Here is a 144,179-nt window from a genome sequence, read left to right on the forward strand (position 1 = left end):
TCTGGATTAAGCAGTGGGGTGGAGTGAGTGTGTGGAGGAACCAGTAACTGATGTTAAGAAAACAAGAGGGCATAAGGCTTTTTGAGACATGTGAATCTGAGATAAACATCAACTATCCAAGTGGAAGTATCAGTGAAGAACACAGGAGATAAGGCATGTTGATTAATATGCTTCTTGGAATCCTTGCCGTATACATGTAATATCCATTGCTAATGTAGATCTTGAAGGAGAAGTTAAGCCAACATAAAGGAGATGTATGCGTTATTACTCTATTCTAGTAGCGCACTGTCTTTAGATATGCTTCATGGATAATAAGTGAGGAGTGTGATTTGAATTAAAAAAAATTCCTCTTCCCACTTGCCTTTCTGTAAGAAAATAAATATCAAATGTACTTTTACAGTAGCTTTGTGAGGGGCTACAGAACTGGTCAAGCAATTCCTTAGAATATTTTGGTGTGGTTAAGATCCCCTTTTCAATTTTCTTTTTTTTTTCTTTTTTCTTTTTTTTGTTTTGTTTGTTTTTTTTGGTTTTGTGGTTTTTCGAGACAGGGTTTCTCTGTGTAGCTTTGGTGCCTGTCCTGGATCTCACTCTGTAGACCAGGCTGGCCTCGAACTTACAAAGATCCGCCTGGCTCTGCCTCCCGAGTGCTGGGATTAAAGGTGTGTGCCACCACCGCCTGGCCCCTTTTTGATTTTCTTATGCCATACATAAGAAAAAGTCTGTCTCTCTCTCTTGAGACAGTCTTACAGTGTAGCCCCCAGCTGATCTTAAACTCATGCCACAGCTTCTTAAGTTCTGTGACCCTAGGATATATGCTGCCATGCTCAGTTATATAGCATTTTTGATTGAAAAATAAAGACTAACTTGAAAAATCCACCTACTATTAGGTGCAACAAAATTAAAAAAACGAGTAAATAAATCCAGTGTGTCACCCAAGGAGGATGATACAGCAGCACTGCTGATTTTAAGTTGGCTTTTTTCACTTACTTTGACGGCCCTTGGAACACTGTGTGTTTTGAGCAAGGGGTGATTGGGATAAGTACACAACCTACCACGTGATTGCTTCAAAGGGAAGAGCGTTTATTTAGTTTGCAAAGCTTCCTTTTCATCCGTTGACTCGCTCATGATGATATATTTACCATCTATCTGCCATGCACCGGGTGATTTTCTAGTCAATTATTCACAGTGAAAAGAAGACGACAATGCTAGTTTTTGAGATTTCATTTTTGGTCCAAAACATTGTCATCTCTCGGCCTTATTCCCCAACCCCTTTACAACCCCAGCTCAAAAAGGACAAAACTAAATAACTCAGTTAACATTGAAACAAACACTAACAGTCAAAACATGGAATAGGGCTGGGTGTATCCCCCAGGGGTAGAGCATTTGCTTAGCATGTGGGGTAGGTAGAGTAGGTTCAATCCCCAGCAACCCCAAAAAACCCTACATTTTTCAAATGATGAAAATGAAAGAATTTTTAAAAAGTTAATCAATATATATTTTGCCTGGGAGTCTTCTCTATGGCTGAAATCACAACCTACACGACTTATTTAAACTGCCAGGCAGAAAGTCTGGGAGCAAAAATCTTTTGGTTTTCACCAATGATACTATTTCCTTTTAAGAGGTGTTCTTCAGCGCTCAAATGACATGTAACATATTAGCCAGTGAGCCTCACTATTGCGCTACAGTCATGGGCCGCATTTTGCCTTGGTTTTGTTTAGCTAGACGCTGCCTGTACACTGTACTGGGCCCTCTACTACCAGAGCGCTTCTTCAGCCTGGGCAACATGTTATTACAATCAGTCCTACTTGTTCCCAGTACTTTCAACATCTGTACTGGCAGCTGGCTCATCTCCCACTTCGTCAGGAAGTGCATTCAAGGGTATCCGGCTAGAAAGTTCTCACAGCAAGCATTTCTTCATAGTGGAAATGAAGAAGAAAGGGTTCAGTTGAAGGTATTCGTGTCTGGGGTGAAGTAAGGTAGAATGAAGTCAGGGAGGGTCTTCCATCATCAAAGTGTCCCCATCATGGGTGAGACGTGTAAACAATATCCCTTCTTTTCCCCTCGTAGACTAATAGACTGGCATTCCTTTTATCCTGGTTGGAATCAGAAAAAGGGTGAGTAGAATTATGCTACTGGCACAGCCCTTGCTTGTTTTCTAAATTCCCAAAGGTAATTGCTCTCCTACCATGGCTTTCCTCCAAGCTCTACAGTCGGATCACTCCGGTTCACTTTGGTGTGGGGCTTCTTGCGTTTTGCCACTGAATAGCCACGTCTCTCTTTCTAGAAGTTAACAGGAAACCCCCAGCATGCCCATGGGGTTTTGCTTTTTCTTCCTGAGAAAACAGCCTCCTACTGTCTTCCGCTTGTCCTTGTGTTCTGGATTCTGAATAAATGTGCAACAGTATGAGGGCATATCATAAATATCGCAAACAAGCCCAGTTAATGAGAAAGCACTTGTGTGAAAATAACTGTGACCCGGAGAACTAACATCTCACATTTTCCCCCTGCGGGGAGAGCTCTGGAAAATGTTCATTCATTTGTATGTGTGCATGTTCATGTGTGTACGGGTGCATTCAGAAGCCAAAGGGCAATCTTGGGTGTCGTTCCTTAGGTGCTGTCTACTTTGCTTTGTGAAACAGTGTCTCTCCCAGGCCGATAACTTACCAAGTAGGTGAGGTTGACTGGCCACTGAGCCCTGGGACCTGCTCTCTCTGCCTTCCCAGCTCTGGGACTGCAGTGGAATATCATCATGTCTGGCTTTTTTTTAAAATATAGGGTGTAAAGATTCAGACTCAGGTCCTTGTATTTGCATGGCAAGCTCTCTACAACTGAGCCATCACCCCAGCCCATTCAGTTTTGTTGCCGCTGTAGTTGAACAGTATGCTGTGTGTCTAGGAAGGACTGTTACAGCCAGAAAGGCTTCTGGCATTCCCTAGTGTTTGGCAGTTATGGAGATGGATGTGTTTTTTATAGAAAGATTAATTGGAGTCTTAAATGTTTAAGGGAGCTAACAATTGTTGAGTGCTTGTTTTGTAGCAGGAAATATGTTAGGAGTTTCTGCATCTAGTATGTCACAGAGTCTTAATTTTCCACTTGTTAGTTAGACATTGATTTTATTAGTATGGTATGAAACATTGCCTGTATAATTTATACATGAAACAAAGTGTATTTAGTGATCTGAAAAGAAGCATTGTTGCCGGGCTGTGGCGGTGCACGCCTTTAATCTCAGCACTCCAGAGGCAGAGGCAGGTGGATCTCTGTGAATTCAAGGCCAGCCTGGTCTACAGAGTGAATTCCAGGACAGCCAGGAAACCTTTGTCTCAAAAAATAAATCCACCCCCCCAAACCCCCCCCCAAAAAAAAACTTAACAAAAACAAATTGTGAATAACAGGATTTATTTACAAAGCAAACAAACAAGTATAAATGATAAAGTTGGAGAGGTCAGAAGACCCACAAGGCAATTTCCTGAGCTTGGGACTAAGTCATCATTAGACCTATTTGTCCATATTTCCAGACTTCTTACTTATCCAGGGTCCTTATGGTAAATTATTAGCAGATGATCCTTGTAATTATACATTTCCCCACATCTCCCAAATTGTGGACATGCTTGCTTTGACCAATAAATAGAATCAGAATTGTTGACTGTTACCTTCAGGTAGAAGGTTTTTGGGCTAGTACATGTTGGTGACCAGCACCATTTTAGAGGATGGCTCTGCCAGCCTGAGTTCTGAGTGAGGATAATGAAGTGAAATTCATCGACCACCCAATATACCAGGAATAAAGAAAAGAAACCTTTCTTGTTCTAAGTCCACCAAGCTTTGGTGATGTCTTTCAAACATAGCAGCTCCTAGATTCCTCTGGCAAACGTAAGTACTATCCACCTAGAAGATGGAAACCAAAAGCCTTCTCTAAATGCATCTCCTTTCTGGTCTGAAAAATTCAGTCTGTGTTTTGGACTGCTCACGCCTTTTGTTTGTATACGGTTCTGCCACTTTCTGCCTATAAAAAAATGTGATGACTTCTCCTGAGTTTCAAGTTCTTCATCTGGAAAAGGGGGTAAGGCAGCGCTCACCTTACAGAGCCGGTGTAAGGCGAACTAAAACAATGGACAGAGGCACTGAGCATGGATGGCCCACTTACAAAGGGTTCTGTAAAGGCTGTTAGCTTCCTTCTATTGTGTAGTCCAAGTGCTGATTTATAGGACTTTTGTGTTTGGAAGTGGGGGAAGGGGAGAAAAACTCAGACAGGAAGAGGGATGAGCTTAGAGAGGATATAGAATACAGTCAGGGATAAAAAGAAAGCTCTAGGGACCAAAAGTTAGAGGGGAGCCCGCTTTGTTTAGTCCACAGACAGGAAAAAGGGCATCCTTTAAAACAGCCCAGGTTATAGGCTGGAAGGAGAAGACAGATAATAGGGAAGAAACTGCTTCTCTAGAGACCCAAAGGGCAAGAACTGTTACAACTGCCTTTGTCCCTGTCCTACTGTGCTTCTAAGATAATAGCTTAACTTGGGGCCAGAAAGCAGAAATGCAAAGGTCTAAATGGAGAGGGACCCACAGAGTTTCTAAGCCAGCCGATGTCAGGGGAGACCAGCAGACAAATGGAGCCTGAAAGTGGCAGGTAGCCTCGCTAGGAAGGCATTTTCCCATACTTTCAACAAGCCTATTCTTTTCTAGAATTCATGGCTGTTGGCTCTGAAGCATGTTGGCTCTGAGCTGAGTTTACCAGCAGATGGTATTCCAGGTCAGCTCTGGAAACTGAGACCTGAACATTCCCTGTCAGGTGGTAATGAGCCTAGTCCAGAGCTGATGCCTACTTGGCCAGTGGGGGAACCCAGTGGGTGTCAAGGTGGAGGGAAGGGAAGTAGAGGTATCCTATGCTGGAGAATCAAGTGGGCAAGAGGACCAGTCACTCCTCCACCCTGACCCCTACCACAGCCCTCAAGGAGATGAGGCTAGGGATCTGGCTAAGTGGGTTGCTTTGATATAAAGGCATTCTGTTGTTTGCTACAACCTTTCCATAATTTGGAACTAGAGAGTCACCAATAATCCAAAGATAATACACATAGAATTTGGGAGAGACAATGGTTGATAATGCTTTAGAATCATCTCAATTCTTGCCTTCTAATTCTTCTGTATCCCTGTTGAATCAATCCTGATTCAATCTCGAGGGACTCTGATATTTCTGATTTGGATCACCAGATCCCAAGAATTCCTTCTCTTGCCTTTTTCCTCTGGGATGGGCTTTACAAATGTTTTCTCATAGGAAAGTCGCAGATGCTGTGACCCCAGATTCCATTCTTGACTCAGTAGTTGCATCTTTACGAAGTTTCCTTAATTATTTTAGCTCTGGTTTCCTCTACTATAAGTGGGGGTACCATGCTCCACCTCCTTTGGGAGTTTGACCCATGTGTTTGAAGTGCCAAGACTATACCTGGCCTATGTTGCCTTCTCATAAAGGGTTCCTTCTCCTATAGAAAGCTGAATGGTAGAATTTCATTGTTGCCAGAGTCATCCTGAGGGGGCTTGCTCCAGAAGAAAGCAAGGAAGCTTAGTGTGAGATTATCAAAGAATTAGCTTGAAATCAATGAATTTTCTTCTAATTTGCCAAACTGGCATGTTCAATGTACTGCCCTGTCCATTGTTCATTATTTCTTTCATCTTCCAGCTTCTGGTTGCTTTCCTTGCCACTAAGCCATCCACTGGTCCTACATAGGGATGGCTAGAGGAACTGGTGAGACCTGGCTCACTATGCATATGTTCTATGCCTGTAACACTTTATTGAAGTCAAATAAAAGGATACAATGTTAGCCCAGGCAAGGGATGATATCAGACAGCATGCACTTCCCAAGTGTAAGCTCTCAGGATTTGCAGGTACTGACAGGGGACATTGAGGTGCCTCTCTGATCCTCTATCACGTCAAACCAGAGCCCAGAGAGGTCACCACAAGGTGGTAACAGCATCTACATCTGAGTCAACCCTAGGCTATAAAATGATCAGCAGGCACTGTACATGCATTGATGATTCATTTTCTAGCCACGAGGGTTGGGAGAGACTGAGTGCCTCCCATTTGTCCACAGCCTTAACAGCCTCCAGTATTGGTCTTCAAGGCTCTTCTCCAGCAGAGGGTCAAGTCAATGCTCTTCATGGGCTCCTGTGTCTCCTGGTTCCTTTGAAAAGCTCATATTGTCAGTATTGCAGGGCACCATATTTCTCAGGTTTTCTTGCCACCTGGTTTTCAGGTAGCTTGGATTAATTGAAAGCACCCGTTGAAAAGTGGACTGCAGAATGACTCAGAATAGTTCTCTTCATTAGGCTTCAAAATGAGGCTCCCAGCAGTGGCTGCTTCTGTTGGTTTATTTGAGCAATTTCTGCTCTTGTTGATTGGCTCCTTCTCAGTGTTCTGAGCCCTCACAGAGTACAGTTCTTTAAACTGTGGTAATGAACTGACATGGAGTTGTGTAACCGAATGGGCAGGCAGGTCTCAAAACATTTGGAGACAGTAAAAAAAAAAAAAAAAAAAAAAAAAAAAAAAAAAAAAAAAAAAAGCTTTCTGAATATGGGACAGACAAGATGTAATTAAAAATCAAACATGTAATAAATCTGAAGTGCTTCTGGAAGCATTTGCATCATGCAAGTTGCATCATGCAGCATCACTGCAATCTTGTTGCAGGACACACAACAGGTGCGCTTCTCATGGCATGTATTGCCATGTCTAATGCTCAGGACCTCTCCCTGAAACACCTCAGCTCAGGTGTAGACTCTTGTATGTTATGAATTACAGCATTTTCACTGTACATATAAAGCTTTCTGCTGCTCTTATGATTTAACTACAGAAATCGGAGACTTTTTAGTATTTTCCTACTGTCCTTCCTCAGCATATAAGTACCAAATTAGCAAGTATATGGATTTTTATCATTTTAGAATATTTTATTTTAACAATTGATTTTTGAATTAATGACTTGGGAGTTTCAAAAGCTGATAGATTTTTGTCATGAGATTAGAACAGAATTTCCCACAATTTCTGAAAGGGCCCTTAAGATATTTCTGCCCTTTTGTGCCGTGTATTTGTGTGGAACAGTGTCGTTCTACACAATTTATTATGTGGTCTCAGTATTATGATTAAAATTGCAAAATGTAGAGCAACTTTGAACAATGTTGAAGATGTTCCATGTCCTGCGGTAGCAGATATTCAATCAGTATTTAATTCTTTACAAAAATAAACAGCACATCCATCTCATTAGTGTGCGGATTTGCTTTCATCTTTGATAAAACTGTACCAAAGGGAGGTTTCTTCTCTTTTTTCTTTTTTCCCCTTTCCAGACAGGTTTTCTTTGTGTAACCCTGGCTGAATTATTAGAAAATATTTGATTTGTATAACTATTTTTTACATTTATTTATTTAAGTGTGTGTGTGTGTGTGTGTGTGTGTGTGTGTGTGTGTGTGTGTGTGTGTGAGAGAGAGAGAGAGAGAGAGAGAGAGAGAGAGAGAGAGAGAGAGAGAGAGAGAGAGAGAGAGAGAATACACATGTTGTAGAGGTCAGAGGATAACCCACAGGAGTTGATTCTCTTTCCATCCTCTGGGTTCTTGGGGTCAAATTCAGGTCATCAGGCTTGGTACTGAGTTTTTATCCACGGGACCATCTTGCCGGTCCTGCTACTGAGTGGCCCACACCGTGCCTGTGACATTTCTAAACGGATTTGCTAATGCTGTACCCCTCCGGGTGTCACCCTAATCCCAGGGAGGAATGTGCTGCTCTGGTCTCACTGGTCTCCATCTTAGCTCGCCCTTGCCTCTGTATCCAAGTCCCTACAGCAGAACGGTTTCTGTTGCAAACGACTCAGACAGTGTGTGTTCTTCTCATTAGATTCTCTGATGCTTACCCCTGCCTCTGTTGTTTTAGCTTTATGTTGGACCTAAGACTCGTCCACATACTGGGAAACCTTTAGCTCTTGGCTTTCTTCTCCTTCCACCTCTGAACTTTTGACTCCACGAAGGATACAGAGTATTTACCATGGCTCAGTGACTTGCTTTATGTAAACATCAGTCAACATTGTTTAAGACTACCCTCCTACTAGCTGGTTAAATTAACTTCTTTTACAGTAACAAAACCAAACCAAATCTTGTTTACAGTTGATCCCCCCAATTTCTCTGCTTTCTTTGGTTTAGGCTATAAAGTTTATATTATCCTTCCAGCCTGAAGTTGAATATAAGACTTTAAGAGAAATAAACACAAATACAGAAACAAGTCAGTGACGCAGGGCACCAGGGACCACACAGATGCACTCAAGAGATGCGCAATGTAGACAACAGCTCCATCAGATTTGGAACAATGAAGCGATGGGGGGTGGGGGGCGTGTATCAGCAGTGCTCAGTGATGAGAATGAGTGTCGGTCCCGGTCCCCATCCTTGTCTCCCCCCCCCCCCCCCGTTTGTGGTGGTGACATGCATGTCAGCGTCAACTGAGCTCTGATAATTTTAACACATTTATCATCTTAGCCTGATCTCAGGTCTCCGGTTCCCAAAGGCATTTGTTTTCCGTGACATGTTTTGTTTTTAATGAGCAGTTGTTTTTCCAATGTTTCTAACTAAACGACGACTGCAGAATATTCATAAACAAATACTGCGCTCTGACCCACAAAACTGTCCACTCTGTGCTCAGGCGCACTTTACTCTGATACGCTGTTAGAATGGGCCTGCGCTATTTGAGTTCCCACGGGATATTTAGCAGACGGTAAATCAATCAATATGCTCGAACTTTCCGAATGACAGATCTTGGCCAAGTTCATCTCAGTGCTGCTCAGTGGTCTTGATAGGTGAAGGATGATAGTTGTAGGAGCTGGTGCACCAGTTGGATTTGGCGGACCTCCCTGCCCCAAGGCTTGGCTGGCATCACCACCCTTTGCCACTTAAGTGACCAGCCTTGGTACTTCTGTCTGCGGCTCTTCTGAGAACAGTGAGTCATGTGGAGAGAAGTTTGTCACCCCTGGTATCTCCCATACTCACATGCTCAAGCCTCTCCACTGGTGTCTTCTCTCCCTAGTTTCCTTTTATTTATATACTATGTTATCCCCTTAGTGTCTCCCCCTCAAAGGTCCCTTCCTGGCTTCTTGGCCTCCACTCGTGCTCTAGGTTAAACACAGAACGAAAGATTCAGAGCTAGGATCTGCATAGGAGAGGACATGTGGAGTTTGTCTTTCTCGGCCTGAGTTACCTCACTCGGTGTAATATTTTCTCAGTTCTATCAATTTACCTGCAGATTGAATGATTCCATTTTTATTTATAGCTGAGTAATATCCCATCGCATGTATGCATCACACTGCACTTATCCATTCATCTGTTGGTGGACATCAAGGTTAAATCCTTTCCCCAGCTATCGTGAGCTGAACACAGATGTACAAGCATCTCTGGGGGATGATATAGAGTCCTTCTGGGCATGTGCCCTGGAGTGTTATAGATGGGTCTTTTTCTAGGTTTTTGAGAGATCTCCAGATTGATTTCCAAAGAGGCCTCACTAGTTACTCCCCAAAACAGAGTGACAGGGTTGCGGACATCCAGGCCCCAGCCCTTACTGAGGAACCATTGGCAGTTGATAGTTTCTGGGAGAGGGGGAATCATTCTCTTTTTGTGAGGGGGTGGCCACTGATGGGATTTCCACATTACAGTGCATGGCCCCCACATCGATACACACAGGAGCAGCACTAACCGGACTTAGCGGCTTATACAAAATAAAAACGTGAGGTTGGGACCTCCTCCCTCCTTCAATAAATGACATTTGGCATTTAAAATTTAATATATATATATATATAATTGAATGAATACTGCGAATGTAATCTATGAATACCACAAATGTGATTAATATCATGAGTGTAATTAATGAATATCATGAGTATAATTTAAAAAATAAAAAAAATTAAATTAAAAAAAGAGTTGTTATTATGCAATTTGCTACAAGACTTGTCTGCTTTTTCTCTAATATTGTCAGTTTCTATATCAATAATATTAGTGTGACTACTATTCACATTACCCGTGCAATGGCTGTAAGCTTCTGAGTAAATTTTTGTGTTTTTCATTTGTTTTGATACAATTGTATATGAGTATGTCTTCTTGTTTCAACTTCCTCCACCCAACTCCTTTGTCTTACTGTCTTTCTGGATTCCTATAACCATTGTAGTTTCTGAAATGTGCTGTGTGATGAAGCAGAAAGGATGTAGCTCTTTGGTTAACAGTGGTAGGAAATGATACTGTATAGTATTAATAGCCAGGATGCTTCCTTGTTGCCAATGAATATTATGGAAAATACTGATGTACATTCTTGTAACTTGTCCTAGGAACAGAGAATGAACTACAGACAAAATTCTTTTAATAAGGACTAATAAGGACATAATTAAGGCTACTGTTCTATGGCCTGCTCATAAGAAACATTTTTGGCATTGCCTCCATTTAAAATGTGCATTTTCTCAAGATGTAATTACTGTAATGAGTAATATCTTCAATATAATATTATTTAATGTGTGTTATATATGTAACAATAACTCAACTCCACTATTGATTTTGGTCATTTGAATTTTTACTGTTCTCTCAATCAGTTCTTCGAGGAGCTTAAGAATTAATATATTAATATTTAAAGACATATTTTTCCTGTGCAAATTGTCTTTATTTCCTATATTATATCAATATTTTGAAAACCAGCAAGTTATTTCATAAATCAATAAATGTCCTATGTTAGGGGAAAAAAAAATGTGAGGTTGGGAGGGAGGCATGTTGGGGGATGAGAGGAGGAAATGGTGTGAGTACTGTCATATTTGTTTGTATGTATGGAATTCTGAAGAGTAAAGAAAAATTAAAAATAAATAAAACTGAAAATAAAGGGGTTTCAGTTGACACTTCCTTATGGAGGGAGAAGTAGTGTATTGTGGGCTCTAAAACATGCAGGATTTGGATTTTTCTCCTCCCTCCCCTCCCTTCCCTTCCCCTCCCCTCCTCTTTCCTTCCTGTGCTACCAAATTCATCACCTGTCAATATTCTTGACGCTTTGTGTACTGCGCAGCATCCAACACACCTGTGCTTCTCACCAAGAAACATAGTGTAAAGTCAAGGGTAATAGGTAGCCAGGAAAATCCTGGGTCTGATCACAAATTCTGGGAACAGTTGGATTTACAAAAACAGTGGGGTGACCGAGTCATAATACAAACCTGAAATCAGCACCTTGAAAGGCCGTGTGGCAGAAATGCTGGAGCTCATTGTTAACTGTCCTTTGTAGATGCCAGTGGGCTGGCAACCTTAAGAACTAGAGGAGAAGCATCATGAAAATATGTCTTTATTTCATCTTTAGCAGGCAGACTATTTGTGGGGGGAGGCGAGGACAGTCAGCCATTTCAGAGTTGAGTCTTCGTGGGACTTCTGTCCCCGCCCCTCCAGGCGGTCAGTCACATTTTTGAGAGCATTGATGTCTGGGGCTCTCTCAGCATCATACATTGCAACTCTTCTTTCATTCTGTTGATGTTTGGGCTCAGGCACTTCTTGAAATGTAAGGTTACATTAATTTATGCTGATGTCAGATTTGTGCTGCTCTTCCAGGGGCATCTGGGCTGGGTGCTAACTCAGAAGAAGGAAATCATTGGTGGTGCATGTGCTGAGCTAGTAATAACTCACACGTATATGCTGTTGCAATGTGGAGCACAAATGATATAGAACATGAAAATGTCCTTATCCATCCCTCCTATTCCTTATCACATGGGACCTTCCCTTTGTAGAGATAATAAAGAAGAAAGGCTCTATCCAATTCTATTAACCGTAAAATCAACTCTCTCTTTCTCAACATTTTTCTAAGTGGTATGTATTTCCGTATCTTGGATGTTATTGAAAAATTTAACTGATATTTTATAATTATACATTTATGTGTATGTATATACATTTATATACAGTTGTGCAGCAGACATGTTTTAGGAAGGGCTTTCTATCAGCATCCTGATGAAGGAGCTTTTTTGCTTCTGCATATCATTTTTTTTTCTTTTTATTAAGAGATTTTTTTATTTGTTTTACGTATCAACCAAGGATTCCCCTGTTCTCCTTCCTCCCACCCCCCAGCCTTCCCCCCCAACCCACCCCCCATTCCCACCTCCTCCAAGGCAAGGTCTCCCCTGGGGAGTCAGCAGAGCCTGGTACATTCAGTTGAGGCAGGTGCAATCTTCTCCTCCCTGCTCCAAGGCTGAGCACAGTGTCTCAGCATAGGCCCTAGGTTCCAGGTCTCATTGCCTGGGGGCTCCCCAAACAGTTCAAGCTAAACAACTGTCTCACTTATCCAGACGGTCTGATCCAGTTGGGGGCTCCTCAGTTATTGGTCCACAGTTCATGTGTTTCCCCCAGTTTAGCTAGTTATCTCTGTACTTTTTCCAATCATGGTCTTGATATCTCTTGCTCATATAATCCCTCCTCTCTCTCTCTTGTTGATTGGACTCCTGGAGCTCCACCTGGGGCTTGGCCATGGATCTCTGCATCTGCTTCCATCAGTCACTGGGTGAGAGTTCTATCATGACAGTTAGGGTGTTCAGCCATCTGATCACCAGAGTAGGTCAGCTCAGGCACCTTCTCGACCATTGCCAGTAGTGAGGACCCTAGGAAAGACACAGGGATGGCCCAGTGATGGAGAAATGGATGAGATTTACATGAGCAAACTGGGGGTAAGGGGGGGGTAGTGGAGGGCAAGGGTCGGGGGAAAGAGAGCTTAGGGGAGCAGAAGGTCCTAACTGGATCAGGAACACAGTGGGAGAACAAGGAAAGAGATACCATGATAAATGAAGACACCATGGGAATAGGAAGAAGCAGAGTGCTAGAGAGGTCCCCAGGAACCCACAAAGATGACTCCACTATAAACAACTGGCATATCAGTTTTTGAAGTGTGCTCTAAAGCTTCTGCTTGCCCTTTTAGCAATCCATCCATCCATCTATCCATCAATCAATCGTGAAGCCCCAATAAAAACTGGGCACTGAGGTCAACTGTTTCAAGTTAGAGTTCTCTGTTTATATTTTCAACTCCTCAGCACTGAAAAGGTGATGCATCCTGGGGACAGTGAAAGCTTCACCTTTGCAGTCCTCCTAAATTCACTATTCTTTTCCTTTGGGAGTTTCTGATCTTTCCCCTGTAGGAGCAGAGGCCGACAGTGCTGCTCATATTGCTTGTTCTAGTGATACAAGGTATAGGATTAATGCTCCTGTTCCTCATGGTAGTTAAAGGTGCGCCCTTTTGCTTTGTGCTATAAATCACCTGCCTGCTTCAGAACTGGCCCAGGAATTCCCACTGATTTTTTAGGCCTTACACTGTGCTCTTAAAGACCATTTCATTGCTGTAGCTTCATTGCTTCTTATGTAGGTCTGCAAATATAGTATTATGTCCTTTAATCCAGCAGGATATCAAGGTCTTTTCACCCTCTACTCTCCAACCAGCACATCTCTCCATCAGTGGTCACCAGTATTTGGGGATTTGACATGTCCTACTGTATTCCATTTCACGTGGTGGGGCTTGTCACCCCCAGCTAACTTGTGATTTCTGTGCTCTTTGGTGGTGTCTCATACTTCTGAAACAGCACCACCCTCAGTAGCGACGGGCATACAATGGGCGCTCTTTTCAACAAAGATTGGTGAATAGAGTTTTAATTGAGCCGTAATTAAAGTGTTTTGCCTGAAATGTATGTTAGTCATTACGTGTGAGTGTGGGTGAATGTCTGTGTATCCATTCTTAGCCATTTCCCTGAGGCTCTAGGAGTTGTAATCTCTTCTTGGTTTGATCTCAGGAGTATCCAACATGAGAGGGGTCATCCTGCTCATAGGAAATCTGGTTTGGATTCTACAAGAATTAACTTCATCCTTTGCTTTACATCTAGTACCCACTTATAAGTGAGTACATACCATGCTTGTCCTTCTGAGTCTGGGTTACCTCACTCAGGACAATATTTTCTAGTTCCATCCATTTGCCTGCAAATTTCATGATGTCATTGCTTTTCTCTGCTGAGTAGTACTCTATTGTGTATATGTACCACATTTTCTTTATCCATTCTTCAGTTGAGGGGCATCTAGGTTGTTTCCAGGTTTTGGTTATTATGAATATATGCTATTATGAACATAGTTGAGCACATGTCCTTGTGGTATGATTGAGGATTCCTTGGGTATATGCCCATGAGTGGCATAGCTGGGTCTTGAGGAAGATTGATTCCCAATTTTCTGAGAAACTGCCATACTAATTTCCAAAACAGCTGTACAAGTTTGCACTCCCACCAGGAGTCCAGCCCAAGAGAGAGAAGAGGGATTCTATAAGCAAAGGGCATCAAGATCACGATGGGGAAATCTACAGAGACAACCAAATCAAACTAGTGGGAATTCATGAAATTTAGATCAACAGCTGTGGAGCCTGCATGGGACTGGACAAGGCCTTCTGCATAGCCAGACTGTTGTGTAGCATGATCTGCTTAAGGGGCCCCTTGGCAGTAGAATCAGAATCCATCCCTGGTGCATGAGCAGGATTTTTGAAGCCCACTACCTATGATGAGACACCTCGAATAGCCTTGAGGCAGGGGAAGGGACTTGGACCTGCCTCTACTAAATGCATCTCCCCATTGGAGGTCTTACCTTCTTGAAAGAGGGAATGGGGGGTGCAATAGGAGGGGAAGGCTGGAGGGGCAGGAGGGTGGAAGAGGGGGATCTTTGACTGGTATGTAAAATGAATAAAAATATTTCTTAATAAAAAAATTTTTTTAAAAAAAGAATTAACTTCATTTCAGGGATAAAGGTTCTTTAAAGCCAGACCCAGCTTCCTGGAACTAAGAGCCACCTTGGTCACTGTCACCTAAATTTCAAGCTTTCCGCATTTCCCATGAGAGTAGCAACTTAGTAGAGCCAGGGCAGATCACTAGGTGAAGGCACCCGAGGATGCTAGGCTTTGCACTAGAAGCCTCTCCCCACTTCTAGCCCTTGCAGATTTGACTTTGCTAGTTTACAAGCTTGAGAGCACAAAAACCCACTCCAGTCTCTCGTTCAGATTTGTGGTATGTCTAATCTGTGATTATAAGTCTGGGCTTTGCCTCATCCGTCTATTTTATTTTAACTTTAAATAACAAATGCCCGGGTGCTATGATTATCCATTATGGCCATAGGCCTGGCTTCATATCTACTTCTAACTTTAAATCACCGTCTTTGACCCTGAAGGGGTCAGGAAACAAACCTGATGTTTTTGGTACACACTCTGTGTTGGTGGAATTAAGCCTTCATCCTGGTCCTGGTATTTCTGGCAAGCTGCCTCATGGTGTCCAGCTATCTTCTCTTTTCTTGCAATAGGATCTTTACTGTGCCCCATTCTAGCATCTGTAGTCTCGACGCACACATATTGATATCTGATATGATGACCAATCCCACAAACAATTTCACTTAATTCAATAAACATTTGCCAGATTGAGTTACGTCTCAGGTGATGTGTTAGGTGCAGGCTGGATACTACGGTGTGATAAATGCTTTAGCAGAAGCGTGTATATACTGCTATGGAAACTCAAATGGAGAGTAATAAATTCTTCCAAGGAAGGATCAGAAGAAGTCATTGGGAAGAGTCTATATTTGGGATTAGAAGTTTTCTCAGAGGTCAGGGAGGTAGGTGGAAATGGGCATTCCATCAAAGAGCAAAGCCAAGGGAGAACCAAGGAGTGAGTACTTGGTGTTTCAGGGAACAAGGACAAGGTTTTCCCCAGTGTGACTTCTAACCATCCCCATGATTCCTTGGGGAGATTCCTGGAAATTACATTTTGAAATCCCATGTCACGGTGATTTGGAATCTCAGGAGTGACATCTGGCAATCTTTAATAACAATAAGCACCAAGGTAATTTGTTATTTTGTTTTGGTTTTTTGACAGGGTCTCTCTGTGTAGCCCTGGCTGTCCTGGAACTTCCTCTGTAGACCAGGCTGGCCTCAAACTCACAAAGATTCACCTCCCTCTACTTCTGGAGTGCTGGGATTAAAGGTGTGTGCCACCACACCCTGCACCTTGGTGGTTTTTAAAGTAATTGAATCAATGCTTATCACTCTGTGTACACTATAATGACCAGGAGGATCAATACAATATCAATGCCAGATTCATCTCCAGAGGTTCTTAGTTAATGATTATGTGCCGTGGCCTAGATGTCTAGATTTAAAAAGTTCTGGTGTTTCTGATGCAGATGACTGCTACATCCAAAATGGAGGACTCCAGGTCCAGAGTATGAGCTTTAGGAAGCAAAGCAGGTACATGGAGACCTGCTATACATTATAACAGGGATGTAAGAAGCTCATGACATTTTTTTCAGTATATGTTGGGGAGTTTGCAACTTGCGAGTTGATCTTGCAGATGATAGAGAAAATGAAGTGTCTTCCAGAAAGTTAAATTTCTATTTAGTTATCCCAGCCAGTGATGTCAGGAAACCAAATCTGACTTATGTACTCTTCATATTAGAGACAGGGATACTCAAGTACCTTTCCCAGGAAGTGGGTTCTGCTGTGCCCTAGTAATTGCTCTTAACACTGTTTCTTTCTCCAGAGGTATAGTATCTATTTTGTATCCCACTTTAGAAACTTCATCTGCATCTGGGTAAACACTGAGCCAGGCAAGTTCAAGAAGGCAAGACTTCTGGCAGGTTGGTGGTAGAGATTACGCATTTGTGTGGGCGCCAAGCTTAGCATCATACAATCCAGTGAGTCCAAGAGGTTCAGAAATAAAAGGAAATGTGTTTTGTGTGTGTGTGTGTGTGTGTGTGTGTGTGTGTGTGTGTGTGTGTGTGTGTGTATTACAGTATGTTTAGGGCACTGGGGAGTTTTTGGGGTGTACTATAATGTTTTGGAAAATGACAATGAAAATCGCCACCCTGGATTGGGGTTTTGGAACTGCAGTGGTCCAACAGGATCAGGAGAGTACCAGCTACATCATGGGTACAGGTAAAAGGGAATGGTGGGAAGTCCCATGTAGGGCATACCTCTAGGCCCTATGTAGTAATTCATCATATAGACCTTTTAAGTGTCCTTGATCTTATCCCCTTTCTCTTTGTCTTTTCTGTCCCCCATCCTTTTCTTCAGCCCTTTATATCCTCACTCTCTGTCCTGAGCCCTGAGATGACCAACCAGGCCCAACTAGCCTCAAAAGTTGCTTAAAAAAAAAAAAACCAACAAAACATCTCTATTCAATGGTGTGTGTGTGTGTGTGTGTGTGTGTGTGTGTGTGTGTGTGTATGTGTGTTTGTGTGTGTGTGTACCCATGTGTATGCCATGATGTACATGTGTAGGTCAGAGAACAACTCCGTGGAGTCAATACTCTCTTTCCACCTTTAATGTGCATCCTGGAAAATGAACTCTGTCCTTCATCCTTTTCCTTAGCCCTTTAGGCTTCATAGCAATGCTGTTTCACACTGAGCCATCTTGCCACTCTCCCTCCCTGCCCTTTGCCCAGAGACCTAGAGAGGAAAAATGCCCAGGAAAAAATGTCATATGGATAGTTAGTGGTAGTACTATGACAGGATCATGTATTGTACTTTCTCTCTTGTAGATGAATTGCTAAACAGTCTTATTAAATAAAAATCATGGAGCCGCCGGGCGGTGGTGGCGCACGCCTTTAATCCCAGCACTCGGGAGGCAGAGCCAGGCGGATCTCTGTGAGTTCGAGGCCAGCCTGGACTACCAAGTGAGTTCCAGGAAAGGCGCAAAGCTACACAGAGAAACCCTGTCTCGAAAAAAAAAAACCAAAAAAAAAAAAAAAAAATCATGGAGCCAGATAGAGGCGTGAAAACCTGAGAGATCAGGGAAATAGGAAAAGCCACAAGCTAACCTCACCTCACCAGCTCTGCAGCTTCCAAAGCAAGCTACTTCCTGTCTATCCACACCTATATGCCTTGCTGTTCGGTTCTCTCATTTGTTCTCTCAGCCCAGCTACATCACTACCTCTTCCTGCCCAGCTCTGTCACTTCCTGCCTGTCTGTACAGAACTTTAGATCTCTATGGTTAGTGCTGGGATTAAAGGCATGTATCACCATGCCTGGCTCTGTTCCCATTGTGGTCTTGAACTCACAGAGATCTAGACAGATCCCTGCCTCCCAAGTGACAGGATTAAAGGTGTGTGCTACCATTGCGTGACTTCTATGTTTACTGTAGTGACTGGCTTTTTCCTCCGACCCTCAGGTAAATTTATTGGGAGACACAGTGTATTGGGGGACACAATGAATCACCACACTCTCTGTGCCTGTGTATACTCTAGTATCTTTTGAAAGCCAAGTGAATCATTTGAGACATACATTGTATGTCATGCATGGTACCTATACGCGTTTTCTAAGAAAGTGCCACCAATTAACCTGGCATGCTGACTAAATTAATTGAAAAGGACATTGCCTAAAATTTTTGTGAAAATGGAAGTAGGAATTTACAAAATAGGAAGTTCTGACTCACGTATTTTAGGCTGCATGATGAGTTACTAAAGTTACGATCTGCTGTTGTGGGTAATGTAGATTTCCAGAACCATGAATGTCAGGACAAGAAGAGATGGGTGGCCTTGTGGTTGAATACGGAGAAAGTGTGCTGTGGTTGTCACTTTGGTTCATCGACCTTGCTCAGGCTTCTTTCTTTGGTCTTCAGACCCGGTCTGTTGGTGTCCTCACAGGAACCTGTGGAGGATCAGCTCACTGCTCTTCTAGCACAGCACTGCACTGGTTGTTTTTTGTTTTTTTTTTTTTCCTGTGGTGTTTTGGAGTCTGGGAGCCCAAGGCAGTGTCCAACTCCGTGCAGACAGAGCAGATACTAAAGGCAGCTGCTGAACTTACTGGTGTGATGTTTGCCCATCCCACAAAATACTCTAAGCACAGCCTTCGACAGCTTTTTTCAGTCTCCAAGCACACTATAACTCCCTACAACACATTAGATAAGAGCCAGACAATGGCTGATGCTACTTCCCACTCAGAGATTATACATGTTGGCATCTTTTTTAAAAAAAAATTCCAAAAATTTGGAACTTGGAGAGATTTTGAAGGTCAATGAGCCCAACCCACAGCCGCTTCGAGAAAGCCAGATTAATTCAAAGACGTAGGGAGTTGGGCAGCTTCTTGGTTTGTGTACTAGTAAAAGGTCAGCCAGAAAGAATAATTCAGATTAAAAGTCATTTGAGGGCCAGAATTAGTCTTTTTGGCTACATCTGTCACATTGGTCAAGAGTAGTTAAATCTATTTGCATTTTTCTTCTTTGTTTTATATTTATGTATTCAACACATGCAAGACACACAAATTTTAAGTTTCTAGCTTTAGAAACTTTTTACCTATACGTATTCATCCACAGAACTCTCTCACAAATTAAGTGAGTTGGTAGTCAACTTGATTGGATCCAAGATCAATTAAGAGAGGGATCTTCGAGGGTGTTTCTTGGAATGATTAACTAAGGTGGAAAAGCCTCCCTCAGAGTGGGAAGTATCTTCCCTGCATATAAAGAGTTCTGAGAGAAAAACGGGGCTGCTTTGACCTGCTCCTCTTGGCTTCTTGGTGATGAGAGCATCTAAGTTGCTACTGTTGCTGCTGCTGCTACCATCCTGTACTGGCACCTGAATCCAGCTTCTTCTCCCTTACAACATAGACTGAAGACCCAGGCCTCCACACCAGACTGTGAGTGCCGACACATCCACCCTTGTGGACTGAGTTTCTACCAGGTTTTAGGCTCTCTAGCCTGTACTCAGTCCCTGTTGGACTACCCAGCCCACATCCTGAAGAACAATCTAATAAATCTTCTCTGTAATATGTATTCAGGCTAGTGGTTCTATTCCTCTAGAGAACCCACAGTTCCTCTAGGGGGACCCACAGTCCATTTTAAGGCTGAGATTGGAAGCGCAGGCCTATAATTGCAGCATTTGAAAGGCTGAGACAGGAGGATTGCCGGTTCCTGGAAATCCTGGGTTACATAGCCAGACACTATCACAAAGAATCTTTAAAAATGACATAGTCTGTTCCACAGGGGGAAACTTTACCCATGAGCTAATGCTTTCTTACTGCTGCTGTCTTCTCCAGGAAATCTAATTTCTACCTCCACAGGTTTGTTGCCTACCTTCGAACTTTGCATAAATGAACTATGTAGTTTTGTTGGAGGTTTATCCATGCTGTTGTATGCACCAATTGTTTTTTTTTTCCTCACAGCTGAGTGTGAATCGCATGACTGCAAGTTAAGAGTTCATTAGTACAGGGTATTAGCTATTATTCAGAAGAAAGTCGAATGTGTTGCAACTTTAATTTAGCAGCTCCACGAGCTCCTTTCTGGATTCCTTTTCTTCAAGAGAGAAGGAATGGCTAGCATTGTTTTTCAGTTCTAGAGTCAGTGAATGGTATATGCATTGAAGATTCAACTTACAACTGGAAGACATTTACAAATTACATCTGACAAAGATTCCATACCAAGAAATGTCCAAATAATTCCTATAAGGCAGTAAGAAAAAGAGAGCAATTATAGCCTGTCAAAATGGGAAGAAGGTTTGTGTGTGTTTGCTGCTGTTGTCATGAGGAAGAAATTGCTGAGCAGAAAACCCTGGCGTCATTGTAATGACCTTGGAACACACATTTGCAAAGTCTCTGAAGTGTTTGGTTATCTTCATGCTGCAGAAAAGTGCCCCTTGTATTGTTCATAATGAGGAAGATAAGGCACTGTATTTAAGTTTGGTGACTATGTGGAAATGGTAGCACAAAAGGACTGCCCAAAATGTAAAGCTCCCTGCCAACGAAAAGCATCATTGTTATTCTAGGTCTGTATGAATGCAGTTGACATCAGCCACCATTCAACCCAGTCGCAGGTGTAGCCACAGGCAGGGTTATTTTCCTTTGTTCCTTTGCCATGGCAGTGGGAGAGTCTCCGAATGCACACAAATAACAGCTGTGATCTTCATTGAGAGTTTTGAGTGGCCAAGCAAGGTGTACACTGAACGCATAGCAACAGATAGGTTTTCACTTGGGCAGGCACAGTATTATTCCCTCCAAGTTTAAAAGGGAAAGTTTTAACAGGCCTCTTGGAAGTGACCCTTGTTTCCCCCCCACCTGTTCTCAGTTACTGTCAGAGTGCGTCATTTCTCTCCCACATGCCCAATGGGAAAACAACTTTGCCATCCAGAGCAAAGGGAGTATTTTGCTGTGTCAGGGATACAAGGGTCTGCATATGGCTCATTGTGCATTTCCCAATTAGCATTCCCCCCGCCCCCACTCAGTGCTGGAGTTCCCTGCCTTATCATTTCAGCATGAGAAGCCACTGCAAACCAAAGCTTTGCCAGAATGCTTGTGGTCTCTCTGCCTTGGCCTCTTTCAAGATTTTGCAACACTGGTCTCATCTGAGCAGCAGGGTGAGAAATTGTCCCATCATCGTAATCAACCCAGATTGGTCAACCAAAGAGAATTTGCTTGTTCCTCACATTGGCTGCCCAAATCTTCTTGGACGAGGAGATCCCCATGACTCTGCCCCAAGACTGGCGGTTAACTGTTAGGTATTCCCTGTTTAGAATCATCCATCAACTTCCTTCCCACTTGGTCTTTTCTCACCCATTTCTTTTCTAAAAGATTGAGCTGTTTGATAGTAATATAAATGCATACAAACAGCACACAGAATCTAATACAGTGTAGCCAGCTGCAGATTACACAGAGTTCTGAAGAACAAGTATAGGTTTGAATCTGAGTTTAGCACAATACCTGGGCGATTAAAACCCCAAGATTCTGGATCTATAAAACTGGGACAAAAACATCACCCTAGCTCAAGATTCTCAGTGTGCCACATGAGGTAACCCAGCACACCATCCCAGAGAGTGGACGGTCCACAGTAATTGCCTCATAAATACTATGTGGGATGCTTGTTCCACAGACTGCAGCTGGGATCGATCATGCTGTGCAGTGGCCAGCTCAAGTTCACAGCAAAAGTGTATGATAATCCTAGGACAACAACGAAGTCCCAGAGTTCCTTTCCACTGGGGGCAAAAAAGGCCACAGGGAACGATGACTTCCGCAAGCTTGGGTAGGAAACAGCACAGGCAAAATGAAACAAAGTGACATGAATTATTATGTGTCGTTGGCTTCTCCAACTAAGTGGTCTAGTTGACTGGCACGGCAAGGAGGCTTTCATCCCGGAAACGGTAATCCTGGCTTCCCCTTGCAGCCTTTTGTGAAGGGCATCCATTTTGCTTTAAGGAGTTGTGACCGTTAGATTAGAAAAGCAAAAGGAGAAGCTAGTAGTATGGGCTCTCGGGTCTCCTAAGAGGAGCATAGAGTTGATACTTCAGCTTTAATTGACAAGAGGCAGGTTTTTGTGGAGAGAAGAAAAGATCTTTGAGAATAAAGGGAAGGGTCTTTTAGGGGAGGTGTAGATCTATGACGTAAGAGCTAGCAAGTAAGAGAAGGACCAGGTTATGGCATTCCCTCTCTAGGCTACTAGGTGGAGAGCCTCTGATTGGGAGAAGGAGAGGAGTGGAGGGCTGAGTACCAGGATGAGGAAGACGGACCTAAGGGGATCACATGGAGGGGAGCTGTTGAGCACAGGGGTGGCGTTCCCTGGAGAGCAGCAGCGCCACTGAGAGAGGGATATGTTAGCTGTTCTTCATGGTCTTGTCTGTCGTGAATCTTCTATAAACCTCTGCCTGCATGCCAATCTGTACATTTTCAGCAGAAACAATACCCTGGATTTTTCTGAGCCCCATATGAGCTACCTTGTCAGATCTCTCTTTTTGATGCCCAAGGATACTAACACACACTATAAACCCAGTCTGGAAGTTCCTTGGAGATATAAAATGAAGCTCCCAGTACTTATATTTTGTGTCCCAACCAGTCCCATTACTTACGTTTTAATTTAGAAGTTCACAGAGCAAGCTCATTAAGGGTATGGTCTCTGGAGCCAGGTGACTTTTACCTGGTTCTCTGCCCTTATTAGCTAGGAAACTTGGAGGAAGTTTCAGAGGTGCTTAGAGCCTTGGGTTCCTTATCTTTCATAATTCCTGCACATGGGTTTGCATTGCCTCAATGAATTAATACACGAGGAGGACTTTGCTAGAGCAATGCCTCATACTTAGTGGAGCACAGTATCTGCCGGTTGGAGATGTTGCTGCCTGTGCTTAGCCACAAGTGTGTGTGTGCTTAGCCACAAGTGTGTGTGTGTGTGTGTGTGTGTGTGTGTGTGTGTGTGTGTGTGTGCCTGAGTGTGTACTTTAAGAGATGAGAAATTGGCAGGTTTGTTTTTTTTAAAAATTAACCAAAGAGGAGTTGTATTTCATTATCTCAATGTTTTGGGTGCTATTCATTTGATTTTTCTATTCCTTGATTATGGGAATCATGTAGTTATGTAATTATGGAGCCCTTAATAAATGATTCTTAAGATAGGCATACCTCTGCCCTCAATGTAGCTTGTAACTTCAATTAGTCTATCCAACAAACTTTTCTCCTTGACCTGACTTGGGGGCCCGTGTCAATCTCCAGAGCATATTTGCTGGTCCTGGAAAGCTGGGGTCCTGCAGCAGGCCATAAACTGCATGGTATATGGGTTTAATAATGTCAGGGGAAATTTTCAGTTAATTCCTTGGACTGTGGGTACACCCAGGATTCAAAGGCCAGACCAAAATGACATGAAGAGAAACAGAAAACTGGTAATTATCTGGTGAATTTGGGTCATGTGGAAAGCCAAACCAAATTACTTTAGCCAAGGAAAAAGTGATTTTTTTTTTTCAAATGAATTAGCTTTGGGAAGATTTTGATGGGGTCTTCCCCTCTCTTCTCTCTTCCACCAGGTATTTCCTAGAAGCCAACAGATGACTTGGTAAGGTGAAAGTTGGGGACTCTGAAGGATGTCAAATTCAGGGGGAATCTGTGATCTTGCATTACTCTCAGTATAAACATATATAGAAAACTCCCAGCTTGATTCTCAAAGCTGTGGCTATAGGACCCATTATTTCTTAGGTGTTCTTCATTTTAAATGAAAGTTGACAACTCTTTTTTTAATTTTGAAAGAAATGTTTTCACTGAGATTATTTCCTATGTATTTAAAAAAAATTTTAAATTATATTTTACTTCAAATTTCTATTTCTAGAGTAAAAACAAATGAAAGAAACAGGTTTTAATTTTTATGTTGTCGGTCACTTATTACACTTTTAATAGAGGATTTCAAAGCATTTCCTTATCCAAGAAATAGTAATGGAAATTGCTGACTCCATCTGTAACCTGCAAAATCCCATTAACTGGTGTCATGAGAATTTGTCACTTTGTCATCTAGCTGACCTTTTATAACCCGGGCACTCAGAGTGAACTGACATCCCCTTCAGTTCTTCAGATTTCATTGTGGTCTCACCAAGAACCCCTTTCCATCAACATCTCAGCCAGCCCAAGCCAATTTTTCAGCAAAGTGCATAACCCGAAATTGGCGCCAACCTTTGTGTATCATCCTTTCCATATTCAAAAACTGCCCGAGACTCATCTGATTAAGCATAAAAATAACTCTGTGAATGTCATTAGGCTGATGAACATTCCACCTCTGGCCATTTGAATTTGTATTCTGGGCATGTATCATTAAGTCACTGTTAAGTTGTTTCTCTTGTAAGGACCTGACCATGCTCTCTAGAGTCTGAAGAATATTTTCATATTGAGTTTCGAAGGCTTAAATTTGCAATTTCTATTCAACAGAGAGGAAACAGCTGGTAAGTTAGGAAAGGCCAGCACAGTTCATCTGGCTACCATATACTCTACTGAGTTCTTTGGTTAATAAAGTGTCTTCATTCCAACCAGGGGTCCCTCCCTGCCAAATCTCCTCATTAAATAGAGTTGTGATTAGAAAATAATAAATGACACTTTATTTTATATGTGCCTCTTTCCAAGCTTCCATAGCTGTCTTTTAAGTTTCCTCTTACACAACTTTTCCTTGGCTTTGGGTTTTTCTTCTCCCTGGCAGTCCTTCAACATGGGATATGCAAAGTTCTTGATCTATAGCCCACTACTGAATGGAGCACCTTTTTACCCATTCTTATGGGATCAGCTGTTATCAATGCATTTGTTCTTTCCATAGCCCTTAATTGCTTCACACCGATTAATCCTTGTCTTACGGATCACAAACAGTTGATAAAATGTTTTTCTGTTAGTTGGGAGTGTTTCTAAAGTTAAGGAAGCTCATTAGATGTCTTCTATATAGGATTCCAAATGTGTACAGATATTAACTGGAAAAGTATCACTTAGGGAAGTTGCTAAAAATAGGTATTTTATGGTCTCAATTTCCAGACATTCTGAACCATTTTGAGTGGGACCCATAAGGTTCTAATGTACAGTCAGATTTTTTTTCCAGTGATGGATCAGAGTGCTTGATTGCAGTGGATCCAGAGCAGGCAGATGTCCTCAAGAAATGCCTGGGAAGTGAGAACAAGGAATCAAAGACAACCTATTCATACATACAATTTCTTAATTTATTTGTCGAGACAAAAGAATACTGTTTATTTCATTAACTGATAATCTCTCAGTACAGATCGAATGGAGCAAAATCAAACACACAAATAAAAATAAAAAACCAGCCAGACAGTGGTGGCACATGCCTTTAATCCAAGCACTCAGGAGGCAGAGGTAGGGGGATCTCTGTGAGTTCTAGGCCAGCTTGGTCTACAGAAGTTGTTCCAGGACAGCCAAGGCTACACAGAGAAACCATGTCTCAAAACAAAACAACATCAACAACAAAAAGGTTAAAAATAAAAAAAAATACAATTATTTGATTACAAAAACCCAGCCTTTACCCTTTCAACAGGAAACAAATTGGCTTTATTGTGTATGTAATACACTTTTTTGGATTTTTTTTATACCTTGCTTTTCATTTAACACTGTGTATTAGAATTCCGACTATATGCTTTGTGGAGATTTTTTTCCTTGTTCTTTTCAAAGGCTTCTGTCTGTTCGTGATCATGAACGTTCTCAGAGTCTTCAGGTTGCCTACAGTGACGTCATTGAGACACCCTCACCGTGGTGGTATTGTCGGGGCCTTTTCAGCAGTGATCCGTTCATGGAAACCATCATTTATGAATGGATCCGGGCATTATTAAACGGCTGGGAGGAGGTAGCTTTGTCCCTTCCATTTGTCTCTTTGTCGATCTCTGTGCACCCTGGAAGATGCATCAGGAAGGCACAGTTTTGGAAGCAGAGAGCAAATCTGTTGACATCTGTCTTCACCTTGGACTTCTCAGACTCTGGAATTGAGAAATAAATTTTCATTATTTATAGATGGCTCATTGTTTTACACTAGTATAAATGGACTAAGAAAAGTCATTCCCAGGTGCTTAACTATGAGCAAAATGTCTCCAACCGTGGACTTTAATACTGTTCACAGCTTTTGATTTGGAAAAAAAATAATAAATGCTGCAATAAACATCTTCGTGCATATACATGGAAGAGCTGCTCTAAGAGTAGAAATAAATCTGATGGTTCGTAGCACATGGGTGCTTAAAATTTCAATAGTTTCTGTCCACTTGCTACTGTTCACCGTGAATACAGGCACGATTTGAGGACACCTGTTTTCCTGCACTGTTATCAATACTCGATATTCAAAAACCTTAAAAGTTTGCCGCCAGGTGGTGGTGGTGGTGGTGCACGCCTTTAATCCCAGCACTCGGGAGGCAGAGGCAGGAGGATCTCTGTGAGTTCGAGGCCATCCTGGTCTACAAAGTGAGTTCCAGGAAAGGCGCAAAGCTACACAGAGAAACCCTGCCTTGAAAAAAAAGAAGTTAGCCAATATTTTTGGAAAAGTGGCATTTCATTGTGACTCAGGTTTCTGATTTTCTGCTTAGAAATGAGAGTAGCACTCTGTTTTCCGTGTAACTGTGGATGGGTTCACTTCCACAAGCTTTCCATTCATATCTTCTCCCAATTTTTCAATGGGTTATCCATATTTTCATGTTGATTCACAGGAATTATAGGTAAGATTCTTTCCCCCATTTTCTGTAATGAAGCTATTTAACCATTCTAAGCTAGGACTACTCAGTAGGTAATTATGGTAACCCAGTAGGGTCATGTCGAGTGAGAATTGATGGAAGTAAAACATTAAACTCTTTGTGCAGTGCTTGATGTATGGAAATTGCTCAGGGTGGTTGTTTCTGCTATCAGCATTATATTGTTCAGATGATAATCTTAGACCCTTCATAAAAGCTTAATCTAATTTTTCCCAGGCCTCAGCCCAACTGTTAATTAGCTCATCCATGAATTCCATGAATCTTTGCTGATAGCTGGGTAAAAGAAGCTGCTGTAAATAGGTCTTCAGGACTATAAAGGTGTGATGGTCATAGACTGGGAGGGGAAATGGCACCCAGTCCTGTGATGAGCTTTAGTGTTTTGTGAGCCTTTGTCCTGGGGCTCTCAGCCCTATAGGCACTCTTCAGGATTTTTCTATCTCCAGGAGTGGCAGAGTGGTGGGGGATGTTTCATTTAGATAGTTTAAATTGTGATAACTCCTAACCTGATCTGCTAGTGTATCCTGGTACTATATCCACTTCAGTGTTGGAAGGAGGAGAAGGTTTTTCTCTGAAATTTCTGTTGGGATCTGGCTGAGTTTCTGACAGTAAATCTCAGAATACTGTAGGGGGATCCTAGAGGTGCCTGGAGTTTGTAACTCTTAGAATGGTAAGTGCCAAGTCTCCAGTTCTCAGTCAGTTACAGTCCCTGGTTTACTACCTTAGCCCTGCCTCCCACAGTTTCTGTTTGTGAGTCTGTACTCACCTGTCTCCACTCTTGGGGGCTACGATTTATCTTGGGTTCTTTCTTACGAATCCAAGAAGAGTTGTTGGTTTTGCAGTTTGTTCTAATATTTACTTTTAAGATGGAATGTATACTTCTATATCTTCAATGAAGAAGCTGATACGTGGACTGCCTGTTTTAAGGACAGACATGAGCTGCATGTGATGGCTGATGCCTGTCATGAGCATTTGGGAGGCTGAGGCTGGAGAAGCACTGTGAGTTCCAGGCAACCTTGACACAGTGAGTCTGAGGCTAGTCTGAGCCTTTAGTATAAAATAGTCTCTAAAAACCAAGCAGACAGACAGAGGGTATGGGACAAGACAGAACAGAGGTTGGTTAGAGCTGCCATAATAAAGCAACACAAGCTGTGTAGGTTAAGACAACAGAAATTTTCTCCTTACAGATTCAGTTCTGGAAGCCGTAGGGATAAATCAATGCACTGGCAGGGCCTTCTCTCTCTCTCTCTCTCTCTCTCTCTCTCTCTCTCTCTCTCTCTCTCTCTCTCTCTCTCTCCAGGGGAAGAACTCCTCTTTGCTTTGCCCAATCCTGGCAGTTTCTGGCACCTTGGGCTTGTAGTAACATCAGTTCAGTTTCTGTCACCCTTGGCCAATGGCTTCCTCCCTGTGTCTGTGTTCCTCTTTTCCAGTCCTTCTCTTTGCTATCAGAAAGACCTTAATCACCAAATTTAGAGCCTACCTAGGTCCAGGAAGACTATGTGCTGAGAGTCTTAACTAATCCACCAGCAAAGATGCTCATCTCCAGGTACTCACTGTCATTGGTGTTTAAGGGAGACTTGAATGTATCTTACCAAGGGATACAGTTCAACTCACCATATTAGTAAAGAACCAAATTAAAACTTGAGTACACCATGGGAACATCTATATGGTGATATATGTATGAAGATAATGGGAAATTAGATTTGAGATATATTTTTATCAGAGAAAGGTTATAGGATTTGTTAATGGATTCAATTTGGAATAAGAGAGAAAAAAGAGATAAAAAATAACTTAGACTTTTCATCTGAACCACTTGCTAGACAGTAAGATTTATCTACTTGTCTAGAGAGAAGCAATCTTCCAAGGAAGGAGAATGTGAGGCCCTTCCCTAGTTATCTTAATAATTTAACAGAACTTAAGAATGAGGCTCCTGGGACCAGATGGACTGGGCTCACAGTGTTGTGCATTGATCTCCATCTGCAAAACATATTTACTAATAGGACTAGCTCCCTAAGAATGTTGTAAGGTCAATTAGATGTGATTGTGCATGTGAGAAATAGAATAATCCGTACCAGTCAGACAGAACTCCTACAATCCTCATCTATCTCACTTTGAAAGGAAACTGTAAGGATACCAAAGGTTTCTTTGAATGTCTCACTCTTTAATTTTGGTAGTAGATGAAGAAAACTGATATGGAGGTAGTATGAGGAGGAGAGGGAGAAGGAGGCATGGAAGTTGTGAGAAACTGTCCTTAGAGATGTTAAGGCAGTGGTCTGAACAGAAAGAAGGGAGGAAACTGCCCAAGGCTTGGTAAAAGGTAAAAAACTATGAGGAAAGATAAAGACTCAGGACTTTTTAAGTCTGGAATGTTGGAAAAGAGTCTTTAATGGAAGTGGGAAAACCAAACTGTAAAGTGGCCCTGAGTAGAGAAAAGGTGCATTCAGTTTTACCTTGTGGAAGTCCTGGCTGTAGAAGGGGAGAACCCAGCAGAATGATGGCATGTTGTGATGGTTCGATATCAGGATGGCTGGTAGATACTTTAGATGACTAACTCTACTAGACATACAGTGAGGGCATGTGAGGGGGCTAGGGGTGGTGGTGGTGGTTAAAGGCACCTGTTGCCAAACCTAATGACCTGAGTTGAGTCACCTGACTTCACATGGAAGAAGGGGAGAACTGGTCCCTGAAAGCTGTCCTTTGACTTCTATATGTACACCTGGGTACATGCCCTGTGTACCCCCACAGAGATACAGACATAAACGTAAACAGAAGTTTTAAAACATGAGTAGCCCAAAAGTGTAAGCTGCATGTGATGAATTTTTTTTTAGTTGCCACTTTAAAAAAGTGAAACCCGAAACAAAACACAGATGAAACACATTTCAACAATATAATTCACCTCACTAGAAGTAACATACATCCTTCCAACACACAAGCAACATAAAATATTAATTAGCGTTGTGTAGCAATTTCCTCTGAATTGAAACAGTCCATAGTGGAGAGAGGGTTGTTAAGACTTAGAAAGTAAATGAATTGTGGAAGGCTAAGGAAGTAAACAACTTAGAACTCACAGGAAGTTCCTGAAACTTGTAAGCCACCCAGGTCGTTCCGCTGTCCCTCAAGGTTAAGCCAGCAGTAATACCTGGTGGGAAGAGGATACTCTCTGCATAGCTGAACTGCCTGTAAGTCCTTCGGGGGTGACCCAGGAGTGCAGCTTAATGAAGCTTTACCATGCTGGGCCCGGCTTTTTGGGAATGCAGCTATTTTGAGTCATTCATATTCTTGTAAGCGAGCAATCCCAATGGACTCATTGGTCCACTAAGCTGGACTCGGGTGGAGTCGTCTCTTTGGTCTGTCTTTGTTGCTTTTCTGGGGTGAACAGACATCTGTGCACACGTCCCCAGGAAAAGTCACCTTTTGATTGTTGTATCATTGTTGGTCATGACACGTCTTTGAAATCTGGTATTTTGTAGTCATACACATGCATATTTTGAGAATGCAATTTCTGCTGTAGTGGACAGTGTTATTAGAGCTGGCGATGGTGATCACATAGAAGATTGGGACAGGATTTCAAAAGAGGATGCAAGTCTGGCAAGGCCTGTATGGAGGGGAAGACCCTAGATAATAGGTCACCATTCTCTGGTCAGATTTGGGGAATCATTTATTTTGCACACGTTCAATGTCCTGGGGCTGGGAGATAGCTTAACTGGTGAGGTACTTGATATCCAAGCATGGGGACCTGAATTTGATCCCTAGAATTAACAGGAAGCCTGGCACAGAAGTCCATGCTTGTAATCCCAGCGCTAAGAGACAGAGAAGGGGAATTCTTAGGGTTTACTGTCTAGCCTAGCTTAATTGGCAAATATCAGGCTAGTGAGAGTCCCTGTGTCAAAAAGCAAGCTAATGGCACCTGAGGAACAACACCCAAGGTTGAATTCTGGCTTCTACAAGTGTGTGTGTGTACACACACACACACACACACACACACACACACACACACACACGTATACCTACATATAAACAGTGAGGCTGTGCACGCAAGTGCATATAATTTGAAGACATTCACTTCATTTGTTATACTACCTGGCCGAGAGAAGAGGTGAATTAATAGTAGTAATTCCGTTCACATTTTTAATCACAGCGTCTCCTGTTTTCTTTACTCTCAATTTTGTAAATACTTCACTGTGGAATGTTGTCCCCTAGGCATGCCATTTGGCTATTGTCTTGAAATCAGTGAAGCTGTGATTACTCAGGTGAGAGTCTCACAAGGTTAAGTCCACTGGCATTGCTCTATGGAGGGGAGGAAGAGCTCATGAAGTAGTCCAGGAGATGAGTAAGGAGGTGGCTAAGCAGGGAGTTCCAGGAAGAGCCCCTCACCTCCCTGAGGATATGGAAGTACTTATCCATTACCGAGAGGTGCTCTGGGAGCTCTCTTTGTAGGTTAGCCACCTTGAAGTTACCCATGATTCTTTAAATTACCTCTGTCACAGTTGTTGGTTCACCAAGCCAGACTTGGGTGGAATTGTTTCAGTGGTACCCTATCTGGAGGGAATTGACCTTTTCCCCACATCTATGCAGGAGAAGTTGATACAAACTTTGCTCATGTATTATTCTAATTGTCCATCTCTTCATGCCTGTAATGTAAATCTGATTTCCTTATAGCTACATTTCTAGAATAGAACATATTAGGTCTCTAAAATTGCCTATGACATAAAAGCCAAATCCTTGCCTTCTATGAGTTTATAGTATGATTAGTAGAAAAGAATGTTATAGAACAAAAACAATCTAGTGTTAGATAGTGCATAGCCAGATAATATTGCAATATGGGATCCAGGAATTCAACAGAAATAGATTCCACAGGGTTTGAAGTAGCCTAGAATAGCAGAAGTGAAATATGGACCATGTCTTTACATGGCTATCCAAGGGCTTACCTTTAAACACATGGAAAGGTTTGAAAAGGAGACAAATGGTAGGGCAAGTGATGCACAAAGGCAGGATGCATATGGATTGTTAAGATATAACAGTGAAGAGAAAATAAAATGAACTGGATAGTAATAGAATTTGAGTTGTGCTAAGCAAGACTTTTGCGACTAACTTTCACAATGGATTGAAGAGAGTAGAGGCGGTATGTGGCTATTGCAACTGCCTAGAAGGCGATAAGGGGTGGATTAAGGTGATGCTTTGGGCATAGGTAGGAGCAGAAATGATGACAGGTGTTTCAACAGTCCCCTCACTGGACTAATTTAACCTAAATGTGTATTGGAAGGTTGAATTCATTGTGAAGGACAACTTCAAGGTTCTGAACTAGTTACTGGGTGATGGTGCTACAGGCTGAAAGTTCCAGATGGATAACTGCTTTTTGAGGCAGACATTGAGAGGGGAAAATGGGTTGAAGACAAAGTGTTAGAAGATGTCTAAGTGGGAATTTCCAGTAAGCCTTGAAATGATGAAGGGTCTCAGAGAATGTAGGTTCTTTCCAAACTTGTTTTTTTTTTTCCTATACAGAATGTGTTTACTTTATATGTTTCCCTGTGGCTTAGCTGATTACATTCTTATGTGTGGTTTGATGCTTCTCTGGCTTCAAACTTGTATTTGTTTTGGGCACGGTTGAAGTAAAGTGCTAACGAGCCCAAGGTCACGTTTGATCCCCAGAAGGGCCAGTTAGTTTCATAAAGAGGAAAACAGCGTTCCATGGTTCACAGACTTCACCCCTCATCTCATCTAACTTCCCTTAAAACTAAGAAGCATTGTCCCAAGAGGGCCTGGTGAGAAAGTGTGAGTGGCCATGTACAGTCCATTAAGGCCATTGGAATAACAGGTTCAGATGGGTTCATCTGGGCTGCTTCTCTGAGGAGTACTGTCTGCTGCTCTCACTCAGCTTTTGGGAGAGCATCTTTTCAGAGACGGCATTGTAACCAGATGCACATGGCACTGTCACGTGCATCTCCACTCCCGTCTGCCTCTCCTGGTCCAGTGTGATGATCCAGGAATGCATGGGCCTTTGCCATAAGTGTCTCCTTACCCGGGCTGGAGTATTAGTAGTTTGATTTTGAGAACCCGCTTTCTAATGTACAAATAAATCCTGGAGAGCGCAAGTGTGCCCTGAAGACTGGAAGCAATCCTTTCACTGACAGATTTTCCCCCATCACATCAGGCTGCTTCAGCTTGCTAGATACTCTTTCCGAGAAATACACACGCACGTCTAAAATTCTTGTGCATTTGTCATACGAGGGTACAGCATCCAATATCCCATGCCTTTCAAAGGAATGATGACATCTATCAATCAGCCCTGAGGTACATCTCCAGAAGACTTCTGCCATACAAGCCATTAACAGTGCTTGCTGGGGTAGCATCAGAAGTCTGTTTCTGTGGATACTGCATTTTCAAAAATCGATCTTGGAGGTTCCCAAATTGCTTTCCAGCCAACCGTTACTTTACAGGGTCCCATAGGAATGACCCTGTCCCCTAAAGGGGATTTGGAAGAATATTTCATGTATCTTGAAAGACTCATAAGAAATCGTCATGGTTTGATGGGGACTTGAAAACAGATTGCCTTTTCTTTCAGGGAATTAGTGTTTGTCACACCGGGGATATTAAACCACTCAAGATTGATATCTTAGAAGATTATGCTGTGGAATAAATGCCTAAGTGTAAAGAGTAACTGCGGAATAACTCTAGTTGCATGCTGATGAATTTAATTAAACTGTTTGGAAAAATTATGTTTGGGCATAACAAGAAGCACGTGATTCACATACATTGCTTGTTTGGATTGGTCGCCCTGACAGGCACCGATATTTGGGTGATGTATGGAATACCCTGACACGGTCAAAGAAAAAGTTAGAAATCATGATCCTGAGGAGCTGTAGTTCTACTGCCCAGGTTGGGGCGAGGAAGCAGGAAGTACTGTAATAGCACAGCAAGAAAGTGCCCGACGTGGACGTCTGTGCTTGCTGGGCAGCATGGTACAAGCATCCCCACCAGCACTTTCCCCTGCTGTTGTCAAGGAGAAGAATCTGATTAGGGCAGAGAAAGTAATCACTTGGTTAGTGTTAGGAAAATTGGGGCCATGAGTCAGCGCATACACAGGAAAAGCCAGAGAAAGCCAGTGGAGAGGGGTCTATTGTGAGAAGTTTGCATACTTAATTTACCCCTTGTTAGGTCTCAAACCTAGGACAAATGGCTAACTGAGATTCCCATTAACATATCACTGCAGACCTGGTCTCCAAGTTCTCCTAGCATCCCTCAGTCCCTACCTGTTACAGGGTTATGGCTGGCTTACCCTACACCCCACTCTAAACTTCTCCATCCCAAGGGCTGGGCTGCCCTTCCTCCAGCTGCCCTTCCCTAGATAATCCAGCCATTTTAGTTACCTGGTACTTTGCCTCCTGCCCTCTTGATCTGGCTGCCTCTCCCCTTCCCGCTCTCCTCACATGACCCAGCTCAGGGTCAAGTCCACTCTGAACTCTCCCAGATGTCCCTGCCCCTGGTTATGCTCTCCTTTTTAGCTATAATAAACTTTCTCCTCCACCAGACCTAGGGGCAGCCATGGCCTTTCTCTGTCGTTTCTTTTTCTCATTCACCCCTTACCCTCTCTTTTTCAGACAAGGGTTATTACCTTAAAGCCTTGGTTGGCCTGTACTTGTTGGCTGTACTTTGAAGTCAAAGTCACAGAGATCCACTGGCCGCTGCCTCCTAAGGGTTGGGATGAAATGCGTGCGCCACCATATCCGACAATTTTCTCATTCTTAGTAACAACAGGAGAAGGAGTGAAGATGAAGATCATGGTGATGATTCCCCCTTTCCTGTTCATAGGACTCACCTGTAGATGGAGGGTGTGGAAGAGAACTGGAAAGGAGGGATAACTAACACTAAGAGTATTTGAAAATCAATATGGGAACCTATATTTTATAAACATATATGTATATATACATATATACACTCTTTTATATGAAATAATTAATTACTTGGAGTTACCCTACATAGGTGACAGTGATTCTTCTAGAAGCCATAGGTTGTCAAATAAAAAGCCCAGGGTCAGATGTGGGATACCTCCTCTCAAATTGTTGCTCAGGAGTGTCCCAACAATGCAGGTTTGTGACTGCTATTGGCCTTAGTTTCCCACTAGAACTTGATGATAGACCCCTATTGCTGAAGACACCACACGCTTTAGTCCCTGGGTGTGGAGACACCACTCTGGTCCTGACCTGGAAGCTTCTTCCCTGTTGACTGGCTTTCATAGTCCTGGAAGGGGCTGTGGTGGCTGCTGGGGGAGACAAGTCATCAGCAACTGTATCCAGCTGTGAGCCCTGTGAGCTACACATAATGACTGGCCTATCAAGACATTCCCATGGTTAAAATGAATGTTATGGGGATAACCAAGGGATTTCTGATTGGCTCTCTGGTCTGATCCACAAGACAAAAACGCATGCCTTGTATTGTAAATCTGGACAAGAACCCATGATTGTGCAACTCACAAACCCCAGGGGGTAAACCTACTATCATTATTAGGCTAAATGAATCGAATTGCCCTTACATTTCTATCTCTATATCGTAGTTCACCGTTCAGACCTTATCAATAACGTTTCTCTGTGCAGTGACTTGCCCTCAGCACCTGGCTGAAGGTGTCAGAACCACATCTAAGCCGCAGTCTGCTCGACTTCAGCTCACAGTGTTCTTTTCCTCCTGTTTCTGTTGTTATTGTGTGGAGTCCCCCCAAAGAAAGCAGGAGCTATGTTAGGTATTTAAAGCAGAATTTAATGTAGCTGATAAAGAGATGAGCAGCGAGAGGGGAAGAGGCAACCAGAGATGAACAAGCGTCAAAAAGTCACCACACCCAGGGCTAGAGAGACAGAGAAGAGCCGTGCTTTCATTTGGGAAAACAAGAGGACAGATATAGGTCCATCAGGAGGGACAGACACCTCTTGTTCTGGGAGGCAGAGATCACGGACGGAAGATATGCAATTACTCACCAAAGTTCTACTTGGAAAAAGATAGAAAGGGGGAAACTATATGACTTCCTTCCTCCCTAAAGCCTTCCTCTTTTGTTAGGGCCTCCTGTTGGCCACACTTAACCAGAGTCCAGGGACAAGAGGTGCCACGAAATATAGTTCCTTATGGAAACAGATTTAAAAAAAAATGCTGAGAAATAGTCATGAGAGGGAGGGATCAAATAGGCAGCGCATTCTAACACAATCAGAAGTACATTATTTCACTGCAGTTTTTACTACAGTTGTGGGGTCTAGAGATACCAGAGGCGTCTTCTTGGTATTCGCAGTCTAAGAGAATCAATATGTTTGGCTATGGGAGAAGGGTAGGAATGTCTATTTCCAAATGACCTTTAAAGCAGAGAGAAATGAAGAGAAATTTGATTCTGGGGTAGTTCTAATTGTGCGTATTTTAGGTTACATAAGGGAGTCTAAATGGGAGTTGTGAGCCAAATAAGGCGGGGAGGCCCAACCAAGAACAGTGGCTCTGCTTCTCTTACTGTTCTCTCCCTCAATGTCTCAAAAAAAAAAAAAAAACAAAAAAAACAAAAAAAACAAAAAAAAAACACCTAAGCCCTTCTCATGTTTTGGAGATTTGAGGTTTGGAAGGATAGTTCCACGTTTATAGACTGGAATGTGAGGTTCTCTTTACAGCACTGGAATAGAGAAGTTGCTACAACGAGAGCCTACGACTCCAGCCTCAAGTTTCCATTTGGAAGAAGAAACTTTCTTCTCTGTCCTATTCCTGGGATGCTGGGAATAGGCAGGAGGATTGAGTTCAAAAAGCGCAGCTGGTTAGGAAATGGCAGGAGGGTTTCTCAATCTTTAGCTCTTCCTTTATGCCAAGAAGAGGAACATTTCCCACATTACTTGAAATCCAAGGGCAATTTCTGGTTCTGATGCACTGCTGCAGTTGTTTCAAATCCAATTTACACCTGTTTCTGCTTTCAGTGACTGCTGTATTCTTTTCAAAGTCATCTCAGCCCATCACAGGGTGAAGGAAAGAACTTTTAGAAACCAGATGTTGTAATAACTATAACCATTATCCTTTGTTGGATTCCAAGGAGAATTAGTCTCTATCTATAAACTGGAGATGGTTTTCAGCTCAGCCTTGCACTGAAGACTCTTCACTGCTTGGGGACATATGCTCTGTAACCTATTTTCCATTAAGAGTCATAATTGATAGTCCTGGAGTCTTCAGGTTTAACTTAGAACCATAAACTTAGTAATGACTATTTTTGATATGCTAATGTCCCAAAGTGAAACTCAATGTCAACACACACAATTTCAACAGAGAATCACTGCAGAAATGCATGAACTGCAGTGGTAGGGAGAGACAGATAGAATTTACAGCAAAATATACACGAAGAAATGCCTGACACTACCTCACTGAAAAATGCAATGATGCCACCAGATGTTTGTAACCATGTGAAGAACTATAGTGGCATAGAGTGATATAGGTGCGGAACAGAGACTTCAGATAACCCACTGAGTGTCACCATTGTTGATAAGATTTTCCAAAATGGTGGATAAGACTTGGTAAGGTTACAAACAAGGGAGAGTTGACCTTCCCTTGAGTCGATGGCGATTTCATCCTTGTAGTGTTCAGCTTAAGTTAAAACCATGGAAAAATCCTTTGAACTTATAATAAGTTGAAGTTGTATTCTAGGCTCTGATGATGATTAAACAGGTTATCATTTATATGAAATGTCTGAAGTCTTGGTCCCTGCTCAATAAATGTCAATCACATTTCCCTTATTATTCAACAACTCTGAGTGTCTCCATAGGTTTTCAAAATTTCAGAACCTCTTGTGTGACTTGGCAAACGTGAGTTGAAAAGGAAGAGATGTAGGTATGTTGATGTTATGAAACTCCAGGCTATAAAGATATATTTTTTTCCAGAACCTCCAATTTAGCCATTGGCCATTGAGACCTCAACAATTTTGAAAACTGTTGAGGAAAAAGCAGATGGATTGCTTCCAAGTCTCTAGTAAGAGTCTTCATGATCAACTTACACATTTTCTTATGTATGAATTGTTTGTCCCTGGACTATTGCAGGTCTAGGACATAACCTTGCTCATTGGTGTCTCCTGAGATTGGTTTGCCCTTGGATTTCCCAAACACTATTGAAAGCGCTATCAAGAATTAACACTGTAACCTAAACAAGTGGAAGAGAGGCAGTAGTAATGTTGAGAGTTCAGCTTAAATACATTGCTGCTGTGCAGAAATGCTTATTTATCTTGGTAATGCCCTCCAATATGATTTATGACCCAAAGACATACGAAACTGCATTCTGCCTCTAAAATGGAAAATGAAATTTGAATAAGAAGTGTCAATTAGTATGCTGCTGTGTCCTTACATCTGAATCGAATATGAAATGATGAAGTTTTAAGTATGCAGACCATATTCAGACCATATTCAGGTATGCTTTGACTGTCTTTGACTTTTAGTGTATTGATGTGTTTGAGCCTCCATTCCTTGTCTTTAGAGTTTATAGTAGTGCTTGATGCTTTTTTTTGAAAAACAAGGATAAATGATACAGTATAGGTAGATCACAGCAATAACTTATTGTTGTTAGTCATTATTATTATTACAGTTAGTGGTAATTATCAATGATGCTCATTGAACAGCAAGGAATGTTATTTTTAAGAAAAGCAATGATTTGGCCTAGATTATCTTGGAGATCTTTCCAGAGGTAGAATTGCTCTTCAGCTTTTTGGGAGGAAAATGGCCTTGGGCAATATTCAACAATAAAAAGTAAGTCAGTCTCCTCATACCCCCAAACATAGATTAAAGCTATGAGGAAATATTGCTTCCCAGAACATAATGGAATTTCCTTGCAAGCTTGTGAAGGGTTTGGTAGGAAGTCATGTAGTTCCTGGAAGAATTTCAGAATTAGGATAGGGTCTTACCCAGAGGCCTGTGAGCAGTCAGAAATTCCTTGGTGGGTTTGAACTAATAATGATGAGGGGTGTCAAATTGGAAACCCTGTTCTATCATGTGCTACCAACCTCTCACTTCATTATCTACCAACCATTTCAGAAAAGGTGTAACCAGGTTAGATGGATGTGAATGGAGGGGAAAGATATCATCTTGGGCAGAGGAAGGAGAAGAGCTACATAGAAGACTATTGTCACTGGAGACAAAACACAGGGGATCTGGAAGAGGGACTGCAGGATGTTAGTGAAAATCCATGGCAAGTTTAAAGGAACAAAAACTGGCAATTAAGTTGAGCTCAACTACCAATGATATGTGGGACAATATTAAAGAAAACATCTGCCTTATTTCCATAAATCCAAGTGCAAATCACATGGCTCCTATTTACTTTAGTGTCTCTCTAAAGAGTAAAAGGTAGGATAATAAAAGGGAAAATAGAGTCAGACTCTTTCAAACAGGAGGAAAATTTCTGTACACTACAACTTGTGTTTCTACTAATACTTGTATGAATGTGATACCATGGTATGTATTCAGTAAATAGATTTCTTGAAAGAACTCAATGGTGAGAAATCATGTTCTTATAAAATCTCTTCATATGGGAGTGCATCCAGTGTTATTTGTGTGTGTTCCTTATATGATGTGGGTGGATCTCTTGGAATGCAAATGCTTTCCCAGCCACTTGCATCATGGGTTATAACTCACTGTTGGGTCACAGTGAATGGGCTTGGTCTCATCCACCTACTTCTTTGTTCATGAGTATATTATACAACTCATACATCTCTTTATTCTGGGTGTTTTCTGTGTTTGTGAGTTGCACTCACCATCATTACTAAAAATGCTATGTAACAGTAGGCATTTTAAGAAATGACACACTACAGCAAAAGAACCAATTAATCAAACATGATTAATTTTAATGTAATTACTAAAGAAAGATATAACATTTTATTATGACACTCTAGCCATACATTTTCAAAATATGCTTACTAAACAGTAAATGTAAGATAATGATTCAGTTAGTTACATTTTTAGAAGTCATTAGGACTGATATTGTTTTTCCATAAATGAATTGAATAATAATCATTTCAAATACAATCAGGATTAATTTGATAGAAGATGTTTTTGAAAAAAAGAGATACAATGAGTGACCAATTATTACTTTCAGGTTTCAGGAGGAAAATTAATTCAATGTCTGTAAGTTAATTATCACACTTGGCCTTTAAATGTGATAAAAATAAATGAAGAAAAATACATGATGTAATCCAAATTCTCATAGCTCATTAACTCTTTAACCAACAGAGATCTGATATGATATTTGGAGCTTTTATGTAAATTGAATATAAACTGCATGATGTGTGGAAATTTTTGATATTTCGAATAGACATTTTAATGACACATAAACACAGATAAGAGTTGTGAAAAGACAGCTTGAGGATCCAGAGTCCTCCTGCAGTGTGGTTAGCAGGACGTACAAGGTAAATATTCAAACAGAATGGGATTAGGCGATCAACAAAAGAAACTTTACCGTGAGCTGCTGAGCGGGGTCAGTGGGTGGTCTGGAAGGGATTTTTTGAGTTCTCTTTTTCATTTTCTTACTTTACACAAGTGCATTTCGGGCAAAAGGAAATGAATAATGCTTACTTTTAGGCCTAGGCAATTTAAACACAGGCAGGTTCTAAAGACCGTGAAAGGTCACGTTGAAGGTGATTTAACCTGGGTTTCAAGTAGGAGACAGTAATTCCTTTTTAGCTCCACTTCAATGGGAGGTGACATTTGGATTTTTTTATTCCTTCTCATTTTTTTTTGTTAATTTTTTTCTACTTAAAAACCCATATTAATGACAGATTAAAAAAAGAAAAATCATCTTCGAAATCAGTATAATCATACATTAAGAGGGAGCATGTGAAATGTGTGTTTTAAAAGACAGTCCTTTAGTTATTAGGGTTTCTCTGGCCAGCCTCTATAAAATTCTGAGGCAGACACTGGGGGGGGGGGGGAAGGACTGTGAGGAACAAAGACAGTTTCCAAAGTCCCCTGGGCTTCTGTCTTATCTAAGAAAGTTTTCCTTACAATGATAAGAAAGAGGGGATAGTACCAGATGTGACTTGGTTGTCATGTACCAGATGCACTTAAGCTTCAGACAGTCTTGTCTCTTTTCTTTTAAAGAGAAACCACACAAAGAAGGTATCTATGTATCAATTTCTAATACCTAACAGGAAAGTCTTATAGAATATCACAATAGCAGTAAGTAAATATGCACTATAGGATTAAACACTAGCCTTGAAAACAAAAGAAGCAACAAAAACTTCCCTTGGTTTCCCCCCCTCAGAGTCAGGACTTCATGATGTTTTTTGGGAGTGGGGACAGAGACTCATACCTCTACTGTATTTTAAGGTGAATAATTCCTTAATATTAACCATCCATCTTTGAAAACATGGGAAAACCAATGTGCTTTAAATGGGAATGCTTATTCATGGGAGAAGAGCTGAGTAGGGCCTACTCTAGACAGTCTTTTATGATTGAAGATAGAAAGGAACATTTAAAATAGTTTGATTCAATAAGCCAAACCATACATTTCTAGCTAGCCTATAAAGAATGGATGTGAGTTTATTATCTTCCATTCTACTCTGAAAGAGAAAAAAAGACCAAGTCATTTTGAACGTTAAGACTTTGATTCATAAAGACTATATAAGGTAAAAAATAAAACCCAACACAAAACAGAACAAAATCTTCACAGATTGTCAGCCATCTTCTTCAAAAATTTGTCATAAATTCTTAACTTTCTTTGTCGGTAGATAACCCCCATCTCACAAGAAAATACTTCCCAACCTTTCCCAAAGGGATCCATGACTGTTTCTAGGAGAGCGAGCACTCTTTGAGGCATCTGATGGAAGAGCATCCTCTAAAAACCAGAATTTAGTGCATATCCCAGAGGCTGTGGCAGAAGCTCTTTCTAGTAATAGGCAAGTCTATGTTCTTAAAATCTTTGTTTTTATTTTCTCCACGTTCTGTGCATTTGTTTTAGAGTGGAGCACACACATGTGCACACACACACATGCACGCACATGTAAGCAACACACGCACATCAAAACTGAAATAAAAACCAAAAATCAACAAGAAGCCCAACCAACCAACAAAAAGCAAGAGGTAACTTAATCCTCTTCTGCCATTTGCCTCAAGTTCTTTTTCTCCTCCCGTTTTGACTCCATGCTATTGAGCAACATTTCAGATTGGGTAAAGTATTGCTAATTTTGTTGAATTTGAGAGCCAACGAAATAATGGAGTCTTCAAACTTTACAACCTTTCCATCCTCTGTCTCTGAACCCCCAAACTCACAACTTGGTGAACAATATTCTACTTGTTAGTGATATAAAGTTGAAAGGTGGTGGCTAGATCTAATACTATCTTATTAAGCCGTCTATCTATAGGATTGTAGTTTTCATACTTTAAAAAAATATGTCTATGCTTTCTTTTTTTTTCTTTTTTCATTTTTTTTTTTAGTCAAGTACTTTCTTAAAGAAACAATAGCACCACATTGGCATAGCTGGCCAAAGAATAAATGGGAAAGCAAAACATGCTGCACCCTCTTTTCCTTACACCCTCCAAGTGCTCACACCAGCAGCAGAAATCCTGGAGCCATGGGGTATGAGATGGTTTCATCTACACAGACAATCCACATGTCGCATTGACATTCCAAGAAGGGGAAGGAGTCTCAAGGGGGCAGGGCTGCCTTTGTTAAACATAAGATTTTCATGGAAATGATTTCTTTTTATTATTCCATTTGGAGTCTCTTAGGGTGAGTAGGTGGTGTGTGTGTGTGTGTGTGTGTGTGTGTGTGTGTGTGTGTGTGTGTGTAGGGTGCATACATGTAGGATGGATATTAAAAAAGTGTTTTTTACCCTAGAGAAGTAGATTATAGTGGAGAGATGCGTTAACGTTTTCAGTAGAACTGATTCACCTTACAATGTTCAAACAACTGATATTCTTTGGCGACTAGGACCAAAATTTGACCTAGGTACTGAGTATTTTTAATTAAATCAGGAATAAGCCTATCAAATGAAAACTCCTTCCTACCTATCTTTATAATTCTTTTGTGAACTTCTTAAAGTTGCCCCATTTCTAGACACTAAACTATTTAACTCCGTAGCAAAGCTTACAAAATTTAGAGTTGTAAAATTTGAAGTGTCATTTCCTACCAATCTTGAATCATTCTGATTCATCATATAATGGTCAGTTGGCTTTCAGAGTTTATGTAGATTTATCTTACAGTGTTCATTCGTCTGAGAGTATAATGATGTGTTAGTATAATTAATTTTTATTAGCTGATTTCTGATTCAGTTGGAGAGAATTATGTATTGGATAAAGGATTGCATATTTAAGTTTTCATCAGTGAGAGAATTTTTGACTAAGTATAGAATTAAATAAACAAAACATGTGACAGACACTTGGAATCACCATATCCAACCATGGCAGGAACCCCACAAATCTGTTTAAGACTGCCTATAAGGCTTTCTTGGAATCACTAACTTTAAAAGGTACACACTGGAAACAAGAACTAATGTCAGAAGTGCCACCCTGGGTATGGGAAGGTCCAACTTTTCCCACCACACCTCTGGGAAACAGGGAGATGGTGAAACGGACCTAATACTCCATTTACATCTCTCCATGATGTATAGGGCATGTTCAGCACGCCAAATCCTTCTGAGGGTTTTACTGAACAGCACTTTCTCATTTATTTAGAGATGCTTGAGGCAACCCAGCAGAAGGAAAACTAAAAATGTCTTGTTTTTTGTTTTTGTTTTTCTTAAACATTTTGTGAGAATATTAAGGAAATCTGCATAAGAGAAAAAGGCTGTAAATAAGATTATCTGAATATTGGATACTTTTTTGTTCTAAAGAGGGAGACAATCTTGCTCCACAAATAGGGAACCTATTCTAGGTTCTTTTGGTTATCAATGCCCAGTTGAATGTATCCTGCACATCTGCAGGAAGCTGAATTCTTTCTTTTAAGCAGGCACTAGGGAGAACCTTGGGGCTGAGATGGAAACTTTTTGCCTCTCAAGTAGCAATTCTGGCCAGCACATTTCACAAAATAAACTAAGTATGTATATACACAAGCAAGGGCATAAGAGTACATCCACTAAAGTAACTTGTGGTTTTTAATAGATGTTATTATTAGGGTATTTATTTTTTATATGCTAAAGGGAATGAAAATGTGGTTTTCAAACTGAATAGATTATCATTGATAATATTAGAGTTATTCCTAGATACTAAGTGTCTACAAGGATTAATATGAGTAGATAAATGGAATACTCTTTAATTGACAAGGATCTTTCTCTTTCTCCCTTTTTCTTTCTTTTCACTTATCTTTATATTCATAAGTTCAATGCAGAAGTAAAACCAAATTATGCATCAAATGTCTCTTACTTTGCAGCATGCTGGGGAGATGGAGTCATTAGCTCTTCACTAGTTAGTTGGACAGCTTCACCAATTAGAACCTGGGTATCATACTGTCACCTCAGTGACTGACGAATAATCCTTGGAGCTACACTGTCAATGGGTTATTTACAGAATTCCTTGCATCTCAGCAATTCAAGGGCTCTGATGTCGCACCCTCCTGGAAACCCAGAGGAAAAATCTGAAGATCTATCTTTTTAATACTCATACCACCTCTCTGAGGTAGGTAGATGACATATTGCCCCCCATTTTGCAGATGAGGAAACGGAGGCACTGAGAGGTGGAGTGACTTGACCAAGGTCACACGGTGGTGAGTCCATGTGGCAGAGGTTGCAAATCCTTGTTTCTTCGGTGATAAAAAGAAACCAGGACTCCTAAAATCCCTAGCCTCTTGCTTTTCCCATGGCATAGCTTCCTCTCTGGACACACTCGCCAAGTGTGTCTTAGTGGACTTTGTATCTTAAGTTCCTCTCGGAAGACATAGCTGGGGAGGCCTTTGCGTCTCCCAGGAGGGTGGATTTTTTTTCAGTTCCCTTTCTAAGTTTTGTCATCTTAGGCTCCAGGCTTTCATCTTTGCTTTGCTTTCACCTTTTACCGTTTTGACCAGATTCTTTCATATAACAAACTACAAAATAGCACCATTGTACTAAAAAAACAACAACAACAGAGTTTTACATACTGGTTGATATAGCCTGTATTATTGATATGCTAAATTTACATAGTGCTCTATATGGAAAAAAATAAAAAGAGCAATCGCTAGTTAGGTTACATACTAACTTATCATTTGAAGGAACCACCAAGAGTTGAAGAGATGTTCTACGTTTCAAACACACACCTAAAAATGATTGGCCTCAAAGTTGCAGTTATTGTCCTTCTAATTTTTTTTCTTGTAATACGATGTGGAAAAATAAAGCTTTGTGTCTAAAATAAACGCATCCAACTTATATTTGGTACAAATGCCACAGATGAAGTCAGGTGGGTTAAACTTGGTGGGCCAATTGACTACTTACTTGCTCTTGCTTTTGAGGAGGCCAAATTCAACAAATACCAATGTTAAAGAAAGGGCTAATGGAGATAGACAAGATCATTCCACTCTGTAAAACAAGCAGCTTGAGCTATGTGGGGAAAAGTAAAAATAAGAGAGCAATTCATAAACCACGTACACAGTTGCTGAATGAACGGCTTCAGCAGCCAAAATTCAGAGAGGAATTTAGTGCAACTGGATCTGTACAACACCCATGCATTTTCGGCTCTTGAGAGGCAGGGACTAGGAGATATAATTATATATATATATATATATTTTCCTCTATAGAACGTTATTGATAAAGGATCAACAGCAATTTACCCACTCCAGGACCACTTTTGCAAGGTGCAAAGTTTTTAACAAACACTCCTAAAGACAATGTTGGAATGTTTACTTGTATATTTCATTGGGGGAAATGCCCATCTTTGAAATGTTATTGAACTTATTATTCTTCTTATTTTGGCCAGTGTTCCAATGTTTTGCAGGTTGTTCATGCAGATCAAAGGATCCTGCCGTGACACATCATTTTCTGCCTCTTGAGAGGTTCTTCCTACATCCTGTAGTTCTTGTTTCCTGCGCTCCCTCTACTTGCGTTCTTCAAATGCACTTCCTACACATAGGGAAGAAGAAAAGGTCCCATTAAGTTGTTGTGGTTTATATATCTGGTTATGTCTTTAAACAATTCATTTATCCCTTGTGTTTAGTAGTCACTATGTGATAGATAATTAACTCGATACACATATGCAACGTCAATGACCAAAACAGGGTGAGAAGTATTTCAATGCCTTTAAAGATTCATCATTTCTTTATTTTGGTAACTTTCACTCTCTCTTGTACCTCTTTATAAGATGGATAATAAGTTCCTGTTATACTTATAGCCCCTTTCCCTTTGTTCTTGTGCTATGGGAGACTAGTACTGATTTTTCCTGGGTACTGAGCCCTGCTATTTCTAATACTGGGTCTCATCTTTTTGTATCTTATGCCTCACCAACCAAGCTAAAAGAGGGTTTGGAGTCTTGAATTCTTTGAGAAACATACAGATGGACAAACCTTTAGTTAATACTTCAACCAAACTTGACTTATCTCTATGAGCTTCTATGGCATGAGTACACAAAGATGCCATCCTTCCCACCTGCCTCTACCCCAGATTCATTCACAGGATGGAGATCCTGAGAATTCTACCCTTCTGACTGGAAGCTTATTTTTCCCCCAGTGAGTAAAACAAAAATGAAGCAAGCCAGATCCAAACAACAAGAGCAACAAAACCCCAAACTCCTCAGACTCTGAGGATACCTCTGCTGTCTTGTTGCAGCTTGTTTTACATTACTGTTTTATAAAAAAGGAGATGTTGCTTTTGATTTTTGTTCATTTTCCCCTATGGAGAGAGGCAGCATTTTGGAAGCAGAAGATTGGGAAGTCAGGTAAAAATCCCAATGTCCTGAGCTGAGCTCCAATTCTACCGTCTTCTGTTGGCCAGTCACGTGAACTTGTGTGCAAGTCAGTTTCTTTGTCCATGAAATAGAGCAACAGGATCTATAAGACTGAGGCATTAGCATTCATGAATGCCCTTTTCTAGACCAGAGGCATAATAATTAACATGAGTATTAGATGTTATCACTAACTTTCTCTCTTTGTATTCATGTAGTGTGTGTGTGTGTGTGTGTGTGTGTGTGCTCACACATGCACATGTGTGCATGCAGGTATGTATGTGGGTAGAGCTATAGAGCTGCAATCTTTTTTTTGGGGGGGGGAACAGTTTTTCACTGACCATGGCTGGAGTATTGAACAGCAAGCTCAGGGTATCTGCCTGTTTCCACCTCTCAGCATTAATGCCTGGCTGCCAGTTATTTATAGGAATGCCAAGGAGTCTGAACTCAGATTCTCATGCTTTCACGGTAGGCTCTTCACTGACTGACCCATTTCCCTGCCCTTGTTATGTCATATTAACTGGAAAGTAACAATCCTAAGGCCCAAATGCCATGTTCTTTGACTTGCTAACATTATCACTTCCTCAACAAATAACGATGATGAAGGAACAAAGGAATATGAATTTTGGTTAGAACAGAAGTCCTAAGAGAGCAGAGTCATCTGCCTCATGTTTGTTAAAGCTTGGAATCTAGCTTGGGATGTTGCAGGTAATTTACCTCTAGTCAGAGGATGTCCTGTAAGAAGATGCAATAGACAGTTACAGGTACAGAATGGCACTTCCGAAGTCATAGTATCCCTTATCACTGGGGACACTTCTGTCAAGACCAAACAGACATTCTCACACTAGCAGACGGAGTTGCCAAACTTTTCTCCTGCCTAGGGTAATGCCCACTCAATCTCAACACTGTCAGGAGCTAAAGGACTTTAGAGACCTCGGAAGGGTTAGAAGATTTAATACTGGTGAACACTAACATTTCTTGGAACCAATACCTACCAACCAAGACTCTTAGGCATGTGGTGATTTTTCTGACACATGTTGATCATCACTACCGGGAACACAAGTTCTACCACTGAGTCCTTCATGAAATATGAAAGGGAACTAGCCCTTTGTGAGGCGATGGTCAATATCCTACTGACCGAAAAGAAGAAAGGTAGCACTCTCATGTAAAAATACTCTTTAAAATAATAGGCCCATGCCCGCTGTAAGAAAAAAAAGCAGGCCAGAAGAAAGTGGGATCTTGAGTGGAGCATCTTGAAATGCCATCAGTTTAAAATATTGAGACTTCCCCTTTTTATTGCGTACAACTCTTATGAAATTCACTTAAAGTACTTTTGTTGCTGGGCAAAGCATTAGACATTGATCTACCAGTGAAGGTCTGCTCCTTATTCTCAGTCGTTTTCTGGACAAACGAAAGGAGGCATCTGTGGTAGAAGAGTGGGATCATTAAAGTTCCCAAACCATCTGAAGCTACGTGTGGACCCATTTGTTCCCTCTTACTACACACTTCAAATAGTGGAAATGTCAACAGCATTAGTCTACAAAACTATTAACCAAATTAACTAACAGGTAGAGGAGTATACTAATTTGAATTTTTTTCTATTTAATATGCACACTAGCTTAGAAATAAAGAACAATGAGTCTAAAACACACACACTAAAACAACTCAAGAATGACCTGGTAACAATGAAAGAAATCCCATAATCGATCGAATTGCCAGTTCTCCAGCTGAGTTACAAACTTGTCAAAGAACACAGTCAGGTATCTTCTGAACTCTACTCTTTAAGTGTATGAGGGTTGTGCACAACTAAAAGGGGAAACTGAGTTTAGATTGACCATCTTACAGATCTTTGCCTTCTGGTTGTTTTGCTTTTCTCTGAAAGCAGAAGGTAGACAGGGTAAGGTTGAACAGAGGTGTCCCCTGGCGGTTTTCTTGTGGGTCTGCCTCAGTGGCCAGTAGGGTGATGGGCTGAAACTCACCCACCACTGCTCTAAGCAGCATGCTTCCCAAGCACACGGGCTCAGCGGACCCATTTCAAACCAGCTGTGTGTCTGGTTTGCATTTGGCTCTCTTCCCGGGCGCTCACATGTGATTTCTTTGTTGCAGACAATGATAGTGACGAACAAAGGCACTCAGAGACTCGGCTGCATCTGTTGCTTCTCTCATTGTCTTAATTTAATTACGCCGGCTACCCTTGACAACAGGCTGCAGGTGGAAGCCTGTTAGGAGCAGCGTTGGAGCTGGCACCCACCTTCAATGTACTTCGTGAAGGGTTATGAAACAGTTTCACAGGCAGCCAAGCAAAAACTTCTCACTTCAGCAGCTTGTCCAAGACAAACAAACCAGCTGAAACCGTTTCTAGTGTGCAACCAGACAGATTTTTGAAAGGAAAACAGTAGTGAGTAAATATTATTTTCTATTGACACTAGAGAAGGTAAGATTATTAAAAAAAAAAAAATGCCCATCTTCCAGCTTGCTGGGGTTGATGGAAGAAACTGACTCTTCTGAAGGAAAGGCTAATCAGCCTGTTAGGGAATGAGCTGGAAAGGGATTAATTTGTAATAGAGGCCATTTGCTTTCTTCCCTAGCTCTCAAACTTTCCCCTGGAAAGTTATCCATAGACCCTTTGAGGGCAAAGATCATCAAAGGTTAATAACAATAAACATCACACTGATCTTGTTTGACCCCTGCTGGGGCTTTACAGTTGAGTACATTCTCTCTCTGGCTCCTCGCATCCGTTTTGGCAAGGTGACCTTATTTGTAGCCATTCCATTTCCAGACTGAGGCTAGCTAAGATTTAGTGACATGCTGAAGGCTGCGGAGGAACAGGCTGTTAGAATTAAGAATAGAAATAATAGTAGCCATCACTTGAGCATCGATAATGTGCTAGGGATTAGTTGAAACACATACATGTTTTCTCATTTAATTCTCACAGTCCTCAGGATGGGCACTGGCCTCTTGACCATTTGACCTTTAAGGAATCTGAAGCTTTGGAAGGGTAAACAAACAAACAAACAAACACCCCCCCCAAAAAAAAAAGAAAAACAAACTTGCGTATTTCTTAGAGTTAAGCTAGACTTCTGCTTTGGATTTGCAGCAGTTCTTTGTGAATCTGAGGCTGACCTGTTAGCCTGCTACCTACCACACCAAGAGGTGGAACAGAACCTAGCGCCTCCGAGTCCATATCTCTTTCTAATGGCAGTAGCTCATAATGCCATCAGCTGTCCACCACCCCAGCTGGTTCATAGATGAAGGTAGAACCTCATAGGGAGAGGACTCTAAGCTAAAAGGGTGGGTGTTCTTCCAGACCACAGTGTCAGCTAGGCCACACTTGCATGGTTATTTATAGAGCTCTGGAAATGTAGTATTTTCAGTTAGCAAGGGCTAACTCCTTGGATATCATTACTTCTGATTTTCACCACGCCTGTTGGGGTGTGTGTGTGTGTGGATTTTTGCCTAAGGGGCAGAATATAAAAGAAAGATGATAGGCTCTTTAAACTTGAGGAAGGAAGTGTTGATATTCTCAAAAGACCGTGTTTCCATCTTCCACTCACTGCAAACAAGTTAAGTATTGTATGGCATAGCCTAGGAAAGGCCTGGCCTCCTATAAAGAAGCGCTGGGGAAATAATGCCCAACATAGAATGTTAGCAGCTTCTTTAGAGCACAAAGTACTAACTCAGCATTGACCTTCTCCACAGAAGGGCAAATAGAAAAAAAAAGAACAGTGGACGATTGAGAGGTGACCCAGACATCAACCCTTCACTTGTTGAAGAGGATGTGCTGTAGTTCTTTTTTTTCTAGTTGGCCTGGGGACAAATGACATTGTGGAGGATGATTTAGATGTCTTGGTATCAGCTTTGACATCTTTTTACTTCAAGGAATCCCAAGTTCCAATTCTAAGACAGTCTCAGATCAGCCTTTCTTCTCTGGTAGCCAAGCTGAGTGAGTATCACAAGATTTACTCTGTACATTAGGATGTGATTTTAAAACGAAAGAACAGAGGACACAATTCGAGAGGCCTGGGCTCCTGTTGTGTGTGGCAGACTTTTTAAGACAGAGGCACATGTGTGGACATATGTGGCACTGTGTCAGTTTGTCTAGCCTCTGGCTGATTTTTGGAAACTACGTTCTTCTGCCTTTAATATGATGGGAATGGCTGTTTCTTCCTCTCCCTCCCCATGCCTTTTTCCTTTAAACAGTGGATTGTTCCAGGCTGACCCCTCACCTAAGCTGTGTCTGAGTGTAGTGGAGATACACACTTTTGGAACCCAGACATTTTTAGTGGCCACTTTGTCGTAAAGACTCCCTGATGGCTGTTATACTATCCTTAACGCCTGATATCAGCCTCAGACATTTCTGCCTGAGCTCCTTTCTCTTCTTCACTTGGGATCAGGTGGCATTGCTGTTTGATGGTTTGTACAAGCTACCAAACTCTATTCTCTTTTCTTTCACATAGGTATATCTCCTAATAACATCTTGCTCATTTGTCTCCCCGAGGCCATGGGTTTACATGCCTAGTTTTGGTCCCAGCTTCCTCACCTCACAAGACTTATGGGACTATGGACAGTCACTGACTTGTTCTTGCCTCAGTTTCCTCTTCTATAATGTGAAAGAATGGAGTAAAAGCACTGACTTCATTAAGTTGGTTGATTGACTGTGTAGTATAGGGAGATGGCTACTATTGTATGCAAGAAGGCTCACTGTCCAAGACACTTGGTTTAGATCCATTTTCTGAGCTTGACTCTTAGCAACATCATTCTAGACTGGCTTGTGTGAGATCTCATTTGCACCTACTTTTGTTAGAACACTGACATGTTTTAGAGCAAATTCTGCACATGTTTGTTTCTCCCACTTAAAGGGAAGCTTTATTCTTTATGTCTGTATTCTCCCTAAATGCAAACAGGGTGTCTAAGAAACAAAAGCCAATAGCAAATTTGCCTTCCTGTTTACAGTGATTTAAATTTTCTGCAGAAGTGATGGGGTAGAGTTTAGGTCAACAGCAAGCATTGCACAGTCACTTGTTGTGTTCACAAAGCAAAATGTAACAGAGCTCTCTCTGGTCTCAAAACTTACACTGATGATTGTGGCCTAATTGATGTTAATTAAGAAACGGAAGAAATAGTGAGCTGTCTGGCTAACATGTTGGGGTTCATCTTGGGTGTACGTCCTGACTTGGCCAGATGTGAGAGCAAGACCTTGACAAGGCATTTTGCCTTTTTTCAGTTAATTTTCTTATCTCTACAGTGGGGAAAATGATAGCATTTACCAGGGATGCTTATGATGATTAAGTGAAATGATTCACCCAAGCCCTTGCCATAGGCTAAGTGTTGAATAAATGCTATCTATTATTATTATCATCCAATTTTAATAGTTACTACTACTGAAACCCTTTCTGTGCTAGAATGCTACCTCTTTTCTTCTGATTATAGGCAAAGTTAGCTACCTTCTAGATTTGCAGAGTACCCTTGAATGCTGGGGAAGCATGTCCACAGCTCTTTTTCCTTTTCTCTTTTAATGAATGATGTGTCACTAGGAATGCTCAGAAGTCAAGGAACTTGAATTCATCCTACCATTATTTCAAGATTAGTCTGATTTAAGAACTTTCTCCCTCTTCAAATAACCACCTGATTTGATTTCCAGCCTATCTTCCTGTGATGTAAGAAACTGCTGGTTAGTAGTTTAAAAGGATGGAGGGAAATAGAAGAAGAAAATACTGAAGGACTGTTTTCCTTAAGCAGCAGAAAGCACTTATTTATTTATATTGTCTTCAACAGTCTCGAAGGGTGTTGCAGAATCCTGCAGGTTCAAGGTCTTTTTGACTAATTTTATGGACAACTGGTTTGGCTACTTTCATTTGTGATTAATGATGATGATGGTGATGATGATGAAGATGATAATGGCGGTGGTGATAAATGAGCCTAATCATACCATTGTTCCCTGAGGGAGTTGATTTTGGAATTGCTGAAAGGTTCAGATGTGACGTTTCAAAAGTGCAATACCAGATTCTGGTGATTTTACTGACGTTTGCACCTCTCACCTGAAAATTCGTTCTGATGTTATTTTTCCTCTTACTTTCACAATGCCATTGTTCCAACTGGCTTATGACTTATACTAACGCTGAGCTAGTGTGTGTACTAATTTGTATCATGATGTCCTTGAGAGACCTGAGGCCCCAAAAAGTCTTCTGGTGTCAGTTCAATGTACCAGTGATGAGTTCACAGGGTTAGTAAGAAAGGGTGTTGCCTTCTTCCACTCAATTCTTTGAGTGTGTGACAAATCTGGGCAGAACATTCAAACTCTGTGTTCCGAATTTTCCTTTTCACTGAATTGAGAGAAATTTTGGAAGCTTGGTAGACTCTCCCAAACTTTTAGGATGAACAAAATAACAGTATGACAGGTTGAAGTGATTTGCATCTGTTTGAGGTTGATGGGAGCCTTCGGCGTATAAAAGTAAACAAGGAGAATGCCAGCCAGTGCTTTTCCAAGGCCGAACAAGCTACAAGAACGGTCCATGCAAACAGTTTTAAAATTGTAAAATCATTTTGTGGTGCCAAAGCACCTCCACCTCTAGCCCTGTATTCTTTTGAAGAATACGAATATTATTCACAGAGACAAACCGAGCATTTAATAGTGACCCGGAAAACTAATACTGACGAAAGAACAATAATGATGCCATGCATTTGTTGCTACGTTTACACTTTCATTTCTTCTGGTCTTGCAATGTTCCATAAACTTTTAAACATGCCTTGCCCTGACATCAGCATCACACATTTCCAAGTGCACTATTGTCAAATGATTAGGAATCTTTCCCAACCCTCAACCTGCCACACTCTTGCTCTTAATTATTTGAAATTTTCATCCTGCCATAATTGTTATCTACAGCTGTGAAAATAGCCCATCATATTTTCACAGATGGCAGGGCTGGTTGGTTTTTGATTACTTAACCTCTTAGTGTTGGCCAGACAGAAAGCCCCATGTGAACATTTCTAGACTTTATACAGAATTTTGTAAAACTTTTGGCATATGAATCTTTGCTTAGAAGTCAGGGCCATTCAGCCAGTTTAAGTTTGATTTAAAATTTCTTAGTTTTTCCCTTGGAACTTTGGAGCCATTTTAACAAGGGTAAGAATATTTGCTATCATGCTTGGACTGTTATAGAATAAGAATGGATAGTCCAGAGTGAGGAGAGGGTATTGGAGACTTATGGGGAGGTTGGGGCTGGAGAGATAGCTTACAGGGTAAAGGCAATTGCTGCCAAGTCTAATAACCTGACTTTGATCTCCAGGACTGTCGTGGTGGAAAGAGAGAACTGACTCTGTCAAGTTATTCTCCAACCACCATATACATTCCGTGGCATACACCTCTCCTCAGAATAAATAGACATAGTTTTAAATCTTCTTAAAGGAAAGGGGAAGGAGATAGCAGAGGCCTGGGGCAGTTGTGGCCAATATCCTAATCTCTGAGAGGAGCAGGAAAAGGGGAGGTGACTTCAGTCTTGCATATTTGGTGGCTCCTGAAGAACCTTCTCTAACCAACACCAGGTGTCGTTTCTTACTTAGGTCAAAGGAACCAATAACTGGCCTTTCAGCCCTGAGGTAGCATTTCAGGAAAGAAATTCTATGGTGGGTATTCTAAAACCTTTAAAAAAAGGACTGTGCTTCATGCAAAGCTGTCAATCTTCCCATTGCTTTCAAAAGCATTAATTTCAGGCTATCAACTTCATTTTGGCTAAAAAGTCAACTTTGTGTTATCAATTATATATTTAAAAAAAAAAGTCTGATTCCCTTCTAGCAGGCAAATAAAAAGACTAGCTTTTGTCTTCCCTCATAAATTCCAGTAGACCTGAGCACTTGCAGGCTCTGTTGCCTTAGGAAGCCATGTTTCCCACTGTCAGTTGGAGGGAGGTGGTCAGGAGATTCTCAAAGAGGGGTTACTCTTGGGGAGCTATTGCTTTGTCTGCTTTGCAAATGCTTACATCTTACCAGCGCAGATTTGAGGCTGTATGAAGTTGGGTTGTTTGTAAGAGACATTTGAAAGGCCTGATGCTGGGGAAAGGTGCTAGACCATCAGTCCGAGAAACAGAAGTGGCCTGGAAGCCCTGCGAGCCCGGAAATAGCCCACATTGCTATTTATTTTGGCAGTTTTACTTGAAACTATTAAGATCTAGCATCCATGCTACAGTTAATTCTTCCCCAGGCACCATGGAATGAAAACACATATTATATTTGATTTTAACTGGTTGAGGAAAAAAATGATGGTTTTCTGAAAAGTCCATTGTATGACCCTGAAATAAATATTAACAGTTCTTCAGATGTGGCAGAGCTGGACTAACCATTTCATTTCTAATTCTTCACAGAATCAAGTATTCTTCAAGCTGGGAGGAATCTTAGACCACTGAGTTCTCTTCTGTCATATGTTGGAGAATATGTACTCATTGGAACTGTTGTCAAACTTTGGCTTGACATGTTTGGCAACATGTGATACTTCTACTCCAGGGAACTTTTCTATTGCTCTAATTTCCAGAAGTACAGTGATACTAGCTAGTATTTCAACAGTGCTTATTATGTGCAAGCACCATTTTGAGTACACACACACACACACACACACACACACACACACACACACTTATATGTGTACACATGTACAAATATAGATATATCTATATCTATTTATCTATCTATCTATCTATCTATCTATCTATCTATCTATCTATCTATATCTATATTTATCTATACCTGTACCTATCTATCTATATCTATACTATCTATCTATATCTATCTATCTATCTATCTATCTATCTATCTATCTATCTATCTATCTATCTATCTATCTATCTATCTACTTTCAGTAAGTTCTCACAACAGCTGTATGGGGTAAATTCAGTTGTTACCATATCGTGAGATAAGGAAACTGAGACATAGATGAGCTAGATGGTTTGCCCATGAGTACACACATAGCTAGTAAAAGAGATTTGACTTGCATTAAGGCATTCTAATGGTGTTCTGTGTCCTTAGTGTTGATACTATCCTGCTTCTCCGACTTGTAAGCTTTATGCTTCATTTAGACATTTACAGTCATAGATCCTCAATTAACTTGTCTCAGAATTATGATTCCTTGTGTATTTTAATTAGTTTTAAACACAATTATCAATTTGCCCTAACACAAACACTTGAAGCTGAAATATGGGGATTGTAAATAAGGATTACTACTCTGTTTACTTCAAGAAAACACTGGGATGGATGACAGTCACCATGAAGTATTTAGCTAATCACAAACTGTCACATTGAGTTTTTGAGCAATTTCAATTCAAGCTAAAGAAGGACATTTCAAATATGTGAGATGTCAATAAACCTCCTTTGCCTTTCCTGATTTATTCTGTGATTGCCTCACTGTCCTTGGTAGGAAAGGAGGAATCAATCTCAACAGTTCTTCTCACTTTTTGTGGTCTATTTTTCTGCTATAGTGTGTCTCCTATATCACTCATTTATCCATCCAAACATTCATCTGTCCATCCATCCATCCATCCATCCATCCATCCATCCATCCATCCATCTATACATTCTTCCACCTATTCAGTATTGTATGTTGTGCATATTCCTCTAATTCTTTGAGTATTACTTACTACTAAAATGAGATGAAAGGACAATGCTTGATTATGTTTTCCTAATTCCTATTACATGACAATGGCATGTAGGCATGTTAAGGCTTTTAAATGGATAAAACCCATTTCAAGAAAAATGTATTCCAATACACAGTCTGTGGCTATGAGAACTTATTTTAACTAGAAAGTTCTATTGGTTTCAGTTTGACTAGAATGAAGTTTATAATTAGATACAACCACCCAAACCTTTCCATAGGACATAAATACGGAATTATTTTGCTGAACTGTGGTCTCTTGAAAAGCTATCTGTGTCTGAAGGCTGCAAAATTGATGTGGCATCAGTGTTAGCTTTTGTCTGAGGCTGGCGCTAAAGTGTGCTTGCTGTCTTGACAGAATGTAGTATCTCCTAATAATCTAGGATCGGTTTGCAGTGATACCAGAACTAGGTTAGCTTTCATGGGGGTTTTGACACACATTTCTAACTGAACCTTTTAATCCTATTTTGAGCTCTGGGCATCTCTATAATATTGAAGAAATCCAAGATTTTCAGTGAGCCATGGTGAAAAGGTGATTCTGGAGTAGAAGAAAAATATCAGGATCATAAAGGACCAGGTAAGAAAGGATGCTTTTTAACACCAGGACTTCTTGAAGTAGGTTTCATAGAGGAAATGTTTCACTGTGGCTTTCAGTCATTTTACCAGCCCAAAGGTCATCGTGAGCTTGCCTGAGTATTACTGTCTTCTACACCCTGTTTGAGCTGTAATTCACAATTTGAATAACTTGAGATTTTTGCTTTCTGCTCCATGGAGATCTTGCTGTACTGATTAAATCAAGGGAAGTAAGTGCAAAGGTCACTGAGACCCACTTTCTGCAAGTTGAATGACACCCTCTTCACATTCAGAAAATTCAGCGTGCTTGCTTGTATTCACAACCTTTCTTCTGGCAGAAAAATATCAAATTAGAGGAGACTTCCAATGTCCAGTTCTACTCCCCCCTTCTTTTGTACTTCATTCACTTTGATGAAGTGTTGTTGTCTGCCCAGAAGAAGCTTAGAAACCAAGTACATTTCTACCTATGTCCAGATCTCCTGGTCTTTAAAACAAAGAGAATCACATGACTTCCAAGGCCTTTATCAGTGCTAACAGCATGATCCTAGAGGATTTTCTAATGAAGAAAAAGCTTATAGGACTTGAGATTTCAACATCTAGCTGTGTGTGTGTGTGTGTGTGTGTGTGTGTGTGTGTGTGTGTGTGTGTGTGCATGTGTGTAGAAAGAGTGAGGTAGGGAGGAAGAAAATGGATAGATGGATAGTTAAAAATGTTTTGTTCTCCCTAGGAGATACAGTCAAATGATACAGTTTGATATTGGATATGTTCATTATGGGCTAACTGCTATCCTCTACCCCCAAATTCATGTTTAATGTCCCAATTCCAAGTACCTCAAAAATAGAGTACACTTAGATATATAGTCTTGATTGAGGTCATCAAATTCAAATGAGGTCATTAGGGTGAGCCCCAATCCAGCCTCACTGATATCCCAACAAAAACAAAATTTTGGACACTGAGATATGTAAGGAGGGAAGATTGTGGAGACACAGGAGGAAGGTCTCCAAGGAACGGACACCTTGAATGTGGACTTCTAGAACTGTGAGAGACAAAGCATCTGTGGGGTAAGCCACTGCAGTCTGTGGTACTTTGCTATGGCAGCCATAGCAAACTAACATAATTTTTATGTCTGATACCAAAGTACAAAATAAAAGTTCAGAGACCTTTTAGAGGTTACCTCACAGGCTTTTATGTAAATACTGGATGCTCTTTGGCCTAAACCCTGGGCTTGACTAAGAAGCAGAGCTACCAATGAAATTCAGGGGAGAAATCTGGGAACTTCCATGACACAATACATGTTGCTGCGAATTTAGGGTTAATCTTTAACTCTGAACATATATTTACACGGGCAATTCTTTTATAATAGATTTGTACAAAATTTGGAATGCATGCCGACGATGCGATCTTTATTTGCATACTTTCTATTCTGATTTATTTTTTTGAAGAAGGGGAAGGGTGTATCTTGTTGGCATGGTTCTTAATTCATTTGTTCTTGATGGTCCCTTGTCACTTGGTGCTTTCTGAGGTGTTATGTTCTCCTTTTCCATTCTTTCCATGTATAATCGCCACATTCCATAGTAGGTTATTCTTACTTCCACCACAGACGTTATCTATCTCAGCTGGGCCTACTTTTCTTCATTTCCTCTCAACTCCTCTCTCATCCTTGCCTTACCCCTTCCCTGTCGGCCTCTGTGCTCACAGTTCCTAGCTCCACGCTCCCTTCTCTGCTCTTCCTTCTCTCCCCTGATTTGCTGGGTCGCTTCTGTTCCCTCCTTTCCTCCAGGGTGTGTCTTTGGCTCACCTTTCCTTCTCCTTTGGGGCTTCATTTTCTTGTTTGTAGATAGGGCCTGGGACTGCAAACATCACAAAAACAATTGCATTGAGAATAGATGGTTCCTGTGCTGAAGACAGTCTTTGAATCTGCCCAGAATGCCTGGGCTCCATAGGAAAAAGGAGCCAGCTTTGGCGCTGGAAAGGGGTCTATAACCCAGGCACCAGAGCTGACATTCCAGAGCTTTGGACCTTGTCTCTCATACCCAAGTCCTCTTCAACTAGAAAGAATGAACATTCCTCTGCCCTTCATTCACACACTGGAATTCCTTCTGACTCTTGTGCCTACTGTGTTCTGTATATACCAACCAAGTCCTGAACAATCCCCTTCCATCCCTTGAGGTGACTCACTGGGGTGATGTCTCCCGTAAGACATCATGGTCCTCCTTCAGCCTCAGCTGTGGTTTAGGACCAGGAAACAGCAAAGGTGTCATTGTGAAATTTTGGGTCTCTTATCTTATGCTTTCCACACATGCTAGTTTTGTTTCAATGATAGATTCTACACATTCACCGTTTTTTCTTCAGGAAAACTCCTCAGAACACCTAAGAGAGGGATGTTCCTTCCTTCCTTTCTCCTTTGCTTCTTTTATCTTCTCTTTATTTCTATGTAAGGACTATGATTTTACTTAGGCTCTGAAATGTTCATTCACTCATTCATTCATTAACAAGTGTATCAAGTGGCCAACATACATCTATGTTTTATCTGTTTCTGGTCACACAGATGGTGTTCTTGAGGTTGCTTTACAAAAAACGTTTGGACAAAGGATGCCTTGTGTTTTGATCATTAGAAATATCTAAGCATTCCTACAGCCAAACAGAGTATGCCAATTTTTAGTGTTTTTCCTTTAATTTATAATTGCCACTGTGGATTTCAAATAGGTTCTAGTACGGAGTCTTTCTGTATTTGGACCATTGTGGAACTCCAGGACATACAAATTTTGTAACCAGACACAATTATGGCAAATGTTAATCCTGTCTAACAGTTACTTGGTGTAGGCATTCCACTCGTACATGGAATACATCTTAGAGTGTATATTTACTGAATTCTGACAACTTGCTGCAGTACATACTATCATCACAATTTCATTGATAACTGGGACTTGATATGCCATTTGCCAAAGAGGCCTCACTGGGCAACTTGAGTCTTGACAGGGTTAGTCCTCGCTTTCCACCATCATCCAAGTGTCAGATTTGTCCAGGGCCATGGAAAAGATAATTTTCAGTAGAGAGTGATTCCAAGGATGGAGCTGTAAGCCATCCCATTGGTGGGACTGGAGCCTTTTGACCTGCCATCTAGGAGACACAGGACAGAATATCCATTCCCCTCCCTGCCCATGTATAAAAGAGCACTCAAGAATGACTAAATTCCATTCACCCATGCTTACCTTCTGAGTCTTGGGCACGTCAGTGTGGCGCTGGGCACGGATAGAGCGGGCTGTTTTCGTAGCCTTGAGGGGGGCACAGTACATCTCCAGCCTTCTCAGATCACAGCTCCGGAAGCAGCACTCGTCCACAATGCCTGTCTGAGGTGCCCTCCGAATGCTGGAGCCATAGCCTGTGGGCTTGTCTGCACGAATCAGAGCAGCTTGGAGTTAGACAGCTCTGCCTGTGTTCACAGACGTCCATCTAACCCCTGATGCCTCTCTTCTCCCTACATCAAGTCTCTATACTTCTCCAACATGTCACCCTTTTCTTGAAGTACCTCCAATAACATCTGAGCTAGTATGTTCCTTTAGATTCCAGTATGTCCCCTGGGGTTATAACACACTCATGTGCAAGAATTCATTCACCACATACTTTTATTTGTATTGTTCTGCCCGTGTTTTAAACAACCCATGTTCAAGGATCCTGTTTATGTCCATTCCTATCACTCTTCTTTCTATTGTCTTAGTTGAGAGAACTTTAAGAGTGTTAGTCAAAACAAGATTTACAGATCAGGTTTCTTAAAATTTTGTAAACATACTGTTTTGTTGTTAAATTGACAAGGTAATTGTATATATCGCAAGTACAGTATGATGCTTTGGAACACCTGTATACTATGCCATGATCAACTGAAGGTATTTAGACTGTCCATTATCTCAAACATTTGGGCAAGAATACCATTTAATACATGATCCCGGAAAAACTGAGTCTTCTTAATGACTTTAATAAATGCATACAGTTTTTGTACCTAGGGTGGCTCAGTTGTTCTTTTCTTGACCATTTCTATTGTAAAATCAAATTGCAAAGAGGCAAAGTTTGAAGTCTAGAAATATATCCCTGTTTTATTCTGGGGAAAACTGAGACTTAGAGTTTGAAGGACTTGCCTAAGGTCATTCATGCAGTAATTGGTGGAGTCAAGATTTAAACTCTTGATCTACTTGCTCTTAAGCCCACAAGCTTCATGGAGCCCAGAAGATACTGGTAAGTAATTCCAGAAAAGTCACTTGAGCTCTGTAGGTCTCAATCTATTGTACAATGGGTAATAACATCTTTCTTGTCAGAACTGAGGATAAGATGAAACAATGTATTGAATAAAATAATGTACTGCACCTGGTACAGAAGAGATCTCAACTACTTATTAGTTTGTGTGCTTGGAGTATCTTTGCCAGTGTCTTAAAGGGGCTTGCACAATCACCCCAGAAAGCATGGAACAACCATTTCTGTTTCCTTACAATATAACTGTTGGACTGGGATGGAAGGAACTAAATGCCAGGGAGAACAATGATATCAAACCTCCCATGATATTTGCAAATCAATTAGACCTCTTTACGTGGCTAGGTTTTGGTTTGATTTGATCATGTTTTTGACCACACTTTTACTGGCTTTCAGAATTAAAAGTAAAGGTAAAACTAGCTTACATAGAACTTACCATGCACCCAAATGACTGATTTTTGTCACCATACAACGTTTGTGAAATCAAGTGTTGTCTTTATAGTAGTGTATCAAGCATATATAACATGAAGCTGTGTTGTCTTAGATAGGAGTATGCAATTTTCATCTGTTCTCATCTCCCTTACATCCTTTGGGAGGTAGACTACTTAGGATCTCTCCTTTGATATCTAGGCTTCATGAAAGAAATTTGTGAATCATTGACCTATAAGAATCCAATTAACAACCTGATATATGCTTAATCTTAATTCCTGACCTGAGAAGGCATGGCATTAACGTCTTATAGTCACATAAATAATGACACAATAATAATGGGGTTCTGAAAGTCAAAGTTTTCAACAGTATTTTCAACTTCCTCACTGGGGGAGAGTGAGGTCCGTGGCAATAACTCACTATCACACTAGTTTGGCTGCCTCGCTGCTGAGAAGGCCAACTGTTTATGGCATCCTCTAAGAACCCAAATGTTTTCCTGATGCTTGGCACAGGAACCTTGTTGCTGCTTCCTCATAAGGAAGGTTTACTCTCAGGGCAGCTGGCAGTAGTAACTTCATGAGGGTTCATTTGCGCTCTCTCTGGGAAGGGTCTGCTCTCTCTCACAGCAGACCCTATGGGCTGCTTGTGGTTGTGGGCTTGGGGAGGGACCAGGCAGCTGACCCCAATGGAGCCTCAGCAATGCTTTTACTTGTTATTGGAAGGAAGACTAACAGGGAAGTGAACTCAGGGCTTTTACTTGCCAGCCAGGCCCTGGCAAGTTGAAATTCAGCTGGTCCCCTGGGCAATGTAAACAATGTTTTCTGTTTTCTTGTTTTTTTGTAATCTTTTCCTGGGACTATAAATTAGAAGAAAGACACAAATGGATGTACATGGCTCTTATAACTCACAAAGGACTTCTACATAGTTTTGTAACTGGCTAGCCAGTTAAGACTAGGGCATACATTTGGATTCTCTTTGCAGGTAGGGAAAGGAGAGAGGAAACTGTCTCTTTGCTATACCTATCACAATAGTAACCTTCAGGATGATTGTCCTTTGTTTATATTCACACTTTCTTAAAGGGTATGCATAAAGAGTTACTTGTTGATTACGGAATAGTTATTTGATATTTAGGAGTGGAGTTGTAGAAGTCCTTCTAGAAACTTCCAAACCCAGCTAGATCAAATGCAATTGCTTTCACAACTCAAGCTTATGGATTGAAAATGGAGAGGGATAGATTGTGGATAGATCTAGGGCCTATTTAAGATTTCTATTCCAAGCACTTCTCAATCTTAATTCTGTGATCCAAGAAGAGGATGCCAGTCATTACCTTGGGATATCAGAAAGCATTTTCATACATTACATGACCCTTCTTGGTGACTCTCAAGAGCCATGAGACTACCACAGGTCTATTTCATCTTCTGAAATAATAACCATCACCACAGCAAAGAATAGCACACCACCATAGCAACTAGCTTGTTGTATGTCTCAGAAGAGCTTAGAGTTTGATGTAGTTTGTTCTAAAGGTAGCTGTGCTTTCCAGTCCACAGACTGATGGATTTTGAAGCAGAGTGCTTGAGGACTTTTATGTAATGTTCCATTAAGAAGCTTGATTTTTATCTTATATCTGTATCTTCTTTTTGTATGCTATTGGAGTAGTGGTATACATGTATGGATTTTCCCATGAAATCAGTGAGTTCAAGCTACCAATTTTAGAGGGATGTTTTTCTTTGTCAATTCATAATGACTACAATGGACCCTTTGTACTGTATTCAGAATTTATGACTATAACAAATGTTTACCTGCTGCTTTTTAAAGCTTAATTATCCTTTGAAGTGTCCTATAGGCTTGATTTCAACAATCATCATCTCTCAGCAATCAAGGGACCACAGTTGTGGGTCAATGTTTTGCCTTCAACTATCTTGTGTAAGTCTTTTTGGGAATAAAAGTATTTACTGTTATGATCTAGAACAGAAGCCTAGTGCAATACAATTTGTCATATAGGCAATCAAGCAAATCTCCCCAGCACCTATTGATATAAGTATGTATCTTAATCACAGCTAAATTACAGCAAATTTCAATCATTTGATTATTTTTTTAATGAGATAGAACTGGTTGTTACATCATTGCCTTTAAAAACTACTTATTACATATGCTTATTCTGATTGGCAGAATCAGAATTATCAGGGAAACAGAAAACAAAATTGGCTTAACATAGAAGATTTTAAACAATTTGAAGAAAAATGTTAAAGAAAACAGACGTTCTTGAAATGTAATGAACTCCTCGCTGTAGGAAGCAGCTAAGGAAAGGCTGTACAAATACCTGTCACTGACCTTAGGAGCAGAATCCTATATTGGAAAGTGGATGACTACTGTGGTCCTTTCTATTCCAGAGAGTTTATAGAAAATCTTGGCTAGTCAGCATAGTTGGGAAACACATTGCCTTCAAGGAAGAGTTTCAAGCATTTTCAAACTTAGAAGGTGAACATTTATCATTTGTCGTCTCCAGAATGCTCAAAACACTTCTCCTTGTTTCTAACCAATGCAGCAGTAAAGGACAAGTGACAAGGTCATTATCTTTCACAACGAGATGGGATCCAAGGGTTCTCTTACTGTCTACACATTTAACCATTAGACTGTAATGTTCTGCAGATGTTTTGCTGATGAAGTCTTAACATTTGAAAATTTATAGTAATAAATTAATTTTGTCAATATCTTGGTTTGGGGTTGTCTAGAATATAGCTCCAGGACAGCTTAGCAGATGAACTGGCCACTTAGACTTTGAGCAGGCATAAGGTTTAGGCATAACACACACACTGCTATATTTTAAACATAGGCCAACACATAGACTTCCAATAGTTAAAGATCTGGCTTCTATAATAGCAGTACTTTCCTTTAAATAATTCATGGTCACTGGAGTAATTTGATAATCTTCAGGGCCAACTTGCTAGTTACAGGGGTTTGGGGCAGAACTGTAGTATCATCAAAACTACACTAATTAGCTGAGTATCACATTTTGTCACGGATGCAAGCAACCCCCTCTTCTCCGTCTCTGAGGAGAAGTACGCGCTTCAGAGACTTAACTGGGGCCATTGTTTATAGAACAAAGAGTTCTGCCCATCCATCATGAGTAAAACTACCTCTACCCATCTTCATGAATTTGTGTTTCTTATCAGTTTCTGAAAATGTACTTGAAGCACTGTATTCAACTTTGATTCTCTGTGAAATTTCCCCTTTTCTTGCTGAAAAAGCTTTTTAAACTCTCTGTTGGGAAGAATGAAACATTGATTTGGTGAATCAATATTTCAATAATGACAAATGCAAGCATTTTCAAAACAGGAATGTACTTAGTTTTAAAGATATATGCTTATTCTTTTCTGGGTTACAAAGAATACAACAATTCTCTAAAACAATTGCTAATAGGAGGAAGAGGTACCAAAGTAGGTTCTTTTTAAAATTAAATTAATTTTTTAAAATTGATAACAGGATGAAGAGTCAAGAAAATTCAAGATGGGGTTTGGAGACTATTTCTAGAATATTCTCAGTCACACACCTGATAGAAAACATAGATGGAATTATTAGATAATAAACAATTGGCCCTCAACTTTTATTAGCTGAAGATTGATTATGTAACCAAATATCATAGAATCTGTAGGAATCAGAACATTGGTTTTCTTATACAAGTTAATTTTTTTTTTGCCAACCTCTAGATTCACTGACAATTCAGAATAAGTCTGAATGATTGGATTCTTAAGTCAGTACTGGTCTGTGGGCAAACTTATCTAATAAAAATTAATTCAGTTGACTTCAATTTGCACTGGATATTAGTAGGAAAGTTCTGAAAATTGTATAAGAAGTAATCTTGCAGCTATCCAATAAATTATTTTTTGTTGTCCTGAGAATAGAACACAAGGTCTTATGCTGGCTGAGCACACACTGTACCACTGAACTAAGCCCCTGGCCTTATGGTTTAGCATTTTAATATCCTTTCTTCCTTACGCCCTTGCTCCCTTCCCCTCTCTCTCCTTCCCACCATCCTTCTCTTCCTCCCTCTCTTTTTTCCTTCTTTCTTTCCTTTTTTCTTTCCATCCTTCCTTCCTTTTTTTCCTTGGGGACAGGGTTTTGCTCCATAGCTCAGACAGACCTTAACCTTGAACTCATGAGCTCCAATCTTCCAAGTGCTGGCATTGTCGGTTTATGCTACAACTCCTGGCAACATTTCAATTTTCATTTGCCGAAATGGAAGTTACTTCCTAATATTTCCTACTTCTGATAGCTTTCTATGGAAAACTGACATGTTTCATGATTCCTAATATAAAACATCATTAGCTGGGTGGTGATGACATATGCATTTCATCCCAGAACTCAGGAGGCAGAGGCAGGTGGATCTCTGAGTTTGAGGACAGCCTTCTCTACAAAGTGAGTCCCAGGACATCCAGGTCCTATCTCAAACAAACAAACAAACAAACATACAAACATTGTATGGTTGATATTTCCTGAATCCATAAGACTTACAGTAACCTTTCAAAACTTTGTAGAAGTCATATTTAATTGAAATAAATTAATAAGGTATGTGTGGACTATGTGCTTAGTAAAGATGGAGAAAGGGAACTTATTGTTGCTCCCATCATTTGCTATTCATGATCACACAGGTTTGCACTTACAGACTCACACACATCAGAGAATAAAGCGAATCCTCATCAATATTAAAGGTTTTCAAATTAGGATTATTTGCAGAAGTTTTAAAACCTATATTTAGAAATAATGCCTGACTGATCCTTTTCTGAATACCTGTGTTCAGGGCTGCATTTCTGTGGAAGGATCTTTCCCAAGCTTGACCTTTGGCATCTGTAAAAGTGGACACTGAGAAAATGTTCTCTTTTCTACGAACAATGTGTCAGAAACAGTCTGGACAACCTATCAAATTCAGGCATCGATTTCACTTCTGGTCTGTGTTAATTTTTAATTGGCAGTGTTTGCTAGTTCCACTCCTCAGTTTGGATGAAGTCATCTTTTCTAGGAATCATGACCCTATGTGACCCGCCCCACCCCCACCACTCAGCAGCCCTGTCTCAGCTACTAAATCTCTATAATGCCAAAGATCAAAGTCTCCTTGTTACCCAATCATGTCAATGTTTACGTATCTCTGGGTCTCAAAGGAATGACATGGAGCATCAGGAGGCTGCTCCTATCTTGAGTCTCTGTTCTTTTGGAAGCCCCAACTCTAGGGCAGGTATGGAAAGGAGGCTGTTGGAGTACCCTTTGTTTCCAAGGTCAGGGAGTCAAAGCGCAAGGCTTAGGGGCAGGAACAGCTGAGATTCAAAGCAGAAACATTGTTGCTTTAAGACTCTTTAGAGAAATGGGCTGACAGAATGGGAAGCAACATGATGTATTACTTTAGCCTGATACAATGCCCTGGAGGGTGAGCATCTTACCAGGACAGCAGAATTTACTAGCTTGGGGCTTATTCCAAGGCTTGAAGGAGATAGACACAGCCAACAAAATTATACTTTGGCAAGAGAAATGCTTCACTGCACAGAAACTGTTGTCCTAAGGGGATGGTTTGGTTTATCAGTGTCTAAGGTGAAAGGTAATCAAATGCCAAGAGGTCATTTTTATGTTGAAATTATTTCAGTGGGGGCTTTCTATGTAAGTTAGCTATCATTAACTAGTTAGGCAATTTCTTCCACTTACAAAAAATCACAGAATCTCAGTGAGATCTGCCAGTAATACCTGTCCCAACGATGACAGAGGCAGTAGACCAAGTGTTTAAAGCCCAAAGGACTGAGTCTGACGGTTTATATTCTGCCATGTATTCAACTGCTTGAGTCTTCTTCATCTTCATCTTCTTCATCTTCTTCTCCTCCTCCTCCTCTTCCTTCTTCTTTTTGGTTTTTTGAGACAGAGTTTCTCTGTGTAGCTTTGTGCCTTTCCTGGAACTCACTCTGTAGCCTAGGCTGGCCTTGAACTCACAGAGATCCACCTGCCTCTGCCTCCTGAGTGCTGGGATTAATGGTGTGTGCCACCACTGCCCAGCTGGAACCCAATCTTTTAAGATTCAGATCTTCATAAGTAGATTTGCCATACCAAAAAATGTCCTAGAAGTGCTGTGAGGACTAAGTAGCTCTTTGTCTAATGTCTGGCATGCAGTGAACTACGTAAATATTGGCTGTCTGTATGATTCGGTTTTGTTGATTAACACAGCACCTTGGGCAAGACTTGTCTTCCTCACTTACTGTTTAAAATGCATTCTCCCGCACCCGAAAGAAAGTTCATTCAAAACAGATTTTCTTGATAGACAAGGGCTGTCTGCATTAAGGTGAATGAGTAACTGTTCCCTTGGAAGCATATCTAAACTTTATGTGTGTAAACCACCCTGACTCGTCCTGAGTTGATGGCAAGGATGGATCCTCCAATCAGGTCTAATAACATAATGCCACATATGGTTACCTTTGCCTATTGCGACCTTGGATTTCTCTCAAATAACTTACTGGTTAAAACCGTTGCTTTTCAGTATCCAACTTACTTCAAAATGGTTTGAAGGCATGGGATGAGTGTGGGTGGAGCACACGTTCCGAGAGGTGTCCTTCTCACTTCCAAACACTCCATGTCCTTCTCTTGTCTTGCTCACCTTCTTCCTCCCTTACCCTTGCTTTTCCTGGTCTGATGGTGTTGTTTTCCCTCACTAATGACTATCAGGCTGGATGCTCAGGCCATGCTGAGTTCATGGTAGGCTAGGAATTAGATACTAGTTTCCCCCTTGGATAATTGAAAACCAGGCCTTCCTCCTTGCCAGGTCTGCTTTGGGAATGAATAGTCATCAAGTATCCAATATTACCGGACCACTAATCACTACTCCATCTTGGACTTGTGCCTGGATGCGGTAGAAACTATAAGAGAGAGGATAACAAGGGTACCGAGGATTGCCTTCGTGAGCTTCAGTGCCTGCCGGCCCCCCCCCCCCCGCCACTATGCTGCCTTTCTCTCTCTGAAAGATTGAGACAAAAATTGGCAGAGAGTCTGGCTCTAATCTGGAGATAGTAGCCTGGCTGTTGATATTATCTCCTGTGCCTACACTGTTAATCCTAGTTTACTCTCAGCTGTGATAGCGGCCTTGTAGTCAAAACACAAGGCACTCATGACTAGAGGGCAATGCCTTTCTTTCTGGTGCCACAGAGAGATGGATCAGCCAAGGGGGTACGAAAGCACACCCTCCTTATTTTTAGTTTTACTCTAGAGTCTATCATCTCTCTTTGCTTTGCAACTTGGCACCTGCCCTGCGTTCTCAGGGGCCCTGCTCCCTGTCAGTCTCCTTTCCTGAGGCTTCTGTTTTTTTTTTTTGTTTTTTTTTTTTGTGCTTGGGGCACATCTGGACCTTTTCCCAGGGGTGGGTGTGACAGGGTCAGCATGGCAGGTAAAGGGGTGATAACTGCCAGGGAAGTCTGGCATGTCTGCAGGGAGAGCCTTGAGAGGTGGAGGCTCTGACAAGAGGGGCCTGCACCAGAAGAGCAAACTGTTGGAAGACGGCCTCCGCAGCAGCAGAAACAGCTCTTGGCACCATGGCAGAGGAAAAGGCTGGCAGAGGAAAAGGCAGCCAGAGTCAACGACAGATTGAAACACACAAAGAGAGGAAAAGAGGAGGGTGGGCAGGAGGAGACAGTTTGGGTGTTAAGTGGCATAAATAACTGCCTGATGTGTACTCAGATGCTGGTTGGGTTGGGCATGACAGCCCTTTCTTTCCTGCTGTGTTCTCAGACTGAAACATCCCAGGGAGTGTTTCCACAGCACCCAGTGCTGAGCCATACGCAAAGAGAAAGATGGCGGTATGGTATATTGAAAGCAATGCTGGATCTCAGCCTTAGAGACTTCCCATGGACTCACACGCTACCCAGACTCTCAGAGATTCATTCTCATGACCAAACTGAACTCTGGATAACACCAGGCACCCTCACTGAAGACATGACTCTCAATAGTGCCAAGCTGGCCGTGTTTCCCACGTTTGGAATAAATAATGTTTACGTCTGGCACATGAATGCTGTTCTGGAGTAAGAGGGCAATATAGCAAAGCAGAAGGTCTAGTGAGAGAATCAGAAGTTTCTTCTCTGTCTGATTAATTTCAGATATAAACAAGTTTCATCAGCTCAACTTAAGGACAGTTAGGGTCAGTCAAAAAATGAAGAAATATGTCAAGTTCTGATGCTTGATTAACAGATAAAGACAGGAAAGTCTGTGGAGATTGTGGAGGCCCTTCAAGGTAGGGTTCAAGTGTATGTTGGAAGGAGAATAGGAAAGAACCCTCCAGAAACTCATTTTTTGGGAGGTATTAAAGCAATAGGAAGACACAAACTACATATTGCTAACCAAAGTGTTAATAAAGAAGAATGCTTCTCATTTAACTGGGAATTTGCAAAAAAATAAGTGTTTTTATAAAAAATTTCTTCAACTTTTAAAAGCTTTATTTTATTTTATGTGTATGAATGTTTTTCCTGCATGTATTTTTAAAGTACCCCAATCATGCCTGGTGCCCATGGAAGTCAGAGGAGGGTGTTGGAACATCTGGAACTGAAGTTAAAGACAGCTGTGGACCACCAGGTGGGTGCCGGGAATGGACTCCCGGTCCTTTGCAGAACATTGAGGACTTTTAACTGCTTAGCCATCTCTCTAGGCCTGTACAATTCCCCTTTAAATGGGCCTTTTACTGTTAACGTCACAAGAAGAGGCTCTCTGCCATGGGCAGGAGAGTTGTTAATATTGTTGATCAGAATGTCTAACTTCCTGGTAGTCAGTGGGGGTTTTATCTCCCCAGTTTCCATAGTGTCCGTCAATGGTGTAGGGACCTCCTGTGTGACAGACCCTTCCTTCCTTTCAGGTGGGCACATGTAGTTTGCTCAGAAAAGACTAGTTACAGTTCATGGTAATCCACCTTAGGTAACGTGAATAGGCTTCTAGGCAGGTCACCACGAACGTCGATGCTATCCAACATGTTCCCAGGGGACAGCATCAGCATCAGGTAAGAGGTAGTAAACATAGTTTTTCAAGTGCCCCCTTGCTCTCTCTCCCTCTTCTCTCTCGTTCTTTTACTCTCTCTCTGTCTCTCTCTGTCAAACCAACTTGTTTTAAGGTTACTAACATTTAAAAATGTATACAAGAAGTTCTTAAACAAGTCAGAATATATTATTTGTCAAAGTATCAAGCAAGCATACAGACTGAAGCCGGATGGTTTATTTTTAGTATAGTAGATATTATATATACTATAAATATATGTATGTATGTATAATAAGTAATTACATTATTTCAGGACATTTCAGATAAAGGTGGACTTGTTGGACCATTATTACTTTTCTCTGTGGATTTTTGCTGCCACAGTTGCCACCCCTTTTTCCTAGTATTTGATTTCCTAAATAGAATCAAGAGACCTACATGTTTTCTTCAAATTCCTTCATGTCTTTGGGCATCACAACAAAATCAGAGTCAACTAAAGTGGTTTCTCTGCAAGCTTTTGGCAGTCATGGAGCCTGGGAGCTTTGATCCTTTATATTCTCAACCTAGCCCCACCCAAACGTGGTGAGCTATGAGTAAGGAGAGAGAGAGAGAGAGAGAGAGAGAGAGAGAGAGAGAGAGAGAGAGAGAGAGAGAAGGGAGGAGGAGAGAAAGGAGGAGGAGGAGAGAGAAAGAGGGAGAGCGAGGGTCAAGTAATAGCTTGACTCCAAGTTAGAAGATGTTCTCATCTTTATTTCATCTGGGACTAATATCATGCCTACATTCCAAAACTCATTAAATGCTTTTTAGCAAATATAATTATCCACCAGGAAAAAAAAATTTGATTCTTTTAATTATTTCACTAAATTCAGCATAGAAAAACCACTTTGGGGTATGCTGTTGGATAAAGTAATCTCATTTTTATTTGTACTTTTTGTTACAAGCCTAAACACAGAATGGTCACAGTGCTCTGCCCTGGGACTTGGTCTGAGGCAATGGCCTTTTGGCCTTCTGACCAGTCAGTCACTCACTTCTGCGAATTTCCTTTCTGAGAACTGGAGACCATTGCCTCAGAAGTCATTTTCCAGTTCTTCGCAAAACTTATTCACAGTTGCCGAATGAGTTGGCTTCATGGAGAAGAGAAAATGTGAGCCCTACTGTGACACACAGCTGGGAGGGTGCTTGTGTTGGGGGACCCTGTGCCAGCATGGCTGTCTGGAGGCCACTGTATTTCCTCTGACTGCCTCCGTCTGCTCACTCTAGCTCAGATCTAGGTTCAGGAAAGCTCCGTTTAGGGCACTCATGGAATAAAATCTGTCTCTGCTTTTGCAGGAAATGGGGCTCTCACTGTCTCTTGTGATCTATAGTCTTACAGAAGGGCAGCTCTCATTCTATTTTCCAGCTGGCCTTCAAGGACCTTCTTTGTCCTAATCCCACACAAAGCTTCTCATCTTTGGAAGAAAGGACAGTTTACAGTCCATGGACCTATGGATGGGTGTGGTCTCCACAGTCTCCACCATGACAAAAACATGTCCATCTGTAAACTTCTAGAAATGACTCGTAAGGGTTCCTAGCCATTTCCACACAATAAGAGAGAGAGAGGAGGGCAATGAAACTTCAGCCTTTGAGCAGTAGGAGTTCTGATAAGAACCAACAGAGAGCACTTCAGGCTCTTTCCACTGTGTTGGTTATCTTGTTGTGGCTGTGATAAAATATCTGAAATAAGCAACTTGTAGGAGGAAGGATTTTTTTTTTTTTTTGACTCATAGTTTTAGTTCGTGATTAGCTGGTTCCATTGCTTTTAGGATGCTTTTGTGTCAAGGCAGAAAACATGATGCTAGAAAGGCATGGTGAAGGGATGTTTTCACCTCATGAAGGGATGGAGAATGGGAATGGGAGGGGGAGGGAGAAGAGTATGTGTGTGTGTTGGGGAGGGAAACATGGTGACATGGGTAGATAAGATATGCCCTTCAAAAGTATGTTCCAGTGACCTCTTTCCTCAAACCAAGACCTACTCCTTGATAGTCCATTTAGGTACCATCAGCAGCTTCATCCATTCATGAAGTTAATGCCTTTATGCTCCAACCACTTGTCACTAGCACTGCAAGCTGGGAACCCAAGCCTTCAGCATGTGAAGCTGTGAGTGTCAGTTCACATTCAAATCAAACGCATCTGGACTGTAAGCTTCCTTCACTGAAGAAGTATTTGAAAGAAATGAATAATAGGAAAAGGACAGAACAGGAACACTTGCATCTACTTCTAAAGGTTCACCCACTCATTTTGCTCCTAATAGAACTTCCTCTCATCTTTCCTGCTTCTGGATCCAGAAGACACCCAGGCAAAGGTCAACTGAGAAGTTCCAGGCTCTTCATTTCTTCTCAAGTAGACTTGCTCTACTGAGACTTCCTTTTGGCAGACATTTCTTGCAGAGGGACCATGAACTGTCATAAATTCCTCACATTCTTCAGAACATCTGTGCCTTCTTTGGCCAAACCTTTTCCTTGGTACTCAACAGGCCACAAATCACCCTTTGCTGCTCTTTCCAGGCTGTGGATGTCCTAACACTCTTCTTTCAAACCAAATTCTTCTCTTGTCCTTGGCTGTGGCTCTTGGCATATGAATCCTCTCATATCCCCCGTCTGGGTTAGGCATCTGAGGCATCTCCAGTCTGTCTACCTGACTTGAAACGCTGCCTTTCTCTAAATGTCAGAGTCGCTAAGGAGGCTATGTTACCTCCTTTGAAGTTTAAATTCTCAACCTGACTTACACAGAATAGTGTAGACAATACTTCCATATAAACAAGAACACTAATGACGGGCATCTAGAGGAAATTGACTAGCTAGCCACAGGACAGTACAAAATGATCCAGAGATAAAATCAAAAGAGGCTATCAATGTTTTCATTAAACACTGTTTTCTTTGTGACATTTGAAAAACCAAAGCCTTTGCAACAACATATAGCCAATAGCATCCATCATCTCTTTTAAGTGATTCCTATTAAACTTTTCATGTCTTATTACTTTGCATGTCTTATGTATATCTTTCTAGTATCTACATGGAGTGGGCATTATGCCCGCATCCATTTAATATGTCAGGAAGCTGAGATTTACAAAGATTACGTAGTAACTTAGTCTATTAAGTAACACAGCCAGGCTACTTTCCTAGGGGCACTCTAAAAGTGGGAGAATTCTCTGGTGATTAAAAAACATCCCGAAGTTGACACCATTAGTGAGACTTCCATACCACATGATGCTAATATCCATGACGAGGATAGGTGAGATCTTCTAAGCTGAACTTTCAACTCAAGGGTTCAAGCACTTCCATTAAACAGTTTTCTCCCAGGTAATGTGGTGACATGAGGTAGAAGTCTTTGAACTTCTGCAACCAAGGACACAGCTTAGGCATTGGATGCTCACATACCATTCATAAAACCATGACTCTGTTTCAGATGGGGGTACTCAGCTCAGTCACATAGCTAGACAATTTCACTTCCAATCTTTTGAATTTCAAAAGTTTTAACAACTTTAACTGATAGTAAAATCGTGAAAGTTTACCCATAACTTAAATATCTCAACAAATTGCATTACCTTCATTTTTTTTTGTAATTTTTCCTCATTCTCATCCAGGGGTACATTATTTTTACGTAGCTACAGTCACAGCCCAAATTTAATGTTATGTTATATTTCTTCCATTTAATTAATGTTTTATTGCAAGCATTTCCCATGTTGCCACCTATCTTCAAAGTTATAATTTTAAAGCTGTGGGATATATTATTGGGTAGATTTATTATCCTTAGTTTCTTCAAGCATTTTTGTATTCCTAGATGTTTTGGCTATTTCCAGTTTTATTATTGTTTTAACTAATGCAACAATGAAGTGTTCTTATAAAGATAATGCTCTAATCAGAGGTCATTGATAAGAACGCATGCTCAGGAATGGATTTGTTGAGTCAAAGGATACTATCTGACAGTCCTATTCTGATGAGAGACTGCCTTTTTACCATAAGAGTCAGAAAGAATTTAGTCGCAAAAGCAGATAATTGTATCCAGATTTTCTCTCAGTGTCAGAAAAGAGAAAGCTAAGAAGGAATCCAAACAGGAAGCTTACCTGTGCCCCATCAGTTAGAATAAAGGAACTGCTTTCTGCTTTCAATTACTGGTGCTGTTTTTATGAAGGGAGCATGGGGTGGAACCAAGCTTGAGTTTGGCATTCAAAGGTTTACTAAGTAGGAGGAAAACCAAGGGAAATGAAATTGATGACAAGAAATCCTGGTTCTCAGTTTTCAAAAGCACCGTGGACCTAGGAGGCTTCTTCTCTAGAGAGGGCTCATGGATCACAGCTGCCGCACCAATACTACATCCCAGTGAAGGAGTGGACGTCTGCCTTCCAAATAACAAAGGTGTTGCCCTTACGCTCCTTTGAGCTGAAGTACTCTATGGAGAATGGAGATCTTGCTCAGCCTTCTTTGGGACACATAGGATGCTGACAATCTACCTTCCCACCTAAACAGAAACTTGGGCAACCATATTTGCTATTCTGTTACCACATTTTTCTTCTGCTTCTGGTCATTCATTCACAGATTTTTATTTAGTACCTACTCTATAGTCTAGACACTATTCTCAGCAAAAAATACAAATGAGATGACAGATCAATATCCTCTATGACCCTAGTGATGGTGACAACTTTAATGTCTAGTGCAGGGCAGGGGTGCTGAATTCAACAGTTCAATGACAATTATTCAGAGAAAGTGTTTAAGCCCCAGTATATCACAAGAAATTTCTTTCAGGTCCTGGGGTGTACTCTGCTCTGTTTCAATTCTATTAACCTCTTTGAATATGTAAAACAACCAACAAGCGGTATTTAACTGTGTATTTGCCTTTAACTTCTGTTTTTTGAATACCAACCTATTTTCCCAGTTTGGTTTTAAGTATCTTAAGGACAGAAACTTCATCCTTCTGCTTCTTCATCTAAAATCACAACTTCAGATATGTGGGCCTTTCCTACATGCTCATTGGTAGATGTAGTGGCAAGTCTGGTACACAATAGCACACAAAAAGAAGCAATATGAAAAACATCTGGGCATTGAAAAGAAGAAACCTAACATCAGGAACTGAGCATTTAATATAGCAATAAAATGCTGGCCTTGCATGCATGGGGTCCGGGGTTTGAGTCCAACACCACACATACACACACACACACACACACACACACACACACACACACACACACACATACACATACACACATACCACCACCACCACCACCACCACCACCACCACCACCACCACCACCACCACCAGTGTATGTATTTCAAGGTCTTCTGTTAAAGGCATAATAATAGTACCTGTATCTATGGGTGATCAAATTAAGGCACAAAGACAGCTTGGAGCAGCAGGTGGCATACAGCAGGCACTTGAAAGATGTAATTTCAGGGTTGGGGATTTAGCTCAGTGGTAGAGCGTTTGCCCAGCAAGTGCAAGGCCCTGGGTTCAGTCCTCAGCTCCAGAAGGAAAGAAAAAAGTTGTAATTTCAATCACTCTTCTAACCATCACCATTATGACTTGAATGTGGGGGTTATGGGCAACTGATTTGAACACGGGCACTTTTCTTGAGATAAGACATTGGTTCTACCATTTCAAGCTATGTGAGCCGAGTAAACTCCTGGACCACTCAGGGCTCATCCTAGGAGGCAGTCACCAGGGATGGATGCAGTAAACTCTTAACGAGTTTAATTAATGTCATTCAGCAGAGTCAGTGATCAACCATCCTGGGCCTGGACTTGGTGCTCTGAATGCAGAAGAGGACAAAGGAGACAGTTTCTGCCTCTCACCCTCATCCCCTGGAACCTGCAGTTCATAATGTACGTCAGCATTATCGATCCATACAGCCAATTATCAATCAGCCATGAATCTGTGGCAGTTCCTGAAGCAGCTAGTACGCAAGAGGACTAAACATTCTAAGATACACAACAGTACACACACACACATCAGTGATTCTCTAACTTAAACTTGCATTGATATCACCTGGAGGAGCTATTAAAACATGGGCCAGTGGGCCACACCCAAGTTCTCTGTTTCTGCTAGTCTGAGCTAGTGAGTGCCTGAGAATTTGCATTTCCAGCAAGTTCTCTGTTGATGCCATTGCTTTTGTATGACACCAGCTGCCCAGGAACGAGTATAGAAAGAAGGAGCCATTGAGAACTATAGTCCCGAAAAAGACCTCTTTCGAACACTTAAAATATGCCAGAATGTTTTCATATCTCTTTTGTTGATTGCCTAGTAAAGGTATCCATATGTTAGTCTCATAGCATAACCAATTTTATTGCAAATCAGAGAGGGGAAAAAAACACATCAAAACCTTCCAAAAGAAGAAACTGAAACAAAAGACACATGTTGACCTTTCCCCATTCACTGTGTTTTACGTTGACAGTCTGTGCCATTCAGGATCCCAGCTAACCCCTGAAGACACGGTGCGGGGTCTGAGGGTAGGAAGTTAGAGCATTAACAAGTTAGCCAAATAGAAATCGGGAAACACAGGGGTGCCCTCTGATACTCAATGCTGCTTTTCTAAGTTCCATTTGTTTTTAAGTGTCCAAAATTCCATGGTGGGAATTCAAGCTGCCCTGCTCAGTTGTAAACTCAAGCTCAGAAGATGAGGTTCACAAGAGCCTGTGCCCACTTTTTTCTATGCCTTCCACCTTTATTACCCCCTAGGGTAATATCGAGAAGTAAAAAATACAAAAATGTGGGGTAGGCTTACAACACACATTCAGGTCTGTATCATCACAACATCCTTTCAGGGACCATTCAGAACTGGAGGAAAAGTTGGAAGAGAAGCACACCAGTTGTGATCACTTACAGAACCAACTTGGGGGTAACTAGAGGTCATGCGATTGTGCAAAAAGAAGAATGATAACTTTCTATTCACCAGGCGCTCTCTCTCTCTCTCTCTCTCTCTCTCTCTCTCTCTCTCTCTCTCTCTCTCTTTCCCTCTCTCTCTCTACCCATCCATCCATCCATCCATCTATCATCTATCTATCTATCTATCTATCTATCTATCTATCTATCTATCTATCTATCTATCTATTTATCTATCTATATCGTTATCGATGTGCCTCAAGCAAGTATTAGAATCAGTCTTGCTGTGGAAGCTGGATCAATTAATCTAATTGCTTCCAGAGAGAAGTGACAGGAAGGGGGCAAATGATGCGTTCTTAGTTTCAAAGCCCTCCTCATGAGGTTGTCTTGGAGCTTCTCATAGCTTTAAACCAAACAGTGCCCTGTGGGCAGCAACTCCAGACTGGTGGCATGAAGAAAGGAGGCAGAAGCTGTGGCTGGTGCAGTGATTCCAACTTCCCTCGAGCTCCACTTTGCATTTTCCTCTTGAGAAACAAACAAACAAAACAACAAAAGCAAAAAACCCACTCGGATTTTTAATGGTTCTTTTTCTAGCTATCTACTTGCCATTTCCTCTCCAGGGTATTTTACACATCTCCTTCACAGATCTATTTCTGGGATAGGTAAGAGGGAAATGGTCTCATTCACTCAACAAGAAGTCTGTTAGGGATCCCCAGGGACGACTGACATGTCTGTGATGAGACACTCCCACATCTTCCTTACTGGTTTCTCCAAAGACTTCTAAGGGCCCTCTAGGGAGGACCTGCCATAGGCACAGAAGTGTGTATGAGCAATCCCTTAATATGGAAGTGTTCCGCCAAGGCTGAAAAGAGTTTGAAGGGTGATAAGACACTTGGCCTGGTCCAAAAATGTTCAAAGGCTACTAAAAAATAATAACTTAGAGTAGTGGTTCCCAACCTGTGAGTCTGGACCCCTTTGGCAAACTTCTATCCCCCCAACTATTTCTATTGTAATTTATAACTGTAGCAAAATCACAGTTATGAAGTAGCAATGAAAACAATGTTATGGTTGGGGGTCAGCACAACATGAGGAACTGTATGAAAGGGTCGCTGTGTTAGGAAGGCGAGAAGCACTCCCATAGAGGATGATATGATCCCAAAACAAAGGCTTCTTCAAATACAAATTCCTTAGAAATCTTTTAGTCTATGGGTATATTTGGCACCCTTTGCATGCTATATAACTACATGACTATGGATTTTCTAAGAGAGAGGAAACTTAAAAATTTAAAAGACTCCATTGTGTAGAGAAACTGGAGGACAGGCCCAGCCTCACAGAGACACTGAAGCAGTCAGTAAGTACCCTGTCAAGCACTGCAATCTTTTCTAAGATATTTAGGGCTTGCCTACACACCAGACTTCTTATCCCAAATGCCAGTTATATTGTTAAAAGACGCCCAAAGATCCAAGATGTTTCCTTAGGTCAACACTCATAAAAGAGTATTTATTGTTCAAGAGATATCACACAAAAACCTTCAGATCAGCTGCAAATGTGCATTGAGAGTTTCTAGCTCATGGGAAGTTCCATGGTGAAGAAGTCTATCTGATGTCACCTGCTCTGCACTTAGTGACACCATACTCCCATTTTTCAGAGGTAATAGATGTTACCTCTCTGAGTAACAGGGCTCTGAATCTCGAAATTCCCTGTTTATCACATTTGATTAAAAGTCCTCCAAGAACCCATTGGGCATGCTAATAATTAACTTAGGAACAATGTGTTAGCAAACATTAACCTCCCATTAAAAATTCTGGGTCAGAGAAAACAGAAGGGTTAGTTTGCTAATGGAGATTGGTTCAGAATATCAGAACTTCCTTAAATTGTAATCGCATTCTATTCAAAGAAGGGCCCCTACTGTCCACCCTATCTAAGGAAGCCTCCACCCTCAATTCTACAATCCTATTGTTCCTTTCCACACATTTATCAAGACTTGACATGATCTTCTTTATTTGTTTGCTGACTTGTGCTTTTTCTCCCTTTGCCCTAAGTCCAATGAGAATGTGAGGTCTATGAAGTCCAGAGCCGTTTACTCTGTGCTCACTGTTAAAACAACAGAAACCAGAATAGCTCTACATAGAGTCGGTGCTTAGTGAAGACATTTTAATATGTGGATAGACGAGTTAATGAATGGATAGAGAAGCTGATTTGTTCATTCTTGTACCCCTAGTGAGCATCGTTAGTGCTCAAAAGATGACCATTGCGTAAGTGAATGGAGAGGGGTGATTTGCACCATTTCCCACACTTAAACCATGTTTATAGGGAATGGGAGAAATGAGTGATATTCCAACCCTTCAGAGGATGGTGCAAATCCAGACTCCTTCCTTCATGACAAATAATAGAAGAGTCTATTTTTCAGATAATCTTGAGTCGGGAATAGAACTTCAAAATGGTTGACGGTAGGATTATAATTTAAAGAGATCTTTAATGACTTCAAAACACGTCATTGAAAAACAGAAAGATGTTTAAAATGGACAGAAGTGGCTCCACATGGCAAAGACAAGCACTATAGCAAAATATCTGTGAGCTCTGGGTGAGCAAGAAAGTACTACAACACATTGTAATATGAAGCGAGCTCATGAGGGGGATTAAGAAATGAAAGCCTAGAGAGTTATCTTTCCACAAAACTTGGCATTGCTGAGGTTTTAATTAGAGAGTAGGAACTCATATTTCACCCTATTTTAGTATTTATTTGGAGAAGCTGGAGATATTCCAGCAAGATTTTTTAAGAAATGATTATCTGGATAGGAAACACAGTTAAGATGTAGGTCTCCTAGAAAGACGAGGCTAAGATCAGTATGGGGAGGTATAAGACAGGGTATAATTGCATGGTACTCTTCTTCATCTCCGTTGAGGACTAGACATGGATAGACAGGTTCAGTCTACATCCAATGTATTCCCATTTAGTATCAGGAAGAATTTATTAAACAGGGGAAACATGCTGAACCAGGGCCCGTGGGAAGTTGAGTAATTGCTACCCTGGAGATCTCTAAATGTAGGATGACAACCATCTGCTTTGGAAGGCTTAGATAGAGGCAGGGGACTGGACCTAAGGACCTCTTGGCTTTCCTTCTGTCTTTGAGTCTGTGTTTAGAGAATCGTGGCCACTGAGCTCCCCTATTCTTTAGTGATCCTCCATTCCCATCACAGGACAGACCCCACACTGTCCAACTCTGAATGGCTTCCCTTGGGAGGAGCTCAATTGTTCTTCTCTTTACTGGAAGGAAATGGAGAGTGTTGCTTCAGCTGCTTCCCTTTTCCAGCCCCCACAGAGAGAGGCCAGCTTTTGTCCTGTTGGGGCTCCTAACATGCTGTAGCAGCCTGCTTCTCCATCTTGTGTGGGATTGGAAGGTTGGTGCAACTGGACACAGTCATAGGATGCCAGCTCTCCAAGACATTTGAGGTCCAGTCTGGATCTATCCCCGTGTTACTCAGAATAAGAACATCGAAGGTAAAACAACTCTCAAGGAATCCAGCTGATTCTTCTTGCATGAGACTGAATTGTAAACCCCTTAATCCACAAGGTCTACTTGCTCCCTGTGTCTGTGCTTTAGTTAGAAAGAATTTTTTTGATGAAGATAAAGAGTCTAAAAACCATATCTTAAGTAGCTGAACTGGAAGTGAGACAGTGAGCAAGAGAGAACAGGCATTTTAATAGAATTACCGCCAGTGTTGTTATTCTCATACACAGGTGAAGCATTTGGAACAAGACCATTGAAAGGCTTTACCAACTGCAACATGTTATATTTCTGTGATTTGAAGTCATGGTTTCAGAAATTATAATGTTTATGGTCTAATGGATGAAAATTTTTTTTTAGAAGATCACTTATGCAATCAAGTGATATTCAATCTTTTTGAGACTCTGAAATGGTAATTTTCATTCTAGTTTATTTATTTTGAAAAAATTTGTGTGTGTGCATGGTTATGTTGTGTGGGTGGTGTGTGTGCTGTTAATGTGCTCATGAACATGCGGAAGATTTTTCATGGGTCTCCACCTTAGTCTCTAAAGCAGACTTTCTCACTGAACCTGAACTTCAGTGATTCAATTAAGCAGGGCTGGCTAGCCAGTGAGCTTTAGGGACTGTCTGTCCCTGTCACACCTCAAACCCCTGATGGGGACCTGGATCCATGGTCTTCTTGTTTATGCAGCAAGCATGCTACCAACTGAAGCTACCTCCCCAGACCATGTTATCCCATTTCAAAAAGTTATTTATTTTTTCACATTTGCCGAGCAGAGTGAAGGGTACAGCTGTTGCCTATATGATGAAGCTTCTAAGCCAATTCTTCTGTGATGCCCTCTCAGCATTGGATTATTATCCAATGACCCATGGGAATTTGTGGCTCATTATCTCTAAAACCAAAATCAACATCTTTGCCACTGATAAAAGCCAAGTTGACCCAAGTCACATCTTTGGGACTTGACATTTCTTCTTGTTTATCCAAACTCAAAGTCTGACAGTTATATTTGACTTCTTTCTATAGGTAATTTATTACCACAAGTCTTCTGTTACAGGTCTCATGACCCCTTTCTACTTTCTACTGCTGATTCCTTTTTAAAAATCACAACAACTTGTGATATTCCCCATCTTCTTCCTATCATTTGGGTAAACTTAGGGCAAAGGAGACAAGTGATATGATGCTAGTCCTAGAAGTCCAAAGTGAAAATGGGGAGTGGAAAACACTTGGGAATCTGCCTGTAAAGTGGAATGACTTGGAAAGATTAAAAAAAAAACCCAAGAAAATAGAGAGAAACCATGAGCCATCTTATGTAGATACTGGACAGAGGTGTGACCTGAGGAGACTGAAAAACCTGGGGATATCTGGTTTAGATATGAGTGTGTTATCTCTCATAAGAATTTTATAGTAAAGACACCATTATTTGCTTCATTTATTGTTGAGAATACTGAAGCTTAGAAAAGTTTAATAATGTGTCTCTAGCTCACCTGTCTATTAAATGGTTAAGCCAGAACTCATAGTAGAATCCTTCTAAGCACCAATTCATTCTACTACATTGCCTCTTACCTTAAGTAGAAACTTCCTGACTACTTACAAGTCATTAGGAAGATCTCACTGCCTCTTAGAACATTCCCTAAGAGTCATTTAGCATGAAACAAGAAAAAAAAATGAAATCATGGTACACTTCATAACTGTAACCATTTACCTGCTATGACATAGTAAACAATGTTTAAAAGGTACATTTTCATTAATCCTTTTATAGTGACTGCCCACATTAGTTTTCTTGGCAGGATTAAGAGGGTAAAATTGAAAGGAATGCTGTCTGCATTCTGAAAAGGCCCCCTCCCCTATTCTGTGCAAATTTCTATTCTTTTTTTAATATTTCTGATCCTAATCATTATTTCTTATATTTCTGAGAAGTCTATTAGTTTCTTCTGTCTGGTCCAATAGCATCCAACAAAGATGGGAAGGAAAGGGTAGATGAGGATAATGACACTCTCTTGAACAGCTGCTCATTTGCTCACATGCATCTGGTGAATGGATAGGGTGTGAAATTACTCAAGAAAACACAGCTGTCAGGAACTTTGGGAATGTTTTCATGCTCAGGTTGATTTAAAGCCTGGAGCAGAGCCAGTCTTGCATACAGGCAGAATTAGAAGAGTAATAAATGTGATCTGAGCATCTACTCTATCCCTCTCACTGTGCTAGGCATCACAGATTATCCCATATCATTCCACAGAAACCTAAGAAAGAGGTTTTGCTTCAATTATTGATAGCCTGGGAAATGGTTAAAAAATCACACAGCTTAATAAATGATGCCAAAAGACAAGGTATAAGTATAGATCTGACTGACATGAAAACATCCTCAGATTTTACAGTGCCTCAAGGTTGGGCATCCTACTCATATAACTTAAAGAACTTAAGGAGATCTATTATTACAGTATTCCTATCCATTGTCCAGGATCCTTTTTTTCGGTGGTAGTAGAACTCCTAATCTTTAGATAACTACATTTGTCAGCCTCCCTTGCAGCTACATTTGACCATTTTCTCAACTTCTACATAAAGGAATACAAGTTTAAAGCATCATATGAAAGCTTTGGGATTCTTCCTTAAAGGTCAACCAGAAACCCTCCTCTCTCTCTCTCTCTCTCTCTCTCTGTCTCTCTCTCTCTCTCTCTCTCTGTCTCTCTCTCTCTCTCTCTGTCTCTCTCTCTGTCTCTCTGTCTCTCTCTGTCTCTCTCTCTCTCTCTCTCTCTCTCACACACACACACACACACACACACACACACACACACACACACACATCTTTCTGTTGACTGTAGCATGGTTAGAATGTTGAACTATCTGTGGCCATGTAGATGAGGACTATAACACAGGATGATGAAATAGAATACCAGAAAGAGCTGGATTCTTTGTAAAAAAACAAACAAACAAAACAAAACAAAAAACAATTTTGTTATTAGTATTATTTTGTGTTGTGTTTATGTGTTATGGGGTGTGTGTGTGTGTGTGTGTGTGTGTGTGTGTGTGTGTGTGTTTATGCACACATGCCACAGCATGCTTGTGGAGGTCTGAGGACAACTTTGTGGTCAGTTATCTTCTTCCACCACTATGTGGGTTCTGGAGATTGACCTCCATTCATCAGGATTGCAGGACAAGCGATTTTACCTGCTGCCTCACTGGCCCAAGAGCTGGATTCTTGGGGATATTGTGGAACAGAACTGCTTTGCATAACAGGTAATTCAGTGGTATTGAACTATGTGGCTTAAAACTGATAGGTGAGAGACTGACTTTCATCTTACTGAAGCCAGTGTAATCTCTAGACACTCTTCCTGCTCACGTCTTGGATGAAGAAAGGAGCAGGTGACTGGGAGACTACTGGAGCCTCAAATGGCACCATTACATCTTTAGCCTATTGAATTAGGATGTGTTTATATGGAGATTCTGGGGAGACATACAATAGATCAAGAGTATGTGCACAGAACAAGAGGAGGCACAAAACAGGTGATTCTGGGCCAGGCTTTGTGCTTCTGCTTCACAGGGAAAGGGGAGAGCAACCACTATGAGCAGGCATTTATTTATTTATTTATTCACTCACAGGTTCACTTAAAAACTTATTTAGAGTCTACTGTGTCAGGAATGGTTTTCAGTAGATTAAATAGTAAGGAAATTTGAATGTATGGTGACAACTTTTTAACTTCAAATTTTTTTAAATAAAACTTTATTATGAAAGCCTTGCAAATAAATAAAGACACCCCACACCAAAATTAACCAGACCCAAAGTCTATCCAACTCAGTGAACATGACAAAATTACTTCTAGCCTAATTGTCTTCTTGCATAGCTAAGCTGCTAGTTAATTTAAAAACTGTAGATGTTAAAAAGCAAGCAAAACCATTGGTTATTCGCCATATTTAGGGTACTGACTCCCAATGCTGTGCACTGTGAAAATGGATGGGTGAGTCAAAACCATGATCCCCAAGGAGTTAATGACCTAGTAGAGATGAAATGACCAATAAGCGACGAAAATGAGAATAGAATAAAGTTAATTGCCTTAGCAGGTGCAGACAAGGAAGGTTCAGGGGAGGAACTCAGCTGAGTCATCGTCCTACTGGTTAGTGAGACACTGCATTGATGTGCTTTTCTGTTTGCAGAATAGAGGAGGCAGTGAAGTTGTTTCTGGTCCCCATCCCTGAAGAAGTTCCAGCACAGGCCTCTTTCAGGATGTGGAGAAAGCAACTGCTCCCCTGCAGAGGTATTTTATGAGGTAGAAGGTCTTTTCCAACTCTTTGACTCTGAGGATCTATTTTCTGCTTTAATTTTCATTGTGTATATGCTTCGTACATGGTGCCATGTTACATAGGCATTTTTGTGTGAGTATATACTGCTCTTTGACTAGACTTCCCACTATGCTTTTCTCCTTTCCCTTTATTAGTTCCTATGTTCCTCTAGACAGCTTAGCTCTCACTTTCATGTCACATATACATGCATGATTTTATGTATCTATGTAAAATCTAGGAACCACAAATGAGAAAACATGGCATTTGTCTGTAAGACCTACGTAGCACTCTTCATCATCCCCAGGTGCATCCATTTCCTGGAAACAACATGACTTACTTCTCATACTGTGTATACACCACGGTTTCCTTATCCATTTCTTTGCTGCCGAGCATTTAGGTTGGGGTCTATAACTTAGCTATTGTGAGCAGTGCTGCAAACAAGCATTGGTGTGCAAATATCTCTGTGATGTGCTGACTCAAGGTCCTTCAGGGGAATACTCATGAGTGGGACAGCTGGATATGGTAGATCTCCTCTTAGACTTATGGGGAGCCTCCATCCTGATTTCCATAGTATCTCAGTTCATTTATTTTCCAATCAGCAGTACATATGGGTCTCCTTTTGTTCACATCCTGGCCAGCATTTGTTTTTATTTGTTCTTTTAACAACTGCCACACTGGCTGGACTAGAATAAATCTACTTCTATTTTTGACATGAGCTCTTTCCATGACAAAGAGTTAGAAAATAGCACAGACAGAGAGCAAAGTGACTATTTTGGATACAACAGGGATGACGTTTTCCTTTGGGACCTGTTTTGTGACTTGGTAAAGCCTCACTTGCCCCATAGCACAAGCAACTTTTGCCATGAATGGAAACATAGCCACCGAGTAATGCTCCACATAGAGATAAATGGCCTCCCATTGGCCCTGGGACTAAATTAGACTTGACAAAATATTGCTTTGGGGGGGCGGGGCTCTTCCATCTCCTCTTCACTCTCTGTTTGAAAGCTAAGAGTAATCACCATCTAATTCTCTACATGAGCAACAACTACTTTTGATTCATTCTGTCTAATTTTAATAAGACTTCCATAATACCTTGGGTAAGCTGTCAGAAGAACGGTCTTGAGTTCATTTCTTTTAAGCCTCTAATAATTAGATTTAGGATTGGGTACTAGGGAAGCAGAATCACAGACCAGCACTAAAAGAAACCTTGAAGGATCTTTTTCTATTTTAGTAGGTTGCTCTAATGGTATTTAAAGACAAACAGGAAACAGGTTGTGTAAAATCACAAAGCCTTCTGGTAAGAATATAAGCTAAGATCAAAACACTCCAAAACTGTTTCAAGTGAGTCAGTCTCCTATATGGAACTTGATCAATGGTCCCACACACCTAGACTACCTTGTATTCTTTCAGAAATCGTGTAGACGTACTGTGTAACTCCCGGGTAGGGATTGACTTGATCAGTAAAGTTCTATCCATCCCTCTGACTTCTTTCTGTACCCTGTCTTCAAGGATGTGTGATGACTGCCCTCCATTCAATATCCCTCAAACAAATACTGTGAGAGTGACTACTTGTCACCATTATCTATTTATTTGTTTACAAAGCAAGGTAAATATGATGTTTCTACAACGTGGTAATGAAATTAATGATGCCAAAGTTCTAGATCAGGGTGCCAAGAGATCCTTTCTTGACACTTACAGAACTGTGGGCCTTCTCGTGATGAATGGAATGCACTCAGAAAGTCCCAAAGTATAAAGGAAAGTGGGAAGAAGGAGTCTGACTGCAGATATGGACCGGCATGTCTCCTTTGGTAAGGTGAGATAAGAGGAATAATCAAGAGCCTAAAGTGAACCTTTCAGGGAGGCTCCCCCACCACAGGAAGTCAAATCCCTTTCTATAGCAGTGGGTCTGCAACAGTGCATGCTGCCGAAGTTAATGAGGAGAAAAAGAGAGACGAAGAAGATAGGAGATTGATCAGGTGTGTATTCCAATCACTGGGAAGGAAAGGAAGCCTGGGAAGTATACCATGCATTTTCCAATTGGGTGACTCCAGCAGACAGGGCTCCTTCCCTTTCTGGTTGTCCTTGAGCACTGCCCACTTGTGCACCTATGACAGAAACCCTGTCAGTGCAGTTGAGCACCAAAACTCTTACTATTGACAGCAGGTTACCAGACACCCATGCGCCTTACCAGTGCTCAGTTTTGCACATCTGGAACACTAGCTGAGTTAGGTCAGTCTGGTTAGTTAGATCGTTGTACGCCATTTGACATCCTTACTATTGTTTTTGACTTGCTGAGTTGAGGCAACTCATGGCGAACATTACCAATGCCTGTTTAGGAGGTGGCATCATCTTCCTACTGCTAGCCTCATCTATAGCGCAAAGAATCCTGGGAAGATTAGGATGAAAGAGTGAGGTCATGGGTTGGAATCTTTCAGAGAAATTGAGACCTTAGAGACATCTATGTTGCAAAGCAATTTAAGGACATGGGCCTGAAAAAGAAAACTGCAACCGCCTCGCGGAAGAGTTAGTTTGGAAAGTGCTAGATTGGCAACACATCGTACCCTGTGAAAACTTGTGACTTCAATGTGGAAAAAAAAAGGTTTCAATTAAATTGGGTGTTTTTTAATCTCCCTTGGGGGTGTTCAGGTTTAGGGGTTGAGAAGCTGAGAACTTTATGAGGATGAAGGAAGCCTTCTAGAAAATCTTGGAACCCCATAGCTCTTGGTAAGACAAATCATCCACATGTGGACACCGCTTTGCCTTTAGAAGCATTGTGGTCAATGGCATTCTTTTATGGCCATGTGTGGCTAAGCCTGGAATGGTGTACTTGGTTATAGCCCAAGAATGTCTATACTGTGCCTTTCTGAATTCATTTTTATGGGCTATAGACTTAAGAAGTGGAAGAATCCCCTGCAAGGCTCAGCATTTCTTAGGTACTTATTTGTCTTTGGGTTTTGATTTGAATTTGAAAAGATAATCTTAAAGACATATTATAGTAGTAAAGCATATTTTTGAAGCCTCAACCAGAAGCTCTGGCATTCAGCCTAATTTAGGAAATTCTAATTGTGTGGTTTCTAATATACGTGCTAAGCATTGTCCCAAATTCTAAGGCTACCCAGAGGAGTATGCCATCAATTCTGGCGGGATGAAGTTTACGAATAAACGGATACTTAACTCTATTACCAGTACCTATGGGGATTTTTTTCTATGTACAAATAAAGAGATGTCTGGAGTATGCAGGGGATGCTTCTTACTGATGGTGTAAGAAAATATACTAAGCAAAGAATATATGCTCTCAGGCTTAGGGGTTATCCAGGAAAGGAGGTGAAAGAGAGAAAATATCTAAAGACACACCAGGCACCGGGGTGTCTAGTTGGTTGCCTGTATGAAGACCTTAACTGTCACCCTTGGATTGCTCTGTTCCCGTAGGTGAATGTGTGCTTGTGTTTCTCAGTGAACTCACTCATAACAATAATAAGAGTTCCTGTTTTACAGAGGTGGCAGAGAATGAAATGTGCTTATGATTCATAGAAGTGCTTAGAACAGTGCTGTGCATGTGATGAGCCCACAGAATGTGGTAGTTACTATTCTTCAATGTTAAATGTTGTACCAACTTATGTCAGTGGCTTATTTTTACCAAAAAGCCTAATATTTAGACTATTGACCCGATATATTGTGTGCCCTACCCACACATTTGGTACTTCGATCTCTAAACACTCCTTCCCATTCTCACCAGAGTGTCTCTACCCATCAAATCTACATTCTACCTTAACCACTAGCCATGAATTTCAGTGGAACATGAGGATTCTCATTGTACGTCATGGGTCTTGTGGCAAGTTTTCACAAACTTGCCTTCAGAGTAACCAAGGCTGATATTGACCCTCTAGAGTGACTCATAGGATCTGAGAAAGGCACAGCTTTTTTATCCTCAGAGAGGAGGACGTGTAGAAGGGAAAGGGCAGACTCATCTTCCTGCTATTCCTAGATTTCCCTGAAAGATGACAGCAATATCAAAGGAACAAGACAAACACTCATATCAGCTGGTCACTGGTGTGTGCCAATGTTTGACTTCACTGAGTCTAAAGGCCATCTCCACCTTTGTGAACAAGCCAGGACTTGGCACTCTTTATGAAACCTCCAAGCACATGCTAGGACAGCTTATTTAAGAATAGAAAAAAGCCTCACCTCCTCAATTATGGAAACTGTTCCAGTAGACAGAGCCAGATGAGTGGTTCAGCAGAGGTGAAAGATTCCTCATCAAGAGGCCAATCAAATTAGAGGTCAACACTGGATATAAAGTCAGGCTGCTGGATGCAGCCCAGACATCTTACAGGGAAGACTGGAGGGTGTCTCCTGTCTGCTGTTTACCTAACAGTCTGGGAACAAATTGGTGTACTCAGACCCATGTCTTCACATCCCACTGAGTCAGAGTCTGCCATTAATGTAGTGCTTGGCAGGGAGGTTGAGGGTTGGCCACATGAGAGCTTGAATTGCTTTGTCACTTCGGCTCTGGCAAAGCCTGAAGATTCTTGGATTGGGGTGTCAGGGAAGGGTAAGAAAGGAATGGAAGACACGGTTCCAGCCACCCACGGTGCCATTTCTAGGTTTTGATTAGGAAAATACTGGATCTGATAGTGTTGACTTACAAGATCCAAAGGTATTTTGACTTTTAAGAGGAATGAAGGGTTTGGGTTTCAGGGGAATGGTCTTGCTTGGAACTTCTGACTCAACACTTGAATGCAAGCGCAGTTATCAAAGGGACATTGCTGTGGGTCTGGGTTACACAACAGCATGCCAGCTTTCTGATGGGAGCTGAGCTGATGGGTGTTGAGCAATGCCACTTGGAGAGAGAACTCATACACAGCAACCTGTTCAACAGTTCTAAGACTTTATGTTTAAAATGGTTTATACGTAGTTTTACATGTTGGGAGCTAGGCTTTCCAATGCCCGGTCTGTTTTGTTTGTGTCAAGAAGTGAATTTCCAGCTGATGACTTAAATTCATTTAAAAATATCCCACAGTGAAACCAGAAGAGATCATTTCAGGTGTGTATGAGTTTCCCAGAGAGATCACTGCCCATTGTATCAGCTCCCACCTCCCAGCTATCTTTATCTATAGCCCCTTCTTTAATGGCCCATCTGGGGGTGGGTGGAGTCAAACCCCTAATGGGTCAAGGTGGGGAGACTTGATCAGGATGTTCTGTCCCCTTATCCCAGCAGAGGAGATGCCCACCCCCGCATTGCATGGAGGAGCGCCTGGTAGAGGACGGAAGCATCCAGGGTGACCTCAGGAGACAGCTTGGATAAGAAGCTGCCATTTCTCACCCTGACACTGGGAAAAGATGAGTCATGAGCACAAGCAGAGAACGAGGAACTGGCAAACCAGTCATGAGGAAATGGGATCCCTCTAGATCTTTCTCCCTTCAGAAGAAAAGGGAGATCATTCCTTATCCAGCCAGCGTTCAGGTATGAGAGGTAGACTTTGCCCTGCCCATAGTTTCTGTTAGCCCCCGGTTACGTTACTTACTGCTAATAGGTGCTCATAAGGAATCGCATGGACATAGTAACTTGGCAAAGGATTTACTTCACCAAAGGGATGACTGCTGTAATAGTGAGTGGTTGTCATCTTGGGAGTGTCTCAGGAAATAGTTGTACCCCCTTTTGAATTCATAATCCTAGCATTTGATTTACTTAATAAGGGGTGTGTACTAGCAAGCTGTCTAGTCTAGGGGGTAAGGAGAGAACTAGAAAACTGTTGAGTGTGAGGAAATGGACTTCAAAGACTGGTGAACTTGACATTGAAAAGAGAAGGAAAATTTTCATTTAGAGAAAGGCAGAGAGGCTACCTCGGGAAGAAATACTATCAAACCTGTTAGCATGTGACAATATTTTGTCAGAGGCTCTTCCTTCATTCCTGTTCAACTGCGGACTTTCAGCTACTGTTAATCTTCTAATCAAAAGGGAGCAAATCTATTTATAATTGACATAAATGACAGTCTTATTTATAGTTCTCCTTCGCCTTCCATGTTTCTCTGTGGGAGATTTTTTTCCTGAAACAAAAGCCTAGTTTTTGAAGCAACTGTGTTCCAGGGCAGCCTTGATCATTTCTGTTGCCCGAGAGATGTATGTAATTAACCTTTTATCCCTACTCAAGGGGTAGTGGAATGTTCAAAGGAGTGACCAATAATATAATGACTCCAACTTTTTGTCCTTGTCATTCTAGTCGAAAGAAATCATACATGACCCAAAATAAGAAATGGTAGTCCCCAAGCTCTAAAGAAATGGCCATGAAGGCCACCCTAGCTAACCCACTTTCAGCTTCAACATGTACTATACAGAGTCCAATATTCCTTCAATTCTGAGAACTTGCTAGGCAAATAATTTCTAGAAGTCAGCAATGAATCTTGAGTCTTAGAATTTGGTAATGACCACACAGTTGTCATCTCACACCGTTTGGTAGACAGGTGGGATGTCTGTCTCCCCGTTTTAAAGGGAGAAAATTGCCTGAAGTTTCCCAGCTCACAGAGAGCTATTCCAAGGCCCTCCATGATGATCAGATCTCTTAAGCGCATGTTAAGAGTTCCTTTTTATATTCATTATTGTCTTTCTGGTAGTGAAATAAATGTTACTTCAGTCCACACAGACACTTACAGTTGGCTCTCTGCTTAATTTAGGAAAAAAGAAATCCTTATGCTTTGAGAAACTAACAATGCCCACATATGCTCCATCAGATCCTCTCTGTATTGTGGGGTAGAGATCAGGTGGGAGATGAACATTATAACTCTAGGTAGAATTTGGAAGGTATTGACTTTACATTGGAAAGACTGGCCCAGCAAGTTCACAAAAGAAAGGACTCCTAGATGATCTTGCCATCAATTCCAGCTCAGATTAGCTTGTCCACACAGTATTTCTAGCCTCTTTCAGGATATAGAGCACATCCAAACTTTTACTTCACCAAGGATCTAAGCAAGGAATACTCAGAAGTAATGCCTCCCATCTTCTATATAACTCAGTGGAAGCTCTTACATGATCATGTATAAAGAGAGTAAAATAAAATTTCTTGATATTGATTTGGAAATTCAATAATATAAATTTAAAATTTTCCATGTAAAGGTGGAAGGGGAAAAGGAATATTACTTTTAATGTACCCTATTTAATACTAGGTTATTGTGCTTATTTCTATATATAGGTAAGGATTAGTTTTTAAACCTGATTGAAGGACCTTAAGGTAGACTTTTGACAATATGATAAGTGCCCATTAACAGTAATGTGCTCTCTGACTTATTAACTTAGCTTTCTTGTCCTCTCTAACTCTATAACAAACAAATAGTATTTCACAAAATATTGCAGACTTCAATTAAATTTATAACAGGCACTTTCTTTTTTTTTTACAGCATTTTATAATTGGACACTCAAATCAAAATTCATTGTGTTGAATCCATTTCTGGAACATCAAATTGACTATAATCTTGATGATAGATAACTCACCTTTCCTGGTACTTAGAGAAGATGAGGATGAGAGTCCCTTTCTAGATACCCTGAAACTACAGAAATAGACACCTTCTGATGTGGGAGGCAGAGCTCTTTGTATTTCCTTTTCCCTGTGGTATTTGTGTTTTACCTGGCATTGGCACAGTACACAACTTTCAGCTGGGGCCCAAGGGATGGACTGACTCCTATAATTCTAAACAAGTTACTCCTTGTGAGGCAAGGCATAGTGTTTTAATCTGGCGGTCACAGCAAACTTCCAACAAAAAGAATCACGCTCTACTTACCTAAATTCCCTCAGCAGTTTTGTTTTGATACATCACTTCTCACTTTCTACTTGAAAATGCCTAACAGTCTAGAATGAGCATCCAGCCCAGCCATGTCTGCATTTTAAATGAGTTACTGCCTTCTTATGGGCGTGCACAACTAACCAAGCCTGTGGGTCCAAAGGAAAAAAAATAGATAACAATGACTTCCATGTACAAAGGAGCTAGGAAACTCTTACAGAAATTAATAGCCCTCACTTTCAACAAGCTTTTTCTGAGCAGACAGTGGAAGGCACAAACACTCAAAACAAAACAAAACAAAACAAAACAAAACAAAAAAACAACAATAAAAAACCCAACCAACCAACCAAAAACAAACAAAACCATGAAATAGAACATATTATAAAGGCTTCTAGAGTGATATTATTGCTTTCCTGTTTCAAAAGAGAGTTGGCATCTGCTAGAAGATTTTACAAAGGAGGTGACATTTGGGGGAAGAGGAGGAAAGTTCACAAAAACTAAACGTGGTAGCAAGTCATGTAGGTTGGATGTTGGAAGATATAGGGGGCCGCTGTAGACCCAATGAGTCAATTGATTCATTGACTCATTGATTGAAGCATGTCATATAAAGAAAAGAAATGGGCCAGAATAAGACAGTTGAGAGACTGGAGGTTTTGGTGAAGCAGAAAGGACATGCCAATATGAAGAAAAGAGTCGTTCAATAAATAATGGGAGATAATTCCCATTTTCATCCAAACACTGTCTTTGCCAAGAAAAATACTTCAGAAGACTGGATATGACTTACAGACTGCTGTTTTGTGAGCGCTGCTGTAGGGAGACATTAAGAAACGCAACCGGACAAAGTCAGCTAGTGGCATTCCTTAACATGCCCTGCTGTCAATTGAGGAATTTGGGCTCAATTTATTTAGCCATGCATGGTCACTGGAAAGTTGTTTAGGAAAGGACTAAAGTGATTAGAACAGTGTTTATAGAGATTAATCTCCTGGGTGGGATGCCTGGTGTCAAGCAAGATTGGACACAGAGCGATCATTGAGGAGGCTGTTGCAATAGCTTTGGTGAGTGCTGAGGAGGTTCTGAATAGTGAAGGACTGGATGGAGGGACACATGTGCATTATTCCAGTGAATTGGTAACAGCTGTTCTGGATCTTGGTACAAAACAAACTATAATGCTACAGCTTGCTTTGTCTAAAGAGTTGGGTTTGATGCTCTGCACTGCCCTAAACATGCTGGGGGGATTGCATAAACCATCCATGGTGTTGGCTGGAAACCTGGCCTTTTTCTGCTTGACAAGGCCACTGGCCAAATTCTCCACTTGCTCTTGAAGGAACATCCCTTTGATGATCTCTAAATTATTCAATGTTTGGAATTTCAGACTTGGGTTCTTCTTCTAATCAGGAGAGTCGGATATTTTACAAATCCTGGATGATCTGTACCTCTGGTATGTCTGGGGAGAGCTGTGGAGTTGTGCAAAGATAAAGTCTGTGTGGTATTCCTATGAGTCAGCAGAGGTTAGCTGAGTGATGGTACAAAGACAATAAGTGCGTGATGGATTGAGCGAGAGGAAAGTGGATAGTTACCAGACAAAGGGATCTTGCGTATCACAAGCAGAAACAGCAGGCTAATGGCAGATGGGTATATAAATGAGTGAAGCAATCCTCCACGGACACTGTGGTGAATGCTAGGGTCACAATCCATTCATTGAAGGGTCCAGACAAGGGATGCCACTCAGGAAATCAGGCCCTGCCATACTATGTCACCCTATTTTTCAAGAGACTATGTTTAAAACAGTTCACGTACATGGGTGATAGTCTGGTGGGTTATGAGTGGCGACTGGCATCTTGTGACACATGCTTGCAAAGTCTGTGAGTGCAGCCCTTGTGCTAACTTAACTCTTTTGGCACCAGCATGTGGCTAAGCAGGGGACATTCTGGAGTACAGAGATGGAATCAGAAATAGAAGAAGTATTCCCATCTGATTGTTGGGTTGTAAAATTGGTATTTAAGGGATCCTAGTGCACAAGGGCTACACTTCTGTCAAGGCAGGTTTCCTCTTCCCTTGGATACCATTTGTAATGCAGCTGATGCTCAGTGGATGGTTCTGCAGTTAAATGGGTGATTGCTGTACGCTTAACTCCGTACGTTTTTTATTAAAGTAACAAGCAAAAGTGAATGAGAGAAGAGTGCTTAAAGCACAGTTTTAAAGTTTATCCTTTGCTTTCTGATTGGTGACTGAAATACATTATTCTCATTTTCGTTTCTCTTTTACTGAAATAGGAGCCATGATGGTTTTGCACTCAATGCAATTTTGTATATTATACACGTGTAAGCAGCCACGTAATATATATATATATATATATATATATATATATATATATATATATATATATATATATATATATAAATGCATGTATATACACATACACAGCATTGTTGCTGGGCTAATTTTGAAAACTGTGTCTATTGGAAAAGCAGCTGGCAAGATCTTAAGGTCTGGAGCTGAGATCCTGGCCCTGGTGACAGGTTTGAAAATTGCAGCCACAGCAATTGGGAGCTCCAATTTCTAGTTCACAGAAAATCAGGCCACAAGGTTATCGTTAGAGCGTTTCTGTGTTTCCTCTGTAGAAAAGCTCCACGGACTAGAGGGAATCGGGGCTAGATACTGCTGCCTTGCCTTGTATATTGGACCACAAACAGGGTAGACCCCAACATCATCATCCAGTTTCAGTAAAAGTTGAGCTTGCTTAGTTTCTGTTCTCTCTCTTCTGGAATGAGGGCCACCAACTATTTTCTAGAACAAGTCACCCCAGACTCCAGTGTGCATACAGTCTCCCAGTGTATCTGGCTACCATGTGGATTTGTGGTCTTTTAGGGAGCTAGCAGCCCCTGATCCTGCATCTCTAATAATCTTCCAGGGTATTTTGAGCATCCTGCCTCCAGATTGACCTTCATCCACCAAGCAACAGTGGTATGCACCTTTAAGAGCATGTGCCAACACATGACCCAATGTAAACAAGAGATTGTTTCTTGTTGTGAAACACTGTCTATATCTATCAATCACATCTTTTTCTCCCCTGAAGGAATAGAACTCCCTGTTCTTTATTATTGCCATTTTCTTAGGTGAGAGGACCAAAGTCATTTATCCTGAAACCAGTCATCCATCCAGCGACTTTAAAGCTCTAAGTGGCAAGCGCTTGCTTCAGAACCAGCTAGAAATAAGCCCGTTTCTGACTTTAGCTTGCTTATACGTCACAGTGCTTCGGCATAGTTCCTGGCCTATGGCTTCTATATTAAAATACATTTCCATAATTTCATGCAAAGCATTATCATGATGAGCCTACAGGAATGCCCACCAGATTTAGGGCACTAACGCTTTTCAAAGCCTTGGGATTCCTATAAGTTTAGGGCCTTCAAAATCAGCCATAAGGGAAGCCTTCTGTGTGACTATGGCATTGGTTGTCTAAGACATTATCCCCAAGTATCTGTTCCATCCTTGGAGGTAAGGAGCAGCAGACAAGAAAGAATCCCTGGGCACACAAAGCTATCTCTACCCCCAAACTAAGAGAGTGGAACTCGAAGGTATAAGTCACTAGCATTTGCATCTGTGCTGAAAACGTATTCATCCTTATAATAAGGAACATTTGCTGTGCTTGACAAACTCACAGTGAAATGGTTGGACATGTTGAAAACGGTTTCAGTTTGATCCTGTTTCTTCCATTCAGTAGCCATTCATGGAGGGTGTCCAGCCAAGAACAATGAGACAACTGGAGCTTTATCCTTCTACCACACTAGATAGCGTTGCTGTTAAGAGTTATGATGTGTTTCAGGAATGGCAAAGCATCCATATGGAACAAATGCTTGGCAGTATGGCAGCTGATGAAACCAGGGAAAAAGGAGACAAATTATCAATTTCTCACTCCCAAATTACCCTAAGAAATTAGATCCATTTTCAGTAGCTTTGCCTTCAAATTTCTTCATTATGTGAATCAACATTACCTTCTGCCAAACTAAATAAGCCTATGAACAACTGGAGGCTTTAACGGAAATAAATATAAGACTCAAAATACATAGGGAAATTTAAGCTCCTTCAGGGAAGACCTTCACGGAAGATTGGCAAGTCAGGAATGCAGCGAATGTGTCTACACTCTTTGCTTTGGGTAGCTTCTACTAGCAAGCAATAGAAAATGCGGTAAGTAGCCAGCCAGCTGACGTGCCATCACATTAAACTGACTCAGAAAAAAAGTTACATTTTAACCTTTTCCCTTTCTTTCTGAACCCTCCAATCTATCAAATTTCTAAGGTTTATGAAGATATCTGTAGTGTATTATAGTCACACTGATGGGGAAAAAACAAGACTTAATGAAGTTGATTGGTAGAAGTTGGGAGAAATGTTTTCTGAATGAGGAAGGGCCTGGAGTTTTCAATGAGTATTCTCAATCACGAAGCAGCAAATGTGACATAGCAGTTCATAGTGAGGACTTGAACTGTGGTCACCAGGACTATTATACGTGAATTTTTCAAGGTTACACTGAACGTGCCTACTTGTTCAGGACTTCTCAGGACCGAATGTGGATGACCAAATTGCACTTCTGGTTTTCCCCACTGGTTTGCTTTAGGACCTGATTCTTGGTTCTCTGGATCTGATGGCTGCCTGTGATTCTTCATAGCTCTCCAGTTCTTCAGCTCTGCTTGGGCAAATAGAACTGTATCGTGGTGTTTTTTGAGGGTAGGTCATCCAGCTGCATTATCTACCTTTGGGATTATGTGCCAGGGGTTCATCACTTCCCTGGTCTAGAATGGCTTCTTTACACTAAACTGAGAGAAGAATGGAGTAAAAGTTTCCAAGGTGGTGAGACATCCAAGTGAGGGTCTGGTAGCCTCTGAAAAGTCCCCTTTGGCTTAGTGTTGAACTGAGTTTTCAGTGGTGATGGAAAATTCAGAGTGGACACCTCAAGTAGAACTAGAGACCTAACTCTTTTATTCTTTCGGTCTCAGATTCACAATGACAGTAGTTACCAATGGAAAGCAAAGTGCTTATTCTGGGAATGGGAAGAAGAAAATAAACTTTGGAATGACTTTTTCAATATCAAATCAGGAATTTCTTAAGTGTTCCATACTGGCTACTGTGAAGGACAGAAAAAAAAATATCTATGGGAGTTTAATTCCTGGTTTTCCCAGTGTGGTGTAAAATAAGATGGAAATCCAGCAGCAATTGTAACCAATACTTCATCATGTGCTTCAGAAGTGTCTTACTACATCAAATCTGTGTCTCTAGGAATGACTGGCTATAAAGCTCCCGAGAAAGAAAAACACCTTGTTACTGGTCCATATGATAATAAAACTCATACTTTTTATTGCATCAAAGCCATGCTTTAAATAAAAGCGGCTTCTTAAATCATTGTCTAAGTCAGACAATGATAAAAAAAAAAAACACCCTAGTTGAGCAACATGAGGGAGAAAGATACTTTTCAGCCTGGAAATAAATCCCCTCTGCTGACCACTCTCTTTTGAGGCTAAGCAGGGTTCACTAATAGCTGACTCCAGGGAACAGACATCTTTTGCCTACGTGTGCTACTTCAGTGACGACCTGGCCACCTCTTAGTGGACAAACTCTCAGCAGCGGTAACTTAAGAGGCTTCATCTCGTTCTTCCAACAAGAGAAAATAAAACTGTGACCAAGTGGTCTTTCTAAGTATAAGGAGATGAGTGAGAAGGAGACACCGGCATGCTGTTACCTTTAATTAAGAAGTTAGAGGAAAATACATGACTGAATTAACTTTTCTAGATTATAAGTATTGCAGAAAGTTTTACCGAAATCAAACCATTGAACTGAATTCTAGGCCATGAGTAAAGACAGAAGGCTAAGTGTCTCATTCAGTCTCTTAAGAGTGACATAGTTGAAGGATAGCCCCTTCAGCTTCCGAAGCCCTTCTGTGGCTGCGTCTCAGAACGGTTCTGAGGAGTTACATTTTTATTCACATTTTATGATGAGGAATGAGAGGCTCAAGATCAGAGTGAGTTCCCCAAGATCACAGAGCTGTTCAGTAGGTAACTTGGGTCAGACTCAATGTGGGACCGCTGGTTTTCTGGACAACAAAATGAGTCTGGTGATATTCAGGAAAGGCATCACAAAAGCTGAGGGAAAAAAAATGGCCATTTACTTAGAACTAGGCCTTTTACTAGTGAAGAATAGAGAGTTTATTTACTAGGGGTCTAAGAAAGGAAGCCACAGCCACAGAGGTGACTTGACTCTGTGTCACCAGCTTCCTTTACTCTGGCTTCAGGTGACCTCAGTCTAACTTCCCAAGCCTACAGCCTCATGTTGTTCATTTCTTTCTGCCCTTACGTCTCTCACCACAAATGAATGAGTTCTATGGCTACAAGACAAGAAGGAAAGCCTGCAAATGATTTCGGATAGCACATAGAAAGAGCTGTGTGTTTCCACAGAGAAGTTTTCAAAATTCCACTGTCTTCCCATCGCCTACTCCAGGCAACGGGCCATCAGTTCCCAACTCAGTAACTAAGGACTGAGTCCATAATCCCGTCATTTAGGAAGGCTTCCTAGGTGGTGTGTTATTTCTAATTTTATACACGGTTTTCCTCCACTTTATTAGTTGTTTCTCTTCTAGAGTTTTTCTAGTCCAGTCATTCAGAATTGGGGGTAATTTTGCTCCCCAAATATATTAGGCAGTATCTGTAGTAACTTGAGTCCATTACAACTGGGATGATGGAACTCCTGGCATTGGTAGGAGCCAATTGTATTTCGATGAACCTACTGTAATGCACTGGACAGGCCTCTCCTTCAGCAGAAGTTACCAGACCCCAAACTTCAGTAGGCCTGCAGTTGAAACTCCTATTGCTAATACCATTCCCAAGAAAAGGAAGGCTGTTTGAAGAATGAAGTATGATTTCAGAACATGCTACCTGGGTTCATACAGTAGCAGGGAGAAGGAAGAAAAGACATCCTCAGGGTCCCCTAATCCGTTTAACCCAGAGTTCTAACTCTTGTGCTCCTTCGCCCAGTTTCATGGATAGTCAGGAGTTGGCTCCACGTGGTTGGCTCCACACAGTCTTTCTAAATTGCTTGCTTCTGATGAAAGACCCATTTCATCAGGGTAAATGGCACAGAGGTAGGGCCATCTTCCCAGAAACACAGAATTGCCTGACAACTCTTACACAGTGTAACCAAACTTTAGCTTAAACATGCCCCTTAGATAGCCTTTCCTGGCACCCCATAAAGACCACAAACAGTTAGGGAGTCCTAGAGTATTTGCTTGAGAGTCTGAAAAGAAATCAGGTGTAAATTTTTTTTTGGCATGAGACAGAGAAATCTAAAAAAAAAAAAACAAAACAAAACCTGACAACTGATCCTACAACTCATCAGGCTGTTTCAGATTTTCCAGGAATGCAGCTTTGCTAAGCTAAGTCATTCCAAAGCAGTTCTACCAAAGTTGACATTGGAGAGAGTATCCAGAGGATCAGAATATCATAATATACAATAATAACCTAAATTACAACCTTAAGTGGACTTCAGTGCCCAAAGCACATCTGAAGGCATTGTACACCATAGATCCAGGCAGGCAGGGGATGGCTTTAATTCATGAATACTTCTGCCACAAGGGAACAAATTGTTAACTCTCAGGTGAGTTGATTAGAATGAAGGGGTTGCCTGGGACAGTTCATTTGGATGAACTTGATTTTATGCCTCCCCGGGTCATTTTAAGTTACCAGGTAATTTCACATAGGCATGATTAATTGCTATCACCTGGAGGAAAGCTGCGTTGGGGTCAGAAAAAAAGGAATCAACATACCTCCTACCACCACTCATTAGCTATGTGACCTTGAATACATCACGTCCCTCTGGGCTTCTGTTTTAATATTGATAAGATTATTTTCAAAGATTTCCAAGCTTGTAGCAGGGTTTAATATTCTTTCCTTTCACTAATCAGGTAGCTTTAAAAGACAGATAGAAATACATATATTTGATCAATTATCAGGTTCTTAAGTATCTTCCAGGGATTTCAGCATAAGTTTTTTTCTTTTGAAATGGAAATTACTATTCCTGCAGAAAGCCTGAACATTTAAAGCAAAAGGTTTTAATTTAAAAGACTGTGTGGTCTCTTCTGGGTTGCACAATTTCTCTTTGTGTCTCTGCTTCTGCTGATCAAATATTGCAAAGCCATTAATTACCTTAGGACAAATCCAGAGGCCACGTGCAAAGGGTCTGGTGAATTACATAAAGCAATACGCCAGATGTAAAGCAAGCACAGGGTTTCTCTTGGTATCTAAGGTTCAGTGGAAAACTAAAAGGAGCAGTTATGCCAAGAATGAAAACCCAGAGCTTGCCAAGTGCCTCTTTAAATGGCCCTAGCCAATGTGAGACTAAACAATGCATTAAATAGGCATATAACTTGCTACAGTTAGGGAATTGCATGTCAAATAACAGCTCTTTGCTATGTTTTAAACATGATCTCACATATAGATAAAAACAAACAAAACTCTGTGATGTCATCTCCTTGGTCTAACAGTTAATAAGAGGTTTGAACTTTGCAGGCAACCAAAATAATTCTTTGGGATGTAAGAGCTCATGAAGATTCAAAGAAAGGTGTGGGATGGAACGGTGCCATGGTAACAGCTTAGTGCAAACAGGACAGTTTGCCACCATGGTTGTCAAAGACATCTGGCTACATGCGAGATCAAAGCCTTTGTGGCCCGTTATTGAGGACAATTGGGGAATCTCCTTGGGAGAGACCTTGTGCGTGTTTTCAATGTATCTGCTTCTTTGCTGTAGGCTTTGAAATCCAAAGGAAGGCTTCTGGAGAGATGGGATTGGCTCTGATGGAGTGCATAAGGGATGCTGTCATGGCATGTGGTGTCTGGACAAGACAGTTGGAAGAACACTGAAGTCATATAATGCTCAGTCTCTCTCTTGGACCTAACATGTCTACCGCCCCTGTTGATGTGAGACCTTCTGATACCATGGTCTCTAACAGCCTGTTGAGATACTCATTGCACAGATAGAGATCATGTGTTCCAACCCACTGGCTGTTCCCACCTCTCTAAGGCTCCCACCGTGCATCATAGTACTTCATAACTTTTGCCGCCACTTATGGGTTCCCAGTATCCCACAAGAGATGTTTGGCCCAACTAAATAGCCTTTTGGTAATTCATTGTGAAAAAAAAAACCTTCCAGACTAAATGCTGTAAGAGAGGAAACATTTGAGGTTTTCTGATAGAGGAAGAAGAAAACGCAACCAGTGAGTGATAGGTAAGGATTCCTGGTGCTCACAGGAAAGAGGCCATGTACTGTCTGAGGGGATCCTGTGAAACTTCTTGTACACTACTTATCTCTAATCAAAGGAAACTTTTCTTTTTTACTCTGAGGAAATCCCATTGGTATTTTCTCAATGGTTCCAGGGGTAAAATGCAGGTTCATTTTACATGGACCTCCCCTCCCAGGCTTCATTTCAAGAAAATGTTGAAAACCAGCTGCTTTCTACCAAGGCTCTTACTCCTTATTTTCCAGAGGATGTCTGTGATTTGGGGAGCATTTCCCTAGACTACAAAACTGTGCAAGGGACCAAATGAGCATATTGCATATAGACAAGAAGTTGCAGGTCTGGTTTTTTGGTCCATCAAGTTCAAAATCTCCATACTTTTCATTTCATTTTTTGTATGTGTGTGTGTGTGTTGTGTGTCTATTCTGTGCGGGGTGTCTTGTCATTGTACATGTCAGACTAGCTGGACTGCAGGCCTCTAAGGCTTTTCCCATCTCTGCTTCCCATGTCTCCTTATTAGAACACTAGAACCGTAGACTTGTGCTACCACATCTGGCTTTACATCTTCATACTTGCGTAACAATGTGACCTGCTGAGCATTTCCACAGCCCATATCTTACACTCCTTATTTGTCTAATGTAATAATCATCTTTGCCTGTCAAAAAGGGGATAGAGACAAAATGAAAGAGCAAATGGATTTTGAAAAAGTAAATGTGGAGCAAGCAAATCATTTTTCTTGTCATCAATACTAAGAAGATTCCCATAACTGTTACTACCAATTATTTTATCAGTTGCCCCAAAGTGGAAAAAATGTGAGTGCAGAGCTAACTGGACTTTTCAGAGATCTTATTTTTCACAGTGGATTCTGCAACTGAGTCAAAGGAGAGAGTAAAATAAATTCACTAGCTAATGAGTGTGGTACCTCTATGTGCCAGCCACCATTCAAAACTAAGATTATAATCTATTAGCTCATTTAACCCTAATATCAATATTATAAGGAGGTCCCATTTTACAAATGAAGAAATCGAGGCACAGTGTGGTTAAGGAGCTTGCTCAAGGTCTCCTAGAGTAAGCTGCAGAGCTAAAACTCAACCCTGGATTTTTGGCAAATGGGGCCAACATTTTTGCCCTTGAGCCCTTCATTCTCCTGTTTATAGTACTCCATCCAGGAGAAGGCAGTCTTAACCAATATTAACACGCCATAAAATTGAAAACTATTTTCTAATTTCACACAGTAACGATCATTTTCTTAGTCCCACAGACAAGTCTTCTTGGGTCTATTTTAAAAAGTAGTAGCAAGCATTTGTGGGTCAAGATAAAAGCCCAATGCCCTTTTTTCCCCAAACCATACCTGTGGCCTATTAGCTCCATGTAAAAATAAGGGCAAGGTTATAAGGTCAATTCCAGATGTATCAATTTCAAAGAGAAGAGTTTTTCCACAGGCAGTGACCACACTCACCCCTAACATTGACCAGCACTCACACAAATGCATGCCTGGCATCCCCAGATGGGTGCTGTGTAAAGAAATGCGTATGGATGGAGCTCAGAGTCCACACTGGCCCCAAAGCAAAGCTAGTGGTCGCTATGTGTCTTTTTGAATACTCCATTCTTCTTCCATTGGACAGACTGTATCTAACAGGCTGCTGAAAGGCTTTGGGTAGACTCATAGGGTCCTCTTCCATGCTAATGGACAGACTTCCTCACTGCTTCTGAAAGTTGAGGCGAGGTGAAAGCGCAAAGATGACAATCACCAGACAGTCCTCGGTAACGAAGAGAAATGACAACCTTGGGCTTGTCATTTGACCTGGGAGTTTGTGGCCATGTCTGAGTTTCTGTTCTGTCCTTGGAGACCTAAAGCCCAAATTAAAATATAGCAGAGCAGCTGGTTCTCATTTCTTGAAGTGAGCGGATTGCCTACCTTGGGGGACCAACCGAAACGATGTCAAGAAGACAAAAGAAGCTAAATGTTCCTCGGTCACTAGTTAAATTCAGGTTTCTCCTTTCTTCAATAGCGTGAATGCTTGTTGCTCACAACCTTGAGGTCGTCCATTAAAGTTAAAAGTCATTTACTTTAACAAATCCCCCTCACTTTATAGACAAGGACATTTTCAGCCCAGGAAGTTTAAATGCCGGCCAAAGTCACACAAATAATGATTGACAGGTCTGGGGGTAGTTTTCTGAGCTCTGTATATCAAAGGAAAGAAGCCTGAGTTCATAATAATAACCCAAACCTAGGAAGGTTTGTGCAATCAGTAACAATGAAAGCTAATTGCAAAGTTTCACTTAAACTCTTTAAAAACAGTATGCTTTAACACATGAAGGATGTCATTGGTTTATTCAGATCTGGTCTTAATAAGCATGCATTGTAGGGATGTTTTACTAAAGCCATAAATCTGGGTAACTGAAAGGGTTTCTAACTTTCTTTTCTAATTGATTTACTTCTCCTTCCCCCAAGACTGCCCGAGGTCAAGCATATACAGTTTATTTAAGGGACTGTTTATAGACTCTTAAACTAAAAAGGACCCCAGAACCTCTCTTTCTTCTGGTTGTTCTTAATTGAAACCATTCAAGGTGGTTGGTTGCCTGTCAACTTCTTAAATACCTCAAAGGGGAAAAATTCCAGAAGTTCCCAAACAGCATCTTAAAATGGTTATAATCACCATAGTTGTCAAAAGTTATACCTGTGGCAAGCTTAACTTTTCCCATTTTGTTTTACCCATGCGGTGTGCTTCAGACAAAACAAAGTTATAGTGGGACCTCTTCTGTGTGTGTTCCAGCACATGGGGGAGTTAATACAGAGCTCTTGCCTAGTGAGCTTTCGCCTCCACAATGGCACCCCACTCCCCACAGGACCAAGACAGCATAAGCCTGATTGACACGCTCTGTCTATGGTACATGGGGAAGAAGCCGTAATTAGCTCTTCCTTGGGTTCTTCATTTTGTAAACTGTCTGGGGAAGCTGCATTAATTTTGGATCAACTGTTCTGCTTCTTCTGGAAGATACTCACACACCATCATTCAGAAAGTTGTGTCTGCTGCGCTCCCACAGAACTTGGGCTAGAGAGGAATACGCACTCATTTGCAAAATTGGGTCAGTCTACACAAAGCAAGAATTACCAAACAAACAAATGAAAAACTTACTTAGAACAATTCTAATAGGATTCAAAACCCCTCCTGGTTAAATATTTTGTATTATCCAAAAAGTAAAGATGGAGGCAAATTTCTCTCAGACGCTTAGATTATCAACCCCAGATCAGACACTTCCTTCCACTATTAAGAGAAATATATACTTCCAAAGTAGAGTTGAAACAGGTTAAAATAAAATGGTATGGGCACAAAAAACAAACTTTGGAAATAAGAGGAAAACTCGGTAAGTGTCTTGGAGGGACAGCCATGTGGAGAGTGCTTCCCTTTAAAAGGTGCTTTGATGACTGTAAATGCTTAGGGCTGACTTTGCCACACACAGTAAATCTCAGGGGATGGAAAGGAAACTCAATAAAATTTGTTGACAACAGTTAATTCCTCTAAGAATAATTGGCTCAGGAACAAAACAGACCATCAGTGTAGCTTAGGAATGGCCAAAGTACAGCTTCTAAGTTCTTGTTGGAATACATACATTGCATTCAGTGGGGGCAAAGCGAAACAGTTTCATGAAATAACTGGGTAGGCATGAGTTGAGAAGCCTGTCCCCAAATATTTGGCAGTCATAATTCGTCGTGGTCCTTACTATGAGGGTCCCACAGAAGCAGTTCTATTATGTTTACTTGGATTCAGTCTTGCCAGTTTAAATTTATAAATACCAGCAACTACTGTATCAGTCAGACATTGAACTTGACCCTGATCTTCAAAAATAAATAGCTATGGCCTTTGAGGGGTTCACTCAGAGGGCAGAGCTTCATGAAGACATGCCATACGTGAGATGGATATTTAGGGAAAGAATTAAGAGTATACACTTTTCTCCCAAGGTTTTTTTCTCCTACAGCATATGATACGCACACTTTTTTTCTAACCTCTGTCTAGACTCTTGCTCTAAAGGCAAGGTCAGTCAGTCTCTAATTCATCTCTGGGCATTTTGGCTGTACCTTCTGCTACTGCCCAGCAGATGCTCCCCCAGTGTTCTGAAGTAAACTAAACCAATTGAAAAGAACCAGCTTTTCTCAGGTAGAAAGGGTTGTGGTGTTGAAAACAAAGCTATCAAGAATACCTTTGTGCTTAAGGAACAGAGGCAGACAGGGGATTTAGCTTAGATCAACGGATACCTATAAGGCAGAATATGATTTTTAAAAAAGAATGAAATACTCTTAGTGACAGAATTGGCTATAGCACATGTTTCACAAAGCCATTTTTGTCCAGAATTCTTTTATGATATTCTGTCACTTGTCTTATTTTATTTTGCCAAAATCATGGTAAATACACATTACCAGTCTCCTGCTTTAAATATCAGGTGGCTATATGAATTCTTTTGATTTTGAATTATTAAATATATGTTAAACACATTTACTAAAATTTGATCCTTGTAGTGATCAGATGCAAAAACCTTTTCAGTGCATTAAAACTGGTTTCCATTGTTAGGGTTCATTGCTCAAGTGTCTGTGTGAACATATAAAAGTACTGGCCAGTTATCTAGTGTTGATTCATTATTTCTTGTCTTAGTTTTCATTATCTACTGCAAAAATCACAGGCATGGAAGAATCGAGTAGTCACAGACCATATATGGAAATCCTGGGGACATCATGATGAGTTTTACAATTCCACCTGTCACTAAAGAGAGGGCACTTGCAGGCTTGGAAATGATCAGTGAACTGGATGAAAGGAACTTGCACAAGTGGGTGACCAAGGCAAGACCAAGTCCTTGGGAACCAGAGGTGAGAACCACTCATGCTTTTCAAAGTGAAAACGTGGATCAAAGGCAGCAAATTATAGAATGATCACAACTCATTGTTTGTCATGTTGACGACTTATGGTCACCTTCTCTAGAACATTTTTAAAGATGAAGCAAGTCTGGTATTAAAAAAAAAATCACCCACCCAATAAATTTATTCATTTACCCTGCAACAGAGAACTAGATGAAACTATTTTGTTGCCAGAATTTTAAGTGAATGTATTAAAATAAAGGCCTGACAGGAAGCACTAAGTGGACGCTTTTCCATTCCAACAGCTAAAAGCATGTTTGACTCTTTGATGATATTCTGTCACTTGTCTTTTTTATTTTATTTTGCTAAAACCATGGTAAATGAGCATTACCAGTCTCCTTAGTACTTCCCTTGCCCATCTCCAGACTTGTATGCATAAACTTTTGCCTCATTCTTACACACACACACACACACACACCACCACCACCACCACCACCCACCACCCACCACCACCCACCACCCACCACCACCACCACCACCACCCGCCACCACCATTACCACCTGCCTCAAGAGAGACGTTTAGAATGTGAATCATACAAGAGCTATGCAAAGCTTGATAGGTCACTGAGGTAATCTGTCTGAACGTGAGTGATAGGAACCCTGAGGAATGACTCATGCCCCAGTTTCTTGGAACTCTTTAAACTTACAAAGAAATGTACAGAGTTCACATCTGTCTCTCGGTTTTCCACTGCATTATAATGTGCTGCGAGATGGAGGTGTGTGGGGTAGATTGTTTCCAAGCGATCCCTTGCCTTGGTAGTCATTGACTTGGTGTGTGTTATTTACAGACATTGACTCCTTTGTCTCTTTTTCACTGACTGTTGACTTTCTTATTGTCTGAGACCTATTGATAAGATATGCAATGCTGACTTTTTCAAAGAGTCCTCTCTAGGTGGATATGACACCCAGGGAAGAACTACATCAAAGGGAAGTAGTGACAAAATATCAAGGTCAATTTCCAAGGAGAGCATTTTGGTATGCCACTCCAGTGTGCAGTTAGAAGCCTCTATATTTACAAACATGTCTTGGCAAAGATCACCTTTTGTCCACTCCTGGTGACTTTGTATCACATGGAGACATCTAATTTGCTCTCCATTTAATTTATTTCTCAAGTTCACATGAATTTGGGGGTGGGGGATCCTTATCATTTTATTATAGATCACAGAACACTCAAAGTAATCCTGTATGTCTTCCAAATGTTTATATATGCTCCCAAAGGTCTAAGAACAAAACATCCTGTCCTCCAGGGCTGTTCTGTCCTATTCTTCATTAGCAAGGATAGGAGAATGGGGGTAGACCATAAGCTGGAGAAAGACCCATGAGGAAGCAGTTAAAGCCAAACTCTTAAGGAAGAAGATTCCACCCTAAATCTCCCAAACCCGCCAAAGCCCTGCTGAAATGCTATGCATACTTTGAGGGGAGGAATCTTGGGCTGAGGATGGCTCAGCCATGGCCAGTCATTCAGTTATTCACACAATCCCTGCAGTTGTAAATCCACAAACCCATATACTTTAGAACTGTAGTAGCCCAGAGAAGGGTGGTGGGAGTGGGTGCAGGAGAGTTACTCACTGAAGTAAAAGCCCCTCGGTCCACACACGAATTGAAGAGCGTCCACCAGCTCAGCCCCGCAGAGGGTCTCCGGTGCAGCTGTAGTAGAGCTGGTGAAGGTGAGCAAGCAGAGGGCCAGGTAGAAGAGATGTGAAGACGGCATGATGTGGACCTTTATCTGCCGGAGGGGAGAAAAGGAGGATCAGGTATCCTTCTGGGTCCAGAAAGGGTGGGACAGGGATGCACTGACTCTTAGGATGTCCATGTCATCACTCATCAAAATTCTCCGGCCTAGAGGAGCAATGTGGCATGAAGGGCCCCTGCGGGTGCTGGCCTGAGCCTGTCTTGACATCAGACAACCTGTGTTTAGTCCCTTTGATCTCCGGAAGTCCTCCTGAGGTTTTTATGAGTTCCTATTACAAATAAATGGGGTAAAAGGGCTACAAACATTTACTGGGTGACAAAGGATGGCAGTTATTTCAGTAGGGGATTCCTATGCAATTCTGAGAACCTGATAAAACATCTCAAGTATCAAAAGTTCAATTTGCTCAGCTTTGCGGTTAAACTATTTTCATCTAAATGCTCTAAAACACGGCTCTCTGCAAAGGGTACATATATTCATTATATTTATTATTGATCAAAATACTGAATTAACTGGGGCATCATTTTCTGCCTATAGATTACGAAGATTTGACAGTGGCCAGAAAGGTATTGTGAAAATACATCATTACAGCTTTTCAGAGGGCGAGCGGGGGTGAAGGAGGGAGAGAGAACAAGAATCGGGCAAGAGGACGAGGTGGCTCACCTGAGAACATCAGCAGTTAGCCCCGCCACAAGTGGAAAGCAAACAAGCAATCCAGAGAGAGGAAGAACGTGAGGACTTAGGGATGAAATTGTCTCTCACACAGCACAGTGACAGAAAGATCCGATGCTTTTCCTTAAACACCGCGAAGGTCATAGTCTGGACCTCTACAGTAGATGCAGGATGACAGGAGAAAGTCACGAGGCCTTTATTTATTAACTAAAGGTTTAGGTGAGGAGAGAGCCTTCAAGAAAAAGACTCCAAAATGAGGGAAAACCCTTTTGTCTGCTGCTGCTGCTGCTGCTGTTACGCTTCGGCTTAATGGAGCATGAGCAGTACAATTTAATGACATCAGGCTGAGGTGGGAAACCCTGCACGTCTTGCCTCTCCTGATTATTCTCTGCCCCTTTGGGAAACATTTCTAAGGCCTGGGTGCTGGATTCAGGGCCTCTCTGGAAGAAGGGGCCAATGACCTACCCTCAGACAAGGCAGGCATCAGATTCTGCTCTGGCCAGCTCCTCTCCAGAAAGTCTGGGGAGGTTAGAAGCAAATGTCCATGTTTTATGGCTGCCTTGGGAAGAGGGTTTCTAGTTTCTGTGCCTGCCTGGGAGAGAGAATGGCAAGTGGAAAAGGAGAGGATGGCAGAAGGTCAGGGGGTTTGGAAATCATTTTCTGAGCTTTAACAGGAAATAAAAGTAGTTCTTACATTCTAAAGTTCCTCTCTTCAAGTCCACTATCAGAAAGGTCCATACAGATAGTGATTTTCTATGTGCAGAGCACTGGACCCAGATCATGCAGCAGCTTTTTCTTGAGCAACAGGAATTCTGTCTTAATCTCCAGGAGGCATTTCATGTATCATTCTATCACTTTTATAACAAAATCTATTAAGGGACCTCTGGTTGGCACAAGTTGGTCAATGGCTGATAGCCAAATGGCACCCCTGCCAAAGTCGGGGTTCCTGTCACTCAAGTCTCTCTTCATTCTAAGAAGCAGACACATGGGAAGACAGACAAATAGTTTTCCATATTGCTGATTGTGGAACCAGCATGGACTTTCTTCTAGGAAGGCTCCCAAGGTGAACAGCTTCACCTCTTTCAGATACGTATGCTTTCAGCAGCATGGGAAGAGTCACCAACGTGTTATTAGGTGACCTACTCTATGAAAGGGATCATGGCAATACACTGGAAGCTATATTTTTTAAAAGAGCTCTTTTTGAACCTCATGGTTGGGGAAAGTTCACTCAACCCCATCTCGTTTGGAGAATGAGACCTAGACATTTTGTTTATGACCACTTTCCCTGTCCTGGGTGAATTCTCAACTTAATGGTCCTGCATCCCTGGCAAATTTTGCTCCCTTATTTTAAACAAATTTCCAATTTTGTGGCTAGATCTTCAGCTTAGCATTTGGAGGGGGCAAGGAACCTCAAGTCCCTGATTCTTGATAGTACCAGGTAAATATTTAATAAGTGCTTGTAAAGCAGCTGTAAAGGAAAGGAACACTCTCTACTTGCAGATCATCATGAAAGAGGACGTGCACCCATAGAGGACGTAGGACCTCAGTTAAGCCCTCGGTACATTTCCTCAGTAGGGCTTCGGCATGGAAACCCTCCATCTCTACACAACCAAAGGCACAGGATTTCCTAGAAATGAGCTAATATCCACTCAGTTCTCTTAGTTGTAAAAAGAATGAAGGGGAGTTTCCCCTGTAGCATTTCTCATGGAAACCTGAACAAATCTGACCCAACAGGGCTTCATGGCTCTTTGTGAAAGGGCAGCCCTGTAATCCCCATAATTGGTCTTAGAGAGCACATCCCTACATGCTGGCAGCAGGTCAGCTCTAGAATGAATAATACTCCAGCAAACCCATTTCTGAAACACCGCCCCCTATCCCTGCTGAGTTTCAGACAGTGGTGAAGGGCCAGCCACCTGCAATGGTTAGTTTGGACCAACTCCACAGGAACTGTTACTCAATCTCACAGCCTTTGTAAGTTTAGACTGTCATGAGCTGTCACAAACTACACTTTAATAGTTATTTTAAGTCCAGCAAGACATATACATCTCTAGAGTTTAAAAACTGAAAATTGCTTTAACCAATTTTTCCTTTCTTTTCTGCATGGAATTATACTGAAAACACTGTCTGATAAATACCAGTACTTACAATTCTAGGACCTCTGGTACATTTTCCTTTAGCTCAGACACTAGTCCAGCACACCCACAGAGAGTCGGAGTTTATCACATCATGTTCCCCAAACAGAAAACAATAACAAACTTGCTTAGGAGCTAAGAAAAGTTCCCAGTAAGTCTTCCCATATGTTCTCCATTTCCTCGGCCCCTTATTTCGTCACCCACAAGGAAAAGGAATAGAGAGAAGTCAGGGGTGTGATAGGAAGAGGTCAAGGAAGAGCCTGCGAAAGACAGGGCAAAAAAATCCCAATCCCTAACCTGGAACACTTTCCTCAAAGACCATCCACAAATCCACGTCTCCAAAGACCTTCCCGTGTTAAACAAGTGGGATATCAATTGATTCCAGATGTCTGAATGACAGCGAAAACGCCCAGCAGAAGTGTGAGGGCAATAGACATGAGAAGGTACTCACTGGAGGTGCAGTCATTTTGGTAGGTCCCAGGTCTTTTTCACAGCAGGTCAGGGTGGGTATTATGAGGCTGATGTGAATAGAAAACTCAGGACTTAAAAACATGTGCTGTTTTGTGGGTGGGGTTTGTGAAAGCATCTAGTTACATTTGGACACCCAGGCAGGTATGCTATGAGCCTGGGTAAACTGCCTTTTGTCCATTCAAACCATGAGCAAGCTGCACAGCTGGGAGTCGAGTCAACCCCCCTCCCCCCTCCCCCTCCCCCCTCCCCCCACCCTACCCCTTGCCCTCCCTCCCACCTAGTGAAGCCGCTGATTTCCATTGTATGGCTATCTCAGCTACCCAGAACAGTGATCCAAGTTCCAGCTCCTTCCCTTCCTCCCCCACCTTCCCCTGGCTCCAGCACTGGGAAATACCTTGAGACTTAGAGTACAAAGCCAGCCTGTGCCCTGGGTGCACTGCTCTAGGCAGTTGACCTGTGCTCATTGAATTACATTTCAAAGACCGCCACACAGCAGCTCCCTCCAACCATCCCCTGCTGCAAGCACAGGAAAAAAGTTGAAGCATATTGCTAGCACCACTTCTGAAATGTTCTGCAGACCCAGCATGGAAAGAAAGTTCATTTGGAGAGGATTTTCCAAACTTGCAATGAATGCCGAGGTAACATTCCACGGTTTCTTGGACGAGCCTTTTAAATAGGGAGACGCAATTCCAGCTGCCAGACCACACAGCTTATATGAACGCTGACTTCATTCCTGTAAGGTGGCTGGAGCCTGTTGGCATCTCAAAGATGCCAGAATTAAGTGCTTGACAGCGTTGTCTCCCTAACTCCCAAGCCACTTACTTGCCTAAGAAAAGTCCTAGCGACCGACGACGCGTTTGAAAGCAGCCGAGAAACGCTGCACTCTGTGGCTGGGATCTTTTATGAATTAAGCCCTCCGGCAACTGCCTCCAAGGAGCCAGCGACAGCGGCTTAAAAGTGCTTGCAAATTGAAAAAACACAAGTCTGGAAGGATATAATTTTGCTGAGAATGGAAACTTGAACTAGACCCAGTGATCGGAAAGGAGAAGTCAGTGCGTTGACAGCGGCAGCCGCAGCCAGGTTCACCTAAAGAGACTTTACTGCACCCCGTGCAAGAGCCGAGGCTTGCAGCTCGAAATCCGAGCCCAGACTCGGTCCACGAAAGTCCCCTTCCGAAGAGAAAAGTTGGACAAGCAGCCGCCAGAATGCGCCTGCTTTCTGAGCACAGCGTGGATCTGTTTAAATTTTCCGAATATGCAAAGACAGTAAGTTGTCTAAGCGCTCTTTTTCAGAAAAGCAAATTAAACTTCACTTTAACTTTGACTTTCTGGGCATAAGTGCAGAGAATCCCCGATTCTTGGCTCCAAAAACGCATATTTAAAAAGCTTTCCTATCGTCTAAAATGTAACTTTTAATCTATGACGTGCCTGGTAAATAAAGTCCTGACGAATTACACACACACACACACACATAGAGACAGACACACAGGAACATGGTCTTAAAAAGCAAACGCCTGCACCTGTGAAAGAAAAAGCAAACCCAAGTTCACGTCCATGCTTTCAAGCCCCGAGCCATAGGCAAGATTTAAAGGAACCTCTTTAAAAACGGCAGCGCGGAAGCCCTGTGGAAGCGGAGGGTTTAGCATAAGTACCTTGCAATAGTTTCTACCCGTACAGATATCCCTGCAATTGCATTCGTCTCCCGGAGTCCTTTTCACAGCTCGCGCAGAACTGCACATTCAGCAATTTGTAAATAACTCCCAGTTCTGAAACAATGCAAATTCTAAAGCGAATAACAATTCTAGGCAGAAGAAAACAGTGCACAGTTCAAATACAATTCCCCAAGAGTTCCAAGAATAAGAGATATTTACCTTCAAGAAATCACAGAAGCAGCACTTGAATAATTGAGTTGGAAGACTGCTGATTTTTCCCATTGCTTCTGAAGTACAAAGTCTGAAAATGAATTGGTGAGCAGGAATAATGAGGTAAAAAGAAATCCAGAGAGATGGGAGATGTTAGAGGAGCAATGTCACATTTCAATTTTGAGGACTTTATTCCATTGCGCAGGCTCTGTCTGCTCCGAATTTAGCAGTGACAGTGAGATTTAACAAACAGAAGAGGGATTTAGAGAAAATCCTCACATTTATCTACAAAACACAGACACTGTAGACAGGAAACAGCTGGGGGAGCTTTCGCCTCCTCTCCCTCCCTCTTCTGGCAAAGTTATCGAGTAAGGACTTTTTTGGGCACGGTGACAAATAACATCATACCTTTGCTTTTAAAAACTGGAGCACAGAAGCATTTTTTTCCCCCCTTAAAAGAATGTGTGTTACTGACAGGGTTAGCAGACGTTAAATACTGATGCTGCCATAGAAAATAGGGTCTGTTCTCTGATTAACTTTCCACAGGGCATGAAGGTACACATGCCTGCTAATACACCTTACCAGGATTAGAGGATCTAAGTGGGACAGGGGGGCAATTTTATATTTTAGGGCAAATACAAAATTTGAAAAAGAAGAAAAAAAGGAAGAGAAGATCATCTCCAGAAAGTCTAACGATGTTAACCCTGAAATGACCGGGCTAAACTAGTTTGAAAGGCGGCGCTCTGGTGACCCCTTGTCCTAGTTGCTAAGCGAGGGGAATGATCTCATTTCCTAAAACCTATAGACAGGCAGGCGGCAGGGGGCTGGCTCCCATTAGGACACTGTATCATGCTTTGTGCAGAGAAAAAGACTATGCTGAGCTCTGGAACCAACCGAAAAATAAAAAGATCTTATTTTTCAACAAAGCTGTCACCTCTGCAACCCCAAGGAAACAGATATGAGGGACACACTGGTTCCCTGTTGGCCATATTTTTCTGCATAACTCTGTGTGTGTGTGTGTGTGTGTGTGTGTGTGTGTGTGTGTGTTAACTGTGTTTTCTTTCTCCATTTTTTTTTTGTGTGTATTCCAAATAATACCAGCTGGCTAGCAATACCCTCTCTAGGGTTATGATGTCATTCAAATCCCTCAACTGGGTAAGTGGCTGGCAGCATGCTTCCAGCCAGCTGCTTCGCTATTTATAATGTATACTTGCCTTTGCCGTAGAGAATCAAGTTCTGATCTTTTGTTGACACAGTTTGTACCTATTTCTCAGTGGTTTCGAGAGGGAATAGATAAGAAGGTGAATTATGAAAGAGGATTACAAAAGCCCGGACCAGACATTGTGCTCCCCGTGGACGACTCTCTAGGTGTGGTTTCCCAGGAGGGATGAAAATGAGCCTGACTTTCCTCTCTCTCTCTCACGACTCTCGGGGGGTGGGGTGGGGGGGTATGAAGACACTAAGACGTCAGTGGAGACAGAGGTCGGCTGGAGACTGTACACTGCCTCGTTATACTGCCCGGGGCTGGAAATCTGCTCGGAGAGGTGGATGTCCTCAAATGAAACCAGGGTGGTTTTGCAAGAGGTTTGGACTTGGTCCAATCCTCTGTGTGGTCAATACTTGATGGCAATGTTTACCTTTCAGACACAGACATTGGAAACCTGGAGTTAGGCTGTTCCAGTGGTGGGTGAGGAGAGTACCTACTGTGTGCTCAGTGACACATACCTCTGGAGAAGCAAAACAGGAGCACGAAACAGGCAGGAAGAGAGGCACTTCCCTGCCATGTTTTGAGCATGTGTGGCTTTAACAGATATGAGCAGTGCAGAGTGGGAGGGGGCAATAATTTTTTTTTTCAGGGAGGTGGGGGTGAAAACCTGTTTGGGAAATGAAGAATGGGGGAGGAGAGAATGCAGGGTGAGAGGCACCAAGCTGGGATGTTCTTGTGGGTAGGCTTGACTCAGAGAACACAGAAAACTGCAGTTATCACCAGGTGGTCCCGCATGTCTGTGGTTGTGTGGGCAATCCTGCACACAGAGGAACCCAAGGATCCCTCTAGCAAGCCCTCCTGGAGCACCTGATTTATGACAACTTATGCAGCTCTTTTTCTTTTTCATAAAAAATGTCCATCCTCCTCTTGAGGACCTTGAGGATGTGCATAATACGGAACCAAAGACCTGTTAAGAGTTTCTTAGTCTCTCAGGCAGGAGGACCGGGTCCAGGCCGGAGTCCTTGCTCTACCACGGGGTGCCTTTCTAAACCTCTCCCCAGCACAACTGCAGCGTGCTTTAATTGTCTCCATACATTCTAGAAGCTCGCTACATTCCTCCGAGTTGGTGACTCTGGTTCCTATGCTTTCTGGGCACTGTGCTGTGCCCTGCTGAGCCACGCTGTGCTGCTCAGTGATGCTGTGCTGTGCAGAGGAGACCACCTTCTTCGCTTCCTCTGAAAGGCTGTTTTGAGGACAGAACACACACACACCATCCCATCAGACACTGCACTCTGGCAGTGTCAACAACACAGGGACTCACTGGGTTTTATAACCCCAATTACCCTTAAAGGATAATTGAGTTTTAATTTATGTCCCAGTTTATGGCACAAAGAAAACTGAATTTCAGTGCATCGTAATTGTCATCAGCTGCGCTGTGGAAACATTCTGATGTGAACTATCAGTTTTCTATGGAGGGGGGGGGGGAGCAATTTCCTGAAGTGATTCACGTATATTTCAAACTGGGAAATCGTCCGTGTTAGCAGGGAGGGTGAGCTAGCGACAGAGCAGGGGGCGATAACTCCTGGAGAAACGTCCATCTTCTTTGTAAACTCCAGGAGTCAATTCCAAGATGAAAGGGCCTTTAATGATGGGGTGCGGGACCTGTGTAGAGCGGAGAGCAAGGGGTGAATCTACCGCTGAAGCTCCAGGTGGTGTAAATTTAGTACTAGGGAGGGATCAGGCCAGGCAATCCCCCCGAGAGGCTAGCCGTGGTCATTCTGAAGTTACTGAACGCTGGTTTTGTAGTCTGTCTGGAAAAAGAATCTAGCAGATATGGGAACTGTGTGCCACAGAAGTAGCTAGCTGTGAGGATGCGCTCATCATGAGAACAGGCGCCCTGGAGACGCAGGCTCACAGTTTCACCTCTTGCATGTGTAATGCCTGTGAGTTATAAATAACCCTCCCCTCCAGCCTTCTACCTGAGCGGTCCATTTGCATAAAGCCGCAGCTCCAGAAGGCTTCTGACACCTTTCTTAAAAAATAAATAAAGTGAACTTGTTCAGTCTCAGAAAGGGAAGGTTGCCTGAGAGCCGCTGAAAATGGGGCGATACCTGGTCCTCCCCAGCCCCCCTCTTTTTGCTTGAGTCATATCCCATTTTCTCTGTGTTCCTCAGAGAGGGGTCACCTTCAAAGGTCACGCTACATCTTTGCACAGTTGGACATATAAACAATTGCTGTCCTTACTGCTGTTGCTGACATTAATGTCAGTGTGTGTGTATGTGTGCATATGTGTATATGTGTGTGTGTCTGTCTGTATGTGTGTATATGTGTTTGTATGTGTGTATCTGTATGTATGTGTATATATGTGTTTGTATGTGTGTCTGTGTGTATGTGTATATATATGTGTTTGTATGTGTGTGTGTATATGTATGTGTATGTATGTGTATATATATGTGTAAGTGTGTGTATATGTGTGTATATGTGTGTGTGTCTGTGTGTATGTGTCTGAGTGTATGTGTATATGTGTGTCTATGTGTTTGTATGTGTGTATATGTGTATACGTGTGTATGTGTATATGTGTGTGTGTATATGTGTGTGTCTGTGTGTATGTGTATATATGTGTGTGTGTATGTGTATATGTGTGTGTGTGTGTGTGTATGAAAGTGGAAAAGGAATGTTTGAGGAGAGAAGTATATAAACAACAGGGAAGAGAAGAAAAACAGAATAATGGAACCACGTGACTGAAAGCAGAAGGAAGAACTATTTAGGGCCAGGAGCGAGGAGAGGGAGGGGAAAAGAGAAGTTCTGGGTGGAGGTTTGGAGGGAGGGGCTCTGGCATCCTGAAGGCCACCACGCAGAGACCTTGGTGAAGATCTTGGTGTCGCTCTTGGGTCTTTCTTTGTAGGGAAGGTTGCTCTGGTGTGCGGTCCTGTGTCTAAGGTGAAGAACTTGTACACAGAACATAGAATTTAGAGGAAAGTGATGTATCCCAAAACTCCACATGCTAAAGAGAGCAGACCCTGCAAGGTTTTCCCAGCCTTCTGCTCAGGAGGCACCTCTTGATCCCAGAAAGACGTTCTCTAGCTGGGGGGAGCTGCAGCAACTGCTTGAAGGAACATTTTCCCCACAGTGAAGGGGAAATGGGAAGACAAACCCATTCCCTGAAGAAGAAATCAGTGCTTCTTTTCAGCATCAAACTTGGATTTGATTTCTGCTAAAATGCCTACAGGACAAATATTGGAAACAGAAACCAAATCGATGTGGGTTTGGGAGCACAACAATCCTGGTGATGGTAGAGGAGGTGTCACCGCAGGGGGTTAGCATGGGTTGGTGGAGAGAGAGAACGTGAGGGCTCACTGCACTTGTCCCAGACTGAAGAGAAAAGTGGGCAAGGACACTCCAATTCCGAACCTCAGGGCTAGAACCCACACAGGCTCTTTCCTTGGGAATTTAAAAAAGAAAAATGTGGGCGCCCTCTAGTGGGCACTTTGGAAAGTGCCTCTTCAATCTTCACTGCATGTGTCTGGAAGGAGTGTGTGTTTGGGAGTGGGGGGCGGGGATGAAGGGGGTGAGGGTGTGAAAAGTCCTGGATTCATAAGCTGCAGTATCTTTACTTAACTAAACCTCTTAAATAAAGATTCATATATTCGCCTCACTGTCATTTAAAAGGGAATAAAGTGTTGAGGGGCAAAGGAATACCATAAACTTCACGGATGTCTTCATGCTGTATGAGTCAAAACACAGAGTTAAAAGACCTAGAGTATGGAAAATAAATGGTGATAAAGGTAAAATATTTTTAAAAGTCATAAACCCTCTAAGTAACATAAATAAGAAAAACGACACCGGGTGTAAGGACCGCTAGGTAGAAAAATGATGTATTAAATGAAACCTAAATTTAGGTACTCCCAAGTGCAGCTTGGATTCAGCCTTCTTGTGTGCTCTTCAGGTTTCCCGACACCTCAGTCTTCAAAATGTGGGTTAGAACACCCGGAGTCAAAGACTGTCTAGGTACAGATGTGATTCCATTTTTAACCCTCTTTCTATCCCGAATCTACCAAGAAGAAAGTTTCAATCTGACCCTAGTCAGCTTGAGCGCCAAGCGCCCACCCCCCACCCCAATCTTATTTAACAAAGAGAAAGCAGATCTCAAGTCTTCCTAGGTGGCAGTTTCTAGCCAGAATTCAATAATATTGATTTCATGTTACTAGTATTAGTATCTAACGTCATTAACACGAGTATTTAAGATTATTAAACTTAAAAAGTTTGTTTTAGGCATATGTTTTTAGGAACTCCTATTTAAGATAAGAGATGCTGGACTTAGAATAAACATATTGTTATCTTCTAGGAATGAATTTTTTATTTTTAAAGTTGGTATACAAAGTAATGGATTTCAGTTTGTTTTTTTCATACATAGATACATAGATATCATTATACTTTGTTCTTTCTTATACATGCCCTTTCTAGTCTCATGCTACACACACACACACACACACACACATACACACACACACACAAATACACACACACACTACACACTGTTAAATCCAGAGTCTGCCTATAAAAAAAAAAAACCATGTAGTTTATGTCTTTCTGAGTTTGACCTTAAAATAAGTAATAAAGTTGAATATTAAAACATATGTATCCAAGTCTCAAAAATATCTATTTAAGAAAAAAATATATTTAAACTAAGTAAATAGTACTATGGATGTTCGACAGTTATGATAACGAATGGAAGATGCATGAAAGTCTAGTAGTTGAGAATTGCACCACGTGACATGTTATTGTGTTGGGAAAACAAATGCAGTCATAAGACAAATACTCAGAACAAAGACCATGGATGTTTAGAATGGTATCCTACAAATGAGCTAATTGCATTTCCAGATAGTTTGGATCTCCATTAGTCTCACTTGTATTTTGGTCTGGTCTTTGGAAGGATCTGGAGATGTTAGCACAAGCAGGTAGTGGTTAGGGCTTGAAGCATAAGCTCACTTCCAAACTGGACCTCAGCAAAGGGTGTTCCATACATGGGCAACAGCATGAGCAGAAACACAAATGTACCTACAATATATTTTTGTTCCATTTTATAAGCGCTTAGTGAAGGCCTCAGTTTCTTTCATAGAATAAACATTAGTTATTTAATATTAATTTAAAGCAATTTAAACACCATTGCATTAGCCAAGATTCCTTAGAGAAATGTAATAGATGCATGTAGGATTTTCCTTTCATGGAACTGACTTACAAAGATGTAGTGGTTTGGAATTCTAAAATCTACAAGGTAGATCTGTAGGCCAGGAAGCCAAGGAAGATTTGACATTTGAAGCAAAGCAGTTTGATATCACAGTTCCCTCTCTTCCATCCAAGGAGGCCAGTCATTCTCTAATGAGGCCTTCAGTCAACTGGATAAGACACAGCCACATTATGAATAGAAATCAGCTTCACTAAAAATCTGATTTAAATATTAATATTTCTTTAAAAACAATCCCAGGAAGACCAGTGAGATGGATTAGCAGGTAAAGGTACTTGCTACCACTCCTGACAATCTGGGATGTATCCCCAGGAACCACTCGGTGGAGAATCAACTCCCTCAAGCTGTCTTCAAATGCATGTGCACGCTTATGTATGCAAACATGCCACACATTTTATTTAGTGTGTGTGCACTTATGCATGTGCTCATGCATTTGTGAACACACCCATAAGTGCACATACACTAAGTAAATACACATACTAAATAAAAAGTAATACAATTAAAAAAAATCACAGTAACATATGAAGGACATTTGATAAGTATGTAGGTACCATGTGGCCTAGCTAAGTTGACACATAGAATTAATCATGTCACCAAGGGCTCTCAAAAGTACCCTCACTAAAACTGAATCATCAAGATAATAAAAATCTTTTCCGAGTTACAAAATGAAATCTCAAGTGAACGGCCCGTGTTTTGTGATTTTAAGTTTTTGTCTATGCATTTTTCTCAAGTCCTTGGTCCCTTCACTCATTACTGTTTGGTTTGGCTAAAAGGAAGCCCTCTGTGGCACTTGCTTTGGTTATACCATTAACATTTTACAAAGGCGCTGCTTCCTGGTGACAGTGTTTTGAAATTTTTTTCTGCAGGAGGAAATAAATATGCATAAAGCACACACATTCACACCACTCAAACACATGCACACAAGCACCTACTTAAACATCTGCGCTAAGTTTTTTTTTTTTTCCCTAGACGAGAGGAAGTGTGTTCATTCCCTCATAACACAATCTGCTGTTTGGATCAGTGGAGAGAAATTGCAAGCCTAAGGTAGGATTTGGGGTAAGGCCAATGAAGACAGACATTTCCACATCCTTTTCCTTCAGAGGATGACTTTGTGCCTGGCTTTATTTGGATCATGACAATTTGAGTAGGAGAGGGGCAAGACACTATTAACATTCATAATGCTTTTCTGCATTTTCTGTTTTCTTTTCCACTGAGCAGGTATTACAACAGTTAATCAAAACATCGTTTTCTGCTGCTAGGTGCTATATACACTCTTGTTATTAATGTCAGCTGGCACTCTAGTAGCTATGTCCATTTTGTGGGTGCATACTTATTTTCTCAGTTTTCCTCTTTATTCTTCAAGGGCTCTGGACCTCTCTAAGGGTGAGGCTAGTCTCGGCTTGCTTCTGTGATATCTCTGTGTACTTACTCATCATACCTCACCAGTATTCCTCCACTCTCTTGTAATATTCTTAAGACACACTCCTTTCCTTCCTGTTTTCTTCCATCCTTCTCCAGTGGGTCGATGAGTGCCTCATTAGTGTGTGGATTTTTTTTAACCAGTCTCCCTCCCACCCAAGGAATCCAGCCAATGAACGATTGCTGAAGCTATTTCCATAACATTGTATGTTCAAGGGTCTCACACTTCTTCAGGCACATGAAGTGGGTCCTCATTGTCCTTTGGTCCATTTAAGGCCTCCTCTTAACCTTCAAAGCATCCCCTTCTTCAGTAGCCTCGTCTGTTGCTAGTTCCCAGTATAGTGTAGTCATAGCTAAGTCATAACTGTTTATCCACACATCCCTAGCTCTGAGTATACATCTAGGTGTTTAATGGCTGTTCAGTAGGATTGGTCAGTTAATAATTATACTACCACTACCACGAGTGAATGCATATTATATCCAATTCTTTATCTCATCTTATTTTAATGATCTCATTTAATTCTCGTGTGCTTTAATGGAATATTCTATTTTCATTTTCACTAAAAAGGGCTTAGTGCCGTTCTAGGAATATATAACACTCTTGAAGTCCTTGTGAGACACAGGAAGAAAGCTACGAGAAGTTAAGTGCTTTTGCTAATGTATGGAGAGTAAATTACAGACCCCAGATTTAATCTAGTTATTCATTCTGGTTCAGACAGACCTTCTCTCATACTGGGCTGCTTCTAATAAAACAAAGCAAGCTCTCGGAGCAGCACAATTAGACAATTACTTTCCAGAAGGAAGAGGTGGACGAGCGCAACCCAAAAGCTCAGTTGAAGCTCAACGTGGACTAGAGAGCATTGTGCTTTCCTGGGCTTCCTGCAGGAAAGTCTTCTTGGATCTTTAGGTATGGGGAGCTGCAGTAAAGCAGCTCCAATGCTAAGCAGCACTCTGCGAACCCCCAACGTGACTTAGATAAGCTTTGTTCAGACATGTGGGCTCACTCGATGACTAGCCCACTTCTCAGAGGGCCCGGCTCCAGCAAACACCGTCTTTGTTTTGCTGTTTTGGGTTTCTTAAGGTTGAAGAGTCCGGGTATTCTTTGCTGCCCCTCTGCACCCGACTCCTTCCTTTCTTACTTTTCCCATCTAATGAGTGCTAGCTTGACTAGCTCCCTGGAATCAACCCTGGCTTCACATCCCCGGTTCTTCCCAAGGAAAATGGTGACTTCAGATTTGGATCTTACTGGAGTTAGAGTCCTGCCAACCCAACTGGCAGGCTCTCTGCCCACTTTGGCTCCCATCAAGGTAGTGATCCCACATCCTGGCCTTGGTGAGCTCCTCTGCAAGGTGCCAGGGTTGTTAATCTCACTCCACTGGTTGGCAAAGCAAGAGGCATCCCGAGATGACTGTAGAATTTACAGAGTTGGGAGGAGCCTGAGGCTTCTAAGTGGGGGCCTCTGTTTATACCAAGGGTCTTTTCAGGTCAAACCTCCTGACACCTAGCCCTTACCAAATCTCTAACTCCTGGGGATTGAGCAGATAATGCAAATGAAATCATAGACAGCTTGCCACGTGTTGCCCGTAAGCACAAGCCCAACAGAGCAACTAACCTACTCTCATGACCCAATATAAAACAAGCATGACATAAAGCCCAAAGGCCCTGGGGACTGAACGGAATCTTCACAGTGGGAGGAATCAACCCAGAGCAGATGTTAAGTGAGGTCACAAAGAACTATCTAATGACAATTATCAGTGTTCTGCACCAAGGGCCATCCCCATGCATTTCTGCAGCTAATGGATAACATTCCCACAGGGTCTCTACTGAACCCTTGTGAAGTATTTCAGTGGCACCCATGTCACAAGCATGCCAATACTAACACTGCGTTTACCCTACCCAGGGGAATTTTCTTTAGGAAGGGAGAGCCATGACTTCAATGAATGATGGGAGGATGCAGCTCTGTGCTGGGGCAGCCCCATCACTCATGCTGAAGCTGGGGTCACCCCATTGTAGAACAAACTCTGACAGCTATTAATCTGTACTACCTGGAGAATAACTTAGCCCCAGGATCCTGCAAGTTAGTTCAGTCCGTAAAGTGAGTCAGAAAGGCCAACGGGGCTGCATGGGTACCCTGAACTGTCTCATCACCTTAAACGGGCCTCTCGCTGGCCCTCTTAAACAAATGTTATGTGACAAAATCATGTGTGTGGCGTAACTATGTTAACACGTTTTATAGTCCGAGAACCCAACGGGATTAGGTCTATGGGAGTCATGTAAAGAAGCTGAATATGTATTCCAGATGTTCATGACGCTGTAACTCTTTGCTGGGAGCAGAGGAGAAGTTTTTTGTCTTGGCCAGGAAGCTTGATTTCAGAAATCGAGTCAGAGACACACTTGAAATGTGGTATATTTGAGATTCTAATGTTAAGTTTCATTCTTCCAGCTAAGTAAGTGTAATTTTTTTTCCCAAAACAAACCAAATAAAAAGTGAGGAGGGTATTGAGAAAAAGAGAGAAAAGAAAGAAGGAAAGGGAGAAAGAAGCAATCGAGATAGTACAAGAGAACTCAACTGTCCCTCTTGGATAGTTTTGTCCCACCTGAGCCTTGCAGCAGCGCCCTCCCCTCTGGTGCCAAACTGAGTGGTCATTGTCAAGGAGGCCTAGGGGATGGAAAGCAAATTTGACATGGATCCTCTCTCTAGTACCACTGAGTGACAGACTAGTGTGGAAGTAGACCCTTTAAGGGCCCACACCTTCAGAAAAAGAGGCATTGATTTGAGGCTTCAATTTTAGACTGTCTTCTATTAGCTGTAAGCAACTTCTAATGAGTTCCTCTAACGAGAATGTATGTTTTGTATAAGTAATTATGCTTCTGCTTAAAAAAATAATAAAAAAGTGACTCTTCCCTTTTGTATGTGGCTGTTTCTTTGAAAGGTTAGCGCTTACACTCTTGCTAATGTGCTAATAATAGGCTGGTGGCAAAATACGCTTGATTTGTCTTACAAAAGAAAAGCATATAGTATATCAGAAACTGAGGAGATGGTTCAGCTCATAAAATGCTGCTCAAACAAGAACATCTGAGTTCAGATCCCTGGTACCCATGTAACAAGCCAGACAGATGACATGTGCCTTTCATCTCAAAGCTGGGGAGGTGGAGATGGGAGGATCCCTGGGGATGGCTAGTAGCTGAATCCGTGAGCGACACTGACTTAAAAAATAAAGTGATCAAGGAAAGCTACCCAATGCTGACCTTTGGCCTACACACACACACACACACACACACACACACACACACACACACAAGAATGCTCACATTTATATAAAGCACACGACATGAAGATTTCTAGACCACAGAAACCTGCTTCAAAATGTTCTTTGTGATGTGTTGAATTCCATCAACCTTTCTGTTGGGGACACTATAGAATCAGTGGAGCATCTCACACTCTGCTGCTAAGTTTGACCTGAGCAGGTCTTTACATAACTCATCTATTGTTCGGCCATACTGTGCGACTACCTGGACTGCAACTACACTGTCCTATCTGTACCTTTAGCTCTTGTTAAAGGATTTTTCATCTCCACCTGGCCTCCAATTCTCTAGATGAAAAGATTAGCATATTTGTTGCCTGGGTTTCATCAAACCTCCTGTTATATCTCTTCTGCGACATGCCCCAAGACATCCCACATACACTGTGGAAGCTGTTACCTCTTCTGCAACATGCCCCAAGACATCCCGCATACACTGCAGAAGCTAGAAATGATGGTTTATCCCTGTGAACTCCTGTATCACTTCCTCTTTGTCTGTACTTTGTCTTTTTACACGCATGTGTGCAAATACATATGCACTCAATTATACATTTACCCATGGTTTCATTCACAAAACAGTTACTATTCATAATATGCAACATACCAAGAGCTAGATAAATAATAAAAATACACATTCTTTTTCCCTCTATAGAACTTTCTCTACAGGGCAGGAAGACAGCTCTTCACTCACTAATCATACTAAAGAATGGATACATATCAGGTGAACTACATACCCTATGGTAAATTGCTATTGCTAGTTTTTATATTCATTTATGCTTTTAAGCAAGATTACAATGGCACCTGATCAAAGTTTGACCTGAGAAGGAAGGACACAGGGGAGTATTCCTTAGGAACCAATGACACAGAGGCAAAGATATTAAATCTTACATTAAAGAAACTTAAGATTTACTTACATTTCATATGTGCAGATTCACTCTGTATCCACTTTTGATATTTCCCCCACCAGTTCCTTTTTGTCTGGAATGTGTGGGACGGATTCCTTTCTGTCTGCAATGGGCCATGGATGACCACTCAGTTCACTCCTCTATGCATCATTCCCGCCTTTATCAGTTCATGTTTATGGAGTTGTCCTACACACCGGCAATGCCTTGTGACATATCTGTCCAAACAATTGGTTCCCGAAGGCACAGGACAGCCCACCTAAGAGCTGGCGGCCACTGATAGTTTAGTGAGAGAAAGCAAGCAAGTTGGCTCTGGGTCAAGATCTTATACTCACAGCACCCCACAATGTGGTTGAGGCCCTCCCCTGAGGAGCACCAGAACACTGTCTGATGACTGTGTGACCCCGTGCCAGCCTCTTCCCCTGGCTCACCCTTGAGTCCTGTTTGAGAAACCCACCTCCCTCAATCCTGCTACTCTTCTGCCTGATGACTCAGGTTTTCCTCCATGACTGTCAAGAGATGAAAGATGAAGCCAGGTAGGTGGGAGCTGCAGACACGGAGGATCCCATGAGGATCAGGACAGCGTTACAGACATCACACAGCATATAGTCTAGGGGGTATGTCTGAGTCTTTGTGTGTGTGTGCGTGCGTGTGCGTGTGCGTGTGCGTGTGCGTGTGTGTGTGTGTGTGTAGTGAAGCTGAGGCTGGAAAATAAGCATAAAAAAGAAACAAATAATTTCAAAAAGTACTAACCACAATGGACCGAGTAAAACCAAGCGGCAATAGCGGCCTGGCCAAGCAAACTGGTGGGGTTTGAGAGACCTGCAGCTTCTACTGTTTCTTAAAATGCCACGGTACCATGTTTGGGGATAGAAAGTCCTAAATGCCATCACTTCCATCCGCACACTTTCACAAGTACCGTTCCCAGCCACCATGTCCTGCTACCAAGTGCCGAGATGGTCATGGCATTGAACCACGTTGATAAGATGCCTCCTAGAAACACAAAGGGGAAAGCGTTTGCTGTGAATGTTGACTCAGCAACCGGAATCCCTAGTCTCCCTCTCCTTTAGCATCCTTATTCTCACATAGGTACCATGTACTTCCCCCAGTTTCCTTCTTCTGCCCTGGCTAACTGCTTCCCCATTCTCTCCTTCCAGTAACCGTACCATTGGTTTTTTTTTTTTTTTTTTTTTTTTGTTTTTGTTTTTCGAGACAGGGTTTCTCTGTGTAGTTTTGGAGGCCTGTCCTGGAACTCACTCTGTAGTCCAGGCTGGGCCTTGAACTCACAGAGATCTGCCTGGCTCTGCCTCTCCAGTGTTGGGATTAAAGGCGTGCGCCACCACCGCCCGGCCACACCATTGTTTTGTTGAACTTTTTCCACTTACTTTTTACATTTTAAAGTTTTAACATTATAAGAGTTGGTTTATGAGTGCTTAGAATTTCTATACATCTGATTGCAATAGGATAGAAATTAAGCGTTTTCCTTCTAGGTGGAGAATCCAAAGTACCACTTAAAAGTGGATGTTGTGATGCTCTACTGTAGTGTGCAGTCAATTCTCTGGTCAGCACATTATGACCATAGACATCTTTTTTTTTTTAACATGTAGTTTTGATTTCTTTGAGTTACTGATTCATTTTTTATTAAAATTTAGAATACAAATCATTAATACATTAAGTATTAATACTTCATAACTATGATAATCTTGGCCCATAGTAACAAATAATAATTTATTTTATGAAATTGTGCCAAAATTTTGTTAGAAGCAGGTAGATAGTTATTGTGGAAAACAAGAATTACAACAAACAAATTTAAGTGATAATCAGCCAGGCGGTTTCTAAAACTCTTAGACATCTAGAGCATCTGTTCTCAGCCCATGAGTCCTGACCCCTTTGTGGGTCAAGCGAGTCTTTCACAGGGGGTGCATATCAGACATCCTGCATTTCAGATGTTTACATTATGATTCACAAGAGTGGAAAAATTATAGTTATGAAATAGCAACGAAAATAATCTCACGGATGGGGGTCACCACAACATGAGGAACTGTACTAAGGGGTCACAGCATCAGGAAGGTTGAGAATCACTGAGCTAGAGGAATTCACAAAATTCATATCCCTGAAGACAAAGGCAAAGGCATTCTTCTTTTTATTTTAATCCTGAGTGCTGGAAACACTGATTTCAAAATCCGAAACCCACAACCATCCTCCCTTCTCAGGGTGAAGCCTGTGCACCTGCCCTCAAGGAAGAGCCTAGGAACATGGAGGCCCAACATTTTTAAACAATTCCTAACTTCGTGTTGCTTGGGTTGGGGAGACAGGAGCAGCAGAAGGCCATACCTGCAGCCAGGGAAGATCATTTCAGGCCAATGTCAAAAGCAGAGCATTTTTGATACTTTGAAATCAAAAAGAAACACAATGACAATAAATATTTTTAAAGTAAATACTTTAAAAAGCATTTAACATTTTTAACCATAATTTAGCAAAGTAAGAATACTTTGATTTCTATCTCACCCCAGTAGGAATGGTTATGATTAAGGGGAAAAATCAAAATATTGGCAAGCTGTAGGGAAGGAAAAAGTATTTTTCATTGTTGGTGCAAATAATTAAACTGGGTGCAGCCAGTAAGGAAGTAGGTGTGGAAGTTGTTTAGAACTACAACATGACCAACTATACCATCACTGGGGATACCCAAAGGACTATGTACCCTAGTGCAGAGATATTTAAATCTTCATGTATATTGCTGTTCCACTTACAACTGCAAAGGAATAGAACCAACCTAGATGTACATCAATTGACAAATGGGTAATGAAAATGTGGTACATATGCACATGGAATTTCATTCAGTCATAATAAAATGTGGAGCTGAAATTTGCAGAAAAATGAATCAAGTTGAAAAATACGTTAAGTGAACTAACCCAGACTCAGAAAGACAAGTAACCACATATTCTTTGTCATATGTAGCTATTGCTTCTAACACACACACACACACATACATATATGTGTGTATATATATATATATATATATATATATATATATATATATATATGCAGTTACATGGGAGCAAATGTGGGTAAAGGTCATGAAACTAAAAAGGGGCCACAAGAGTGACAAAAGACACCTCAGGAGGGCAGTGGAGAGGGTAGGGGCACACATGTGACATGGCAGTGGGGGGCGGAATACTGGAGGGTTTACCATACAGGTGGAGAGGGAGTGGAGATGGAGGGAGGTGGAAAGAGAAGGATTAACCAAATCACAGGGTATGTGTGTAAATGCAGAAAGGAAATCTGGTACTGTGCATTCTAATTTTAAAAACCAGAATGCTTGTAGACTGTTGAAGTGTTAACTGGAAGGAACCTTGAGCTGGAAACAGTATAAAGTCCAACTTTCTATTAATTCCATATTTCATGGACATGGAGAGAGGGAGAGGTGATAAAGAATTAACGCACATAATAATTGGGTACAATGACCCCAACTGGGCATGAGAACAAGGAAGAAGAAATGGGTATTTCATGTTCTCTAATGCTGCTCTTTATGGAAAAACAGGGTAGGGAACTGTTGGGGAAAGTATTTCTTTTAGATTTTCTGCACTCAGAAATGAGGCCACACTACAATAAAAAGAATGATTAAAACAGACTTTTGAGAAATACGCCAAGCTTCAAGATAATTCAAGGACAGAGAGTAAAGTGTTATGTTAATAAAAGAAAAACAAGATCCCCAAAGTAAGTATTAGCAAGTTTGGGATAAGACCTCCAGGCATGACTGGGGTTCTCTGGCCTCCAGCATGGCAGCTGTCCTTTTTGGCCTTGCAGTCTGTCTCAGATTGAGACAGACTGAGGCTGTTGTGGTGATCCATGATGATAATTCCAGAACTCAAGAACCAGAGGCAGGAGGACCAGGAGTTGAGTTCAGCATGGGCTACATAGCATAACCTCATCTCAGAATAAACATGGAAGGGACCAGGAAGAAATTCCAACAGAGCTACTGGCTGTGGGCTTTGAACATATTATCTCAACTCTAGACTCTTCTGACTTGACAAATTAGGATATATCAATACCCACTTCCTAGAGTTAGCACAAAAAAAAATGCTAACAGAATAATGTTTTTTTTATGAGGGTATTTGTACAAATGTAACACAAATTGCTAACCTCCAAAGCCTCTTGCTGGAATCCATTGCAATGTGCCATCTGTACATAAAGTTTCCTGATGACCTGTCATTGTAGAAAAGTTGCGTCAAGGCCAAGGTGACCTGTCTGAATTGATTTCAATGTCTTCAAATTTATTTAAGCCTTGTGAAATAATCCAGCTAACACATATGATTGCAAGCCTTTGGGAGTACCATCTGCTACCAAATCTATCATCCTTTTCACTGCTCTGACAGGGACACTGAATTTAAATATTCAACCTTGATAGTTGCCTCACAGAATTTAAAGGTATCAAAATCATAAAAAAAACATATCAAGCCTTTGTTATGTATGCTAGTATAATTTAGAGGCTATGACATTAACTATAGGGATGATCATTGGCATTGACTTTGACAATTTGGTAATTATAGTTTCAGCTGTAATTTTGGTTGTATTGTTAATGCTTTCAAGTTTATTCTATAGCACGCAGGCTAACTTGGTCCAGGATTGTTATGAATATGGCTCAGTACAATGTCATAAACATACATAAAACACTATGGAACTTTTGTGTGTGTGTGGTTCTTGAACATGAACTTTGTAAATGATAAGGTGTTGCAATGCCATGTGAAATAAATGTATATATGTTCTCACAACCTGTGGGCCAAGGGTTGGACACCCCTGCTAGGTGATGAGCTGTCTGGAGTGGAGACAGGGGCAGAAGAATGGGGTGGACTCATAAAATGGGGGCTGGACGAGGCAGGATTCAGTGGTTCCAAATTTCTCTCCTCTGGCTTACTTCAGGAAGCCGATCTCCCTTAAGAATGGAAACAGTCCCTGAGAAGGCCGCAGTTCACTGTGAGTATGGTACACATTGCTGTGTTTTCCTCAGGAAACTCCTGAGCTCCTCATGTGTCCTAGCAAGACTGTGCTGTCTTCCACCCCTTCCTCTTTCCCCCCAAAACTGCCTTTAATGCTAATATCGAAAGGGAGGCTGCAGTCAGAACTACCACTCATTGTCTTCACACAGGTGAACTCTGCGTCACTTGATCTCTCTTTACAGTTCACCCCGGAGACCCTCGGTATTATCCTGCACATCTCTTAGTCTGTCTTCATCTGCACCTCCCCCAGCCCTCTTCACTCTGCTCTCTGGAACTCATAGCACATCATCAGCAAAATCTCCCACTTCTTCATCTGCTCCTACTTCCCTGTTTTTGCTCTGGGACCCATTTGCTTATTGATTTTATCCATCTTGGGTTTTTTTTTTTCTTTTTGTATCTCACATATACAGAGTCTGGAGAGGACAGATAGGTATCTTCTCATTTTCTGATTATTTTCAAATGAGCTCTGGTCCTTCTACAACTCTAACTCTAACTTCTCTGGGTTGCAAGCTGTTGGGACAGACCACCTTCCTCCCACAGATGCCCTTATCTGTGGTCTTCTCTGTCAGTACACACCTTCATTAAACACTTATCATCTAGACACTGTTATTCCTTTCATCAGTGATTTTATTAATGTTCTTGATTACATTAGTATCCATCTACAAAGTCACATGGCCAGGTATCTTCTCATCTCCCTTATCTGCTTGCATTTAATTTTCTGTTTCTCCACCCTACCTCAGCTTTCAATTTCAATTCTTATACTCTAGACTTCTAGCTGCATTGCTTCCAAAACCTCCAATTAAACTATCCCACTTCATATGTTCTATCATACAGTAATCCATCTCCAATCTTCCTTTATCATCACTGGGGTCCCCACTGTTTGCTGCTACTCTGCCTCCCTGTTCATAATCTCCTTGTGGTCTCAGTTGCCAATTTACCAACTTGAATCCCAAGACTCGCTCATTTAATCCAGCTCCTATATAGATCTACTTTGTCCATTCCTTTCTCCCCATTTTTGTCAATGTGAACCCCACTCAATTTCTGCCAGCTTCATCCTTGCACTTGAGCAGCTGAAGTTGGAGAAAGCATAACCTGGCTGAGTGGCTTCCCTTCAGAGATTTGACTGGATGGCTCCAGCCTTCATTCAGTACAACTAGAAATCAAAGACCTTTTCAGGACTAACTTGGAGAGGATTCAAAGAGATGACAAAACTAGAGGAAAGAAGACTTTGATAGAGTTCAGATAAAAGGTTTGGAAAAACAACAAAAACAAAGAGCAATGGCTGGGCATGGACTAGAGAAGTGGCCACAGCTATGTGAGCCACGGGGAACATCCTAGGCATATTAAAAAGGTAAAATTAGCAGGATTTGGTAAGTGGCTTTAGCTGGGACAATTTCCTTTGCCTGTTTATATGCCTACCAGGTGGAAACTAGAAGAAATGGACAAAGCCCATCATCTCTAAATTTAGGATTTTACCCAGAACGCTTCCTTGGAGAGGACTTATCAGGAAGACCTCTCTCTGCCCTGCCCACCCTTTTCCAGGGATCTTCAACGTTCGCAACATGTGCATTCCTGATGTTTTACTCTTTTCCGATTTTTTTTGTAGTTCCCATTCTTCTATTTATATTTATCATCTTCAAGATGAGAGGACAGAGATACTGACTCCTACTAAATATGTATGAAAACCTTTTTCAAGAAAAGAAATACAAAACAAACTGAGGGAAGAAAGGTACTAACTACAGTCTGAGACGTTTCCATTTCCATATGAAGAAATGGTGTCCACTAGACAACTGGGTAGAACAGTAAGAAGTAGAGCTTGTAATTATAGTGGATTCCTACTGGCTTTGTCTACTAAGAGTCCATTAACCTGCTGTTAGCACCATCTCAATATTCTTGGGGAAGCAATCTCTATCCTCCCCTTAGTGCTCCTGTCCATTTTCATTGCACTGTCCTTCTTCAATGCAAGTATTCAACAGCTTATATTTATCCCTTTCTTTTGTTTATTATCTATATCTCCCTCTGGAATATCAGCTCCATGAGACTAGGGACTTTTTGTTCCCCATTGTATTTGAGAACCAAGAACAATACTTGTCACATAGTGAGTAAAGTTTTCCTCATGCCTACCTTCAGACATAGTGGTGTGACTCCAGCTTAAGGAAGTCAACATTTCTATACTGTCGACATCGATGATGGTTTAGTAGAGCCCAGAAGTGTGAGCATGTATTTTGGAGGCTTCCAGGTCCCATCTAAAGGGACCTGGACTAAAAGTAATGCCAACTCAAATGGAAACAGAGATGGGAGATGAAAAGAATATAGTGAGATCCTGGTGACCTTATTTAAGTCCTTTGATCAAGGCAGGCATGTTACAGGGGTTAAAAACATCTGTCTTGTCTTTAATTTTGCTCACTCTTGCTTAACTCTATGTTTTCAGTCATTTACAAGCAACAGAATCTGGGCTAATACAAGTTGTAACTGAAGCGATCTGGACAGATGAAATCACGTGGACAGAACAGGTAACGTAAGACTAGAACCAAGGGACCAAACATATCTGATGAATGGTCAGAAGGCAGACACAATGAAAAACTGCTTAGAATGCAGAGGAAAGGAGAGCAGAAGAAAGAGCAGAGAGCAGAAGGGAGGCTCAGGGAGATGGCCCAGTGTGTAAGGGTGCTTGGTCTGCGAGCGGGAGGACTTGAGTTTAAAACCACAGCACCTGCGTTAAAAGCCAGGCATGGCTCCAGTGCCTGTACACCAGCGTTGGAGGGTGGACACAGGTAGAACCCGTGAGCTTGGTGGGCAGCCAGACAAGCCCAGAAGGTGAACTTCTGCTTAGTGAATGACCCTGTCACAAGACAGCAGGGCAGAGGGTGACAGAAGAAGACACTCTGCATCCTGCTCTGGCTTCTGTATATACACGCATGTATGTTCACATCCAGGCACTCATGTGTGGGACACACACACACACACACACACACACACACACACACACACACCTCCCCTAGAGAAAAAGGGAAGGTTAACAATATGGAACTTAAATTAAAAGTGTACATTAGAATTGCCCAAGATATTTCTGGGCTTCCCCTCCAGCAGATCTTGGATGGGGTCAACAAGTTCATGTCTAACAAGTTCCCAGTCTATAGCACATTTGTATCTCTGAGAGCACTGATAAGAGATATTGAGTAAGGTGGAGGTTTATTAGAATTGAGGATGTGGAAAAGGAGATTATATCTATGCTCTGTTGAATAGACAAACACATAGGCAGTTGGGAAATAATGCAGAGGCCGTGGTAATAGTTCTGTCAGTGGAGAGATTATTAAAGAAACGAGGAGCCAGCTACAGGGAATTAGAATTAAAGCCTTTTAACTCCAATATGGATTGAGCTTGGGGATATTTCTCAGATAGTGTCAGAGAAATGCAGAGAAGTCCTGAGAAGCACAAGATATAAGAAGAATGAGAGGCAAGAACTGCCTGAGTTGGGGATGAGCAGAGAAAAGAAGTGAGCCACAGGGAGAGCAGCTGAGGAGAAAAGTTTAGGGATGGAGGAGCTCATGTTTTGGTTGCTCAGGTTTTTTTTCTTAAAAGAAAACAGGATCCTATGCTTAAAGCAAGGAAGAATGTATAAGATGATGAGCTGAAAAGAGAGGGGGACATTTCAAATAGCTGTTAGGAAAGGGGCACCGAGGGAGAAGATATAGTTAATAGTTAAGCTAAAGAATTGAGAGACTTCCTTCCATCAATGCTGTGCAGCCCTGGTTTAGGAACACAGGAGGCTGAGTGGGTTTAGACAGGGTAGAAATGACTTTCTTTCTGTTTTATAACAATAATACCTCCATTAATGAGTGCTCTGGGGATGAAACTCTTTACTATGAAAACAGGCCATCTGCAAAACAAAAACATGTCCATAAATCACAACCGCAGAACGTCTGTAGCCTTATGACAAAATTGCTTAGTACACAGTTGCTTTTTGTCTTGGACCAGACTCTACCCTACATCAGCAAGTAAAATCTCCAAAGATTATCTTCTGCCCCAGGTCCCCCTGACCTCTTCCACAGACCTAACAGCTCTGTGCTTTTCAGCACCCCCACTCTCCCTTAGCAAGCGTGAGATGGGTTTGATAATCAGTATTGTTGCTGTTGATTGCAAACTGCTGCTGCCCTCATCCACGTGCTGCTCTCGCTAGGACTATGCCTCTTCCATGTTTTCCCTCTGACTATGTAACAGTATTGGCGTTTTGTTTTCCCTTAAAGGCAGATTTAATGTTGCAATGGTAAAGTTTGTCCCTCAAGGGCTCACGTTCTGGAGACTTGATTCCCGCTGCTATTGAGAGGTAGGCTTAGTGGGTGTGAGCATTAGATTATAAAGGCTTGATACCTAATTTGCAAGAACAGTTTAGGTTACGAGAGACTTGGTTACCGGACAGTAAGTGATTATAAACCATTTTCTGTCTCATGTATGACCTTACCCCCATACGTGACTTTACCTTGTGACCACATCTGCCATGGTATGGCTGAGTCAGAAGGCACTTCCAAAGGGTGAGAGGATGGGGCCACCTGATGTTGAATTTCAACCTCTAAAACCAAGTTAAATAAACCTCCTTTCTGTAGAAAATAGCAGACCTTGGGCAACTGGCTATAGAAATTAGGAAACGGACTATGAGAGGCTCAACTTAAAGATGGGCAGAGCGCAGGTAATGGAGGCTGGGGATCCAGCTGATGGAATCCAGAGGCCAGAGAGGTATCTGGCATAGGCATGCTTGTCAGGTATTGATAGAATGAGTTAAGAGGTGAACGGATGAGTGAACAATGTCAGTGAGTTGAGTGGGGATAAAATAGGATGACAGACATGGCTGCAGGTTATACAAATTGTTATGGCTTCTTAGATTTCTTCCTCAATTCTGAAGGCTGAGAAATCCAAATTCAAAGTGCCAGCATTTGCAATGGCCTTCTAGCGGTTTTTTTTTTTTTTTTTTAATATGGCACAGGGTGGTAGGGTAAGAGGTAATGGAACTCCAAGGATGAAATTCCCCTGACCTGTGCATCTCCTGTTAGGTCCTAGCCTCTGATACTGCACTGGGAATTGAGTCTTCAATGCACAAATCTTGAAAGACAAGTTTAGAAAGAAAAATAGTTGATTGGAGAGGGGAGCCCGAGGAGTCCTGGTTAGGGAACACAGAAGAAAGGAGGAAGAGAAGGATCCAGGAGGCTTTCTAATGAGACACTTTCCTTATGATAATATGCGGCTCAACGCCACTGGACACCTTCAAGAGATGGAACAGAAGAGACTCTGACCAAAAGACAAGCCAGGACATTCATTTATCACTTACACTTGTCAGTGAGGGAGGGCCGCTCTTAGATACGTCCGCCCCTCAACACTTCCGATCTACCTTTGCAGATGGACAGATCACATTTTTACAGTTAGGGCATCTCCCAGATCAAGTGACACAAATGTTTATAGTAGAAAACCGTATGTGACTGAGGAAGAAGAGCATCAAGAGAAAAACTGCGATACTATTCTGTCAGTATACTTCAAAACATTTCAAAGCACGTATCTCTTCATGCAGTCATCTCATGCTTTCTATATAAACTTACGTGCTTGATTAAAAAAAAAACACATTTGCACACAAGGGTATTCACTGCCGAATTATTTAAGTAATGAAATATTGGACACAACCTCAGCATTCATCAGGAGGGAGCTTTTTAAATGATCTACATGTGTTAACACCAAAAAAGTCTATAACACAAGTTTTTTAAAAGTGAGATGCATAATGTTTTGAATAGGGTGTTATGCTGCCATATATGCAATACATATTTATATGCATTCTTTCACATGTTCATAGGACATAATTGCAAAGAGCAAGAAACTAGAAACAGTGATTGACTGCTTTGCCATGGAAACTGAAAATAGAAAAGGCAGACAAGATAGAAGAAAGACCTTTTAAAATCACAATCTATTTTATTATGTGACTTTTTAAAGACACGTTCATATGTCAATTTAATTTAAGAATTTGAAGTTTTGAGTGGATTGAAAAGTCTGGTTATATATGTATAATGTGTAGCTTCTAAAACACAAACTTCTCCTAGTGCCTATTTCCTACCTTGTAATCTTAAGGAAGTTGAATCCCAAGGGACAGTGACAAAGCCCTGGTGTTGGGATTATTCCCCTCCAACTCAGTATGAGAGCAACCTAGGAGTGTTCTCTCTGTATTGATTTATTCAACCAACCACTGATTCTTTCCTATGACTCCAAGACACAGTAACTAATAAGTGTCAAAACAAACTCAAATGAAAAATGACAAATTCTGGCCCAGGCTAAACTAAATGTTCTTCTAAAAAACGATTTATTTGTTTGGTCTTATGCTGTGGGAATGCTTTCTTTATGCTGTGAATATGTGTTGCTCTGATTGGTTGATAAATAAAGCTGCATTGACCTATGGCAAGGCAGCTTAGAGGCAGGCAGGAAATCCAAGCAGATATACGGAGAGAAGAAAGGAGAGGAGGGAGAGATGCTAGACTGCCATCCTAGGAACAACATGTAATGGGACGCAGATAAAGCCACGGAACACGTGGCGATACATAGATGAATAGTTATGGATTCAGTTAAACTATAAGAGCTAGCTAGCAAGAAGCCTGCCATAGGCCATACAGTTTGTAAATAATATTAAGCCTCTGAATGACTATTTTATAAGCAGCTGAGGGACCGCGGGGCTGGCCGGGACTGGAGAAACCTTCCAGCTACAGTCTTATGTGTATAAGTGGCTGTCTTCATGTATGTATGTGTACAAGTGATTATTTACATGTATATATTGTACTGCATCCATGCTTGATGCCCATAGAGGTCAGATGAGGGCATAAGATCCTCTGGAACAGGAGTTACAGATGGCCATAGGCCTCCATATGGGTGCTGGGATTTGAACCTGCTTCCTCTGTAAGAGCAGCAATGCTCTTAACCTCTGAACCATTCCTTCACTTCATACTAACTGTTCTTGATAGCAGGCTGTGAGCATCAATGTTCTCATCTTTGAACAAAGTCCTTGAACTGGCCATGGCACATTTGAGCAAAGTGGGGTCACCTGGAATATTTCAACACTCGCCTGGGTGCTGTGGTGCCGCAGAAAGTGTCCAGTTAGCATGGGTCCTCATTTTGAGGAACTGGTGCTTTCTCCACGGTGCTAGGGGGAGAGGAACTAATTTATCCTTATGAAACTGGCAAACTGGTTTTTTCTGCTGTCTCAGCCCCTGCATAGAAGATGGGATTAATCAGCCAGTTGCTCAATTCTCTCAGTACAGAGATCCACATCTGATGTAAAGTGCCCAGCCTGGATGGCTTGTGGGGTTTTTTGTTTGTTTGGTTTTGGTTTTTGTGTTTGCTTGTTTTGTTTGCAAGTAATAGGGCTAGAGAACCCCCGTTTCTCATTGTTTGGAGTCATGGAATGATTGTGACAAATGCCATTATTTCCACATGGATTATTGCAGTTGCAACCCTGAACACGTTTCCTGTTTCCAGCCACACGCTTTTGCACAGTCTGTAAAGGTGTGGGCATAGTGATCCTTCTAAAGCACAGATTTGACTGAAATGACCCATTTCTTCCTCTACGTGTGTATGTGTACATGCATGGGTATTCAGGTACACGTATATGTACACACACCCAGAGGCCAACACACTAGATGTCTTCCTCTGTTGCTCTCCACTTATTACCTTGAGGCAGTCTCCCTCTGAAACAGAAACTCACCTTTTCTACCAGGCTGCCCACTCAGTGAACCAATGGGATCTGCCTGTCTCCATCAATGTCACTAAAAGCTGGGCTTACAACTCTTGTACCATGCCCAGTTCTTGTTGGGTTGGCGGAGGTTTGAACTTAGGTTTCATGCTGTTGAGCAAGTACTCTTACCCACCAAGTCCTCTCCCCAGCTCCCCATCATCCATTTCTTGAAACCACTTAGCAATACTTTATTTTCCTATAACCTAAAATACGTTCCACTTGCCCACCAGCTTTTCTAGCTACGTTGCTTTCCATTTCTCATGGTTTTGTGTTTTCAGCCGTATTTATTGATTCCTGCATGAAATTCACCTTTTACATTATCAGTCTCAGAATGTTGGCTCTCTAGGGTCCCATGAACCTGATCTATTCCTCCTCTGTGTTAATATTTATTACTCTGTCTTGAATGCTTATGTTTCCTTGCCCATATCTGTTATTAGATGGTAAACTTTTCTAGACCGATGTAGTCTTTTATCTTTGAATTCACAACACGCAGTAGACATTCAGCACAAGTTGTTTACATACACTCAGTTCCCTTGACCCTACCCATGAACTGCTGCCACTGAGCACCTGCAACTGGGCACCTTTGTAAGCACCCCATTCTTTCTCATCACAGTCCAGAGCAGCCCTGCAGAGGGGCCTCCTACAGAGACTCCACAGTGGCGATTGGTGTGTAAGGGTTTGGGGCTGGTTCTCTCGGGAACAGCATTTGCAGAGGAAGTGAAAGAAGCAGATTGGGAACAGAGAGAAGTTAGGCTTGTGTGCAATAGCAACAGGGCCTTGACTGACCCTACAGCAGGCACCAAGGCCTGGGTAGTCCTCTATAGTTGGTCCAAGCTGGAGTAAGACTTCCAGCTTTTATATCAATGCATCAACTGGGCATTGGGTACAGGCTATCCTTGAAAAGGTCATGACCTTGAGCCAGAGGGTTCTCTTCACCCTCAGAGCTGGGAGTCATTTGTAGGCAATAGTTACATTTGGGGATGTGTTAGTTTCAGGTAGGGACCTGAGCAATGAGGCGTTCTTTACCCAGCTGTTGATCTGGGTTCTGGAATCAGAATGTCTTTAGGAGTACCATCTTCTGCTAAGCCCTTTATTCATCCATTGCTATGTGATAAATGGACCCGCTAAAATAGTAGCTTAAGAGCCAGAAGGCACTATTTTGATCACAGACCTGTAATGTTGCCAGGGTTCGATGGGGAGAGTTCATTTCTTCTCCATGTGGTGTCAGCGAGGATGGGTCTTCTACGATCGGAACATTCACTTCCTGCTTACTCACATGGTTGGTGATTTCAACAGGGACCTCCTTGGATTTCCTCAGAGGATGCTAGCTCCACTCCAAGAATATATGTCCCAAGATAGCAAGGCAGAAGCAGTGTCACACAGAGATGGCATAGGCTCAGAAGTCATCAGCATCGTGCTTGGCAGAGCAGTGTTGTGGTCTGAAATTTGTCCTCCACCAAACTCACGTTGAAATTTGATCTCCTTTAACTGAACTAAGAGGCAAGGCCTTTAAGAGATATTCAAATTATAGAAAGACTTGCCCCCAGGAATGGCTTAACAGACTAAAGGTAAAAAGCCACTTAATGGAAGTGGGATCATCACACATTTCTCTTCAATATTAATTATTCAGCCTAAGCCGTTATGTTAAAGCACCAGAAAACAGGTTAAGGTGGATGTCTAGGTTACGTTGCAAGTTTGGGAACAGAATCAAAGACTGTGGAAAACACGTTCTTCCATAATCTTCCATCTGGATATAATAACTCCTGCTCATCCTTATGGGAAATAAGATTGACCTTTTCCTAAACTACCAGGTTTCACCTCACTATATCATTAGTTGTAGTCACTTGAATATCATTTTTACCTGTGTATAGGGAGCAAGTGATCTGCTTTTCTCACATCCAGCATATGATGTGGCAGGTACAGAACACCCCCTATGCTTATGTTCATCCAATGGGTGTGTGTGTGTGAAATAAATACACAACTGCTATAGGTAGACATTTATAAGTTTGGCCAGGGCCCCTCCTACTCTTTGGTAAAGGTTCCTCATGCTTTCTCTCTTGGTTTGGTCTTTGCATCTTAGTTCCTGAGTTATCCTTCATCTCTTTTATTCAAAGCTGAGTCATTTTCTCAGCTACATACTATATTCTAGGCCTATATTATCTTGCATAACCTTTGTTCATTTTAATCTTACTTTTTCTCACTTCCACTAGAACACTCCTCTTTAAAAAGCCATAGTGGGGTTGAAAAGGTTGCTCATGGGTAGAGCCATTTTCCTGCATGCACAAGGATCTGGATTTGATTTCCAAGCCCATGAGAACACATAAAACAAGCTACAGCAGAAACACCAGTGCTGGCCAGGTGTGGTGGCCCATAATTATAATTCTGGCATTAGAAGGGTTGAGGCAGGAGGATCTCAAGTTTGAGACTGATCTGAAGTAATGATATCCAGTTGTTAACTTCCTGCCCCACCAACACACACCAGATCACACACCAAGTCTTCAAAGACAACTCAAGACACATTTCAGGACAATCAATATGGCTCTTGTGTGCATCACCCTTTCAACAGACTAAAGGTAAAATGGCATATTGTTTTAAATTAACTTGGTCATTAGTAACTTCCTACATGTACGCAATGCATTCTGGTCACACTCATCCCTCCATCCTCAGCTACCTGCCTCCCACCCTCACCACCTCCCCCTGCTCCCTTCTCACACCCATGTTCATGGCTTTTAGGTTAGATCTTGATTTTTGCTTTGTGACCCGCTGAGTTTGACAAGGGCCAATCATAAAAGAGTAGGTGTAACACTATCCCTTGGAGTTGAGCAACTCAGCAGTGGATGCATCACTAAAGAAAATGACTTATCTTCCAGTAGCCTTTGACACTGCCATTAGCTCCCCGGGGAGGGGCAGATCCTCCTTAACCCCTCCCTCACCCATGACTGCATGTGTACTGGTGCAGTCTTGTGTGGATCTTACGTAAGAAGCAGAAGCTGTTGTGAATTCTAAAATGACATATTTTGTGACGTCCAAGAGAAAGGGACCCAACAGAGATGGCATTGAGGGTTGTCGGTCTATCCTGCTAGTGGTGAGAGAGCACTGGGGTTGGACTGCAAAACAGCCTTGGGCCTTTCATACTGCAACATGGGTGAAATTTAATGGCAATATGCTAAACAAAAGACGCCACACACGAAAGGACAAATATTGTGTGACTTTCATGAGGTTCCTAGAATTGTCAAATCCCTAGGAACAGAAAGCAGCATAGTAGTTCCCAGGGGCTGGGAGAGGAGAACTGAGAATTCATGCTAAACAGATATAGCATTTCAGTCTAGGGAGTCAACAATAATTTGAGTAGTAGTTATGGTTAGATTTTGTCAGTTTGGTGCAAGCTGGAATCAGCAAGGTTGAGAGAACATCAATAGAGAAATTGTATCCACCAAATCGACCTATGGGCATGTCTGTGGGGGCATTTTCTTGGTTATTAATTTATGTGGGAAGGCATAGCCTACTTTGGGCAGTGCCACCTCTTGGCAAGTGGTCCTGGATTGTATAAGAAGGCAAACTGGGCAAGCCATGGGGAGGAGCCAGTAAACAGCATCCCTCCATGGCCCCTGCTTCAGTTCCTGCTGCCGGGACCTGCCTGCTTGAGTTCCTGTCTTGGCTTCCCTCAGTGATGGACTGTGATCAGGATGTGTAAGCCAAATAAACCCTTTCCTCCACAAGCTGACTTTGCTTGTTGTATTTATCGTATCAATAGCAAACAAACAAGACTGCTGACAGTGATGTTTACACATCCAGTGTCTAAAGAGCCATGAACTGTACACTTAACAATGACTGGAATAATAACCACATGCTATATTCATTTGGTCAGAGTTTTAAGTGTTAGAGAAAAATGCTGTTCTATATAGGTGAGTGATCTAACAGCTGATATTACCTCTAAAGTGTCTAATAAAAACAATAAAAAACAATTAAAAGAAACAAGACTAGAAAAAGAACATAATTGTTGCAGCAGGGTGCTGGATAATGGGGGGCTGATGATCATGGGCTTTACACTATATTAAACATGTAGTAGACATTTTTAAAAGGCTCTATCATGTTTTGAATTTAATTTTCTTTGTCAATGAGTCAATGAAGAGCAAACTAAGCAAAACCCTGTCTTTGGTGCCCAGTGAGAAGCCCCCAGGCTTTGCAGTTGTTAATAGTGTGGGCTGAAGCTGAGAAAAGAGGCCATGGAGGAGCCCCCTTCTGTGAGCTACAGGAGTCCTTGTCTGCCCCTGAGAAACTGCCACATGTGTCCTTGCTTCTTCTTGCTTCTTCCACCTTAGACCCCTTAGGGATCTTGTAAGGATGCCAATACTCCATCAACTGAGATAGAGTAAGTGAGGAAGACCCCAGGGAATGGTGTTTTCAAAGTTTCCTTGGGGATTCTAACAAAGTCAAGGTCAAGAGCTATCTGTATATTATATTAGTCTGCTTTCCGTCACTGTGAAGAAATACTTGAGATGAACGGCTTTAAGAGAGAAAATGCTGATATTGTCCTATGTCTTTAGAGATTTAAGTCCAGTCACGTGGTTCCACTGTTTCTGGACTTGTGATGAAGCAGAATGTTATGGCAGAAGGGCACAGCTAACAAAAACTGCTTCTTTCGTGCTGGTGGGAAGGAAAGGGAGGAGAGGGGACTGGGGAGAAGACACACATACCCCTCAAGATTATGTCTCCACCGACCGACTTCCTTCACCTCCTGAGGTTTTTATTATTTCCAATATCCCATTAAGTTGTGAATGCATCCATGCATTAGTCATGAACTGTGGCAAGGTCTCACAGCTCAATTATTTCCACAGCCACCACCTCTGACCAAACTGTCACCACATGAGTTTGGGGGGACATCTGAGATCTAATCTACAGCACACGTGGATCAGCTGATACATACTGCTTGTTTGTAACACGTTGATGCAAAGTGAATCTGGAATGGCTTGCTTGGTTCTCTGTATTCCAACCACTTGATAGAGTCTTTATGGCAAATGAATTATTTATTTCTTGTGGGGGAGTTGCTCATGAGGCACAGTGCCTATGTGGAGGTCAGAGGACAACTCGTGAGAGCCAGTTCTCTCCTAACCTGTGAGTTATGGGGGTCAGGTACAAGTCGTCACACCTGGCAGCAAGCTTGCCCACCTACTGAACAGGCTCACCAGCCCTCTGACAAAGAATTCACACACCAACCTCTCATTGTGTCTCTCCTCCCAGGGCTTCTAATGGCCAGAGACCATAAGCATGTCTATTGAGT

At 41.6% G+C, this 144,179-nt stretch overlaps 1 protein-coding gene across 5 annotated transcripts; it reads right to left on the reverse strand.

Annotated features, from left to right (window-relative positions):
• Positions 1-42,733: 42,733 nt before the first annotated feature.
• Igf1 (insulin like growth factor 1) lies at positions 42,734-114,394 on the reverse strand. Of its 5 annotated transcripts, none has more exons than XM_059245500.1 (5): positions 114,077-114,394; positions 108,811-108,967; positions 60,208-60,389; positions 58,794-58,845; positions 42,734-45,968 (listed from the first exon to the last, which is right to left on the reverse strand). In XM_059245500.1, the coding sequence occupies exons 1-5, from the start codon at positions 114,137-114,139 to the stop codon at positions 45,943-45,945; spliced, it is 480 nt and encodes a 159-aa protein (XP_059101483.1). In that variant the 5' UTR covers positions 114,140-114,394; the 3' UTR covers positions 42,734-45,942. The 5 variants fall into 5 exon arrangements, with proteins under 5 accessions (XP_059101483.1, XP_059101482.1, XP_059101480.1 ...); XM_059245499.1 differs by lacking the exon at positions 114,077-114,394 and adding an exon at positions 113,858-113,974; XM_059245497.1 differs by lacking the exon at positions 114,077-114,394 and adding an exon at positions 112,187-112,354.
• Between the last annotated feature and the right edge of the window lie 29,785 nt (positions 114,395-144,179).

This window comes from Peromyscus eremicus, chromosome 18 (genome assembly GCF_949786415.1).
Source record: "Peromyscus eremicus chromosome 18, PerEre_H2_v1, whole genome shotgun sequence".
Classification (NCBI taxonomy): domain Eukaryota; kingdom Metazoa; phylum Chordata; class Mammalia; order Rodentia; family Cricetidae; genus Peromyscus; species Peromyscus eremicus.

Excerpts from the sequence above, each read along its gene's own strand:
- Igf1 (XM_059245497.1), bottom strand. The coding sequence starts at position 112,321 with ATGCTTTCACAAACCCCACCCACAAAACAGCACATGTTTTTAAGTCCT. Across the intron at positions 108,968-112,186 it reads CCAAAATGACTGCACCTCCA|ATAAAGGTCCACATCATGCC; the intron begins GTGAGTACCTTC and ends CCCCTCCGGCAG. Across the intron at positions 45,969-58,793 it reads GCCCCAAAGGAGAAGGAAAG|GAAGTGCATTTGAAGAACGC; the intron begins GTGAGCCAAAGA and ends CCCTATGTGTAG.